The sequence below is a fragment of the Coregonus clupeaformis genome, unplaced genomic scaffold, assembly GCF_020615455.1.
Source record: "Coregonus clupeaformis isolate EN_2021a unplaced genomic scaffold, ASM2061545v1 scaf0312, whole genome shotgun sequence".
In the NCBI taxonomy this organism is placed as follows: domain Eukaryota; kingdom Metazoa; phylum Chordata; class Actinopteri; order Salmoniformes; family Salmonidae; genus Coregonus; species Coregonus clupeaformis.
In genome coordinates, this window is record NW_025533767.1 from 324512 (window position 1) to 446485 (window position 121974).

General features: G+C 43.7%; 3 protein-coding genes across 3 annotated transcripts; all 3 read left to right on the plus strand.

The window, feature by feature from the left end:
- The first annotated feature begins 31272 nt into the window (after nucleotides 1-31272).
- Nucleotides 31273-47993, plus strand: LOC121562215 (C-type lectin domain family 4 member M-like). The gene is made up of 6 exons (XM_041874551.2): nucleotides 31273-31565; nucleotides 42871-42972; nucleotides 43350-43907; nucleotides 44020-44162; nucleotides 44415-44518; nucleotides 47258-47993. The coding sequence occupies exons 1-6, from the start codon at nucleotides 31463-31465 to the stop codon at nucleotides 47415-47417; spliced, it is 1170 nt and encodes a 389-aa protein (XP_041730485.2). The 5' UTR covers nucleotides 31273-31462; the 3' UTR covers nucleotides 47418-47993.
- Nucleotides 47994-60720: 12727 nt separating this feature from the next.
- Nucleotides 60721-69118, plus strand: LOC123484429 (putative leucine-rich repeat-containing protein DDB_G0290503). The gene is made up of 4 exons (XM_045214784.1): nucleotides 60721-61141; nucleotides 61431-61549; nucleotides 61903-62577; nucleotides 68960-69118. Exons 1-4 carry the CDS (start codon nucleotides 60790-60792, stop codon nucleotides 69116-69118), a joined length of 1305 nt encoding a protein of 434 aa, XP_045070719.1. The 5' UTR covers nucleotides 60721-60789.
- A 15955-nt stretch (nucleotides 69119-85073) lies between these two features.
- Nucleotides 85074-98981, plus strand: LOC123484427 (CD209 antigen-like protein A). The gene is made up of 6 exons (XM_045214781.1): nucleotides 85074-85318; nucleotides 94993-95094; nucleotides 95463-95642; nucleotides 95755-95894; nucleotides 96030-96130; nucleotides 98452-98981. The coding sequence occupies exons 1-6, from the start codon at nucleotides 85216-85218 to the stop codon at nucleotides 98609-98611; spliced, it is 786 nt and encodes a 261-aa protein (XP_045070716.1). The 5' UTR covers nucleotides 85074-85215; the 3' UTR covers nucleotides 98612-98981.
- Nucleotides 98982-121974: the final 22993 nt, after the last annotated feature.

The following is a 121974-nucleotide window of genomic DNA, read 5'->3' on the forward strand; positions in this document are numbered from 1 at the left end:
TTCAACCTGAGACTCATTGGCCTTGGCTCATTTTCTGTGAAGAACATGTAAAATAACACATTTTCATTGAGTGCACACTGTGAACCCCCTACACATTTATATTACATATGTGGTGTTTTGGTCCGCTGGACCCGAGGGTAATAAAAGTGTGTAAAAGTGTGCGGCAGGTAGCTTAGTGGGTAAGAGCGTTGTGCCAGTAACCGAAAGGTCGCTGGTTCTAATCCCCGAGCCGACTAGGTGAAAAATCTGTCGATGTGCACTTAAGCAAGGCACTTTACCCTAATTGCTCCTGTAAGTTGCTCTGGATAAGAGCGTCTGCTAAATGACTAAAATCTAAATGTGTGTGTGTAGGTGAAAAGAAGCAAAAATGTTTGCTCTGTGCCTTCACTCTGTCTTCCTCTTTCCTGAGCCTGCTGTTTCAACATAGCACCAATAACTTTTCTTGCACTCTTTACCCTTTGTAGTGTGTGAAACTACACAATATCTTGCGGGAAGCTGCACAATGTTATTACAATACAATATGTCGATACATTGTAAAAAAGTATGTATTTTCCCTCACTCTACCCCAGTCAGGTGCAATTGGGGGAGGGACACAACAAATAAAAAGCTTTGCATGTGTGGATCCTTACCAATATCAATCAGTATGGCAAAAATAATCTCTGCACAGAGGGCCTTTGAAATAATTTACTGTTGATGAACAGTTTATGCCATTTAGGGGCCGCTGCCCCTTCAGGCAGTACATTCCGTCTAAACCCGCAAAATATGGAATCAAGATCTGGGTTGCCTGTGATGCTGCTTCATCATATGCATGGAAATTGCAAGTGTATATGGGGAAGCCAGATGGAGGAGCCCCTGAGAAGAACCAAGGGACGCGGGTTGTCCTGGATGTGACACAGGGACTCCGTGGCCACAACATCACATGTGATAACTTTTTTACTTCTCACAAGCTGTGACAGGAGCTCCTCAAGAGGAAGCTGACGATGGTAGGAACAGTACGGAAAAAACAAGCCAGAGCTCCCACCTCAGCTGTTGAATACACGGAACAGGCCTATCAATTCCTCTAAGTTTGTGTTCATGGCTGACACGTCTCTAGTGTCCTACGTGCCAAAGAAAGGCAAAAATGTGGTACTCATGAGTACGCTGCATAGGGATGGGTGAATCTGTGGCCAGGAACATCAAAAACCAGAAATCATAATGGATTACACAATGCCTCTGTGGTATCTGAGGAATTAATGACTTTGCTAATGGTTTCAAATGGTTTTAGAGGATGTTGACTAAGCTTAAAGGGAGCATCTGGGGAGTAGTTCTATAGGGGCACCATAAAGCCGAGGAAGTCTGTTAGGTGGCCTCCTGGCATTGGTCGGTAGGAAAAACCACCCATATTATGTTACATAGGGCATAGGATATAAATACCACAGTTAAGACAAAGGAGGACAGAATAATCATATTTGAGATGGGGTGATTATTCTCCAGATATCGGCAGATATCTGTAAATTGAAGCTGTAACCCTTTGATATAAATAAACCTTTGTAGTCAAAGTACAGCGTCAGCGGATTTCCTTGGTCTCACAGCATAATTAGCAACGTTTTCTCGACACCACACCTCAAAAGGAAGGATGGACAAATTAGACAAGCTGGTGACTGGCTACAGCTACAAAAGAAGAACCCTACGCTGGCCACTTGTGACATTCTTCAACATCTTGGACATCTCGGCATACAACGTATTTGTCATCTGGATGGTAATGAACCCAGATTGGAACAGAGGGAAGCTCCAGAGGAGATGGCTCATTCTGGAGGAGCTGGGCAAGGAATTGGTAAGATCTCAAATCCAGAGGAGGCAACATATCCCAAGGACCCCAGCTTCTGCAGCCATCGTGAGGAGGATTCAGGAAGAGGATGCTGGTGCCCCATCCGCCCGACCCACAGAACCAACAACTCCAATACCGGAAGTAAGTGTGAGTGATGTTGTTGCATGCGTGTGTCTGAATCTCCTACCTTGGCCTGCTGTAACTATATCCAGTACCAGTCAAAAGTTTGGACACACCTACTCATTCAAGTTTTTTTTTTTTTTTACTATTTTGTACATTGTAGAATAATAGTGACGACATCAGAACTATGAAATAACACACATAGAATCATGAAGTAACCAAAAAAGTGTTAAACAATTAGAGATTCTTCAAATAGCCACCCTTTGCCTTGATGACAGCTTTGCACACTCTTGGCATTCTCTCAACCAGCTTCACATTGAATGCTTTCCAACAGTCTTGAGGAGTTCCCACATATGCTGAGCACTTGTTGGCTGCTTTTCCTTCACTCTGCCATGCGACTCATCCCAAACCATCTCAATTGGGTTGATCCCGGGGATTGTGGAAGCCAGGTCATCTGATGCAGCATTCCATCACTCTCCTTCTTGGTAAAATAGCCCTTACACGGCCTGGAGGTGTGTTGGGTCATTGTCCTGTTGAAAAACAAATGATAGTCCCACTAAGCCCAAACCAGATGGGATGGCGTATCGCTGCAGAATGCTGTGGTATCCATGCTGGTTAAGTGTGCCTTGAATTCTAAATAAATCACAGTCCGTGTCACCAGAAAAGCACCCCCACACCATAACACCTCCTCCTCCGTGCTTTACGGTGGGAACTACACATGCGGAGATCATCCGTTCACTCACAAAGACACGGCGGTTTGAACCAAAAATCTCAAATTTGGACTCCAGACCAAAGGACAAATTTCCACCGGTCTAATGTCCATTGCTCGTGTGTCTTGGCCCAAGCAGGTCTCTTCTTCTTATTGGTGTCCTTTAATAGTGGTTTCTTTACAGCAATTCAACCATGAAGGCCTGATTCACACAATACCCTTGAACTCTGTGAAGCATATATTTGGGCTACAATTTCTGAGGCTGGTAACTCTAATGAACTTATCCTCTGCAGCAGAGGTAACTCTGGGTCTTCCATTCCTGTGGCGGTCCTCATGAGAGACAGTTTCATCATAGCTCTTGATGGTTTATGCGACTTCACTTGAAGAAACATTCAAAGTTCTTGAAATTTTCCGTATTGACTGACCTTCATGTCTTAAAGTAAGGATGGTCGTTTATCTTTGCTTATTTGAGCTGTTCTTGCCTTTAATATGGACTTGGTCTTTTACCAAATAGGGCTATCTTCTGTATACCCCCTCTACCTTGTCACAACACAACTGATTGGCTCAAATGCATTAAGAAGGAAAGAAATTCCACAAATTAAACTTTAAGAAGGCACACCTGCTAATTGAAATCAATTCCAAGTTACTACCTCCTGAAACCCCAAGGTAAGAGACTACTGCTCTATAATAACACTGAACACAGTGTAAGGAGTAGGACTGATTCTCTGTGTTGTTCATACTCTAGGTTCTGAGAGAGTGTCCAGTCTAACTCTGTTGTGTCTACTGCAGGTATTGGAGGAGTGGAGGGCCTAATGTTGATGGAGGTCAGAACTGTGTGGTGGTACCTTACTTGTCATCAGGCCAAGGAGAATGGTGGGACTATCGGTGTTCATATCCAGAGTACTGGATCTGTGAAAAAGGCTCTTTGTAGTCACTGCTGTTTATGGAACTCTGAAGACTGATAACATATTTAGGTAGAATGGCACTCTGAACTAGACGTAGGAGAGAAAAGCACACACACACTCACACACACACACACACACACACATACAGAAGCATGCACTCAGAAAGACAGAAAACACAGTACTGTGTTGGAGATATCTGAGGTCATCTATGCTAAGCCCCCCTGAAGAGTATTAACAGTCGACGCCACATGAAAAGCTTGCTGTTTACGCCCTCTACCTTGTCACAACACAACTGATTGGCACAAATGCATTAAGACGGAAAGAAATTCCACAAATTAAACTTTAAGAAGGCACACCTGCTAATTGAAATCAATTCCAGGTTACTACCTCATGAAGCTGGTTGAGAGAATGCCAAGAGGGTGCAAAGCTTTCATCAAGGCAAAGGGTGGCTATTTGAAGATTCTCAAATATAAAATATATTTTGATTTGTTTAAAACTTTTTGGGTTACTACATGATTCCATATGTGTTATTTTATAGTTTTGATGTCTTCACTATTATTCTACAATGTAAAAAAAAAAGTAAAAAGAAAAGAAAAACCCTTGAATGAGTAGGTGTGTCCAAACTTTTTACTGGTAGTGTATGTGAGTGAGTGAGTGAGTGAGTGAGTGAGTGAGTGAGTGAGTGAGTGAGTGAGTGAGTGAGTGAGTGAGTGAGTGAGTGAGTGACTGACTGACTGACGTGACTGAGTGACTGAGTGAGTTGTTAGTAAATTTCCAGAACTAAGTGTTTTCATCATTCTAGATTGCAGCTGGTAGCAACAAGAAGAAGAAGCGCTGCAATGTGTGTGGACCCAAGAATGACAGGAAGACACAGTACACATGCATCAAGTGCAAGAAATACATTTGCAACACACACACAGTAAAAATATGTCCCTCATGTGGGGTGTAAACCGGCCTATATTTCTGTTCAATTGGGCTCATTTATCATTTCTATAAAATACTGTATGTAAAAGTTTTCCTTCCAATGTGTTCAGTTCAAAGCAATTAACATCAATAGTGATGAAAACCTTGTTCCATTTATATTTGTTCAAGATAAACATGATTTATTCCACCCATGTCTTGATTATAATTGATTTTTGTTTACAAAAATCACATTTTATCAAAACAAAAATAATATCGCTTTTGATAAATGTGATCTAGCAGAGGTAAATGGCAAATATTAACCATGTATGATGTCTATACTGCTTGTAATTGATATAAGTCAACATCTAAGTATTAAGTATTTTTACGTAAATTGTTATGGCTGTATTGTTCTAAAATCTGACCTGTGAACATTCTGTGAATAACAAAAACAGTAACACCACACAAGGGTTAAAGAATGATGGAGGCCACTGTGTTCTTGGGGACCTTCAATGCTGCAGAAATGTTTTGGTACCCTTCCCCAGATCTGTGCCTCGACACAATCCTCTCTCTGAGCTCTATGGACAATAATAATAATAATAATAATAATAATAATAATAATAATAATAATAATATATAATAATAATAATAATAATAATAATAATAATTCCTTCGACCTCATGGCTTGGTTTTTGCTCTGACATGCGCTGTCAATTGTGGGACTGTCACGATCGTCTAGAACAGATGAGGACCAAGGCGCAGCGTTGCAGGCAAACATACTCTTTAATTAGAGGCACGATCAAAAAACAACAAACGATACGTGACAGTTCACGGTCTAACAGAAACAGACTAGAAACAAAATCCCACAAACACGAATGAAAAACAGACTGTTTAAATATGGCTCCCAATCATAGAAATAGTACCCATAGAACCAAAACACATTGATATACACACCCTGGCTCAACATAACAGTGTCCCCAGAGCCAGGGCGTGACAGTACCCCCCCCTAAAGGCGCGGACTCCGACCGCGTCAACCAAATACCACAGGGGAGGGACCGGGTGGGCACTCTGCCTAGGCGGCGGATCCGGCTCCGGGCCTGATCCCCGCTCCCTCTCCAACCCCCCAAAGTACCCCTGGTCCGGTCTGGCCCCGCTGGCCGGAGCTGGACTGCACACTGGTGGAGAGGATTGCTCTACCTCCGGCGTGAAGCAGCTGACCCGTGCTGAACCAGGCACCAGTGGAACAGGCACGGGCTGTGCCGGACTGACGACGCACACCACTGGCTTGGTGTGGGGAGCAGGAACGGCCCGAGCCGGGCTGACGAAACGCACCCCTGACTTGGTGCGGGGAGCAGGAACGGGCCGAGCCGGGCTGACGAAGCGCACCACTGACGTGGTGCGGGGAGCAGGAACGGGCTGAGCCGGGCTGACGAAGCGCACCACTGACTTGGTGCGGGGAGCAGGAACGGGCCGAACCGGGCTGACGAAACGCACCACTGACTTGGTGCGGGAAGCAGGAACGGGCCGAGCCGGGCTGACGAAGCGCACCACTGACTTGGTGTGGGGAGCAGGAACAGGCCGGACCGGACTGGCGACGCACACCACTGGCTTGGTGTGGGGAACGGGCACGGGCCGTGCCGGACTGACGACGCACACCACTGGCTTGGTGTGGGGAGCAGGAGTGGGCCAGACCGGGCTGGTGACGCTCACCATAGGCTCGGTGCGGGGAGCAGGAACAGGCCGGACCGGGCTGGCGACGCGCACCACAGGCTCGATGCGAGGAACAGGAACAGGCCGGACCGTACTGGGGACACACATCACTGGCCCTATGCAGGGATCAGGAACGGGCCGGACCGGACTGGTAACACACACCAGTACCTCTCGCCGTGCCTCCACACTTTCCCTCTCCTCTGTGACCAGTGGCCCCCTTAACCTGGCGGCCTCCCTTGCACACCCGCTGGACCGCTCCATCGCGGCCACCTGCTGCCCCGTCGTCCCCGGCGTGAGCCCCCCCCCTAAAAAATGTCTGGGGGTCTCTCCTCCCCGTGGGCCAGGCCTCTATAGTTCTCGCCCAACTCTCGCTCTTCTGCCTCCAACTCCAGCCATTCTGCTCTTCATTAGGCTTGACCCAGTCGAGACTCTTCCTCCACTGTTCCCAAGTCCACCCTCTCTGCTCTTCACTCGGCTTGACCCAGTCGAGGCTGCCACGGAGATCTGCTAGGGATTTCCCTGGCGATGGCTCCTCGACTCGCTGCTTGGTCCAGTTCTGGTGGGATTTTCTGTCACGATCGTCTAGAACAGATGAGGACCAAGGCGCAGCGTTGCAGGCAAACATACTCTTTAATTAGAGGCACGATCAAAAAACAACAAACGATACGTGACAGTTCACGGTCTAACAGAAACAGACTAGAAACAAAATCCCACAAACACGAATGAAAAACAGACTGTTTAAATATGGCTCCCAATCATAGAAATAGTACCCATAGAACCAAAACACATTGATCTACACACCCTGGCTCAACATAACAGTGTCCCCAGAGCCAGGGCGTGACAGGGACCTTATATAGACAGGTGTGTGCCTTTCCAAATCATGTCCAATCAATTGAATTTACCACAGGTGGACTCCAATCAAGTTGTAGAAACATCTCAAGGATTAATAATTGAAACAGGATGCACCTGAGCTCAATTTCGAGTCTCATAGCAAAGGGTCTGAATACTTATGTAAATAAGGTATTTCTGTTTTTTTATTTGTAATAGATGTACAAAAATGTTTGAGAAAAAACTGTTTTCGCTTTATCATTATGGGGTATTGTATGTAGATTAATGAGGAACATTTTTTATTTAATCAATTTTAGAATAAGGCTGTAACGTAACAAAATGCGGTTAAAGGTAAGAGTTCTGAATACTTTCTGAATGCACTGTAATGCATTACTTTTGACCAGGGCCCATAGGACAGATATGCATTTCATTATCACACTATAGTTATGTACTCACAATTCAAGGATCACAATTCAGACTTGTGGGACCAGTATTTTGTCAATATTGTTGACACACACAACAAAGAATGTCAACATCATCCACAGACAATTGAGTAAATACTGCAACTCGTGTAGTAACTACGGTAACTCGTGCTCTTGGCCTTGTGTAAGTCACTGAACACGGTGTACATTGTACACACCACAACCAGGGCTGTGTCCCAAATGGCACCCTATCTTCTTTAAATTGCACTACTTTTGACCAGGGCACATTGGGCTTTGGTAGAAAGTAGTGCACTATGGAAGGAATAGGGTGTCATTTGGGACGCATCGCATGCAGGAACTTCTTATTTTTTTCAGCCTGCTCTAACGATGAGAGAAACCACTTAGAGGCCTGTTACAACACCACAGGACTGGCACAAGACAGAGACCAGCCAGATACCATCCCTAACCTAGATAACGTTAGTAACCTAGCCACATAGCTAACGTTAGCCACAACAAAGTGAAATTCATAAAATATCATATGAAATGGATGATGGATATCCACAAATGAATACATACCATGTGAAATGTAACATATCATACTAAATTGAGGGAGCCAGATTTACGTTTAACATGTTACGTCTGTTCCTGAGTCCAGGGTGGAACTTGAAGTGTGCACTTAGACACTGTGTGCAGTGCACAACAATCATGAATTCACCAATAGTTAAATGACAAAATAAAACAATTATTCAATACAATACACAGGTGTTATATATTTCACATATGAAGTATATTTCTTCAACAGAGCAAAACATTTGTCAGAAAATCTGGAAAACTTGTCCAGAGGGATGGAGGCTGTTGGGATCCAGCTGTTACTTCCTGTCTAATGAGATAAAAACCTAGGAGGAGAGTAGAATGGATTCTCTGAAAAAAGGAGCAGACCTGGTGATCATAAACAGCAAGGAAGAACAGGTGTGAGTGTGAGTGTGTGTGAGAGAGAGAGAGAGAGAGAGAGAGAGCTCAAAGACATTGATCCTGCATTTTTAACAAAAAATATAGATTTAGAGTTAGATAAAGTAGGATTTTTTGGCAGGGACATATACAGGATGCTACCCTCCACAACATAACCTTTATTCCAAACCAAAACTCCAAACCTACAACCTGATTTTGGACGGAATTACCTGGAAAGCTTTCTACTACCAAGGATTACTATTCTCAAACTATACAGCAAATGCTCTGGAAAACAAACAGAAACCTGAAAACAACATCCAACCTGGAACTGAGTGAGTAATGTTTAGTATGAAGCTATTTTTCACTTTCAAAAACCAAGAAGAAAAATTCATTACAATGATATATTTTATATTATAAGGACTGAATTCTAATGCTACCAAGCTTAAGCTTGCTACAAAGAGATACAATTTCAATTAGCACTGACGTGTGAAGTGAGAGGTGTCAAAGCCCTTGAGCCCAACAATGGCAGGAGAGTCGTACAGTCTACCCCCAACTAGAGGCCTTAGAAGAGGCCTTAGAAGCACCCCCCACTGTTCAGAGGTCATTAAAATACAGTACCCTCTGAATGTAAAAAAACGACAAGACACGAAAAGAGTACAAATTGAAACTTCTTTTGGGGAAGCACGAGACACTTTTTTGCTGATTTGTATAAAAATGGGAACATAAGCAACCTTATCTTCCACACAGACCATCCCCTGGCATGGCACAGTGCTATACTAGCACACTACCCCTCTGTTAAGAGGGGGGGGTGTTAGCGACGGGTGGAAACTCAGGATACTGGACAACGAGGACTCTGAGTCGTCTAATATTAATCTCTATAAATCTGGAACCGTTTTGGTTCAAGGCAACACCAAACAGTTCCAGCTGGACTTTCACCTAATCAAAGAAATAGCTCAGCAGGAGAAGCTGTCCCTTGAGAAAGATACCCCTACCCCGAGCGGGTCAGACCAGACCTCTTCATTAAATAACCCCACAGAGCAACCCCAAGCAGAAACTCAACTTCCCAGCACAGAGTACTACTCCCTCATTGAAATGAAGGATAAATTCACCCAGCTGGAGGTAAGGCAGGTGGAGCTGGAACAGCAGGTGAACACACTCCAGTCAGCACAGACCCAGACAACAGTCCAGCACAACAACACCCCCTTAACTAGACCTGGAGAGCTGCAGGTGGAGAGAGACATGTCTGCACTCTGGACTGTGGTGAGACAACATCAACAGGAGAAAGAGCAGGAGCAGGAGAAGAACAGAGCACTAGAGGAGAGGATCAGAGTGCTGGAGGAGAAGGTGAGAACGATGACGGGTGACATTGAACAACCCATTAGAGAACAGCCCACCTCAGATCCTGGCCAAAGTCTCGACACCGCAGCAGAACAGTACACCCTAGACCCTGACCATAGCCTCGACATCACACCCAGACAAACAAATGAAGAACCCCAAGCCCTGGGGACCCCAACCCCTCTGAGCAACCCCCCAGTCAGACACCCTGATAGCCCTCATGACGACCCCCCCACAAGCCACAGATTGTACTCCTTATGGACTCAAACGGGAAATACATACAAGAAAATAAACTTTTTCCAAAACACACAGTGTCTAAACTCTGGTGTCCAAATACCCAGCGCGCCCTAGACCTTCTGTCTAAGGACCGACTAGGATCACCCAGCCACATAATAATACACACAGGCACAAACGACCTGAGAACACAGCAGGAAAGGGTGGCCACATCACTCAAGGGCGTGATAGAAAAAGCTTCTTCTACTTTCCCCAACGCACAAGTGGTTATCTCAACCCTGTTACCACGAAAAGACTTCCACCCTGCTACCATACAGCGGGTAAACGTAAGTATTTCCCGTGACTGTGCATCAAAACCAAATGTCTTCCTGGCCCACCACTCCACCCTGGACGTGAACAGCCTTTACGACCAGGTCCACCTATACAAGGCAGCAGTGCCCACCTTCGCCCGGACCCTAAATGATATTGCCCTCAACCGCAGACCCAACACCTCACACAGGAGCAACAGATCAACAGACACCCCGCCCAGACCAGCGAGACACTCTCCCAGACCTGCGGGACCCCCCCCAGGACCTACACATAGAGGACCCCCGCAGAGAGGACCTACATCCAGACCACAGCACCATCAACCACATCTACACCCCCACCCCAACCAATTAACTCCCCCCAAGTCAACCATGCCCACACCCCATTTAGGCCCCTCAGATCAGACCTATGCCCCTCCTACCCACCCCAAGCCCCCCACTCCCACAAAGAGGGCCTCAACATGAAAGTCACACATACGCCCAGGCCGTGAGCAGGCAAACAGGCCCAACACCCACTCTTACACTAGCCCAAGCCAATGGCATGTACCAGATGCTCAGCAGGCTCTGCTCACAATTACTGGCCTGAGGCCAAACCACACAACCAACAACATTAGACACTTTATGGAACACAAAGCCTTCACTATTTCATCCTGGAATATCCAAGGCCTGAGGTCATCTGCCTTTGGCCTAAAGAGCAGGAATCTGGACTTCACCAAAGAAATCGGAAATACAGACATTGTCATCCTACAAGAAACATGGTATAGAGGAGACGGACCCACTGGTTGCCCTCTAGGTTACAGAGAGCTGGTAGTCCCATCCACCAAACTACCAGGTGTGAAACAGGGGAAGGGACTCAGGGGTATGCTAATTTGGTATAGAGCAGACCTAACTCACTCTATTAAATTAATCAAAACAGGAACATTTTACATTTGGTTAGAAATTCAAAAGGAAATTATCTCAACTGAGAAAAAATGTCCTCCTGTGTGCTACCTATATCCCCCCACTAGAAACCCCATACTTTAATGAAGACAGTTTCTCCATCCTGGAGGGGGAAATCAATAATTTCAGACCCAGGGACATGTACTAGTCTGTGGCGACCTAAATGCCAGAACTGGACAAGAACCTGACACCCTCAGCACACAGGGGGACAAACACCTACCTGGAGGTGACAGCATTCCCTCCCCCATATGCCCCCCTAGGCACAACTACGACAACATAACCAACAAAAATGGGTCATGACTCCTGCAGCTCTGTCGCACACTGGGTATGTACATAGTCAATGGTAGGCTTCGAGGGGACTCCTATGGTAGGTACACCTATAGCTCATCTCTTGGCAGTAGTACTGTAGACTACTTTATCACTGACCTCAACCCAGAGTCTCTCAGAGCGTTCACAGTCAGCCCACTGACACCCCTATCAGACCACAGCAAATCACAGTCTACTTGAACAGAGCAATACTCAATCATGAGGCATCAAAGCCAAAAGAACTGAATAATATTAAGAAATGCTATAGATGGAAGGAAAGTAGTGTTGAAACCTACCAAAAACAATTAGGAAACAACAAATTCAATCCATTCTAGACAACTTCCTGGACAAAACGTTCCACTGTAATAGTGAAGGTGTAAACTTGGCAGTAGAAAACCTAAACAGTATATTTGACCTCTCAGCTTCCCTATCAAATCTAAAAATCTCTAACAGAAAACCAAAGAAAAGTAATAACAGTGATAAATGGTTTGATGAAGAATGCAAAAAACCTAAGAAAGAAATTGAGAAACCTATCCAACCAAAAACATAGAGACCCAGAAAACCTGAGCCTACGCCTTCACTATGGTGAATCACTAAAACAATACAGAAATACACTACGGAAAAAGAAGGAACAGCATGTCAGAAATCAGCTCAATGTAATTGAAGAATCCATAGACTCTAACCACTTCTGGGAAAATTGGAAAACACTAAACAAACAACAACACGAAGAGCTATCTATCCAAAACGGAGATGTATGGGTAAACCACTTCTCCAATCTTTTTGGCCCTATAACAGAGAACAAACAGCAAAAAAATATACATGATCAAATGCAAATCTTAGAATCAACTATTAAAGACTACCAGAACCCACTGGATTCTCCAATTACATTGAATGAACTACAGGATAAAATACAAACCCTCCAACCCAAAAAGTCCTGTGGTGTTGATGGTATCCTCAATGAAATGATAAAATATACAGACCACAAATTTCAATTAGCTATACTTAAACTCTTTAACATCATCCTTAGCTCTGGCATCTTCCCCAACATCTGGAACCAAGGACTGATCACCCCAATCCACAAAAGTGGAGACAAATTTGACCCCAATAACTACCGTGGGATATGCGTCAACAGCAACCTTGGGAAAGTCCTCTGCATTATCATTAACAGCAGACTAGTTCATTTCCTCAGTGAAAACAATGTACTGAGCAAATGTCAAATTGGCTTTTTACCAAATTACCGTACGACAGACCACGTATTCACCCTGCACACCCTAATTGACAAACAAACAAACCAAAACAAAGGCAAAGTCTTCTCATGCTTTGTTGATTTCAAAAGCTTTTGACTCAATTTGGCATGAGGGTCTGCTATACAAATTGATGGAAAGTGGGGTTGGGGGAAAAACATACGACATTATAAAATCCATGTACACAAACAACAAGTGTGCGGTTAAAATTGGCAAAAAACACACACATTTCTTTCCACAGGGCCGTGGGGTGAGACAGGGATGCAGTTTAAGCCCCACCCTCTTCAACATATATATCAACGAATTGGCGAGGGCACTAGAACAGTCTACAGCACCCGGCCTCACCCTACTAGAATCTGAAGTCAAATGTCTTCTGTTTGCTGACGATCTGGTGCTTCTGTCACCAACCAAGGAGGGCCTACAGCAGCACCTAGATCTTCTGCACATATTCTGTCAGACCTGGGCCCTGACAGTAAATCTCAGTAAGACAAAAATAATGGTGTTCCAAAAAGGTCCAGTTGCCAGGACCACAAATACAAATTCCATCTAGACACCGTTGCCCTAGAGCACACAAAAACTATACATACCTCGGCCTAAACATCAGCGCCACAGGTAACTTCCACAAAGCTGTGAACGATCTGAGAGACAAGGCAAGAAGGGCCTTCTATGCCATCAAAAGGAACATAAAATTTGACATACCAATTAGGATCTGGCTAAAAATACTTGAATCAGTTATAGAACCCATTGCCCTTTATGGTTCTGAGGTCTGGGGTCCGCTCACCAACCAAGAATTCACAAAATGGGACAAACACCAAATTGAGACTCTGCATGCAGAATTCTGCAAAAACATCCTCCGTGTACAACGTAAAACACCAAATAATGCATGCAGAGCAGAATTAGGCCAATACCCACTAATTATCAAAATCCAGAAAAGAGCCGTTAAATTCTATAACCACTTAAAAGGAAGCGATTCCCAAACCTTCCATAACAAAGCCATCACCTACAGAGAGATGAACTTGGAGAAGAGTCCCCTAAGTAAGCTTGTCCTGGGGCTCTGTTCACAAACACAAACAGACCCCACACAGCCCCAGGACAACAACAACAACAACACAACTAAACCCAACAAAAAGAGAATTACTTGACACATTGGAAAGAACAAACAAAAAAACAGAGCAAACTAGAATGCTATTTGGCCCTAAACAGAGAGTACACAGTGGCAGAATACTTGACCACTGTGACTGACCCAAACTTAAGAAAAGCTTTGACTATGTACAGACTCAGTGAGCATAGCCTTGCTATTGAGAAAGGCCGCCGTAGGCAGACCTGGCTCTCAAGAGAAGACAGGCTATGTGCACACTGCCCACAAAATGAGGTGGAAACTGAGCTGCACTTCCTAACCTCCTGCCAAATGTATGACCATATTAGAGACACATATTTCCCTCAGATTACAGCGATCCACAAAGAATTCGAAAACAAACCCAATTTTGATAAACTCCCTTATCTACTGGGTGAAAAACCACAGTGTGCCATCACAGCTGCAAGATTTGTGACCTGTTGCCACAAGAAAAGGGCAACCAGTGAAGAACAAACACCATTGTAAATACAACCCATATTTATGTTTATTTATTTTCCCATTTGTACTTTAACTATTTGCACATTGTTACAACACTGTATATATACATAATATGACATTTGAAATGTCTTTATTCTTTTGAAACTTCTGAGTGTAATGTTTACTGTTAATATTTATTGTTTATTTCACTTTTGTTTACTATCTACTTCACTTGCTTTGGCAATGTTAACACACGTTTCCCATGCCAATAAAGCCCTTAAATTGAAATTGAAATTGAGAGAGAGAGAGAGAGAGAGAGAGAGAGAGAGAGAGAGAGAGAGAGAGAGAGAGAGAGAGAGAGAGAGAGAGAGAGAGAGAGAGAGAGAGAGAGACAGAGAGGCAGAGAGAGAGAAAGACAGAGAGACAGAGAGACAGAGAGAGACAGAGAGAGAGACAGAGAGACAGAGAGACAGAGAGAGAGAGAATCCCTTGGTCAGTAATGTATCTTCCAGTATTTAACACATGTAGTCTATTGCAGTTGGCAATATCAGTATCTTTCTCACCAACAGGAGTTTCTCTTTGGCCTCAACAAGAGAGCCTGGATCGGTATGACTGTGGCTGTTACTGAGGGGACCTGGAGATGGGTGGACCGCACACCACTGACCACCCCAAGGTAAGCGACTACTGCTCTAATAACACTGACCACCCCAAGGTAATATACTACTGCTCTGATAACACTGACCACTGTGTAAGGAGAAAGACTGATTCTCTGTGTTGTTCATACTCCTCCTCCCTGAGCCTGCTGTTTCAACATAGCACCAAGAACCTGTCTGTCTCCTTGCCTGTCTGCCTGTCTGCCTGCCTTTCTGCCTGTCTCCCTGCCTGTCTGCCTGTCTCCCTCTTTTCTCGCACTCTTTACCATTTGTAGTGTGTGAAACAACACAATATCTTGCGGGAAGATATTTCCTGCATTACTTTTAACCAGGGCCCATAGGACAGATATGTATTTTATATCACACTGTAGTTCTGATCTCTCAAAGCAAGGATCACAATTCAGACTTGACTTTACATGGCTTGTGGGACCAGTAGTTTGTCAATATTGTTGACACACAAAAAAAAGAAAAAAAAAAGAAAAAAAAGAAAGTCGACATTGTCAACGGAAAATGTAGTAACTACGGTAACTGGTGCCCTTGGCCTTGTGTAAGTCACTGAACATGGTGTACATTGTACACACCACTGCCAGGTCTGTGTCCCAAATGGCACCCTATCCTCTTTAAATTGCACTACTTTTGAACAGGGCACATAGGGCTTTGGTAGAAAGTAGTGCACTATGGAAGGAATAGGGTGTCATTTGGGACGCATCGCATGCAGGAACTTCTTCTTTTTCAGCCCGCTCTAAAGAAGAGAGAAACCAGTTAGAGGCCTGTTACAACACCACTGGACTGGCACAAGACAGAGACCAGCCAGATACCAGTAGTGGTATCACTGACCTGTATACAGAGAGAGACCAGTTGCAGAAGGAGATAGACCAGCGTCGGAAGGACATGAACCAGCTAGAGAGGGGAAAAGGCCAGTTACTGAGGGACAGAGACCAGTCAGAGAAAACAGAAGACAAAAAACAGTTACAGGAGCGTTACAAATAAAGACAGGGACATGTTGAGAGACAGGGTCAGTGTTCTGACCAATGAGAAGGTGGCGCTGGGGAAGTAGCTCTCTGAGCTTGGTAAGTAGTCAAGTCAGTCACTAAGACTAGACGTAACATAGTAAATGTAAATCTGTGACACTCAGATTACTATGATATGTTACGTTTGGTGGTGTTACATAATACAGAAGGTTATTTATGCCAAAAACAAAAGGAGGGAGGATGGGTGGCCGTATGATGCAAATGTCAAGCAACCCAAAGGTTGTGTGTTCGAATCACATCATGGGCAAATTTAGTATTTTATCTTCTTTATTTATTTATTATTAATTTTTTTTGGGGGGGGATGGATCAGCTTAATATTGCAGATAGATTGTATCTTCTATCAATGTAATTGTCTGTATCACTTCCAATCCCCCATGTTTTTGATATATATACTCCCCTTTATTACTTTTCAACCCCGCCATCCTTTCCCTACTTGGAGTAAATTAGTGAACAACAATGCCCAGGCCTCTACTTCCGGTCTATACTTAACTATGTACACCTTATCGACACAGTTAATTTTACAATAATTATATTATATATATATATATATATTTATTTATTTATTTTACTCATGAACTTCTTCTACTCTCAACCTCTCCGATCATTTTCATGATGTCCATCCGGTTTGCTTCTATATGCCATATCTTTCTAACTGTGCTCTTTCCCAAAAGCTCCCAACATACAACCTATATACTTATTATGGACACAGTATGCTTACGTCATTAGCTATCTTTTTTATTATTTGTTGCTATTTGTTATTTGTCCCATCCTTCAACTCTATTCAATACCTCCCATCTATCTCTTAACACCATCCATATAGGATTTCTATTTGCCATATATATTTCAACCGTACTGTGATGTTTTAGAAAAGTTCTGAACCTTTCTATTCTCATCGTTTCTACAGATTGTGAATCACATCATGGGCAACGTTAGTATTTTAACTTCTTAGCAGCTTTCCAAATACTTACTACTTTTTAGCTACTTTGTAACTATATACTTAGCATGTTATCTAACCATTTCCCTAACCTTTTACCCTAACCGTAACCCCAAACCCTAACCTTAATCCCTAACCCCTAGCCTAGATTATGTTAGCAACCTAGCCACCTAGCTAACGTTATCCACAACAAAGTGAAATTCATAACATATCATACGAAATGGATAATGGACATCCACAAATTAATACATACCATGTGGAACGTAACATATCATACTAAATGGAGGGAGCCAGATTTACGTTTAACATGTTAAGTCTGTTCCTGAGTCCAGGGTGGACACTGTGTGCACTTGGACACTGTGTGCAGAGCACATCAATCATGGATTCACCAATAGTTAAATGACAATGTAAAAAAATATATTTTGTACAATACACACGTATTACATATTTCACATATTAGGTATATTTCATTAATTGTCGGAAAATCTGGAAAACTTGTCCAGAAGGTTGGAGGCTGTTGGGATGCAATTTGTTACTTCCTGTCTACTGAGATGAAAACCTGGGAGGAGAGTAGACTGGATTGTCTGAAGAGAGGATCAGACTTGGTGATCATAAACAGCAAGGAGGAACAGGTGTGAGTGTGAGTGAGTGAGTGAATGTGTGAGAGAGTGAGTGAGTGAGTGAGTGAGTGAGTGAGTGAGTGAGTGAGTGAGTGAGTGAGTGAGTGAGTGAGTGAGTGAGTGAGTGAGTGAGTGAGTGAGTGAGTGAGTGAGTGAGTGAGTGAGTGAGTGAGAATCAAACATCCCTTGGTCAGTAATGTATCTTCCAGTATTTAACTTATGTAGCCTATTGCAGTTGACAATATCAGTATCTTTCTCACCAACAGGAGTTGACCTCAATAAGAGAGCCTGGATTGGTCTGACTGACTCTGTTACAGAGGGGACCTGGAAAAGGGTGGACGGAACACCACTGACCACCCCAAGGTAAGAGATTACTGCTCTAATAACACTGACCACCCCAAGGTAAGAGACTACTGCTCTATAATGACACTGACCACCCCAAGGTAAGAGACTACTGCTCTATAATAACACTGACCACCCCAAGGTAAGAGACTACTGCTCTATAATAACACTGACCACCCCAAGGTAAGAGACTACTGCTCTAATAACACTGACCACCCCAAGGTAAGAGACTACTGCTCTATAATAACACTGAACATCCCAAGGTAAGAGACTACTGCTCTATAATAACACTGACCACCCCAAGGTAAGAGACTACTGCTCTAATAACACTGACCACCCCAAGGTAAGAGACTACTGCTCTATAATAACACTGACCACCACAAGGTAAGAGACTACTGCTCTATAATAACACTGACCACCCCAAGGTAAGAGACTACTGCTCTATAATAACACTGAACATCCCAAGGTAAGAGACTACTGCTCTATAATAACACTGACCACCCCAAGGTAAGAGACTACTGCTCTATAATAACACTGACCACCACAAGGTAAGAGACTACTGCTCTATAATAACACTGACCACCCCAAGGTAAGAGACTACTGCTCTATAATAACACTGACCACCCCAAGGTAAGAGACTGCTGCTCTATAATAACACTGACCAACCCAAGGTAAGAGACTACTGCTCTATAATAACACTGCCCACCCCAAGGTAAGAGACTACTGCTCTATAATAACACTGACCACCCCAAGGTAAGAGACTACTGCTCTAATAACACTGACCACCCCAAGGTAAGAGACTACTGCTCTATAATAACACTGACCACCCCAAGGTAAGAGACTACTGCTCTATAATAACACTGACCACCCCAAGGTAAGAGACTACTGCTCTAATAACACTGACCACCCCAAGGTAAGAGACTACTGCTCTATAATAACACTGACCACCCCAAGGTAAGAGACTACTGCTCTATAATAACACTGACCACCCCAAGGTAAGAGACTACTGCTCTATAATAACACTGAACATCCCAAGGTAAGAGACTACTGCTCTATAATAACACTGACCACCCCAAGGTAAGAGACTACTGCTCTAATAACACTGACCACCCCAAGGTAAGAGACTACTGCTCTATAATAACACTGAACATCCCAAGGTAAGAGACTACTGCTCTATAATAACACTGACCACCCCAAGGTAAGAGACTACTGCTCTAATAACACTGACCACCCCAAGGTAAGAGAATACTGCTCTAATAACACTGACCACCACAAGGTAAGAGACTACTGCTCTATAATAACACTGACCACCACAAGGTAAGAGACTACTGCTCTATAATAACACTGACCACCCCAAGGTAAGAGACTACTGCTCTATAATAACACTGACCACCCCAAGGTAAGAGACTGCTGCTCTATAATAACACTGACCAACCCAAGGTAAGAGACTACTGCTCTAATAACACTGACCACCCCAAGGTAAGAGACTACTGCTCTATAATAACACTGACCACCCCAAGGTAAGAGACTACTGCTCTAATAACACTGACCACCCCAAGGTAAGAGACTACTGCTCTATAATAACACTGACCACCCCAAGGTAAGAGACTACTGCTCTATAATAACACTGACCACCCCAAGGTAAGAGACTACTGCTCTAATAACACTAACCACCCCAAGGTAAGAGATTACTGCTCTATAATAACACTGACCACCCCAAGGTAAGAGATTACTGCTCTATAATAACACTGACCACCCCAAGGTAAGAGACTACTGCTCTAATAACACTGACCACCCCAAGGTAAGAGATTACTGCTATAATAACACTGACCACCCCAAGGTAAGAGACTACTGCTCTATAAAAACACTGACCACCCCAAGGTAAGAGACTACTGCTCTAATAACACTGACCACCCCAAGATAAGAGACTACTGCTCTATAATAACACTGAACATCCCAAGGTAAGAGACTACTGCTCTATAATAACACTGACCACCCCAAGGTAAGAGACTACTGCTCTAATAACACTGACCACCCCAAGGTAAGAGACTACTGCTCTATAATGACACTGACCACCCCAAGGTAAGAGACTACTGCTCTATAATAACACTGACCACCCCAAGGTAAGAGATTACTGCTCTATAATAACACTGACCACCCCAAGGTAAGAGACTACTGCTCTAATAACACTGACCACCCCAAGGTAAGAGATTACTGCTCTAATAATACTGACCACCCCAAGGTAAGAGACTACTGCTCTATAATAACACTGACCACCCCAAGGTAAGAGACTACTGCTCTATAATAACACTGACCACCCCAAGGTAAGAGACTACTGCTCTAATAACACTGACCACCCCAAGGTAAGAGACTACTGCTCTATAATAACACTGAACATCCCAAGGTAAGAGACTACTGCTCTATAATAACACTGACCACCCCAAGGTAAGAGACTACTGCTCTAATAACACTGACCACCCCAAGGTAAGAGACTACTGCTCTATAATAACACTGACCACCACAAGGTAAGAGACTACTGCTCTATAATAACACTGACCACCCCAAGGTAAGAGACTACTGCTCTATAATAACACTGACCACCCCAAGGTAAGAGACTGCTGCTCTATAATAACACTGACCAACCCAAGGTAAGAGACTACTGCTCTATAATAACACTAACCACCCCAAGGTAAGAGATTACTGCTCTATAATAACACTGACCACCCCAAGGTAAGAGATTACTGCTCTATAATAACACTGACCACCCCAAGGTAATAGACTACTGCTCTAATAACACTGACCACCCCAAGGTAAGAGATTACTGCTCTAATAACACTGACCACCCCAAGGTAAGAGACTACTGCTCTATAATAACACTGACCACCCCAAGGTAAGAGACTACTGCTCTATAATAACACTGACCACCCCAAGGTAAGAGACTACTGCTCTAATAACACTGACCACCCCAAGGTAAGAGACTACTGCTCTATAATAACACTGAACATCCCAAGGTAAGAGACTACTGCTCTATAATAACACTGACCACCCCAAGGTAAGAGACTACTGCTCTAATAACACTGACCACCCCAAGGTAAGAGACTACTGCTCTATAATAACACTGAACATCCCAAGGTAAGAGACTACTGCTCTATAATAACACTGACCACCCCAAGGTAAGAGACTACTGCTCTAATAACACTGACCACCCCAAGGTAAGAGACTACTGCTCTAATAACACTGACCACCCCAAGGTAAGAGACTACTGCTCTATAATAACACTGACCACCACAAGGTAAGAGACTACTGCTCTATAATAACACTGACCACCCCAAGGTAAGAGACTACTGCTCTATAATAACACTGACCACCCCAAGGTAAGACACTGCTGCTCTATAATAACACTGACCAACCCAAGGTAAGAGACTACTGCTCTAATAACACTGACCACCCCAAGGTAAGAGACTACTGCTCTATAATAACACTGACCACCCCAAGGTAAGAGACTACTGCTCTAATAACACTGACCACCCCAAGGTAAGAGACTACTGCTCTATAATAACACTGACCACCCCAATGTAAGAGACTACTGCTCTATAATAACACTGACCACCCCAAGGTAAGAGACTACTGCTCTAATAACACTAACCACCCCAAGGTAAGAGATTACTGCTCTATAATAACACTGACCACCCCAAGGTAAGAGATTACTGCTCTATAATAACACTGACCACCCCAAGGTAAGAGACTACTGCTCTAATAACACTGACCACCCCAAGGTAAGAGATTACTGCTATAATAACACTGACCACCCCAAGGTAAGAGACTACTGCTCTATAAAAACACTGACCACCCCAAGGTAAGAGACTACTGCTCTAATAACACTGACCACCCCAAGATAAGAGACTACTGCTCTATAATAACACTGAACATCCCAAGGTAAGAGACTACTGCTCTATAATAACACTGACCACCCCAAGGTAAGAGACTACTGCTCTAATAACACTGACCACCCCAAGGTAAGAGACTACTGCTCTTTAATGACACTGACCACCCCAAGGTAAGAGACTACTGCTCTATAATAACACTGACCACCCCAAGGTAAGAGATTACTGCTCTATAATAACACTGACCACCCCAAGGTAAGAGACTACTGCTCTAATAACACTGACCACCCCAAGGTAAGAGATTACTGCTCTATAATAACACTGACCAACCCAAGGTAAGAGACTACTGCTCTAATAACACTGACCACCCCAAGGTAAGAGACTACTGCTCTATAATAACACTGACCACCCCAAGGTAAGAGACTACTGCTCTAATAACACTGACCACCCCAAGGTAAGAGACTACTGCTCTATAATAACACTGACCACCCCAAGGTAAGAGACTACTGCTCTATAATAACACTGACCACCCCAAGGTAAGAGACTACTGCTCTAATAACACTAACCAGCCCAAGGTAAGAGATTACTGCTCTATAATAACACTGACCACCCCAAGGTAAAAGATAACTGCTCTATAATAACACTGACCACCCCAAGGTAAGAGACTACTGCTCTAATAACACTGACCACCCCAAGGTAAGAGACTACTGCTCTATAATAACACTGAACATCCCAAGGTAAGAGACTACTGCTCTATAATAACACTGACCACCCCAAGGTAAGAGACTACTGCTCTAATAACACTGACCACCCCAAGGTAAGAGACTACTGCTCTAATAACACTGACCACCCCAAGGTAAGAGACTACTGCTCTATAATAACACTGACCACCACAAGGTAAGAGACTACTGCTCTATAATAACACTGACCACCCCAAGGTAAGAGACTACTGCTCTATAATAACACTGACCACCCCAAGGTAAGACACTGCTGCTCTATAATAACACTGACCAACCCAAGGTAAGAGACTACTGCTCTAATAACACTGACCACCCCAAGGTAAGAGACTACTGCTCTATAATAACACTGACCACCCCAAGGTAAGAGACTACAGCTCTAATAACACTGACCACCCCAAGGTAAGAGACTACTGCTCTATAATAACACTGACCACCCCAAGGTAAGAGACTACTGCTCTATAATAACACTGACCACCCCAAGGTAAGAGACTACTGCTCTAATAACACTAACCACCCCAAGGTAAGAGATTACTGCTCTATAATAACACTGACCACCCCAAGGTAAGAGATTACTGCTCTATAATAACACTGACCACCCCAAGGTAAGAGACTACTGCTCTAATAACACTGACCACCCCAAGGTAAGAGATTACTGCTATAATAACACTGACCACCCCAAGGTAAGAGACTACTGCTCTATAAAAACACTGACCACCCCAAGGTAAGAGACTACTGCTCTAATAACACTGACCACCCCAAGATAAGAGACTACTGCTCTATAATAACACTGAACATCCCAAGGTAAGAGACTACTGCTCTATAATAACACTGACCACCCCAAGGTAAGAGACTACTGCTCTAATAACACTGACCACCCCAAGGTAAGAGACTACTGCTCTTTAATGACACTGACCACCCCAAGGTAAGAGACTACTGCTCTATAATAACACTGACCACCCCAAGGTAAGAGATTACTGCTCTATAATAACACTGACCACCCCAAGGTAAGAGACTACTGCTCTAATAACACTGACCACCCCAAGGTAAGAGATTACTGCTCTATAATAACACTGACCAACCCAAGGTAAGAGACTACTGCTCTAATAACACTGACCACCCCAAGGTAAGAGACTACTGCTCTATAATAACACTGACCACCCCAAGGTAAGAGACTACTGCTCTAATAACACTGACCACCCCAAGGTAAGAGACTACTGCTCTATAATAACACTGACCACCCCAAGGTAAGAGACTACTGCTCTATAATAACACTGACCACCCCAAGGTAAGAGACTACTGCTCTAATAACACTAACCACCCCAAGGTAAGAGATTACTGCTCTATAATAACACTGACCACCCCAAGGTAAGAGATTACTGCTCTATAATAACACTGACCACCCCAAGGTAAGAGACTACTGCTCTAATAACACTGACCACCCCAAGGTAAGAGATTACTGCTATAATAACACTGACCACCCCAAGGTAAGAGACTACTGCTCTATAAAAACACTGACCACCCCAAGGTAAGAGACTACTGCTCTAATAACACTGACCACCCCAAGATAAGAGACTACTGCTCTATAATAACACTGAACATCCCAAGGTAAGAGACTACTGCTCTATAATAACACTGACCACCCCAAGGTAAGAGACTACTGCTCTAATAACACTGACCACCCCAAGGTAAGAGACTACTGCTCTATAATGACACTGACCACCCCAAGGTAAGAGATTACTGCTCTATAATAACACTGACCACCCCAAGGTAAGAGACTACTGCTCTAATAACACTGACCACCCCAAGGTAAGAGATTACTGCTCTAATAACACTGACCACCCCAAGGTAAGAGACTACTGCTCTATAATAACACTGACCACCCCAAGGTAAGAGACTACTGCTCTATAATAACAATGACCACCCCAATGTAAGAGACTACTGCTCTAATAACACTGACATCCCCAAGGTAAGAGATTACTGCTCTAATAACACTGACCACCCCAAGGAAAGAGACTACTGCTCTATAATAACACTGACCACCCCAAGGTAAGAGATTACTGCTCTATAATAACACTGACCACCCCAAGGTAAGAGACTACTGCTCTAATAACACTGACCACCCCAAGGTAAGAGACTACTGCTCTAATAACACTGACCACCCCAAGGTAAGAGACTACTGCTCTAATAACACTGACATCCCCAATGTAAGAGATTACTGCTCTAATAACACTGACCACCCCAAGGAAAGAGACTACTGCTCTATAATAACACTGAACATCCCAAGGTAAGAGACTACTGCTCTATAATAACACTGACCACCCCAAAGTAAGAGACTACTGCTCTAATAACACTGACCACCCCAAGGTAAGAGACTACTGCTCTATAATAACACTGACCACCCCAAGGTAAGAGACTGCTGCTCTATAATAACACTGACCAACCCAAGGTAAGAGACTACTGCTCTAATAACACTGACCACCCCAAGGTAAGAGACTACTGCTCTATAATAACACTGACCACCCCAAGGTAAGAGACTACTGCTCTAATAACACTAACCACCCCAAGGTAAGAGATTACTGCTCTATAATAACACTGACCACCCCAAGGTAAGAGATTACTGCTCTATAATAACACTGACCACCCCAAGGTAAGAGACTACTGCTCTAATAACACTGACCACCCCAAGGTAAGAGATTACTGCTCTAATAACACTGACCACCTCAAGGTAAGAGACTACTGCTCTATAATAACACTGACCACCCCAAGGTAAGAGACTACTGCTCTATAATAACACTGACCACCCCAAGGTAAGAGACTACTGCTCTAATAACACTGACCACCCCAAGGTAAGAGACTACTGCTCTATAATAACACTGAACATCCCAAGGTAAGAGACTACTGCTCTATAATAACACTGACCACCCCAAGGTAAGAGACTACTGCTCTAATAACACTGACCACCCCAAGGTAAGAGACTACTGCTCTATAATGACACTGACCACCCCAAGGTAAGAGACTACTGCTCTAATAACACTGACCACCCCAAGGTAAGAGACTACTGCTCTAATAACACTGACCACCCCAAGGTAAGAGACTACTGCTCTATAATGACACTGACCACCCCAAGGTAAGAGATTACTGCTCTATAATAACACTGACCACCCCAAGGTAAGAGACTACTGCTCTAATAACACTGACCACCCCAAGGTAAGAGATTACTGCTCTAATAACACTGACCACCCCAAGGTAAGAGACTACTGCTCTAATAACACTGACCACCCCAAGGTAAGAGACTACTGCTCTATAATAACACTGACCACCCCAAGGTAAGAGACTACTGCTCTATAATAACACTGACCACCCCAAGGTAAGAGACTACTGCTCTAATAACACTAACCACCCCAAGGTAAGAGATTACTGCTCTATAATAACACTGACCACCCCAAGGTAAGAGACTACTGCTCTAATAACACTGACCACCCCAAGGTAAGAGATTACTGCTATAATAACACTGACCACCCCAAGGTAAGAGACTACTGCTCTATAAAAACACTGACCACCCCAAGGTAAGAGACTACTGCTCTAATAACACTGACCACCCCAAGATAAGAGACTACTGCTCTATAATAACACTGAACATCCCAAGGTAAGAGACTACTGCTCTATAATAACACTGACCACCCCAAGGTAAGAGACTACTGCTCTAATAACACTGACCACCCCAAGGTAAGAGACTACTGCTCTTTAATGACACTGACCACCCCAAGGTAAGAGACTACTGCTCTATAATAACACTGACCACCCCAAGGTAAGAGATTACTGCTCTATAATAACACTGACCACCCCAAGGTAAGAGACTACTGCTCTAATAACACTGACCACCCCAAGGTAAGAGATTACTGCTCTATAATAACACTGACCAACCCAAGGTAAGAGACTACTGCTCTAATAACACTGACCACCCCAAGGTAAGAGACTACTGCTCTATAATAACACTGACCACCCCAAGGTAAGAGACTACTGCTCTAATAACACTGACCACCCCAAGGTAAGAGACTACTGCTCTATAATAACACTGACCACCCCAAGGTAAGAGACTACTGCTCTATAATAACACTGACCACCCCAAGGTAAGAGACTACTGCTCTAATAACACTAACCAGCCCAAGGTAAGAGATTACTGCTCTATAATAACACTGACCACCCCAAGGTAAAAGATAACTGCTCTATAATAACACTGACCACCCCAAGGTAAGAGACTACTGCTCTAATAACACTGACCACCCCAAGGTAAGAGACTACTGCTCTATAATAACACTGACCACCCCAAGGTAAGAGACTACAGCTCTAATAACACTGACCACCCCAAGGTAAGAGACTACTGCTCTATAATAACACTGACCACCCCAAGGTAAGAGACTACTGCTCTATAATAACACTGACCACCCCAAGGTAAGAGACTACTGCTCAAATAACACTAACCACCCCAAGGTAAGAGATTACTGCTCTATAATAACACTGACCACCCCAAGGTAAGAGATTACTGCTCTATAATAACACTGACCACCCCAAGGTAAGAGACTACTGCTCTAATAACACTGACCACCCCAAGGTAAGAGATTACTGCTATAATAACACTGACCACCCCAAGGTAAGAGACTACTGCTCTATAAAAACACTGACCACCCCAAGGTAAGAGACTACTGCTCTAATAACACTGACCACCCCAAGATAAGAGACTACTGCTCTATAATAACACTGAACATCCCAAGGTAAGAGACTACTGCTCTATAATAACACTGACCACCCCAAGGTAAGAGACTACTGCTCTAATAACACTGACCACCCCAAGGTAAGAGACTACTGCTCTTTAATGACACTGACCACCCCAAGGTAAGAGACTACTGCTCTATAATAACACTGACCACCCCAAGGTAAGAGATTACTGCTCTATAATAACACTGACCACCCCAATGTAAGAGACTACTGCTCTATAATAACACTGACCACCCCAAGGTAAGAGATTACTGCTCTATAATAACACTGACCAACCCAAGGTAAGAGACTACTGCTCTAATAACACTGACCACCCCAAGGTAAGAGACTACTGCTCTATAATAACACTGACCACCCCAAGGTAAGAGACTACTGCTCTAATAACACTGACCACCCCAAGGTAAGAGACTACTGCTCTATAATAACACTGACCACCCCAAGGTAAGAGACTACTGCTCTATAATAACACTGACCACCCCAAGGTAAGAGACTACTGCTCTAATAACACTAACCACCCCAAGGTAAGAGATTACTGCTCTATAATAACACTGACCACCCCAAGGTAAGAGATTACTGCTCTATAATAACACTGACCACCCCAAGGTAAGAGACTACTGCTCTAATAACACTGACCACCCCAAGGTAAGAGATTACTGCTATAATAACACTGACCACCCCAAGGTAAGAGACTACTGCTCTATAAAAACACTGACCACCCCAAGGTAAGAGACTACTGCTCTAATAACACTGACCACCCCAAGATAAGAGACTACTGCTCTATAATAACACTGAACATCCCAAGGTAAGAGACTACTGCTCTATAATAACACTGACCACCCCAAGGTAAGAGACTACTGCTCTAATAACACTGACCACCCCAAGGTAAGAGACTACTGCTCTATAATGACACTGACCACCCCAAGGTAAGAGATTACTGCTCTATAATAACACTGACCACCCCAAGGTAAGAGACTACTGCTCTAATAACACTGACCACCCCAAGGTAAGAGATTACTGCTCTAATAATACTGACCACCCCAAAGTAAGAGACTACTGCTCTATAATAACACTGACCACCCCAAGGTAAGAGACTACTGCTCTATAATAACAATGACCACCCCAATGTAAGAGACTACTGCTCTAATAACACTGACATCCCCAAGGTAAGAGATTACTGCTCTAATAACACTGACCACCCCAAGGAAAGAGACTACTGCTCTATAATAACACTGACCACCCCAAGGTAAGAGATTACTGCTCTATAATAACACTGACCACCCCAAGGTAAGAGACTACTGCTCTAATAACACTGACCACCCCAAGGTAAGAGACTACTGCTCTAATAACACTGACCACCCCAAGGTAAGAGACTACTGCTCTAATAACACTGACATCCCCAATGTAAGAGATTACTGCTCTAATAACACTGACCACCCCAAGGAAAGAGACTACTGCTCTATAATAACACTGAACATCCCAAGGTAAGAGACTACTGCTCTATAATAACACTGACCACCCCAAAGTAAGAGACTACTGCTCTAATAACACTGACCACCCCAAGGTAAGAGACTACTGCTCTATAATAACACTGACCACCCCAAGGTAAGAGACTGCTGCTCTATAATAACACTGACCAACCCAAGGTAAGAGACTACTGCTCTAATAACACTGACCACCCCAAGGTAAGAGACTACTGCTCTATAATAACATTGACCACCCCAAGGTAAGAGACTACTGCTCTAATAACACTAACCACCCCAAGGTAAGAGATTACTGCTCTATAATAACACTGACCACCCCAAGGTAAGAGATTACTGCTCTATAATAACACTGACCACCCCAAGGTAAGATACTACTGCTCTAATAACACTGACCACCCCAAGGTAAGAGATTACTGCTCTAATAACACTGACCACCTCAAGGTAAGAGACTACTGCTCTATAATAACACTGACCACCCCAAGGTAAGAGACTACTGCTCTATAATAACACTGACCACCCCAAGGTAAGAGACTACTGCTCTATAATAACACTGACCACCCCAAGGTAAGAGACTACTGCTCTATAATAACACTGAACACCCCAAGGTAAGAGACTACTGCTCTATAATAACACTGACCACCCCAAGGTAAGAGACTACTGCTCTAATAACACTGACCACCCCAAGGTAAGAGACTACTGCTCTATAATGACACTGACCACCCCAAGGTAAGAGACTACTGCTCTAATAACACTGACCACCCCAAGGTAAGAGACTACTGCTCTATAATAACACTGAACACCCCAAGGTAAGAGACTACTGCTCTATAATAACACTGACCACCCCAAGGTAAGAGACTACTGCTCTAATAACACTGACCACCCCAAGGTAAGAGACTACTGCTCTATAATAACAATGACATCCCCAAGGTAAGAGATTACTGCTCTAATAACACTGACCACCCCAAGGAAAGAGACTACTGCTCTATAATAACACTGACCACCCCAAGGTAAGAGATTACTGCTCTATAATAACACTGACCACCCCAAGGTAAGAGACTACTGCTCTAATAACACTGACCACCCCAAGGTAAGAGACTACTGCTCTAATAACACTGACCACCCCAAGGTAAGAGACTACTGCTCTATAATAACACTGACCACCCCAAGGTAAGAGACTACTGCTCTATAATAACACTGACCACCCCAAGGTAAGAGACTACTGCTCTAATAACACTGACCACCCCAAGGTAAGAGATTACTGCTCTAATAACACTGACCACCCCAAGGAAAGAGACTACTCCTCTATAATAACACTGACCACCCCAAGGTAAGAGACTACTGCTCTATAATAACACTGACCACCTCAAGGTAAGAGACTACTGCTCTAATAACACTGACCACCCCAAGGTAAGAGACTACTGCTCTATAATAACACTGACCACCCCAAGGTAAGAGACTACGGCTCTATAATAACACTGACCACAGTGTAAGGAGTAGGACTGATTCTCTGTGTTGTTCATTCTCTAGGTTCTGAGAGAGAGGCAAGTCTAACTCTGTTGTTTCTACTGCAGGTATTGGAGGAGTGGAGAGTCTAATGGTGGTGGAGTGGAGAACTGTGTGGTGGTACCTTACAGTTCATCAGGCCAAGGAGAATGGTGGGACTATGGGTGATCCATTCCAGAGTACTCGATCTGTGAAAAAGGCTCTTTGTAGTCACTGCTGTTTAAGGAACTCTGAAGACTGATTATATATTTTGGTAGAATGGCACTCTGAACTAGACGTAGGAGAGAAAGGCTGACACACACACACACACACACACACACGGAAGCATGCACTCACGCATGCACGCACACAAAACTAAGTAGGTATATATCACTCAATAGCTGTTGTCAATGTTAAGATGTACAGTTCATTATGTAACATTGCATGTAGGCTCTACAAAAATCTCTCTCTCTACCTCACTCTCTCCCTCTACCTCTTTTAATTAGCAACATGTCATGTGATTTGCCATGTGGGTTTCTGATAAGTTTATTCATTATTTTCATAAATCACTTTTATAACAAGAAAAACAAAAGCACAGATTAATAAATAAAGGAACAATGTCCTCTGAGGTCTGCCAGCTTCCTGATTGAATGTGATTGGATCTTTAAAAAAAAGTGTGACCTGCAGTTGGACACAAGCAGAGGGCAGAACAGAACTTAGAGGACACACACTGTTCGCAGGCAGACCCGCACGCACCCACCAACGCACGCACGTCTGTGAAGTTCCCCTTTAAAACCTCTGATAATGGTGCAATCAGATTTCTTAAACACACTTCTGAATATTTCCTCACACTGATGTCACACACAGACAGCATAGATGGAAAGAAAGGACCCTATTTGGACATCGATGGCCAGTCACGGAGTGCAAGACTTAACGTGACTTCTTTATGAACAATGACACAAACAGGCCTTGCGAAATATTACATCCTGCTTGAAAGTGATTGGATACTTAAAACATTCTATCAACTGCAGTGCACCACAGACAGACATCAGAGAGGAACCAATAGAGACGCATATCCGAGCAGCTACTCAACTACTGGTCATTGAAGTTAGAATCATTCAGTAGATATTACCATTGCGAGTCAGTTAGAAAGGTAATCATAAGTAAGTTAACACTATAAGAGGTCAGACAGACTGAATTAGTTGATTAATTGATTGATTGGGGTAATCATTGATATTCGGTACAGTTAGTTAAGATGGCCAGCTACATCAACAAACAGGTGATTGAATTAAACAAAGTTACTGAAGAAAACCGGAACAGAGCAACAAGGAGCGTGAAGACTGACACCCATCTCTCAGGTACAAAGAATGATCTCTATCTTTCTCTCTCACACACGTGGATGCAGGCAGTTATGAACGCACTAACGGAACGCACGCACACACACACACACACACACACACACACAATAATACCACATAATAGAAAAACACTTGTACATTTTTTTTGGTTCTGTCTTCTGTTTGGTTCAGTTGTTACAGAGCGTGGGGTTCAGAACCTGCTGGAGTCACGTACACTAAAATGTATCAATTCAAAGTATTTTTTTACTACACTTATTGAAACTATTTAAAGGCGATCAATTGAAAATAACCTTTTTAACAACAACACAGGGGACACCCCGCCACTGTTTGGTAAACAGCTGAAGGACAGGGCTGGAAAAATTTAACCACTCTCAAATTCATAGAGAGAGATATGTATGCAAGGACTGACCATCCACGAGATCAAAACGATAGTTTTAACCATCTGAGGCTATATGGTGTTTGTTTACAATTTCATCGTGAAACAAGCGTATATTTTGTGTCGTGATGGGGTTAGACTGTCACGCCCTGACTCAGGGGACGCTTAAATGTTGAGTCAGGGTGTGTATATTCTTTGTTGTGCGTTTTCTATGTTTGTATTCTAGTATGTGTAGTTCTATGTTGGCCGGTGTGGTTCCCAATCAGAGGCAGCTGTCGCTCGTTGTCTCTGATTGGGGATCATACTTAGGCAGCCTATTGGCACTAGTGGGTTGTGGGATCTTGTTCCGGTTAAGGTTAGTTGTGTATTCTACCTTAGGACTTCACGTTTCGTTTCATTTAATGTTTTGTCGTTGTGTTTATTAAGTTAAATAAACATGTACGTATATCACGCTGCGCCTTGGTCTGACCCGTCATTAAACGAACGTGACAGAAGATCCCACCAAACGAGGACCAAGCAGCGTGCCCAGGCGGAGAGAGTAGCCATGTCACAGGTGGGCAATTTGTGGTCATGGGAAGAGATATTTGCGGGGAGAGGACCATGGGCTAAGGTAAATGCCCAGGCAGGAAAGGAGCAGTCCGCTCCACCGGTGCCTGATCCAGTGCCGGTCAGCTGTTCCACTCCGGAGCCAGAGCAGTCCGCTCCACCGGGGTTTAGTCCAGCTCCGGTCAGCGGCTCCACTCCGGAGCCAGAGCAGTCCGCTCCACCGGTGCCCAGTCCAGCTCCGGTCAGCGGCTCCAGTCCAGACCATGACGTCAGCCCCTCTCCAGGTTCGGGGTCTCCCACACCAGGGTTTAGACAGGGCCTGGCGTATCATGGGAGGAAGGAGAGGGGAAGCAGCGCGCCGAGGTCCAGACCAGACCAGGGGCGCAACAAGGAGGCGGAGAGTGAGAGGTCGTCACGCCCCGAGCCAGATCCGCCTCCTAGGCGGAATGCCCACCCGGCCCCTACCCTGTTATGTTTATGTTGTGCGGTCGGAGTCCGCACCTTTGGGGGGGTAGTGTCACGCCCTGACTCAGGGGACGCTTAAATATTGAGTCAGGGTGTGTATATTCTTTGTTGTGCGTTTTCAATGTTTGTATTCTAGTATGTGTAGTTCTGTGTTGGCTGGTGTGGTTCCCAATCAGAGGCAGCTGTCGCTCGTTGTCTCTGATTGGGGTCCATACTTAGGCAGCCTATTGGCACTAGTGGGTTGTGGGATCTTGTTCCGGTTAAGGTTAGTTGTGTATTCTACCTTAGGACTTCACGTTTCATTTATTGTTTTGTCGTTGTGTTTATTAAGTTAAATAAACATGTACGTATATCACGCTGCGCCTTGGTCTGACCCGTCATTAAACGAACGTGACATAGACGGTTAAACTAAGCTCATGAGGCATTTACAGTATAAGTTACATTCTTCAAGAATCAATGGGGAAATATTGTTCATTTTAAAGCATTTTTTTATATATATAAAAATCACAGATTGCACATTTAAATCATGCTACAGTGAGGGAAAAAAGTATTTGATCCCCTGCTGATTTTGTACGTTTGCCCACTGACAAAGAAATTATCAGTCTATAATTTTAATGGTAGGTTTATTTGAACAGTGAGAGACAGAATAGCAACAAAAAAATCCATAAAAACGCATGTAAAAAATGTTATAAATTGATTTGCATTTTAATGAGGGAAATAAGTATTTGACCCCCTCTCAATCAGAAAGATTTCTGGCTCCCAGGTGTCTTTTATACAGGTAACGAGCTGAGATTAGGAGCACACTCTTAAAGGGAGTGCTTCTAATCTCAGTTTGTTACCTGTATAAAAGACACCTGTCCGCAGAAGCAATCAATCAGATTCCAAACTCTCCACCATGGCCAAGACCAAAGAGCTCTCCAAGGATGTCAGGGACAAGATTGTAGACCTACACAAGGCTGGAATGGGCTACAAGACCATCGCCAAGCAGCTTGGTGAGAAGGTGACAACAGTTGGTGCGATTATTCGCAAATGGAAGAAACAAAATAACTGTCAATCTCCCTCGGCCTGGGGCTCCATGCAAGATCTCACCTCGTGGAGAACGGTGAGGAATCAGCCCAGAACTACACGGGAGGATCTTGTCAATGATCTCAAGGCAGCTGGGACCATAGTCACCAAGAAAACAATTGGTAACACACTACGCCGTGAAGGACTGAAATCCTGCAGCGCCCGCAAGGTCCCCCTGCTCAAGAAAGCACATATCCAGGGCCGTCTCAAGTTTGCCAATGAACAACTGAATGATTCAGAGGAGAACTGGGTGAAAGTGTTGTGGTCAGATGAGACCAAAACCGAGCTCTTTGGCATTTACTCAACTCGCTGTGTTTGGAGGAGGAGGAATGCTGCCTATGACCCCAACAACACCATCCCCACCGTCAAACATGGAGGTGGAAACATTATGTTTTGGGGGTGTTTTTCTGCTAAGGGGACAGGACAACTTCACTGCATCAAAGGGATGATGGACGGGGCCATGTACCGTAAAATCTTGGGTGAGAACCTCCATCCCTCGGCCAGGGCATTGAAAATGGGTCGTAGATGGGTATTCCAGCATGACAATGACCCAAAACACACAGCCAAGGCAACAAAGGAGTGGCTCAAGAAGAAGCACATTAAGGTCCTGGAGGGGCCTAGCCAGTCTCCAGACCTTAATCCCATAGAAAACCTGTGGAGGGAGCTGAAGGTTCGAGTTGCCAAACATCATCCTCGAAACCTTAATGACTTGGAGAAGATCTGCAAAGAGGAGTGGAACAAAATCCCTCCTGAGATGTGTGCAAACATGGTGGCCAACTACAAGAAACGTCTGACCTCTGTGATTGCCAACAAGGGTTTTGCCACCAAGTATTAAATCATGTTTTGCAGAGGGGTCAAATACTTATTTCCCTCATTAAAATGCTATTCAATTTATAACATTTTTGACATGTGTTTTTATGGATTTTTTTGTTGTTATTCTGTCTCTCACTGTTCAAATAAACCTACCATTAAAATCATAGACTGATGATGTCTTTGTCAGTGGGCAAACGTACAAAATCAGCAGGGGATCAAATACTTTTTTCCCTCACTGTATATTGTGTAATTTTTGGTAATGTATTCCAGTACCTTCCTGTTTATCATATTTGAGATGACTGCAAGCTTGAGCAAACTGTTGCTGCCAACCCTCAATCTCAATATAGTCCCAAATGCTTCCCTATTAGCACAGTTGCTTTGACCAGGGCCCATAGGGCTCTGTTCAAACGTAGTGCACCATATATGTAATAGGGTGCCATTTGGGACTTCTACTTTTCTAATGCACAATTTTTTACCAGGGCTCATGGAGCAGATATACTCTACATATTGTATTATCACAATGTAGTTAAGTAATGACAAAGCAAGTATCACAATTCCAGAAATGTTTCAATATTTTTGACACACAAAAACACACCCGTTGTAATGATGTAGTACAAAGAAATGTGCACCCTGTTCACAACGGTCTATTATTTTGTGGCGCGTGAGTTTCAAGTTTGGGGAAGTTTACCCTAGCATTTCTACTGATCTGCGAGCCAGTTATGATTTTCATGTTTATTTTCGTTGAAGAGTTTAATTTCAATAACGTTTTGGTTTCTCAAAATCAACCAGCCTCTGCCATATGGACACATTGATACACCTTGATCCATTGGGGCTTAATAAATTAGCGCATGGAACTAAGCAACATAGCCTATAGGCCAATGTAGCAGTAGTATAACTTACATTGTCAACTAAGTAAAAATAAACCCCACAAATAAAAACAGAAAATATCCTGATGAAAATTCAGGTTCTTTCAATCTCATTCTCCTCTTTACTCTACCTGTCTGCCTCCCTTTCGGTCTTGACTTGCGCTATCACTAGTGAAGTGCAACATTGTATCAAATCAATCAGCTATTGAAGGGCAACATTGTATCAAATCAATCAACTGGGTCCGGCCCAATGACTGTATATATAAAGGTCAGACCGGAAGCTGACGATAGCGAACTTGCAACTTTTAATTAACTAGCCTATTCCGGGCCCTCAGAAGTTTTTTGTGCCAGTGAGCTCGGGACAGACACAGCTGTTTTCACGCAAACGTAGATGTGTTCAGGTATTTTATATGCTATCTTCAGAACATGACATTTTGCTGTTTCACACCGTGGACTGGTGTTTATCGAAAGGGAGAGTGTTGGAAAGATTTTAAAAATACTTTGAGGAACTAACATTCACAATTGAAATTCAAAAATACTGACTTCGTTGACTTACTGTTTGTGGTGAAAAAAATTATACTGAGAAACTCAGCTTATTAGTGATGGTGAGTTAAGGCAATCAGAAATCAGACATCCCCAAATGCCACTTACCTACACTTGCACGCAACAGGAGTGTTAGCCTACTTTTATGCGTGCTCTGGCTCACACGCTCCGTCAACGTTAAGAAGACAGAGAAACCAGAAACATGCTCATTGCTCACAAATGGCGCGCTCTAAACAAAACACAATGAAAATATTTACAAAACTCGTAACTGATCGTATGAAATAAAACAAAACTCATCTTGGCACCACACTGCCAGGTCTCTGAGCTCCTCGCTGTAGGTCGTCTCATCATCGTCGGTGATCAGGCCTACCACCGTCGTGTCGTCGGCAAACTTAATGATGGTGTTGGAGTTGTTCGCGGCCACGCAGTCATGGGTGAAAAAGGGGTACAGGAAGGGACTAAGCATGCACCCCTGAGGGAACCCATGTTGAGGGTCAGTGTGGCGGATATATTATTGCCTACCCTCACCACCTGGGGGCGGCCCGTCGGGAAGTTGTTTAATCCCAGGGTCCTTCGTTTAGTGATGAGCTTGGAGGGCATTATGGTGTTGAACACTGAGCTGTAGTCAATGAACAGTATAGAAATTGCATCATCTGTGAATCTGTGGGGAGGTATGCGAATTGGAGTGGGTCCAGGGTGTTTGGGATGATGGTGTTGATATGAGCCATGACCAGCCTTTCAGAGCATTTCATGGCTACAGGTGTGAGTGCTACGGGGCGATAGTCATTTAGACAGGTTAACTTGGCATTATTGGGCGCAGGGACTATGGTGGTCTGCTTGAAACATGTAGGTATTACAGACTGGGTCAGGGAGAGGTTGAAAATGTCGTTGAAGACACTTGCCAGTACGCGTCCTGGTTATTTGTCTGTGAATGCTAACCTGTTTAAAGGTCTTAGTCATGGAGAGCGTGATCACACAGTCATCCGCAAAAGCTGGTGCTCTCCTGCATGGTTTAGTGTTGCTAGCCTCAAAGCAAGCATAGAAGGTACACAACATGACCAAAAGTATGTGGACACCTGCTCGTCGAACATCCCATTCCAAAAACATGGGCATTAATATGGAGTTTGTCCCAACTTTGCTGCAATAACAGCCTCCACTCTTCTGGGAAGACTTTCCACTAGATTTTGGAACATTGCTGCGGGGACTTGCTTCCATTCAGTCACAAGAGCATTAGTGAGGTTAGGCACTGATGTTAGGCGATTAGGCCTGGCTCGCAGTCAGCATTCCAATTCATCCCAAAGGTGTTAATTTGGGTTGAGGTCAGGGCTCTGTGCAGGCCAGTCAAGTTCTTCCACACCTATCTCGACAAACCATTTCTGTATGGACCTCGCTTTCTGCCCAGGGGCATTGTCATGCTAAAACAGCAAATAGTGCCCCAAACTTTTGCCACAAAGTTGGAAGCACAGAACCGTCTAGAATGTCATAGTATACTGTAGCGTTAAGATTTGCCTTCACTGGAACTAAGGGGCCTAGCCCGAACCATAAAAAAACCATCCCAGACCATTATTCCTCCTCCACCCAACTTTACAGTTGGCACTATGTATTCGGGCAGTTAGCGTTCTCCTGTTATCCGCCAAACCCAGATTTGTCCGTCGGACTGCTAGATGGTGAAGCGTGATTCATCACTCCAGAGAACACGTTTCCACTGCTCCAGAGTCCAATGACGGCGAGCTTTACACCACTCTAGCCGACGCTTGGCATTGTGCATGGTGATGGCTTCTGTGCGGCTGCTCGGCCATGGAAACTCATTTCATGAAGATCCCAACTAACAGTTATTGTACTGATGTTGCTTCCAGAGGCAGTTGGAACTCGGCAGTGAGTGTTACAACCGAGGATAGATTATTTTTACACGCTTCAGAACTCTGCGGTCCCGTTCTGTGAGCTTGTGTGGCCTACCACTTCACAGCTGAGCTGTTGTTGCTCCTATACATTTCACTTCACAATAACAGCACTCACAGTTGACCGGGGCAGCTCTAACAGGGCAGAAATTTGACTGACTTGTTGGAAAGGTGGCATCCCATGATGGTGCCACATTGAAAGTCACTGAGCTCTTAAGTAAGGCCATTCGACTGCCAATGTTTTCTATGGAGATTGCATGGCTGTGTGCTCGATTTTATACACCTGTCAGCAACGGGTTTGGCTGAAAAAGCAGAATCCACTCATTTGAAGGGGTATCCACATACTTTTATATATATAGTGTAACTAGCGCGTCTGGTAGGCTCGCATCCCTGGACAGATCGCTGCTAGTTTTCCCTTTGTAATAGTTTGCAAGCCCTGCCACATCCAACGAGAGTCAGAACCTTTGTAGTAGGATTCGATTTTGGTCCTGTATTGAATCTTTGCCTGTTTGATGGTTCAGTGGAAGGGGTAGCGGGATTTCTTATAAGGGTCTGGATTAGTGTCCCACTCCTTGAAAGTGGCAGCTCTAACCTTTAGCTCACTGCCGATATTGCCTGTAATCCATGGCTTCTGGTTGGGATATGTACGTCTGGTCACTGTGGGGAAGATGTCGTCGATGCACTTATTAATGATGCCGGTTACGGATGTGGTAAATTCTTCAATGCCATAGGATGAATCCCAGAACATATTCCAGTCTGTCGTAGAGAAACAGTCCTGTAGCTTAACATTCACTTCATTGCACCACTTCTGTACTGAGCGCGTCATTGGTACTTCCTGTTTTAGGTTTTGCTTGTAGGCAAGAATCAGGAGGATAGAGTTATGGTCAGATTTGCCAAATGGAGGGCAAGGGAGAGCTTTGCATGTGTCTCTGTGTGTGGAGTGAAGGTGATTTAGAGTTTTTTCACTTCCAGTTGCACAGGTGACGTGCTGATAGAAATAAGGTAAAACAGATTTCAGTTTTCCTGCATTAAAGTCAACGGCCACTAGGACTGCCGCCTCTAGGTGAGCATTTTCTAGTTTGCTTATGACCATGTACAGCTCCTTGAGTGAGGTCTTAGTGCCAGCATCGGTTTGTGGTGGTGAATACACAGCTACGAAAAATATAGATGAAAACTCTCTTGGTAAATATTATGGTCTACAGCTTATCATGAAGTATTCTAACTCAGGCGAGCAGAACCTCGAGACTTCCTTGATAACACCAGATGTTGTTAACAAAGAGACACACACCCCCTCCCCTGAACTTCCCCACCACCACCGTTCTGTCCTGCCGGTGTACAGAAAAAACAGCTAGATTCATATTTACCATGTCCTTGTTCAGCCACGACTCTGGGCATACTTCTATTTCACTGTACAGCCTTACCTATGGATTGTGGATCAATGAAAGGGGGTGTCAGTCTACTCAGTTACACACACAGAACACAACTGTGAAGAGTTTACACAAATATTAGGATTGTGGGTTAGTTACATCACAAACATGTCTAAACTACAGTTGTTGAGTGAAAACAGAAAGAAGACAAAGAGATGTATCAGAAGATGGGAACAACAAGCAGGATCATGTGGAAATCACTGTTACGAAATCAAAGCATCTCTGAATCATCCATGCTTTGGGTTTCAGATAAATAGAAGCATGATTTTTTTTTTTTATATGTTCAGTGTAGGAGGAAATTGAATTGTGGAAGAGCCACAACTAATGTTTCCTCATAGTGACGCAAGAAAACATACCGATTTCCTCTCCTCACCAAGTTAAAGTGTGCAGAGGGGGTCTTCATAAGGTGATGCTGTAAATGTTGTGATGTTGCAGTTTCTGTGTATGTGTGTATAACTTTATTTCCACCTGAGAGCAAGATGCCCCATGAAACTGATCCTAGCTAGAAAATTACAAAGGTTATGACAACAATAATGCAGGGTTCCTAAACCCAGAAGCACAACATCGCAAGACTTCCTGGAACACTTGCGAAACAGACCAAACAGACCAGGCCGGCGTTTGGGGAAGTCAATGACAGATGTGAAAAATTCTTCCTTAGTTGTTCATTTTCTCAAAATCTAAAGGCACAACCTAGATTCAAGCCAATGTCTTAATTAGTTCTACATGTTATTACTCCAACCTCATGAATGTGACAAAAGCAACTTGATATGTTCTGTACTTGGGCACGTCGGCGCAAGATGACTATTAGACCCAATGACGTGTTTCTGCGCATGAGCTTCTCTAGCCAACGTCGCCATGACATCGCCTACAAATGTGATCAGGGATTTCTATTGGAGTCGCAGTTTTAGCATATCTTCATACTGCACTGTCTTAGCTACCGCTCTGAATCAACCATGGGACCAGCTCAAGCATTGTAGCAATGCTGCCTAGGCAGAAGGCAAGCACTCCGAGCAATTTTGACAAAAACAATGGATATTTACATCATTTAGCAGACGCTCTTATCCAGAGCGACTTACAGTTAGTGAATACATATATATATATTTTTTATACTGGCCCCCCGTGGGAATCAAACCCACAACCCTGACGTTGCAAACCTATCAATGAGCTACATCCTGGGATTCCCTCCCTACTGGACACCTGGGCCAATGTGCGCCCGTTCGGGCCGGCTGCAGTGATTAACAGATCTCTAGTGGCACAGTTAGCACTGCGATGCAGTGCCTTAGACCACTGCGCCACTCAGGAGTACATGGATATATATTTTTGTTATGCAAAAATGGTAGAATCTTAATTCAAATGATTCCAAGCTGTAATTGCAGCAAAAGCTGCTTCCACCAAGTGTTAAATCAGGGGGGAGGAGACTTATCCAATTATGATATTTCAGTGTTCTTTGTTCTATAACTTTCTTTCACTTTGAAAATGTGGAGTAGGTTGTGTAGATCTGTAGAAAAGAATTCGAATTAAACCCTTTTAAGATGTCATTTTAAGGCAGCAAAATGTGAAAAAAATATCAAGGGGGTGTAGACCTTCTATAAGCACTGTCCTGTAGCAAAGTAGGTCTATAATATGTTACAACAGAAACACCTCCTCAGTCATTTCTTATCTGAAGAACTCAACAGCACTGTAGGCAGGATATATGCTTTGATTGAAATAAAATAGGCCTACAAGAAAGGCTAATAGTTATGTTAACACCATCTGGGTTGATTACCTCACAAAACAGTAATTCAAGAAGATCTAAATGCATATTCCCATGAAAATGATTGTGAAGATTGGAATGCAGTTTGGACATTTCACCAGTAAAATGTGAATAATAATCATTCCAGATTGACAGTGATGTTTGCCTGTTTTGAAATTAGGTATGCCTAACTTGGTGTTTTGAGGTTATTAAAACATTATAACTTTTTATTGAGACAGTATGTGTGTGTGTAGGTAGACGTTTCAATTGGAGGATGCATTTTATGTATATTCTATAAAGATATTCAAAGACGACATCAGTTGGTACAAATTATGAGAAATTATGACATCATTCTTTTTTTCAATGCTCTTAAATAATAACTTCATAATATAGCCTAATGTCAACAAACTTCTATCTCAGGATATATGGCTGGCTTGTGGCTTGTGTGGATATTTTAGTGGGCTGTATGGTGGTTAGCTAGTCTAGACTACCTGTGTTCTTTGTTTGTAAAATCAGGATGTGCCGCAACAAAAAGTGATCATGAGAGGGGGGTGACCTGGGAGAGAGGGGAGCTCCCCCCTCCTGGTCAATACCTTTTAGTTTTAAAGTTAATTTCCTGAAATTGTACACATTTTGCCATAAGGAGTAGAGAAAATGTTGCCATTTTAAAGCAAACTTTCTGCTATTCTAATCATTTTGCCATGGACTGGAGAGACATTTTTGCATTTTTAAAGCACATTTCCTGCAATTCTACACATTTTGTCAAGACTTATGACATGTTAATGATACATGAGTGAGAGTGACAAAATAAGTAAATGGGGACCCTCTGGATGCCAGGGCCCCTGGGAACATATCCTATGTGCCCGGTCGGTATTCGGCCATGATTGCAAAGAGTTTAGATAGCTGGCTAGTCTAACTGACAATCTAAAAATTGTTAGCTTACAAGGCTAGTAGAGTGACTGACGTAACAAGAGAAAAACTGCTGATGCACAACCTAATTTCCAAATTGCATATTGTGTATTCACATTGTGTATTCTACTAAGTTGAAAGCCCGACTGAGTGGATGCTTTCTCAGATCTGTATTCAAACAGTTTTAAAGAGTTGTCATTTTTTGGGATCTGTATTCAAAAAGTTATAGTGACCTCAAAATAAACGATTTCTTCCCCCGGAAAAATTGTTCCTTCCACAAAGTATAATTACAACTATAGATATCTCAGGTCTGACACATACACACACACACACACACACACACACAAAGACTTACACATGACACAAAAACACTGAAAAATGCTAATTGATAGCAAGTCCCAGTGGAAGTTTTTTATAATGATTTTACCTTGAATGTAAATATGCAAATAGCTGTATGTTTTCAGTGTCTTTTAATGTAATTATGTGCTTCTAACATGTCATACTGATATGGTAACCTCCTCTAAAACAACATTGAGAAACAGTCCTCTTGTAGCTGGTCATGTACAAACCCCACCCTCTTCAAAATGTGTTTGTGTGTGTGTGTGGGTATGTGTGAATGGGTACGTTGTGTATGTGTGTTCTCACATCAGTGTGTATCTCCTCAGGACCTGAGGATTCAGGGAGAAGACTCTACAGGATGGTTGCTGTGAGCTTTGGGATGCTGTGTGTTCTACAAGTCACGCTCAACATCTCTCTGAGACTAGTCTGTGAGTGTATTGTTATCTAATCATTACACTATATCAGTTTTTCACAAGGTCCCAAATTCAGATGAATGTTGTTATCTGCATGGCGCTTGCAACACCAGGGTTATGGGATCGATTCCCACGGAGGGCCAGAGGGGCCAGTATGAAAATGTATACACTCACTAACGGTAAGTCGCTCTGGATAAGAGTGTCTGCTAAATGACTCAAATGTCAATGTAAATCTGTGTAAGAACATTTTTAAGGAACTAGCAAACCTAATCCAAGATATTCTGTCCACTTTTAAAAGACTGTGTAGACTGTCAATTTTTAATGCCTGTCACGTACAGTAGCAGTATGAAATTGCGTTTTCCCCAGTAGCTATATGTTTCAATCCTTTCTAGATAACAGAGGCATGGGAGATAAAACCAATGTGACTGCAGAGAAAGACCAGCTACAGACCAGTTGTAATACCCTGGCTAAAGAGAAAGGCCAGCTACAGACCAGTTACAACACCCTGGCTAAAGAGAAAGGCCAGCTACAGACCAGTTACAACACCCTGGTTGAAGAGAAAATCCAGCTACAGACCAGTTACAACACCCTGGCTAAAGAGAAAGGCCAGCTACAGACCAGTTACAACACCCTGGTTGAAGAGAAAATCCAGCTACAGACCAGTTACAACACCCTGGTTGAAGAGAAAATCCAGCTACAGACCAGTTACAACACCCTGGCTAAAGAGAAAGGCCAGCTACAGACCAGTTACAACACCCTGGTTGAAGAGAAAATCCAGCTACAGACCAGTTACAACACCCTGGCTAAAGAGAAAGGCCAGCTACAGACCAGTTACAACACCCTGGTTAAAGAGAAAGACCAGCTACAGACCAGTTACAACACCCTGACTGAAGAGAGAGACCAACAAAAGAGGGAGAACAATGATCTCATGGCAAAGTTCTCTAATCTGAGTGAGATCACCTAATCAATTATCATAACATCACATTCCTAAAATGCAGTCAACTTGTATTTGTATTGTTCAATAATAGGTGCAGAATAATAATTCATGTTTTTGTCTTGTAGAACAAACCTGTCCTAAAGGCTGGCAGAAGTTTGGATCCAGTTGGTACTTCATCTCTACTGAGACTAAAACCTGGAGGGAGAGTAGCCAGGACTGTCTGGAGAGAGGAGCAGGCCTGGTCATCATAAACAGTGATAAGGAACAGGTGAGAGAGAGAGAGAGAGAGAGAGAGAGAGAGAGAGAGAGAGAGAGAGAGAGAGAGAGAGAGAGAGAGAGAGAGAGAGAGAGAGAGAGAGAGAGAGAGAGAGAGAGAGAGAGAGAGAGAGAGAGAGAGAGAGAGAGAGAGAGAGAGAGAGAGAGAGAGACATCAAACATCCTTGGTCAGTAATGTATCTTCCAGTATTTAACGCATTTAGCCTATTGCAGTTGACAATATCAGTATCTTTATCAACAACAGGAGTTTCTCTTTGGCCTCAATAAGAGAGCCTGGATTGGTCTGACTGACTCTGTTACTGAGGGGACCTGGAAATGGGTGGACGGCACACCACTGACCACCCCAAGGTAAGAGATTACTGTTCTATAATAACACTGACCACAGTGTAAGGAGTATGCAAATTACATATTGCTTCAAATCATGTTCATAAAAAATATTGTTTCCAGTCATAGTTGTCATTCCATGACCACTAACAATATATCATAGTAACCAAGTAATATTTGCATGTGAAAATATCATTAAAAAAATACAAATAAAGGTTTGGTTGTTGGTCCACGCTTGATAAGGCTATGCTCATTTTAAAGCTGAAAAAACATGTCTATAATTTAGAATTATGTTTTCGACCACAGTGTCTGACTATTTACTTTGACCCTTTTTTTAATTCAAATTTATTATTTGAACTGCCTCTCTTGTACTGCCTCTCTTGCACTGGCTCTCTGCACCCTCACTAGTCTCTACCCACATACTAACCATACTACACATACACACACACACAATGCACATGCATATTGACGCCACACACACACACACACACACACACACACACACACACACACACACACACACAAACACGCACTGCTGCTACTCTGTTTATTTTCTATCCTGATTGCCTAGTCACTTTTACCCATACCTATATGTACAAAAAGTGCCTTCAGAAAGTATTCACACCCCTTGACTTTTTCCACATTTTGTTGTGTTACAGCCTGAATTGAAAATTGATTAAATGTAGATGTTTTTTCTCTCTGGCCTACACACAATACCCCATAATGTCAAAGTGGAATTATGTGTTTCAAAATTTGCAGGGATACATTTAAAATGAAAAGCTGAAATGTCTTGAGTCAATAAGTTTCAACCCCTTTGTTATGGCAAGCCTAAATAAGTTCAGGAGTAAAAATGTGCTTTAAAAGTGACATAATAAGTTGCATGGACTCACTGTGTGCAATAATAGTCTTTAACATGATTTTGAATGACTACATCATCTCAGTACCCCACACATACAATTATCTGTAAGGTCCCTCATTCGAGCAGTGAATTTCCAACACAGATTCAACCACAAATACCAGGGAAGTTTTCCAATGCCTCGCAAAGAAGGACTCCTATTGGTAGATGGGTAAAAACAAAAAAAGCAGACATTGAATATCCCTTTGAGCATGGTGAAGTTATTAATTACACTTTGGATGGAGTACCAATTCACCCAGTCACTACAAAGATACAGGCGTCCTTCCTAACTCAGTTGCCGGAGAGGAAGAAAACCATGAGGCCAATGGTGACATTGAAACAGTTACAGAGTTGAATGGCTGTGATAGGAGAAAACGGAGGAATCCTGTTTGCAACAAGGCACTAAAGTAACACTGCGAAAAATGCTAAAACGGTTCGGACGCTACAGACAGAAGTTGGCACATCAGTGTTACCGACTTCAGACGAGTCCCGTGACACTTGTGAGGGTTGTAGAGCAAAACGGAGAACACCATCATGTTCGTGAGAGTCTCCACTTTCTATAGAGGGGTTTGCACAGACATTCTCATGGTCTGATAAACACCGCTGTAGCTTGGCCACCTTCCCATGCAAAAAAAACAGATATCTTTAGCTTAAATTGACGGATTGTGATGGAGATTTTGTACCCCAGTATCTCTATTTGCACATCATCTCTTGCACATCTATCATTCCAGTGTTAATACTAATTGTAATTATTTTGCACTATAGCCTATTTATTGCCTTACCTCCATAACTTTCTACATTTGCACACACTGTATATATATATGTATTTCTGTTGTATTTTTGACTTTGTTTTGTTTTACCCCATATGTAACTCTGTGTTGTTGTTTTTATCGCACTGCTTTGCTTTATCTTGGCCAGGTCGCAGTTGTAAATGAGAACTTGTTCTCAACTGGTTAAATAAAGGTGAAATAAATAAATAAATAAAATATTGTTTTATTACGTTACTTAGATTGAAGCACAGGTAAAATCTCGTAAAGATTTAAAGGACAGAATGGAGCTGAGCACAGGCAAAATCCTAGAGGAAAACCTGCTTTCCACCAGACATTGGGAGATGAATTCACCTTTCAGCAAGACAATAACCTAAAACACAAGGCCAAATCTACACTGGAGTTGCTTACAAAGAAGACAGTGGGTGTTCCTGAGTGGCCGAGTTATAGTTTTGACTTAAATCTGCTTGAAAATGTATGGCAAGACCTGAAAATGGTTGTCTAGCAATGATCAACAATGAATTTGACAGAGCTTGAAGAATTTTTCAAAGAATAATAGGCAAATATTCCACAATCCAGGTGTGGAAAGCTCTTAATAAATGTACCCCAAAAGACCAAAGGTGATTCTAACATTTATTGACTCAGGGGGTTGAATAATTATCTAATCAAGATATATTAGTGTTTTTTTTTAATGTTAGAATACATTTTAGTATTTTGTGTAGATTGTTGTCAAAAAAATTACAATTAAATCAATCTTAATCCCACTTTGTAAAACAACAACATTTTTAAAAAGTCAAGCGGTGTGAATATTTTCTGAAGGCACTGTATTACCTCAATTACCTCAACTACATACCTCGTACCCCTGCACATTGACTCGGTACTGGTAGTCCTACATAGACTATTTTTATTTTGTTGTGTTACTATTTTCCTTTTTTTATTTAGCAAATTTTTTTTTTATTTTGTATTACTTTTTAACTCTGCATTGTTGGAAAAGCACTCGTAAGTAAGCATTTCATGGTAAGGTCTACACCTGTTTTATTTGGCACATGTGACAAATACAATGTTTATTATTTAATTTTCTCTGTCTTGTTTACCCTGTAGTTACTGGTACCCACAGCAGCCTGATAATGGTGGTGACAACCCAGCAAATGGGGAGGAGGACTGTGTTGAGCTGAACACAGAAACAAGGCTTCCTGTAAAGGCATGGAATGACCAATCATGTTTAGACAATCGTCACTGGATTTGTGAGAAAGTGGTTTAACAAAACCATGACAACAGAGGAGGCTGGTGGTGGGAGGACAGCCACACATAAAGCACCCTACAGTGCATCTATCTCTCTCTCTCTCTCTCTCTCTCTCTCGCTCTCTCATAGCATTGCTAATGCATGTAGGCTGAACATCTCTCTGTAATCTGTAAAATAATTGTTTTAAGTAGAAACATGTTATGTGATTTGCCAAAGCTTGTGCTTTTTTCATGATAAATTATTAGCATAAATCTCTCTAATAAGAAGATGATCTAAGGCTCAGATTAAGTAAGAAAGGAACAATGTCCTAGCAGGTTTACCAGCTTCCTGATTTAATGTGATTGGATCGTTAAAACAATGAGACTTGCAGTTGGACACAGACGGACGGCAAAACAGTACTGAGAGGATACAAGCTGGACGCAGGCAGACACACACACAGGCAGACGTGGGAAGTCCCCCTTTTCTGATTAAGATGCAGACGTAGATTTCCCACACACACCTCTGAATAACTCTTCACACTGATGTCACACACAGACAGCATAGATTAAAGAAAAGGCCCATATATAATAATATGCCATTTAGCAGACGCTTTTATCCAAAGTCACTTACAGTCATGCGTGCATACATTTTTGTGTACGGGTGGTCCCAGGGATCGAACCCACTACCCTGGTGTTACAAGCGCCGTGCTCTACCAGCTGAGCTACAGAGGACCACATATATGGCCCTACATCGGTGGCTGGCATAGAGAGAGTAAGAGCCATAATGTGAACTCCATTTGAAGGCTGGGGATGCCACAAACAGGCCTTATGAAGTGATAGGATGAAAGGCTGCACTCATCACTACTTGTTGTCATGCAGCTATCATGTTATATCACTGTGTTTAGAATATCCTGTCATGTTTAACTTCCTGATTGAAGGTGATTGGATACTTACAACATTATATCAACTGTAGTGGACCACAAACAGAGATCAGAGGTACCAGGTAGAGACCAACTACATCAGATCTACTACTTGTCAGTGAAGTTACAATCATACAGTAGATATTACAATTAGGAGTCAGTTAGAAAGGTAATCATACAGTAGATATTACCATTATGAGTCAGTTAGAAAGGTAATCATAAAGTTAGTTAAGATGGATGACTGAGTCAACAAGCAGGTTATTGCATTAAACGAGATTGTTGAAGAAAACAAGGTTTTTGAAGAAAATCAGAACACAGCAATGAGTAGAGTGAAGACTGAGACCCATCGCTCACGTAAGAACTAAGAAAACTATCACACACTTACAAAGACTTACACAAATACATGACACAAAAACACTGCAAAAAAAACGATAAGAAGTCTCAGGTTTTTTTTATGGATTTTACCTTTAAAAGGACAATCAGCAGTTGAAACTAAAAGAAAGGGACTCTCCACACCTGTTTTGTTAAAAAGCTGAGGGATGGGGCTGAAGAAATGTAACCACTCTCATAAACAGTGCTATGGATGCAAGGAATGACCATCCCTTTTATCAAAATGATAGCTGTAACCGTCTTTTGAGGCTATATAGTGTTTGTTTACATTTACTTTGTTTACAAACATTGTCAAATGTATATTTTGGGTTCTAATGGGTTACAACAGTTAAAGAAGCTCATGAGGCATTTATAGATTATTTTGTTCAAGAATCAAATCGGTACATATCATAAATGTATAAGTCAAAAAAATGTATGTAGCAACTGCAGATTCCACTTTAAATATGCAAATTGATGTATGTTTTGTATTTGTATTTATTAGGATCGCCATTAGTTCCTGCCAAGGCAGCAGCTACTCTTCCTGGGCTCCAAAAAGGATAAAAAACAATTACATCACAACAAAATGTAACAACAATCTACATCATAAATAAAACAATACATCATATAATACATTATTACATAATTACTCTAATACTACAAATGTACAATAGAAAATGTACAATACTACAATACTACAATGTGTGTATGTGTGTAGAGTGCCTGTGTTACAGTGTGTGAGTGTCTCTTCACAGTCTGCGTTGTGCCGTGAGGTGTTGTTTTAAAATCTGATTTTACTGCTCGCTTGAGTTACTTGATGTGGAAGAGAGTTCCATGTCGCCATGGCTCTATGTAGTACTGTGCGTTTCGCAGAGTAAGTTCTGGACTTGGGGACTGTGAAGAGACCCCTGGTGCCAGGTCTTGTGGGGTATGTATGGGTGTCTGAGCTGTGTGTTAGCTGTTTGAACAGACAGTTTGGTGCTTTCAGCACGTCAATACCTCTCACAACAACAGGTAGTAGTGATAAAGTCAATCTCTCCTCTACTTTGAACCAGGAGAGATCAACATGCATGTTATTGATGTTAGCCTTGCTGCTCTGTTGTGGGCCAACTGTAATTTGCCCATGTCCTTCTTTGCAGCACTTGACCATTTAACTGGGCAGTAGTGCAGTTGTCATAAAACTAGGGCTTGTATGATTTGTTTGGTTGATTGTGAAGTCAAGAAAACAGAACAGCGCTTTATCACAGACAGACCTCTCTCCATCTTAGCTACCATTGCATCAATATGTTTTGACCATGTCAGTTTACAATTTAGGGTTACACCAAGCAGTTTAGTCTCCTTAACTTGCTCAATTTCCACATTATTCATTAAAATATTTAGTTGAGGTTTAGGGTTTAGCGAATGATTGGTCCCAAATATAATGCCTTTTGTTTTTTGATATATTTAGGATTAGCTACATGCCAGCCATTCTTAAACAGGTTGCAGCTCTTTGTTAAGTGTTGCAGTGATTTCCCTTGCTGTGGTAGCTGCCTTGTATAATGTTCAGTCATCAGCATACATAGACACACAGGCTTTACTCAGTGCTAGTGGTAGGTCATTAGTAAAAAATAAATGTTTTAAGTAAGGGGCCTAGACAGCTGCTCTGGGGTATGCCAGACTCTACCTGGTTTACGGTAGAGATAAACAGAAGGTAAATTAAGTCCCATCCAATACAGAAAAACATTAAGATAAACAGAAGGAAAAAAAAGTCCCATTAATACGTCCAATATGTTAATCAGTGATATAGAGCAGTAAGAGACCATATAAGAGGGTGTTTGTACCTGGTGTATGTGGGTGGAACTTCCCCCAGTAGACCAGGAAGTTACTCAGGAATCAGATAAAAAGGTGATAGAAGAAGAAAGGTAAATTAAGTCAGGGTCGTCGTCGTCGGGTGAGGTTTTGTCTCTCTCTGGCGGGAGGTAAGCTTGGCTTATATGGCTTACATGGTGTAGAGTAAAGCTTAAACTATGTATTTAGATTGTAGTTAGGTATTGTAGGTAGTTATCGTGGGTTATTGTATGTAATTATTGTAGGTAAGTATTGTATTCGGCTGAGCCCGGTGAAGCACGAGGCTAGCTAACCCACTACCTGGACTAGCTAGCGGGTAGCTACTGGTAACTATTAGCAACTGTGGATGTTTAAAAAAATATGCCATTTAGCAGACGCTTTTATCCAAAGCGACTTACAGTCATGCGTGCATACATTTTTGTGTATGGGTGGTCCCGGGGATCGAACCCGCTACCTTGGCGTTACAAGCGCCGTGCTCTACCAGTTGAGCTACAGAGGACCAGTTGTTTCACGCTTGAGAGTACCTGTAATTACGCCAGCTAGCTGCCTACAAAAATTACATACAATAATGCCTACCATTCAGCTGTTTTTCTAACCTCATTGTCTGAAGCGTTAACATTAGGTAGTAAGTAGCTACTGTGCTCGAAATGTAGCTAGCTTGTTGCTACCTGGATAGCTAACTAAACATTAGCTAGAACGACCTAGCGAACAGACGCGAACTGGCTGAGTCAATTCAGTGGCTAGCTTTGCACTTGGCTAGCTAACAGTAGCTGCTAGGGGTAAGTTATAACCTACATTTGTGTTTTGTTTTTACATACTGGTAGCCAGAGTCGTTCAAGGGAATTCGGGACATGGGTGACTAGTTAACGTTAGCTTGGCTCTCTCTGTGTGTTCGTGCCGTGGGAGGAGGGGTTGGTTCGTTGACAGAGAGCAATGGCTAGCTAGTATGCTAACTATTCTAGCTAACTAACTGGCTGAATAAGTTGACGACGGACTCGCTCAAGCTGTCGGGACTAACCCACAACGTTAGACACGGACACGTATGATCTGCTTGGCGTGTTGACACACTGGTGGTTTGTTGTGGCCGAGCATTGGTGCTAAACCGTGTTGTTGGAGGCTGGCATGCTAGTTGGCTGTGGCGTCATAGGACTAGGTGCCCTGGACGGTTTTCACAGAAGAATACTGTACCAAGTTAGCTAGCTGAATAAACTAAGTTAGTCTATTTCTAGAAAACATTGAACCGCTGTAGTTTATAACCATTATAGTTTCTGAGGTGGAAGTTGGGAGAGTTATATTTGGGTGTTTCAGTGAAACGTAAGTGAGGGAGGCCCCGCTCTCTCGCTTTCCCAGATGTTTAGTTCATTTCATTCCGATCTCCTTTGCATTATTGTAGCCATTTTCTGTAGCCTGTCAACTATGCCTCTGTCTATCCCTGTTCTCTCCTCTCCGCACAGGCTATACAAACGCCTCACACCGCGTGGCTGCTGCCTCTCTAACCTGGTGGTCCCTGCACGCACGACTCACGTGGAGTTCCAGGTCTCCGGCAGCCTCTGGAACTACCGTTCTGCAGCCAACAAGGCAGAGTATATCTCAGCCTATGCTACCCTCCAGTCCCTCGACTTCTTGGCGCTGACGGAAACATGGATTACCACTGAAAACACTGCTACTCCTACTGCTCTCTCCTCGTCTGACCATGTGTTCTCGCATACCCCGAGAGCATCTGGTTAGCGGGGTGGTGGCACAGGAATCCTCATCTCTCCCAAGTGGACATTCTCTCTTTTTCCCCTGACCCATCTGTCTATCTCCTCATTTGAATTCCATGCTGTCACAGTCACTAGCCCATTCAAGCTTAACATCCTTGTCATTTATCGCCCTCCAGGTTCCCTTGGAGAGTTCATCAATGAGCTTGACGCCTTGATACGTTTCTTTCCTGAGGATGGCTCACCCCTCACAGTTCTGGGTGACTTTAACCACCCTACGTCTACCTTTGACTCATTTCTCTCTGCCTCCTTCTTTCCACTCCTCTCCTCTTTTGACCTCACCCTCTCACTGTCCCCCCCTACTCACAAGGCAGGCAATACGCTTGACCTCATCTTTACTAGATGCTGTTATTCTACTAATCTCACTGCAACTCCCTTCCATGTCTCCGACCACTACTTCGTATCCTTTTCTCTCTCGCTCTCCTCCAACACTACTCACTCTGCCCCTACTCAGATGGTAATGCGCCGTCGCAACCTTCGCTCTCTCTCTCCCGCTACTCTCTCCTCTTCCATCCTATCATCTCTTCCCTCTGCTCAATCCTTCTCCCTCCAATCTCCTGATTCTGCCTCCTCAAACCTCCTCTCCTCCCTTTCTGCATCCTTTGACTCTCTATGTCCCCTATCCTCCCGGCCGGCTTTCTCCTCCCCTCCTGCTCCGTGGCTTGACGACTCATTGCGAGCTCACAGCCGAGCGGAAATGGAGGAAAACTAGACTCCCTGCGGACCTGGCATCTTTTCACTCCCTCCTCTCTACATTTTCTTCCTCTGTTTCTGCTGTTAAAGCCACTTTCTACCACTCTAAATTCCAAGCATCTGCCTCTAAACCTAGGAAGCTCTTTGCCACCTTCTCCTCCCTGCTGAATCCTCCTCCCCCTCCCCCCTCCTCCCTCTCTGTGGATGACTTTGTCAACCATTTTGAAAATAAGGTTGACGACATCCGATCCTCGTTTGTTAAGTCAAATGACACTGCTGGTCCTGCTCACACTGCCTTACCCTATGCTTTGACTTCTTTCTCCCCTCTCTCTCCAGATGAAATCTTGTGACTTGTGATAGCCGGCCGCCCAACAACCTGCCCGCTTGACCCTATACCCTCCTCTCTTCTCCAAACCATCTCCGGTGACCTTCTCCCTTACCTCACCTCGCTCATCAACTCATCCTTGACCGCTGGCTATGTCCCTTCTGTCTTCAAGAGAGCGAGAGTTGCACCCCTTCTCAAAAAACCAACACTCAATCCCTCCGATGTCAACAACTACAGACCAGTATCCCTTCTTTATTTTCTCTCCAAAACTCTTGAGCGTGCCGTCTTTAGTCAACTCCCTTGCTATCTCTCTCAGAATGACCTTCTTGATCCAAACCAGTCAGGTTTCAAGACTGGTCATTCAACTGAGACTGCTCTTCTCTGTGTCACGGAGGCTCTCCGCACTGCTAAAGCTAACTCTCTCTCCTCTGCTCTTGTCCTTCTAGACCTGTCTGCTGCCTTTGATACTGTGAACCATCAGATCCCACTCTCCACCCTCTCCGAGTTGGGCATCTCCGGCGCGGCTCACTCTTGGATTGCGTCCTACCTGACCGGTCGCTCCTACCAAGTGGCGTGGCGAGAATCTGTCTCCGCACCACATGCTCTCACCATTGGTGTTCCCCAGGGCTCAGTTCTAGGCCCTCTCCTATTCTCGCTATACACCAAGTCACTTGGCTCTGTCATATCCTCACATGGCCTCTCCTATCATTGCTACGCAGACGACACACAACTAATCTTCTACTTTCCCCCTTCTGATAACCAGGTGGCGAATTGCATCTCTGCATGTCTGGCAGACATATCAGTGTGGATGACGGATCACCACCTCAAGCTGAACCTCGGCAAGACGGAGCTGCTCTTCCTCCCGTGGAAGGACTGCCCGTTCCATGATCTCGCCATCATGGTTGACAACTCCGTTGTGTCCTCCTCCCAGAGTGAAAAGAGCCTTGGCGTGACCCTGGACAACACCCTGTCGTTCTCCGCTAACATCAAGGCGGTGACACGATCTTGTAGGTTCATGCTCTACAACATTCGGAGAGTACGACCCTGCCTTACACAGGAAGCGGCACAGGTCCTAATCCAGGCACTTCATCTCCCGTCTGGATTACTGCAACTCGCTGTTGGCTGGGCTCCCTGCCTGTGCCATTAAACCCCTACAACTCATCCAGAATGCTGCAGCCCGTCTGGTGTTCAACCTTCCCAAGTTCTCTCACGTCACCCCGCTCCTCTGCACACTCCACTGGCTTCCAGTTGAAGCTCACATCTGCTACAAGACCATGGTGCTTGCCTACGGAGCTGTGAGGGGAACGGCACCTCCGTACCTTCAGGCTCTGATCAGTCCCTACACCCAAACGAGGGCATTGCGTTCATCCACCTCTGGCCTGCTGGCCCCCCTACCTCTGCGGAAGCACAGTTCCGGCTCAGCCCAGTCAAAACTGTTCGCTGCTCTGGCACCCCAATGGTGGAACAAGCTCCCTCACGACGCCAGGACAGCGGAGTCACTCACCACATTCCGGAGACACTTGAAACCCCACCTCTTTAAGGAATACCTGGGATAGGATAAAGTAATCCTTCTACCCCCCCTTACCCCACCCCAAAGAAAAAAAAGAAAAGAAAAAAGTGGTTATCCCACTGGCTATAAGGTGAATGCACCAATTTGTAAGTCGCTCTGGATAAGAGCGTCTGCTAAATGATGTAAATGTAAATGTAGAGAAGAAAGTGTCCCAACTATAACCAGCCAGGACATGTTTCTGTTCCACAAATCCATGTAAATGTTGTTGCCATCTTCCTCTTTTGATATTTTATACTTCCTGTGTGCTGGGGATAACCCCCACCTACAACAGGGTCAAAATCAGTTCGTTTCAGACACTGACACAGGGCAGAGATACCCTCTTGAACCAGTGAAATTGTCTTGCGTACTTTAACATGCTGACTACACCGGGCACGCGTGTGTCCGCGTGCGCCATCGCACGCATGTTGATTTTGTCCATCCACACCAAACGCGATCAGGACACACAGGTTGAAATATCAAAATGAACTCTGAACCAATTATATTAATTTGGGAACAGGTCACTAACACATGAAATATTAATGGACATTAAGCTAGCTAGCTTGCTGTTGCTAGCTAATTTGTCCTTGGATATAAACATTGGGTTGTTATTTTACCTGAAATGCAGAAGGTCCTTTTTTTCCTGGATCTTGGTAGAATTTTGACTCACACAAAATTGTGTGTTCTCTACTCCAACAATTAATCCACTGATAAAAAGGGGAAATGTAGTTAGTTTCTAGTGATCTCTCCTCCTTCAGTCTTTTTCTTCTTCTTCTTCTTCTGTGGACTTTATATGGCGATTGGCAACCAACTTTAAAGGTGCATAACCACCACCAACTGGACTGGAGTGTGGACCTCAGTTCATCTTTCAATCACCCACATGGGTATATGCTCCTAAAAACCAATGAGGAGATGGGAGAGGCGGGACTTGCACCAAGTCAAGAGTCAAAAATAGAACCAAGCCTGGCTACACAGACTCTCATCGACAGGCTCAAGCAGTTTGGATGAAATTATTGAATAACATGTACTTGTAAATGTATTTTGCAACGCTCACACACATAATGCAAGCGGTTTGGTCAGCATGTAAGGCACTGTAGCTATAGTCAGAAAACATTGTTGAGGCTGTCTATACCAAGCCAGATATTACCAAGAAGGTCAAGTTTAACAGAGATGAGATGGAGGAGAGGATTGTGGATATCTACGTCAGTGCAGACACCCTGAGAGACGGTGAGACCAGCACCAAGAGAGAAGAGGCAGCAGACTCCGTTACCACGCTTTAAATAAAATAAGCAAAGACCCAATTATGCAATGGTCAGCCTTTACTCATTGAGAGCGCTCTGAAAATCATACAATGCACAATGTTTTTATACCTTTACAACGCCCCTAAATGGGCCAATGAAAAAGCTCGTAGCCCATATTTAGGCAACTATCACATTTCTCTATAAGCTTGAAGAAGCACAATTCTTTTTTTAAGACCCAAATAGTCTGTTGCTGAGCAAACATGCATCCTACACAGACACCTAAGATGGGGACATGTTCTCCAGTGTCTAGTTTCACATCCTGTTTCATGCTAGCATAGATATGAAAATAAGCCAAAGCCCTCGTTTTTCTTCTAACTAAACTTATTGTAGTTTTATGATTCTATCACATTCCTATAATTTTCAGGGTGTAATACTTTTAGTCACATTAACAAATTCCTCTATCAGTAATCAAGGTGACAGACGGTGACACTTTTACCGCCTTGCACACTCTTGCCTGTATCTAGCTGGTCTAGGGTGTAATCGTTAGTCCAACAGTTGCAAACAAGAGTTTCTATTAGACACAATCAGGTATGTTTATCCCCGTTTCGTTCCGTTTTCTTCCATTTATGAAACGTTTTTCAACAGAATCGGCAGAATGAATACACCCCTGATCACACGCAAACACTGTTCACTTTCATAGCAGCCACATACAAACAGCATGATGTATGATACCTTCTCGCATCATCTTCACGCGCCCTCCTACTCTTACTTTCACTTGTGGACTTCAGTGCAACAACACATCAGCTGTCTGTGACCAGACGAAAAAACCTTTCCAAGTAAATCAAATCAAATTGTATTGGTCACATACACATATATAGCAGATGTTATTGTGGGTGTAGCGAAATGCTTGTGTGCCTAGCTCCAACAGTGCAGTATTATCTAACAATTCACAACAATACACACAAATCTAAAAGTAAAATAATGGAATTAAGAAATATATAAATATTAGGACATGCAAAGCAGTGGCTTTGACTAAAATACAGTAGAATAGAATACAGTATATACATATGAAATGAGTAAAGCAGTATTAAATATTATTAAAGTGACTAGTGTTCCATTATTAAAGTGACCAGTTATTCCATGTCTATGTGTATAAGGCAGCAGCCTCGAAGGGGCAGGGTTGAGTAACCGGGTTGTAGCCGCCTAGTGATGGCTATTTAACAGTCTGATGTGGAGGTGGTGTTTCCTACCTTCACCCTCTGGGGGCGGCCCGTCAGGAAGTCCAGGACCAAGTTGCACAGTGCAGGGTTCAGACTCAGGGCCCAGAGCTTGATGATGAGCTTGGAGGGTAGAAGCTGTTTTTCAGTCTCCCGGTCGCAGCTTTGATGCACCTGTACTGACCTCGCCTTCTGGATGATAGCGGGGTGAACAGGCAGTTGCTCGGGTGGTTGATGTCCTTGGTGATATTTTTGACCTTCCTGTGACATCGGGTGCTGTATGTGTACTGGAGGGCAGGCAGTGTTCCCCCGGTGATGCGTTGGGCAGACCACACCAAGTTTGTGAGGGTCTTAGGGGCCAAGCCAATTTATTCAGCCTCCTGGGGTTGAAGAGGTACTGTTGCGCCTTCTTCACTACATTGTCTGTGTGGGTGGACCATTTCAGATTATCAGTGAAACTTGAAGCTATCCATCTTCTCCACTGTGATCTCGTCGATGTGGATAGGGGGGTGCTCCCTCTGCTGATTCCTGAAGTCCACGATCAGCTCCTTCGATTTGTTGACGTTGAGGGAGAGGTTATTTCCTGGCATCACTCCGCCAGAGCCCTCACTTCCTCCCTGTAGGCTGTTTCGTCATTGTTGGTAAACATGCCTATAACTGTTGTGTCGTCTGCAAACTTGGTGATTGAGTTGGAGGCATGTGTGGCCACGCAGTCATGGGTGAACAGGAAGTACAGGAGGGGGCTGAGCACGCACCCTTGTGTGGCCCCTGTGTTGAGGATCAGTGAAGTGGAGGTGGTGTTTCCTACCTTCACCATCTGGGGGCGGCCCGTCAGGAAGTCCAGGACAAAGTTGCACAGGGCAGGGTTCAGACCCAGGCCCCCAAGCTTGATGATGAGCTTGGAGGGTACGATGGTGTTGAAGGCTGAGCTATAGTCAATGAACAGCATTCTTACATAGGTATTCCTCTTGTCCAGATGGGATAGGGCAGTGTGCAGTGCAATGGCGATTGCATTGTCTGTGGATCTATTGGGGTGGTAAGCAAATTGAAGTGGGTCAAGGGTGTCAGTTAAGGTAGAGGTGATATGATCCTTAACTAGCCTCTCAAAGCACTTCATGAGGACAGAAGTGCTACGGGGCGATAGTCATTTAGTTCAGTTACCTTTGCTTTCTTGGGTACAGGAACAATGGGGGCCATCTTGAAACAAGTGTGGATAGCAGACTGGGATAGTGAGAGATTGAATATGTCCGTAAACACTCCAGCAAGCTGGTCAGCGCATGCTCTGAGGAAGCGGCTAGGGATGCCGTCTGGGCCGGCAGCCTTGCGAGTGTTAACATGCTTAAATGTCTTACTCACGTCGGCCGCGGAGAACGAGAGCCCACAGTCCTTGGGAGCGGGCCGCGTCGATGGGACTGTGTTATCCTCAAAGCGGGTGAAGAAAGTGTTTAGCTTGTAAGGGAGCAAGACGTTGGTGTCCGCGACGTGGCTGGTTTTCCCTTTGTAATCCGTGATTGTCTGTAGACCCTGCTACATACGTCTTGTGTCTGAGCCGTTTAATTGCAACTCCACTTTGTCTCTGTACTGACGTTTTGCCTGTTTGATTGCCTTACGGAGAGAATAACTACACTGTTTGGGTTAGACCATATTCCCAGTCACCTTGCAATGGTTAAATGCTGTGGTTCGCGCTTTCAGTTTAACGCGAATGCTGCCATCTATCCATGGTTTCTGGTTTGGGTAGGTTTTAATAGTCACAATGGGAACAACATCCCCTATACACTTCCTGATGAACTCAGTCACTGTGTCCATGTATACATCAACATTATTCTCCAAGGCTACCCAGAACATATCCCAGCCCGCATGATCAAAACAATCTTGAAGCATGGATTCTGATTGGTCAGACCAGCGTTGAATAAACCTTTGCACGGGTACTTCCTGTTTTAGTTTCTGCCTATAGGAAGGGAGGAGCAAAATGGAGTCGTGATCTGACTTGCCGAAGGGAGGACGGGGGATGGCATCCCGGAAGAGAGAATAGCAGTGGTCCAGTGTTTTCCCAGCTGGAGAACTACAGTTAGTGTGTAGTACACAAACAATATCATAACCGCTAAGCGCTACACATTCCTACATCGTTGTCACCATTTTAGCTAATGTCATAGCTAGTCAACATAGCTACTAGAACTAACGCGTTATTAAACCCACCACAATCATGCAGTACAGTGTACAGTCAAGTCAGCAAGCAGTTTAGCAGTTACACCAGAGGGCCCCGGTGACAATACATTTATAAACCTTACCTTGACTTGTAAGATTTCCAGTGTTGGATAGCCATAGTCAGCTAGCTAACATGTCATCCCTCTCTATTTGAATCTGGTGTTTGAGTAGGCTAAACTAGAAGGCTGCATTCGCTAGCTAAGTGAAAGTGGAAAAAAAATTGAACAAAATATTGCTAGCTCTCTCTCTCTCACTTCTCCTTCCTTTTAAAATAAATGAATTTGTTCAAAACTGTTCAACTATTGTCTTTCTCTCTCTTTAAGTCAACTACTCACCACATTTTATGCAATGCAGTGCTAGCCAGCTGTAGCTTATGCTTTAAGTACTAGATTCATTCTCTGATACTTTGATTGGGTGGACAAAATGTCACTTCATGCTGCAAGAGCTCTGATAGGATGGAGGACGTCCTCCGGAATTTGTCATAATTACTGTGTAAGTCTATGGAAGGGGGTGAGAACCATGTGTCCTAGATTTTGTATTGAAGCCAATATATGATTATATTTAGTATAGTTTTATCTAAAGAGGATAACCTCCCCTTCCTCCTCTGAGGAGCCTCCACTGCTGGGATCATAGCCCTGTCTGTCCACTGTAAGTTTAATGTTTGTGCCATGTGTTCATTGCTTATCCCCTAGATGTAATAGATGGTTACTACTTACCTGATGTTTTAGCTAGTAACTATGTATTTATACTTTGCAGATAAGAGAGCCATCAACGATTGAGGATAAAAGTTACAACTTGTCAAGAAGGAGAGAGAGACCAGCTACACCAACCTGACTGAAGAGAGAGACCAGCTACAGACCAGCTACACCAGCCTGACTGAAGAGAGAGACAAGATACAGACCAGCTACACCAGCCTGACTAAAGAGAGCGACCAGCTACAGACCAGCTACACCAGCCTGACTAAAGAGAGAGACCAGCTACAGACAAGTTACAGAAACCTTACTGAAGAGAGACACCCGTATGCACACACACACACTACTCAGGAATCAGATAGAAATATAAAAAGGAGAAGATGCCGCAGCCACAACTACCCATGCAATTTCTTGGTCAGCTTTCTTCTTTTGAAACTTCCCTATGGGTAACACCTACAGCAGTAAGTCACTCAGACAGAGACACACAGATGACATAGAGAGAGACGAAGGGAGACATAGAGACAGACAGACACAGAGCGATAGAGGCAGTGATATCACTAGAACCTAGAATTAACATATAGGAGACCTACATAGAAAGAAAGTGTCAAACATTGTTGAAGATGTCTGAGGCCATCTATGCTGAGCCAGATAGGACCAAGAAGAAAACAGTGTTGGAGATGTCTGATGCCATCTATGCTGAGCCAGATATGACCGAGAAGAGAAAATTGTTAACGATGTCTGAGGACATCTACGCTGAGCCAGATATGACCAAGAAGAAAACATTGTTAACGATGTCTGAGGACATCTATGCTGAGCCAGATAAGACCAAGAGGTTTGACAGAGATGAGATGGAGGAGAGGATTGTTGATATCTACGTCAGTGCAAACACCCTGAGAGAAGGTGAGACCAGCACCAAGAGAGAAGAGACAGCAGACACTGCTCCTAATAATGGACCAGGAGACCAGCACTCAGGTAACACACACACACACACAAACATGAATGTGTAAAGGACGTCACGCTGCATGCTTAGCGAGTGCCACTTACTCCCTGGCGTGAACTCAGGACCTCTGCCTTGCTAGCACACGTGACTGCCCTCCTGAAGCGTCTTACCAGTCGGCGCCATGCGAAAAGCTAGCTATTGGCTGGTGCAAGTGGGGACACTTCAGGCTGAGGAGTACGTTTCACACATCTCCATCTGCCTGAAATGCACGCACACACACACACGTACCCTCACATAAAATATAATGTTATGTGTCCACAGAGCCTGATAGCTCAGGGAAGAGACCCTTCCTAGTTGCTGCAGTCTGTCTGGGGCTGATATGTGTTCTCCTACTGGCTGGGATCATAGGCCTGTCTGTCTACTGTGAGTTTGTTTCATATGTTCATTGATTATCACATAGTTGTAAGAAGTGCTGGTTACTAGGCCTGTTTACCTGGTGTTTTACTTAGTAACTATGTGTTTATACTTTGTAGATGACAGAGCCATCAAAGATTCTGAAGATAAAAGGAGCAACTTGTCAAATAGTTTTTCTGTTTATAAGACCAACACAACTGCAGAGCGAGACCAGCTACAGACCAGCTATAACAACCTGACTAAATAGAGAGACCAGTTACAGACCAGTTACAACAACCTGACTAAAGAGAGAGACCAGTTACAGACCAGCTACAACAACCTGACTAAAGAGAGAGACCAGTTACAGACCAGTTACAACAACCTGACTAAAGAGAGAGACCAGCTACAGACCAGTTACAACAACCTGACTAAAGAGAGAGACCAGTTACAGACCAGCTACAACAACCTGACTAAAGAGAGAGACCAGTTACAGACCAGCTACAACAACCTGACTGCAGAGAGAGACCAGTTACAGACCAGTTACAACAACCTGACTGAAGAGATAGACCAGTTACAGACCAGTTACAACAACCTGACTGCAGAGAGAGACCAGTTACAGACCAGTTACAACAACCTGACTAAAGAGAGAGACCAGCTACAGACCAGTTACAACAACCTGACTAAAGAGAGAGACCAGTTACAGACCAGTTACAACAACCTGACTAAAGAGAGAGACCAGCTACAGACTAGTTACAACAACCGGACTAAAGAGAGAGACCAGTTACAGACCAGTTACAACAACCTGACTAAAGAGAGAGACCAGTTACAGACCAGCTACAAGAACCTGACTGCAGAGAGAGACCAATTACAGACCAGTAACAACAATCAGACTAAAGAGAGAGACCAGTTACAGACCAGTTACAACAACCTGACTAAAGAGAGAGACCAGTTACAGACCAGCTACAAGAACCTGACTGCAGAGAGAGACCAATTACAGACCAGTAACAACAATCAGACTAAAGAGAGAGACCACTTACAGACCAATTACAACAACCTGACTAAAGAACGAGACCAGGTACAGACCAGTTATAACAACCTGACTAAAGAACGAGACCAGTTACAGACCAGTTACAACAACCTGACTAAAGAGAGAGAGCAGTTACAGACCAGTTACAACAACCTGACTGAGGAGAGAGACCAGCTACAGACCAGTTACAACAACCTGACTAAAGAGAGACCAGCTAAAGATCAGTTGCAACAACCTGACTATTGAGAGAGACCAGCTAAAGATCAGTTACACCAACCTGAGTAAAGAGAGGAGATAGGAGGAGAGGAGATGGCAGAGGAGATAAGATGAGAGGAGATAGGAGTTGAAGAGATAAGAGATGAGGAGATAGGAGGAGAGGAATCTAGGAAAGACTAATTGAGATAGAGCCTTAGTGTCAGAGAGACATAGAGGAGGAATAAGAACATTAAGAGAATGAGGAAGAGAGAAAAAACAAGACAAATAATAGTTGTGTTTAGATTTAGAGGATAGGATGTAGACATACTGTACTCTGGAAAATGATTTTATTAATTATGTTTATTAGCAACATTGCCATGGGCTTATGCTTGCTTTAAATATTTTCTTTCTTTTTTTCATAAAACAGTGTGACCTGCAGTTGGACACACACAGAAGGCAGAACAGTACTGAGAGCACACACAAACACACTTCCCTTTTTAAACTTCTGAGAAAGATCCAGACATAGATTTCCCACCCACACTTCTGCATAATTCTTCACACTGATGTCACACACAGACAGCATAGATAGATAAAAGGCCCATATATGGCATAAGGCCATTGGTGGTGTATGTGATGAAATCGGTGGCTGGCCACAGAGAACAAGCCATAACGTGACCTCCGTTTGAAGGCTGGCGTGTCAAAGCCTCAGTAGTACGATATGATCTATATGTGAATTCAGAGGGTATCACTTCAATTATAACTTGAATCATATGTTTAAAACATGTGCATGGTGCGAAACAAAAAAGTGTCTGTTAGAAACTAAAGTGGGGTCAGCCTCCCGAGTGGCTCAGCGGTCTAAAGCACCGCAGTGCAAGCTGAGTTACTACAGATCCTGGTTCGATTGCGGGCTGTGTCGCAGCCGGCCGCGACCGGGAGACCCATGAGACGATGCACAATTGGCCCAGCGTCGTCCGGGTTAGGGGAGGGTTTGGCCGGGTGGGATGTCCTTGTCCCATTGCGCTGTAGCAACTCCTGTGGCGGGCCGGGCGCATGCACGCTGACACGGTCGCCAAGTGTACTGTGTTTCCTCTGACACATTTGTGCGGCTGGCTTCCAGGTTAAGCATGCATAGTGTCAAGAAGCAGTGTGTCTTGGCGGGGTTAGGGTTTCGGAGGACGCACCGCTCTCGACCTTCGCCTCTCCAGAGTCCGTACAGGAGTTGCAGCGACTGTAACTACCAAATGGATATGACGAAATTGAGGAGTAAAGGGGATTAAAAAATATATATATAATAATAATTATAAAGTGGGGGAAGTCATGTGGTGGCCAGTGACATGTTGATTTGACAGTTTCTCATAAGTTAAAACAGTGTGGCGGTAGGCGGAGGAACAGACACAGGGCAGATGTAAAAATATCTAAAGAACCTGGGTAGACTTAACATAGACCTGTTAGACAGAAAACACAGTACATTTTTGGAGATGATGTTTGAGGCCATCTAAGCTGAGCCCTCCCTAACAGTCTTAACAGTTGACGCCACGTGAAAAGCAAGCTATTCACTGGCACAAGTGAAGACACTTCAGGCTGAGGAGTAAGTTTCACACATCCCCATGTGTTTCACATAAGCACACACACCCACCCACCCACCCACACCAGTTACTGGCCAGTTACAACAACCTGACTGAGGAGAGAGACCAGCTACAGACCAGTTACTCTAATACAGTATGTTGTAATTTAACATTCATACAGAGTTCACATTCATACATTACAATATATTATAGCTTAATTAGTCTGAAAATACAAAAATAAGTGAGAAGTAAGGTCATATAGTTGATAAAGGACTAATGGAATCACTATGGTATGGAGTGACATCTAGTTGTTAAGGACTAATGGCATCACTATTACATTTACATTTACATTTTAGTCATTTAGCAGACGCTCTTATCCAGAGCGACTTACAGGAGCAATTAGGGTCAAGTGCCTTGCTCAAGGGCACATTTACGTCATTTAGCAGACGCTCTTATCCAGAGCGACTCACAAATTGGTGCATTCACCCTATAGCCAGTGGGATAACCACTTTACAACTTTTTTTTGGGGGGGGGTAGAAGGATTACTTTATCCTATCCCAGGTATTCCTTAAAGAGGTGGGGTTTCAAATGTCTCCGGAAGGTGGTGAGTGACTCCGCTGTCCTGGCGTCGTGAGGGAGCTTGTTCCACCATTGGGGTGCCAGAGCAGCGAACAGTTTTGACTGGGCTGAGCGGGAACTATGCTTCCGCAGAGGAAGGGGAGCCAGCAGGTCAGAGGTGGATGAACGCAATGCCCTCGTTTGGGTGTAGGGACTGATCAGAGCCCGAAGGTACAGAGGTGCCGTTCCCCTCTCTGCTCCATAGGCAAGCACCATGGTCTTGTAACGGATGCGAGCTTCAACTGGAAGCCAGAGGAGTGTGCGGAGGAGTGGGGTGACGTGAGAGAACTTGGGAAGGTTGAACACCAGACGGGCTGCGGCGTTCTGGATGAGTTGTAGGGGTTTAATGGCACAGGCAGGGAGGCCAGCCAACAGCGAGTTGCAGTAATCCAGACGGGAGATGACAAGTGCCTGGATTAGGACCTGTGCCGCTTCCTGTGTAAGGCAGGGTCGTACTCTCCGAATGTTGTAGAGCATGAACCTGCAGGAGCGGGTCACCGCCTTGATGTTAGCGGAGAACGACAGGGTGTTGTCCAGGGTCACGCCAAGGCTCTTCGTACTCTGGGAGGAGGACACAACGGAGTTGTCAACCGTGATGGCGAGATCATGGAACGGGCAGTCCTTCCCCGGGAGGAAGAGCAGCTCCGTCTTGCCAGGGTTCAGCTTGAGGTGGTGATCCGTCATCCATACTGATATGTCTGCCAGACATGCAGAGATGCGATTCGCCACCTGGTTATCAGAAGGGGGAAAGGAGAAGATTAGTTGTGTATCGTCAGCGTAGCAATGATAGGAGAGGCCATGTGAGGATATGACAGAGCCAAGTGACTTGGTGTATAGGGAGAAAAGGAGAGGGCCTAGAACTGAGCCCTGGGGGACACCAGTGGTGAGAGCACGTGGTGCGGAGACAGCTTCTCGCCACGCCACTTGGTAGGAGCGACCGGTCAGGTAGGACGCAATCCAGGAGTGAGCCGCGCCGGAGATGCCCAGCTCGGAGAGGGTGGAGAGGAGGATCTGATGGTTCACAGTATCAAAGGCAGCAGACAGGTCTAGAAGGACAAGAGCAGAGGAGAGAGAGTTAGCTTTAGCAGTGCGGAGAGCCTCCGTGACACAGAGAAGAGCAGTCTCAGTTGAATGACCAGTCCTGAAACCTGACTGGTTTGGATCAAGAAGGTCATTCTGAGAGAGATAGCAAGAGAGTTGGCTAAAGACGGCACGCTCAAAAGTTTTGGAAAGAAAAGAAAGAAGGGATACTGGTCTGTAGTTGTTGACATCAGTGGGATCGAGTGTTGGTTTTTTGAGAAGGGGAGCAACTCTCGCTCTCTTGAAGACGGAAGGGACATGGCCAGCGGTCAAGGATGAGTTGATCAGCGAGGTGAGGTAGGGGAGAAGGTCACCGGAGATGGTCTGGAGAAGAGAGGAGGGGATGGGGTCAAGCGGGCAGGTTGTTGGGCGGCCTGCAGTCACAAGTCGCAGGATTTTATCTGGAGAGAGAGGGGAGAAAGAAGTCAAAGCATAGGGTAGGGCAGTGTGAGTAGGACCAGCAGTGTCATTAGACTTAACAAACGAGGATCGGATGTCGTCAACCTTCTTTTCAAAGTGGTTGACGAAGTCATCCACAGAGAGAGAGGAGGGGGGAGGATTCAGGAGGGAGGAAAATGTGGCAAAGAGCTTCCTAGGGTTAGAGGCAGATGCTTGGAATTTAGAGTGGTAGAAAGTGGCCTTAGCAGCAGAAACAGATGAAGAAAATGTAGAGAGGAGGGAGGAAAAGATGCCAGGTCGGCAGGGGAGTTTAGTTTTCTTCCATTTCCGCTCCGCTGCCCGGAGCTCTGTTCTGTGAGCTCGCAATGAGTCATCAAGCCACGGAGCTGGAGGGGAGGACCGAGCCGGCCGGGAGGATAGGGGACACAGAGAGTCAAAGGATGCAGAAAGGGAGGAGAGGAGGGTTGAGGAGGCAGAATCAGGAGATTGGAGGGAGAAGGATTGAGCAGAGGGAAGAGATGATAGGATGGAAGAGGAGAGAGTAGTGGGAGAGAGAGAGCGAAGGTTGCGGCGGCGCATTACCATCTGTGTAGGGGCAGAGTGAGTAGTGTTGGAGGAGAGCGAGAGAGAAAAGGAAACAAAGTAGTGGTCGGAGACATGGAGGGAGTTGCAGTGAGATTAGTAGAAGAGCAGCATCTAGTAAAGATAAGGTCAAGCGTATTGCCTGCCTTGTGAGTAGGGGGGGACGGTGAGAGGGTGAGGTCAAAATAGGAGAGGAGTGGAAAGAAGGAGGCAGAGAGAAATGAGTCAAATGTGGACATAGGGAGGTTGAAATCCCCCAAAACTGTGAGGGGTGAGCCATCCTCAGGAAAGGAACTTATCAAGGCGTCAAGCTCATTGATGAACTCTCCAAGGGAACCTGGAGGGCGATAGATGACAAGGATATTAAGCTTAAATGGGCTAGTGACTGTGACTATGGTATGGAGTGACATCTAGTTGTTAAAGGACAAATGGAATCACTATGGTATGGAGTGACATCTAGTTGTTAAAGGACTAATGGAATCACTATGGTATGGAGTGACATCTAGTTGTTAAGGACTAATGGCATCACTATGGTATGGAGTGACATCTAGTTGTTAAGGACTAATGGAATCACTATGGTATGGAGTGACATCTAGTTGTTAAGGACTAATGGAATCACTATGGTATGGAGTGACATCTAATTGTTAAGGACTAATGGCATCACTATGGTATGGAGTGACATCTAGTTGTTAAGGACTAATGGAATCACTATGGTATGGAGTGACATCTAATTGTTAAGGACTAATGGCATCACTATGGTATGGAGTGACATCTAGTTGTTAAGGACTAATGGAATCACTATGGTATGGAGTGACATCTAATTGTTAAGGACTAATGGCATCACTATGGTATGGAGTGACATCTAGTTGTTAAGGACTAATGGAATCACTATGGTATGGAGTGATCTAGTTGTTGTGTGGTGTTCGGGTCTGTGGGACCCATTTTCAATGTTTACTAAAATAAAAATGATATAATGTTTTCAAGAACATGTAAAATAACACATTTTCATTGAGTGCACACAGTACACCCCCCTACACATTTATATTACATATGTGGTGTTTTGGTCCACTGGACCCGAGGGTAATAAAAGTGTGGAAAAGTGTGTGTGTAGGTGAAAACAAGCAAAAATGAAAGAAAAAGGTTTGCTGTGTGCCTTCACTCTGTCTTCCTCCTCCCTGAGCCTGCTGTTTCAACATAGCACCAAGAACCTGTCTGTCTCCCTGTCTGCCTGCCTGTCTGCCTGTCTCCCTGCCTGTCTCCCTGCCTGTCTGCCTGTCTCCCTGCCTGTCTCCCTGCCTGTCTGCCTGTCTCCCACTTTTCTCGCACTCTTTACCCTTTGTAGTGTGTGAAACTACACAATAACTTGCGGGAAGCTGCACAATGTTATTACAATACAATATTTCGATACATTGTAACAAATTCTGTATTTTCCCTCACTCTACCCCAGTCAGGTGCAAATTGGGGGAGGGACACAACAAATAAATAGCTTTGCATGTGTGGCTCCTTACCAATATCAATCACTATGGCAAAAATAATCTCTGCACAGAGGGCCTTTGAAATAATTTACTGTTGATGAGCAGCTTATGCCATTTAGGGGCCGCTGCCCCTTCAGGCAGTACATTCCGTCTAAACCCGCAAAAATATGGAATCAAGATCTGGGTTGCCTGTGATGCTGCTTTATCATATGCGGGGAAATTGCAAGTGTATACGGGGAAGCCAGATGGAGGAGCCCCTGAGAAGAACCAAGGGATGCGGGTTGTCCTGGACGTGACACAGGGACTCCGTGGCCACAACATCACATGTGATAACTTTTTTACTTCTCACAAGCTGTGACAGGAGCTCCTCAAGAGGAAGCTGACGATGGTAGGAACAGTACGGAAAAAAACAAGCCAGAGCTCCCACCTCAGCTGTTGAATACACGGAACAGGCCTATCAATTCCTCTAAGTTTGTGTTCATGGCTGACACGTCTCTAGTGTCCTGTGTGCCAAAGAAAGGCAACAATGTGGTACTCATGTGTACGCTGCATAGGGATGGGAGAATCTGTGGCCAGGAACATCAAAAACCAGAAATCATAATGGATTACAATGCCTCAAAAGGAGGGGTGGACAATTTAGACAAGCTGGTGACTGGCTACAGCTGCAAAAGATGAACCCTACGCTGGTCACTTGTGACATTCTTCAACATCTTGGACATCTCGGCATACAACACATTTGTCATCTGGATGGTAATGAACCCAGATTGGAACAGAGGGAAGCTCCAGAGGAGACGGCTCATTCTGGAGGAGCTGGGCAAGGCATTGGTAAGATCTCAAATCCAGAGGAGGCAACATATCCCAAGGACCCCAGCTTCTGCAGCCATCGTGAGGAGGATTCAGGAAGAGGATGCTGGTGCCCCATCCGCCTGACCCACAGAACCAACAACTCCAATACCGGAAGTAAGTCTGAGTGATGTTGTTGCATGTGTGTGTGTCTGAATCTCCTACCTTGGCCTGCTGTAACTATATACAGTACCAGTCAAAAGTTTGGACACACCTAATCATTCCAGGGTTTTTCTTCATTTGTACTATTTTGTACATTGTAGAATAATAGTGAAGACATCAAAACTATGAAATAACACACATGGAATCATGTAGTAAACAAAAAAGTGTTAAACAATTTGAGATTCTTCAAATAGCCACCCTTTGCCTTGATGACAGCTTTGCACACTCTTGGCATTCTCTCAACCAGCTTCACCTGGAATGCTTTTCCAACAGTCTTGAAGGAGTTCCCACATATGCTGAGCACTTCTTGGCTGCTTTTCCTTCACTCTGCCGTGCGACTCATCCCAAACCATCTCAATTAGTTTGATCCCGGGGGATTGTGGAAGCCAAGTCATCTGATGCAGCACTCCATCACTATCTTCTCTTGGTAAAATAGCCCTTACACAGCCTGGAGGTGTGTTGGGTCATTGTCCTGTTGAAAAACAAATGATAGTCCCACTAAGCCCAAACCAGATGGGATGGCGTATTGCTGCAGAATGCTGTGGTAGCCATGCTGGTTAAGTGTGCCTGGCATTTTAAGTAAATCACAGTCCGTGTCACCAGAAAAGCACCCCCACACCATAACACGTCCTCCTCCATGCTTTACGGTGGGAACTAGACATGCGGAGATCATCCGTTCACCCACACCACGTCACACAAAGACATGGTAGTTTGAACCAAAAATCTCCAATTTGGACTCCAGACCAAAGGACAAATTTCCACCGGTCTAATGTCCATTGCTCGTGTTTCTTGGTCCAAGCAGGTTTTTTCTTCTTATTGGTGTCCTTTAGTAGTGGTTTCTTTGCAGCAATTCGACCATGAAGGCCTGATTCACACAATACCCTCTTAACAGTTGATGTTGAGATGTGTCTGTTACTTGAACTCTGTGAAGCATATATTTGGGCTGCAATTTCTGAGGCTGGTAACTCTAATGAACTTATCCTCTGCAGCAGAGGTAACTCTGGGTCTTCCATTCCTGTGGCGGTCCTCATGAGAGCCAGTTTCATCATAGCTCTTGATGGTTTATGCGACTTCACTTGAAGAAACATTCAAAGTTCTTGAAATTATCCATATTGACTGACCTTCATGTCTTAAAGTAATGATGGTTGTTTATCTGTCACGAGAATTTATATCTCTAATTAATCAAACTTAATGCTCTGAATAATTCCCAGAGGGTGTAAATTCTCTGGTTTAATCATGAATTAAACAAAGGTCCGCAACCAGCAAGAATAATCTGTATTTTTAATCATGGAGAGCTCTGGCGCCAAAAAACATACATACAGCTTTTATATCCCTTGACAAACAAAGGCACTTTGCTCCGCCCACCTATAAACCGTTTCTTAGTCCCCTTCACCCTGGAATGCTTTCAACAGTTTCTAACTCCCCCCCTCTGTTAGTGGGTTCACACGACATTATAACTCTAACACCTCACACATTTATACTGTATTTGGGGTGAAATACTTTAGTCATTATTCTTAAAATACAAATCAATCTATCAATCCACCCCTTTGACTAAATGTTTTCACATTCAGGATAAATGTATTTACAAGCATGATTAATCTCAGAGATTACGTCAGAACTAAACATTTCATCCAATGGCGGTCTTTCAGGGTCAAAATCCTCGTCATCCACCAAGTCTGGAGGATCGCTTTTTTCATTCCCCTGGTCAGAGTCCGGAGTCGGTCCATCTCTCATCATTGTTGAGATACTGCATTTCACCAACGCCTTACTCACCAATCCTCAGACACAGGGAACAAGACAACAACCACATAATACAAGAATACCCATACAAACACTGACCGCCCCTAAGATGGTGGCTGCTATGGTTTTCCATTTACCAAACATTTCATCAAACCACCCTATCCACGATGTACTAACTTCTGATTTCTCAGTTCATTCTTCACTTAGTGCAGTTAATTCTGCAAGAGCTCTGGTGACTGTCCCATCCAGTGTGGTGTTGCTAGGGATAAATGTGCAACAATGGCTTATCATTCTATAGACATTGGCCCTTTCTGCCTGATCTAGAGCCAACCTCTTTTACTAAGTCATGAGTGGGATGGCGGATAATTTCAGAAATCCCTTTTACTGCATCCCTAGTCCCGCCAATAAATCGTTGTTGGTCGTAATAGATATAATTAATCCACTTCACAATTTTGTTTATTGTCACCCACCAAAAGAACGTGGTAGTAAACCCTTCACCTAATTCTTTCATAGCTTATTATCCATCCGATACCCCCCTTGGTATCCCAATCGCATCCATCTAAATAGGGCTATTCTCCTTCTTGTTAAAACTCCTCCTACGTCTGTTTAACCCTTTCCTTGGTTCCTGGTGACTAGTTCAAACTAGCTGAATCAGTAGAACCAGGGCGCACGTATCCAGCCACCCTTTTGGTATTCTCTGCCTTATACTGCCTTTACTGGCACACGCCCACCACACATCGGTTACAGGGGCTGTAAGGTTCAAAATTCTCTCCTGTGCTTCCGAACTTAAGTCTGTCACATTACTACTATCTCCAATTGATAATTGGTGATGTCTTTGTTTCTCTTTACCCCCCATCTGGATGTTCAGTCCCGTCCGGTGTCATATTCCTTTAGTCATTATTCTTAGAATACAAATTAATCTATCATTATCTTTGCTTATTTGAGCTGTTCTTGCCTTTAATATGGACTTGGTCTTTTACCAAATAGGGCTATCTTCTGTATACCCCCTCTACCTTCTCACAACACAATTGATTGGCTCAAATGCATTAAGAAGGAAAGAAATTCCACAAATTAAACTTTAAGAAGGCACACCTGATAATTGAAATGAATTCCAGGTTACTACCTCATGAAACTGGTTGAGAGAATGCCAAGAGTGTGCAAAGCTGTCATCAAGGCAAAGGGTGGCTATTTGAAGAATCTCAAATATAAAATATATTTTGATTTCTTTAACACTTTTTGGGTTACTACATGATTCCATATGTGTTATTTCATAGTTTTGATGTCTTCACTATTATTCTACAATGTAAAAAAAAAAAAAAAAAAAGAAAAGAAAAAAAACCTTGAATGAGTAGGTGTGTCCAAACTTTTCACTGGTAGTGTATGTGAGTGAGTGAGTAAGTGAGTGAGTGAGTGAGTGAATGAGTGAGTGAGTGAGTGAGTGAGTGACTGAGTGAGTTAGTAAATTTCCAGAACTAAGTGTTTTCATCATTCTAGATTGCAGCTGGTAGCAACAAGAAGAAGAAGCGCTGCAATGTGTGTGGACACAAGAATGACAGGAAGACACAGTACACATGCATCAAGTGCAAGAAATACATTTGCGACACACACACAGTAAAAATGTGTCCCTCATGTGGGGTGTAAACCGGCCTAAATTTATGTTCAATTGGGCTCATTTATCATTTCTATAAAATACTGTATGTAAAATGTGTCCTTCCAATATGTTCAATTCAAAGCAATTAACATCAAATAGTGATGAAAATCTTGATTCATTTATATTTGTTTAAGATAAACAAGATTTATTCAACTCATGTCTTGATTATAATTGATTTTTGTTTACAAAAATCACATTTTATCAAAACAAAAATAATATCGCTTTTGATAAATCTGATCTAGCAGAGGTAAATGGCAAATATTAACCATGTATGATGTCTATACTGCTTGTAATTGATATAAGTCAACATCTAAGTATTAAGTATATTTACGTAAATTGTTATGGCCTTTATTGTTCTAAAATCACAATAATGCTGTGGGTCCATCAGACCTGTGAACATTGTGTGAATAACAAAAACATTAACACCACACAAGGGTTAAGAATGATGGAGGCCACTGTGTTCTTGGGGACCTTCAATGCTGCAGAAATGTTTTGGTACCCTTCCCCAGATCTGTGCCTCGACACAATCCTCTCTCTGAGCTCTATGGACAATAATAATAATAATAATAATAATAATAATAATAATTATAATTATAATTCCTTCGACCTCATGGCTTGGTTTTTGCTCTGACATGCACTGTCAACTGTGGGACCTTATATAGACAGGTGTGTGCCTTTCCAAATCATGTCCAATCACTTGAATTTACCACAGGTGGACTCCAATCAAGTTGTAGAAACATCTCAAGGATTAACAATTGAAACAGGATGCACCTGAGCTCAATTTCGAGTCTCATAGCAAAGGGTCTGAATACTTATGTAAATAAGGTATTTCTGTTTTTTTATTTGTAATAAATGTACAAAAATGTTTGAGAAAAAACTGTTTTCGCTTTATCATTATTGTCACGATCGTCTGAGGAACCGGACCAATACGCAGCGCGTGGAGTGAACATGATGACTTTATTTTATAAAGCAACCACGAAAAACAACAAATGACGATAGTGAAGTCCTCTGTAACACTGACAGAAACATGGAACAAAAACCCACAACCCCAAGGTGAAAACACACAGTATAAATATGGCTCCCAATCAGAGATAACGAGCCGACAGCTGACACTCGTTACCTCCGATTGGGAGTCATTGACCAAACATAGAAAACAACAACCTAGACACCCAACATAGAACATAAACACATAGACTGCACACACCCTGGCTCAACAATAATGAGTCCCAGAACCAGGGTGTGACAGTACCCCCCCCTAAAGGCGCGGACTGCGACCGCGCCTCAAAACCCCCAAACAGGGGAGGGTTGGGCGGGCATACCTCCTCGGTGGCGGTTCTGGCTCCGGCCTAGACCACCACCCCACCATAGTCACTACCCGCTTACGTAGCCTCCTCCAAATGACCACCCTCCACCTTAACCCCACTAGATTAAGGGCCAGCACCGGACTAAGGGGCAGCACCAGGCTAAGGGGCAGCACCGGACTAAGGGACAGCACCGGACTAAGGGACAGCACCGGACTAAGGGGCAGCACCGGACTAAGGGGCAGCACCGGACTGAATGGCAAATCCTGGCTGGCTGAAGGCTCTGGCTGATCCTGTCTGGCGGAAGGCTCTGGCTGATCCTGTCTGGCGGAAGGCTCTAGCGGCTCCTGTCTGGCGGAAGGCTTTAGCGGCTCCGGTCTGGCGGACGGCTCTGAAGGCTCATGGCCGACGGGCGGCTTATGCAGCGCTTGGCAGACGGACAGTTCAGACGGCGTTGGGCAGACAGGCAGTTCAGGCCCCGTTGGGCAGACGGCAGACTCTGGCCGTCTGAGGCGCACTATAGGCCTGGTGCGTGGTGCCGGAACTGGTGGTCCCGTGCTGAGGACACGCATCTCAGGGCTAGTGCGGGGAGAAGGAACAGGCCGGACCGGGCTGGCGACGCGCACCGTCAGTTTGGTGCGAGTGGCAGGAACAGGCCGGGTCGGGCTGGCGACGCCGCACCGTAGACTTGGTGCGGGTGGCAGGAACAGGCCGGACCGGGCTGGCGACGCGCACCGTCAGTTTGGTGCGAGTGGCAGGAACAGGCCGGGTCGGGCTGGCGACGCCGCACCGTAGACTTGGTGCGGGTGGCAGGAACAGGCCGGGTCGGGCTGGCGACGCGCACCGTAGACTTGGTGCGGGTGGCAGGAACAGGCCGGGTCGGGCTGGCGACGCGCACCGTAGACTTGGTGCGGGTGGCAGGAACAGGCCGGACCGGGCTGGCGACGTCCACCGTAGGCTTAGTACGTGGAGCAGGAACTGGCCGGGCTGGGCTGGCGACGCACACCGTAGGTTCTGTGCGTGGAGCAGGAACAGGCCGGGCTGGGCTGGCAACGCACACCGTAGGCCTTGTGCGAGAGGCAGGAACAGGTCGGACCGGGCTGGAGACGCGCACCGTCCCTTTGGTGCGAGGGGCCGTACCAGGCCGGACCGTACTGGGGACACACACCACTGGCTCTACCCCGGGAACTGGAACGGGCCGGACCGGACTGGATACACACCTCAGTCTCTCACGCCGTGCCTCTACATCTCCTTTCCCTCCTTTAACCAGTAGCCCCCGTAACCTGGTGGCCTCTTGAATTCGCCCCTTCTCTGCCTCCGTTAGCCCCGTCGTCCAAGCCATGTGCCCCCCCCCAAAAACTTTTTGGGGTTGCCTCTCGTCCTTCCAACGATGATGGCCCTGCTGACGCCGTTGCTCCTCTCTCGCCAGGGCCTTGATCTTCCCCCAAGGTCCCTTGCCCCCGAGCATGTCCTCCCAGGACCACGATTTGCCCACCTGGGCCATCGCCAGCCTCTCGATCTCCTTACCAGGCGCTTCCTCCCATGTCCAGCTGTCTTGCTCCTGGACACGCTGCTTGGTCCTTCTATGGTGGGTTTTTCTGTCACGATCGTCTGAGGAACCGGACCAATACGCAGCGCGTGGAGTGAACATGATGACTTTATTTTATAAAGCAACCACGAAAAACAACAAATGACGATAGTGAAGTCCTCTGTAACACTGACAGAAACATGGAACAAAAACCCACAACCCCAAGGTGAAAACACACAGTATAAATATGGCTCCCAATCAGAGATAACGAGCCGACAGCTGACACTCGTTACCTCCGATTGGGAGTCATTGACCAAACATAGAAAACAACAACCTAGACACCCAACATAGAACATAAACACATAGACTGCACACACCCTGGCTCAACAATAATGAGTCCCAGAACCAGGGTGTGACAATTATGGGGTATTGTGTGTAGATTAACGAGGAACATTTTTTATTTAATCAATTTTAGAATAAGCCTGTAACGTAACACAATGTGGAAAAAGGAAAGGGGTCTGAATACTTTCTGAATGCACTGTAATGCTTTACTTTTGACCAGGGCCCATTGGACAGATATGCATTTCATTATAACACTATAGTTATGTACTCACACTTCAAGGATCACAATTCAGACTTGTGGGACCATTAGTTTGTCAATATTGTTGACACACACAACAAAGAATGTCAACATCATCCACAAAAAATTGAGTAAATACTGCAACTCATGTAGTAACTACGGTAACTGGTGCTCTTGGCCTTGTGTAAGTCACTGAACATGGTGTACATTGTACACACCACAACCAGGGCTGTGTCCCAAATGGAACCCTATCTTCTTTAAAGTGCACTACTCTTGACAAGGGTACTGCACTATAGAAGGAATGGGGTGTCATTTGGGCCACATCGCATGCAGGAACTTCTTTTTTTTTCAGCCTGCTCTAACGATGAGAGAAACCACTTAGAGGCCTGTTACAACACCACAGGACTGGCACAAGACAGAGACCAGCCAGATACCATCCCTAACCTAGATAACGTTAGTAACCTAGCCATATAGCTAACGTTAGCCACAACAAAGTGAAATTCATAAAATATCATATGAAATGGATGATGGATATCCACAAATGAATACATACCATGTGAAATGTAACATATCATACTAAATGGAGGGAGTCAGATTTACTTTAACATTTTACGTCTGTTCCTGAGTCCAGGGTGGAACTTGAAGTGTGCACTTGGACACTGTGTGCAGTGCACAACAATCATGAATTCACCAATAGTTAAATGACAACATAAAACAATTATTCAATACAATACACGTGTTATATATTTCACATATGAAGTATATTTCTTCAACAGAGCAAAACGTTTGTCAGAAAATCTGGAAAACTTGTCCAGAGGGTTAGGAGGAGAGTAGAATGGATTCTCTAAAGAAAGGAGCAGACCTGGTGATCATAAACAGCAAGGAGGAACAGGTGTGAGTGTGAGTGTGTGAGAGAGAGAGAGAGAGAGAGAGAGAGAGAGAGAGAGAGAGAGAGAGAGAGAGAGAGAGAGAGAGAGAGAGAGAGAGAGAGAGAGAGAGAGAGAGAGAGAGAGAGAGAGACAGAGAGAGAGACAGAGAGAGAGACAGAGAGAGACAGAGAGAGAGAGAATCCCTTGGTCAGAAATGTATCTTCCAGTATTTAACACATGTAGTCTATTGCAGTTGGCAATATCAGTATCTTTCTCACCAACAGGAGTTTCTCTTTGGCCTCAACAAGAGAGCCTGGATTGGTATGACTGACCCTGTTACTGAGGGGACCTGGAAATGGTGGACGGCACACCACTGACCACCCCAAGGTAAGCGACTACTGCTCTAATAACACTGACCACCCCAAGGTAATATACTACTGCTCTAATAACGCTGACCACAGTGTAAGGAGTAGGACTGACTCTCTGTGTTGTTCATACTCTAGGTTCTGAGAGAGAGGCCAGTCTAACTCTGTTGTTTCTACTGCAGCTATTGGAGGAGTGGAGAGCCTAATGGTGGTGGAGTGGAGAACTGTTTAGTGCCACATTACTGGTTATCAGGCCAAGGAGAATGGTGGGACTATCGGTGTTCATATCCAGAGTACTGGATCTGTGAAAAAGGCTCTTTGTAGTCACTGCTGTTTAAGGAACTCTGAAGACTGATGATATATTTTGGTAGAATGGCACTCTGAACTAGACGTAGGAGAGAAAGGCTCACACACACACACACACACACACACACACACACACACACACACACACACACACACACACACACACACACACACGGAAGCATGCACTCAGAAAGACAGAAAACACAGTACTGTGTTGGAGATCTCTGAGGTCATCTATGCTAAGCCCCCCTGAAGAGTCTTAACAGTCGACGATATGAAAATGAAAAGCTAGCTATTCGCTGGCACAAGTGAAGACACTTCAGGCTGAGGAGTAAGTTTCACACATCCCGTGTGCTTCACATAAGCACACACACCCACCCACCCACACCAGTTACAACAACCTGACTGAGGAGAGAGACCAGCTACAGACCAGTTACTGGCCAGTTACAACAACCTGACTGAGGAGAGAGACCAGCTACAGACCAGTTACTGGCCAGTTACAACAACCTGACTGAGGAGAGAGACCAGCTACAGACCAGTTACTGGCCAGTTACAACAACCTGACTGAGGAGAGAGACCAGCTACAGACCAGTTACTGGCCAGTTACAACAACCTGACTGAGGAGAGAGACCAGCTACAGACCAGCTACTCTAATACAGTATGTTGTAATTTAACATTCATACAGAGTTCACATTCATACATTACAATATATTATAGCTTAATTAGTCTGAAAATACAAAAAGAAGTGAGAAGTAAGGTCATCTAGTTGTTATGGACTAATGGAATCACTATGGTATGGAGTGACATCTAGTTGTTAAGGACTAATGGAATCACTATGGTATGGAGTGACATCTAGTTGTTAAGGACTAATGGAATCACTATGGTATGGACTGACATCTAGTTGTTAAGGACTAATGGAATCACTAAGGTATGGAGTGACATCTAGTTGTTAAGGACTAATGGAATCACTATGGTATGGACTGACATCTAGTTGTTGTGTGGTGTTCGGGTCTTTGGGACCCATTTTCAATGTTTTCTGAAATAAAAATGATACAATGAATAATTTTTTCAACCTGCGACTCATTGGCTTTTGCTCATTTTCTGTGAAGAACATGTTAAAGAACACATTTTCCCCTGAAGAGTCTTAACAGTCGACGATATGAAAATGAAAAGCTAGCTATTCGCTGGCACAAGTGAAGACACTTCAGGCTGAGGAGTAAGTTTCACACATCCCCATGTGTTTCACATAAGCACACACACCCACCCACCCACACCAGTTACTGGCCAGTTACAACAACCTGACTGAGAGAGACCAGCTACAGACCAGCTACTGGCCAGTTACAACAACCTGACTGAGGAGAGAGACCAGCTACAGACCAGCTACTGGCCAGTTACAACAACCTGACTGAGGAGAGAGACCAGCTACAGACCAGCTACTGGCCAGTTACAACAACCTGACTGAGGAGAGAGACCAGCTACAGACCAGCTACTGTAATACAGTATGTTGTAATTTAACATTCATACAGAGTTCACATTCATACATTACAATATATTATAGCTTAATTAGTCTGAAAATACAAAAAAAAGTGAGAAGTAAGGTCATATAGTTGTTAAGGACTAATGGAATCACTATGGTATGGAGTGACATCTAGTTGTTAAGGACTAATGGAATCACTATGGTATGGACTGACATCTAGTTGTTAAGGACTAATGGAATCACTATGGTATGGACTGACATCTAGTTGTTAAGGACTAATGGAATCACTATGGTATGGAGTGACATCTAGTTGTTAAGGACTAATGGAATCACTATGGTATGGACTGACATCTAGTTGTTAAGGACTAATGGAATCACTATGGTATGGACTGACATCTAGTTGTTAAGGACTAATGGAATCACTATGGTATGGAGTGACATCTAGTTGTTAAGGACTAATGGAATCACTATGGTATGGACTGACATCTAGTTGTTAAGGACTAATGGAATCACTATGGTATGGAGTGACATCTAGTTGTTAAGGACTAATGGAATCACTATGGTATGGAGTGACATCTAGTTGTTGTGTGGTGTTCGGGTCTGTGGGACCCATTTTCAATGTTTACTAAAATAAAAATGATACAATTAATTATTTTTTTCAACCTGAGACTCATTGGCTTTGGCTCATTTTCTGTGAAGAACATGTTAAAGAACACATTTTCATTGAGTGCACACTGTGCACCCCCCTACACATTTATATTACATATGTGGTGTTTTGGTCCACTGGACCCGACGGTAATAAAAGTGTGGAAATGTGTGTGTGTGTGTAGGTGAAAACAAGCAAAAATGAAAGAAAAAGGTTTGCTGTGTGCCTTCACTCTGTCTTCCTCCTCCCTGAGCCTGCTGTTTCAACATAGCACCAAGAACCTGCCTTTCTCCCTGCCTGTCTCCCTGTCTGCCTGCCTGTCTCCCTGCCTGTCTGCCTGTCTCCCTGCCTGTCAGCCTGTCTCCCACTTTTCTCGCACTCTTTACCCATTGTAGTGTGTGAAACTACACAATATCTTGCGGGAAGATATTTCCTGCATTACTTTTGACCAGGGCCCAAAGGACAGATACGTATTTTATATCACACTGTAGTTCTGATCTCTCAAAGCAAGGATCACAATTCAGACTTGACTTTACATGGCTTGTGGGACCAGTAGTTTGTCAATATTGTTGACACACAAAAAAAAGAATGTCGACATCGTCAACGGAAAATGTAGTAACTACGGTAACTGGTGCCCTTGGCCTTGTGTAAGTCACTGAACACGGTGTACAATGTATACATCACAACCAGTCTGTGTCCCAAATGGCACCCTATCCTCTTTAAAGTGCACTACTTTTGAACAGGGCACATAGGGCTTTGGTAGAAAGTACTGCACTATGGAAGGAATAGGGTGTCATTTGGGATGCATCGCATTCAGGAACTTCTTTTATTTTCAGCCCGCTCTAAAGAAGAGAGAAACCAGTTAGAGGCCTGTTACAACACCACTGGACTGGCACAAGACAGAGACCAGCCAGATACCAGTAGTGGTATCACTGACCTTTATACAGAGAGAGACCAGTTGCAGAAGGAGATAGACCAGCGTCGGAAGCACATGAACCAGCTAGAGAGGGGAAAAGGCCAGTTACTGAGGGACAGAGACCAGTCAGAGAAAACAGAAGACAAAAACCAGTTAAATGAGTGTTACAATGCCCCAAATAAAGACAGGGACATGTTGAGAGACAGGGTCAGTGTTCTGACCAATGAGAAGGTGGCGCTGGGGAAGTGGCTCTCTGAGCTTGGTAAGTAGTCAAGTCAGTCACTAAGACTAGACGTAACATAGTAAATGTAAATCTGTGACATTCAGATTACTATGATATGTTACGTTTGGTGTTGTTACATAATACAGAAGGTTATTTAAGACAAAAATAAAAGGAGGGAGGATGGGTGGCCGTATGATGCAAATGTCTAGCAACCCAAAGGTTGTGTGTTCGAATCACATCATGGGCAAATTTAGTATTTTATCTTCTTTATTTATTTATTTTATTTTTTTTTTTTTTGGGGGGGGGGGATGGATCAGCTTAATATTGCAGATAGATTGTATCTTCTATCAATGTAATTGTCTGCATCACTTCCAATCCCCCATGTTTTTGATATATATACTCCCCTTTATTACTTTTCAACCCGGCCATCCTTTCCCTACTTGGAGTAAATTAGTGAACAACAATGCCCAGGCCTCTACTTCCGGTCTATACTTAACTATCTACACCTTATCGACACAGTTAATTTTACAATAATTATATAATATATATATATATATATATATATATATATATATATATATATATATATATATATATATATTTATTTATTTATTTTACTCATGAACTTCTTCTACTCTCAACCTCTCCGATCATTTTCATGATGTCCATCCGGTTTGCTTCTATATGCCATATCTTTCTAACTGTGCGCTTTCCCAAAAGCTCCCAACATACAACCTATATACTTATTATGGACACAGTATGCTTACATTATTAGCTATCTTTGTTATTATTTGTTGTTATTTGTTATTTGTCCCATCCTTCAACTCCATTCAATACCTCCCATCTATCTCTTAACACCATCCATATAGGATTTCTATTTGCCATATATATTTCAACCGTACTGTGATGTTTTACAAAAGTTCTGAATCTTTCTATTCTCATTGTTTCTACAGATTGTGAATCACATCATGGGCAACGTTAGTATTTTAACTTCTTAGCAACTTTCCAAATACTTACTACTTTTTAGCTACTTTGTAACTATATAATTAGCATGTTATCTAACTATTTCCCTAACCTTAACCCTAACCGTAACCCCAAACCCTAACCTTAATCCCTAACCCCTAGCCTAGATTATCTTAGCAACCTAGCCACCTAGCTAACGTTATCCACAACAAAGTGAAATTCATAACATATCATACGAAATGGATAATGGACATCCACAAATTAATACATACCATGTGGAACGTAACATATCATACTAAATGGAGGGAGCCAGATTTACGTTTAACATGTTAAGTCTGTTCCTGAGTCCAGGGTGGACACTGTGTGCACTTGGACACTGTGTGCAGAGCACATCAATCATGGATTCACCAATAGTTAAATGACAATGTAAAAAAATATCTTTTGTACAATACACACCTTTTACATATTTCACATATTAGGTATATTTCTTCAATTGTCGGAAAATCTGGAAAACTTGTCCAGAAGGTTGGAGGCTGTTGGGATGCAGTTGTTACTTCCTGTCTACTGAGATGAAAACCTGGGAGGAGAGCAGACTGGATTGTCTGAAGAGAGGAGCAGACCTGGTGATCATAAACAGCAAGGAGGAACAGGTGTGAGTGTGAGTGAGTGAGTGAATGTGTGAGTGAGTGAGTGAGTGAGTGAGTGAGTGAGTGAGTGAGTGAGTGAGTGAGTGAGTGAGTGAGTGAGTGAGTGAGTGAGTGAGTGAGTGAGTGAGTGAGTGAGTGAGTGAGTGAGTGAGTGAGTGAGTGAGTGAGTGAGTATCAAACATCCCTTGGTCAGTAATGTATCTTCCAGTATGTAACTTATGTAGCCTATTGCAGTTGACAATATGAGTATCTTTCTCACCAACAGGAGTTGACCTCGATAAGAGAGCCTGGATTGGTCTGACTGACTCTGTTACTGAGGGGACCTGGAAAAGGGTGGACGGAACACCACTGACCACCCCAAGGTAAGCGATTACTGCTCTAATAACACTGACCACCCCAAGGTAAGAGACTACTGCTCTATAATAACACTGACCACCCCAAGGTAAGAGACTACTGCTCTAATAACACTGACCACCCCAAGGTAAGAGACTACTGCTCTAATAACACTGACCACCCCAAGGTAAGAGACTACTGCTCTATAATAACACTGACCACCCCAAGGTAAGAGACTACTGCTCTATAATAACACTGACCACCCCAAGGTAAGAGATTATTGCTCTAATAACACTGACCACCCCAAGGAAAGAGACTACTGCTCTATAATAACACTGACCACCCCAAGGAAAGAGTCTACTGCTCTATAATAACACTGACCACCCCAAGGTAAGAGACTACTGCTCTAATAACACTGACCACCCCAAGGTAAGAGACTACTGCTCTAATAACACTGAACAACCCAAGGTAAGAGACTACTGCTCTATAATAACATTGACCACCCCAAGGTAAGAGAATACTGCTCTATAATAACACTGACCACCCCAAGGTAAGAGACTACTGCTCTAATAACACTGACCACCACAAGGTAAGAGATTACTGCTCTAATAACACTGACCACCCCAAGGAAAGAGACTACTGCTCTATAATAACACTGACCACCCCAAGGTAAGAGACTACTGCTCTAATAACATTGACCACCCCTAGCTAAGAGACTACTGCTCTATAATAACACTGACCACCCCAAGGTAAGAGACTACTGCTCTAATAACACTGACCACCCCAAGGTAAGAGACTACTGCTCTATAATAACACTGACCACCCCAAGGTAAGAGACTACTGCTCTAATAACACTGACCACCCCAAGGTAAGAGACTACTGCTCTAATAACACTGACCACCCCAAGGTAAGAGACTACTGCTCTATAATAACACTGACCACCCCAAGGTAAGAGACTACTGCTCTAAAATAACACTGACCACCCCAAGGTAAGAGACTACTGCTCTATAATAACACTGACCACCCCAAGGTAAGAGACTACTGCTCTATAATAACACTGACCACCCCAAGGTAAGAGACTACTGCTCTATAATAACACTGACCACCCCAAGGTAAGAGATTACTGCTCTAATAACACTGACCACCCCAAGGTAAGAGACTACTGCTCTATAATAACACTGACCACCCCAAGGTAAGAGACTACTGCTCTATAATAACACTGACCACAGTGTAAGGAGTAGGACTGATTCTCTGTGTTGTTCATACTCTAGGTTCTGAGAGAGAGGCAAGTCTAACTCTGTTGTTTCTACTGCAGGTATTGGAGGAGTGGAGAGTATAATGGTGGTGGAGTGGAGAACTGTTTGGTGGTACCTTACAGTTCATCAGGCCAAGGAGAATGGTGGGACTATGGGTGATCCATTCCAGAATACTCAATCTGTGAAAAAGGCTCTTTGTAGTCACTGCTGTTTAATGAACTCTGAAGACTGATTATATATTTTGGTAGAATGGCACTCTGAACTAGACGTAGGAGAGAAAGGCTGACACACACACACACACACACACGGAAGCATGCACTCACGCATGCACGCACACAAAACTAAGTAGGTATATATCACTCAATAGCTGTTGTCAATGTTAAGATGTACAGTTCATTATGTAACATTGCATGTAGGCTCTACAAAAATATCTCTCTCTACCTCACTCTCTCCCTCTGCCTCTTTTAATTAGCAACATGTCATGTGATTTGCCATGTGGGTTTCTGATAAGTTTATTCATTATTTTCATAAATCACTTTTATAACAAGAAAAACAAAAGCACAGATTAATAAATAAAGGAACAATGTCCTCTGAGGTCTGCCAGCTTCCTGATTGAATGTGATTGGATCTTTAAAAAAAAGTGTGACCTGCAGTTGGACACAAGCAGAGGGCAGAACAGAACTTAGAGGACACACACTGTTCGCAGGCAGACCCGCACGCACCCACCAACGCATGCACGTCTGTGAAGTTCCCCTTTAAAACCTCTGATAATGGTGCAAATGCATATCAGAGCAGCTACTCAACTACTTGTCATTGAAGTTAGAATCATTCAGTAGATATTACCATTGCGAGTCAGTTAGAAAGGTAATCATAAGTAAGTTAACACTATAAGAGGTCAGACAGACTGAATTAGTTGATTAATTGATTGATTGGGGTAATCATTGATATTCGGTACAGTTAGTTAAGATGGCCAGCTACATCAACAAACAGGTGATTGAATTAAACAAAGTTACTGAAGAAAACCGGAACAGAGCAACAAGGAGCGTGAAGACTGACACCCATCTCTCAGGTACAAAGAATGATCTCTATCTTTCTCTCTCTCACACGTGGATGCAGGCAGTTATGAACGCACTAACGGAACGCACGCACGCACACACACACACACACACACACACACACACACACACACACACACACACACACACACACTAATACCACATAATAGAAAAACACTTGTACATATTTTTTGGTTCTGTCTTCTGTTTGGTTCAGTTGGTACAGAGCGTGTGGTTCAAAACATGCTGGGTCACGTACACTAAAATGTATCAATTCAAAGTATTTTTTTACTACACTTATTGAAACTATTTAAAGGCGATCAATTGAAAATAACCTTTTTAACAACAACACAGGGGACACCCCGCCACTGTTTGGTAAACAGCTGAAGGACAGGGCTGGAAAAATTGTACCACTCTCAAATTCATAGAGAGAGATATGTATGCAAGGACTGACCATCCACGAGATCAAAACGATAGTTTTAACCATCTGAGGCTATATGGTGTTTGTTTACAATTTCATCGTGAAACAAGCGTATATTTTGTGTCGTGATGGGGTTAGACTGTCACGCCCTGACTCAGGGGATGCTTAAATGTTGAGTCAGGGTGTGTACATTCTTTGTTGTGCGTTTTCTATGTTTGTATTCTAGTATGTGTAGTTCTATGTTGGCCGGTGTGGTTCCCAATCAGAGGCAGCTGTTACTCGTTGTCTCTGATTGGGGACCATACTTAGGCAGCCTATTGGCACTAGTGGGTTGTGGGATCTTGTTCCGGTTAAGGTTAGTTGTGTATTCTACCTTAGGACTTCACGTTTCGTTTCATTTATTGTTTTGTCGTTGTGTTTATTAAGTTAAATAAACATGTACGTATATCACGCTGCGCCTTGGTCTGACCTGTCATTAAACGAACGTGACATAGACGGTTAAACTAAGCTCATGAGGCATTTACAGTATAAGTTACATTCTTCAAGAATCAATGGGGAAATATTGTTCATTTTAAAGCATTTTTTTAAATATATATAAAAATCACAGATTGCACATTTAAATCATGCTACAGTGAGGGAAAAAAGTATTTGATCCCCTGCTGATTTTGTACGTTTGCCCACTGACAAAGAAATTATCAGTCTATAATTGTAATGGTAGGTTCATTTGAACAGTGAGAGACAGAATAGCAACAAAAAAATCCATAAAAACGCATGTCAAAAATGTTATAAATTGATTTGCATTTTAATGAGGGAAATAAGTATTTGACCCCCTCTCAATCATAAAAGATTTCTGGCTCCCAGGTGTCTTTTATACAGGTAACAAGCTGAGATTAGGAGCACACTCTTAAAAGGAGTGCTCCTAATCTCAGTTTGTTACCTGTATAAAAGACACCTGTCCACAGAAGCAATCAATCAATCAGATTCCAAACTCTCCACCATGGCCAAGACCAAAGAGCTCTCCAAGGATGTCAGGGACAAGATTGTAGACCTACACAAGGCTGGAATGGGCTACAAGACCATCGCCAAGCAGCTTGGTGAGAAGGTGACAACAGTTGGTGCGATTATTCGCAAATGGAAGAAACAAAATAACAGTCAAACTCCCTCGGCCTGGGGCACCATGCAAGATCTCACCTCGAGTTGCAATGATCATGAGAACGGTGAGGAATCAGCCCAGAACTACACGGGAGGATCTTGTCAATGATCTCAAGGCAGCTGGGACCATAGTCACCAAGAAAACAATTGGTAACACACTACGCCGTGAAGGACTGAAATCCTGCAGCGCCCGCAAGGTCGCCCTGCTCAAGAAAGCACATATACAGGGCCGTCTCAAGTTTGCCAATGGACATCTGAATGATTCAGAGGAGAACTGGGTGAAAGTGTTGTGGTCAGATGAGACCAAAACCGAGCTCTTTGGCATTTACTCAACTCGCTGTGTTTGGAGGAGGAGGAATGCTGCCTATGACCCCAACAACACCATCCCCACCGTCAAACATGGAGGTGGAAATATTATGTTTTGTGGGTGTTTTTCTGCTAAGGGGACAGGACAACTTCACTGCATCAAAGGGACGATGGACGGGGCCATGTACCGTCAAATCTTGGGTGAGAACCTCCATCCCTCGGCCAGGGCATAGATGGGTATTCCAGCATGACAATGACCCAAAACACACGGCCAAGGCAACAAAGGAGTGGCTCAAGAAGAAGCACATTAAGGTCCTGGAGGGGCCTAGCCAGTCTCCAGACCTTAATCCCATAGAAAACCTGTGGAGGGAGCTGAAAGTTCGAGTTGCCAAACGTCATCCTCGAAACCTTAATGACTTGGAGAAGATCTGCAAAGAGGAGTGGAACAAAATCCCTCCTGAAATGTGTGCAAACCTGGTGGCCAACTACAAGAAACGTCTGACCTCTGTGATTGCCAACAAGGATTTTGCCACCAAGTACTATGTCATGTTTTGCAGAGGGGTCAAATACTTATTTCCCTCATTAAAATGCAAATCAATTTATAACATTTTTGACATGTGTTTTTATGGATTTTTTTGTTGTTATTCTGTCTCTCACTGTTCAAATAAACCTACCATTAAAATCATAGACTGATGATGTCTTTGTCAGTGGGCAAACGTACAAAATCAGCAGGGAATCAAATACTTTTTTCCCTCACTGTATATTGTGTAATTTTTGGTAATGTATTCCAGTACCTTCCTGTTTATCATATTTGAGATGACTGCAAGCTTGAGCAAACTGTTGCTGCCAACCCTCAATCTCAATATAGTCCCAAATGCTTCCCTATTAGCACAGTTGCTTTGACCAGGGCCCATAGGGCTCTGTTCAAACGTAGTGCACCATATATGGAATAGGGGGCCATTTGGGACTTCCCCTTTTCTAATGCACTATTTTTTACCAAGGCTCATGGAGCAGATATACTGTATATATTGTATTATCACATTGTAGTTAAGTAATGACAAAGCAAGTATCACAATTCCAGAAATGTTTCAATATTCTTGACACACAAAAACACACCCGTTGTAATGATGTAGTACAAAGAAATGTGCACCCTGTTCACAACGGTCTATTATTTTGTGGCGCGTGAGTTTCAAGTTTGGGGAAGTTTACCCTAGCATTTCTACTGATCTGCGAGCCAGTTATGATTTTCATGTTTATTTTCGTGGAAGAGTTTAATTTCAATAACGTTTTGGTTTCTCAAAATCAACCAGCCTCTGCCATATGGACACATTGATACACCTTGATCCATTGGGGCTTAATAAATTAGCGCATGGAACTAAGCAACATAGCCTATAGGCCAATGTAGCAGTAGGCCTATAACTTCCATTGTCAACTAAGTAAAAATGCATAAACCCCACAAATAAAAACAGAAAATATCCTGATGAAAATGCAGGTTCTTTCAATCTCATTCTCCTCTTTACTCTACCTGTCTGCCTCCCTTTCGGTCTTGACTTGCGCTGTCACTAGTGAAGTGCAACGTTGTATCAAATCAATCAGCTATTGAAGGGCAACATTGTATCAAATCAATCAACTGGGTCCGGCCCAATGACTGTATATATAAAGGTCAGGCCGGAAGCTGACGATAGCAAACTTGCAACATTTAATTAACTAGCCTATTCCGGGCCCTCAGAGTTTTTTGTGCCAGTGAGCTCGGGACAGACACAGCTGTTTTCACGCAAACGTAGATGTGTTCAGGTATTTTATATGCTATCTTCAGAACATTTTGCTGTTTCACACCGTGGACTGGTGTTTATCAAAAGGGACAGTGTTGGAAAGATTTTTCAAATACTTTGAGGAACTAACATTCACAATTGAAATAAAAAAATACTGACTTCGTTGACTTACTGTGTGTGGTGAAAACAATTATACTGAGAAACTCAGCTTATTAGTGATGGTGAGTTAAGGCAATCAGAAATCAGACATCCCCAAATGGCACTTACCTACACTTGCACGCAGCAGGACAGTTAGCCTACTTCTATGCTTCCATTCAGTCACAAGATCATTAGTGAGGTTAGGCACTGATGTTAGGCGATTAGGCCTGGCTCGCAGTCAGCATTCCAATTCATCCCAAAGGTGTTAATTTGGGTTGAGGTCAGGGCTCTGTGCAGGCTAGTCAAGTTCTTCCACACCTGTCTCGACAAACCATTTCTGTATGGACCTCGCTTTCTGCCCAGGGGCATTGTCATGCTAAAACAGCAAATAGTGCCCCAAACTTTTGCCACAAAGTTGGAAGCACAGAACCGTCTAGAATGTCATAGTATGCTGTAGCGTTAAGATTTGCCTTCACTGGAACTAAGGGGCCTAGCCCGAACCATAAAAAAAACATCCCAGACCATTATTCCTCCTCCACCCAACTTTACAGTTGGCACTATGTATTCGGGCAGTTAGCGTTCTCCTGTTATCCGCCAAACCCAGATTTGTCCGCCGGACTGCTAGATGGTGAAGCGTGATTCATCACTCCAGAGAACACGTTTCCACTGCTCCAGAGTCCAATGACGGCGAGCTTTACACCACTCTAGCCGACGCTTGGCATTGTGCATGGTGATGGCTTCTGTGCGGCTGCTCGGCCATGGAAACTCATTTCATGAAGATCCCAACTAACAGTTATTGTACTGATGTTGCTTCCAGAGGCAGTTGGAACTCGGCAGTGAGTGTTACAACCGAGGATAGATTATTTTTACACGCTTCAGAACTCTGCGGTCCCGTTCTGTGAGCTTGTGTGGCCTACCACTTCACAGCTGAGCTGTTGTTGCTCCTATACATTTCACTTCACAATAACAGCACTCACAGTTGACCGGGGCAGCTCTAACAGGGCAGAAATTTGACTGACTTGTTGGAAAGGTGGCATCTTATGACGGTGCCACATTGAAAGTCACTGAGCTCTTAAGTAAGGCCATTCGACTGCCAATGTTTTCTATGGAGATTGCATGGCTGTGTGCTGTTTGGAGATTTATCGCAGTGTCCCCCTGTCTATGAGGTGGTAGCCGTGTTGCCCTCGTTTTGCTAAACACAAGTGCTAAGTCCTCATACTCAGGGGGAATGCGCATTGCGGGCACTTGGTTCGGACTCTCTCTCCTCCTCTCTCTAGCGCCAGCACCCCCGAGCTCCATGGGAATCGGCTCGGAGGTGCTGGAGGGTGGAATGGACGACCCCCACTCGGGACGTCCGCGGGTAGCCAGCAGGGTGTCGAGACGGATGGAGATGTCCACCAACTGGTCGAAGGATAGGTTGGTGTCCCTGCAGGCCAGCTCACGACGAACGTCCTCTCGTAGGCTACACCGGTAATGGTCGATGAGGGACCTCTCATTCCACCCCGCATCCGCCGCTAGAGTCCGGAACTCCAGGGCGAACTCCTGTGCGCTCCTCTTCCCCTGTCGGAGGAGGAACAGACGCTCCCCCGCCGCCTTTCCCTCAGGTGGGTGATCGAAGACAGCCCTGAAGCGGCGGGAGAACTCCGCGTAGGTGATGGTAGCGGCGTCTATTCCCCTCCATTCGGCGTTGGCCCACTCCAACGCCTTGCCGGATAGACAGGAGATGAGGGCAGAGACGCTCTCGTATCCCGAGGGCGCTGGGTGTAGGGTAGCCAGGTAAAGTTCCACCTGCAGGAGGAACCCCTGACACCCGGCTGCAGAACCGTCATATGCCCTCGGGAGCGAGAGCCGAATGCCCCTGGGTTCCGGTGCTGAGAGAGGAGGACTGGCCGTTGGTGATGGGATGGTGTAAGAAGACGTGGGCACCTCCCCAGTAACCAACCGGCGCAGAGTGTTGGACACCTCGTCCATGGCGGACCCAAGTTGCCGGATCATGGTGTCCTGATAGCTGATCCGTTCCTCCAGCGACTTGGGTGTCGCAGCTGCTCCTGCTGACTCCATAGTTGGTGTGTTGTTCTGTCAGATGAACCGATGTGGATGTGGTGGAGGAGTCAGGCGCAGGACACAGAGGCTTCGTCCAACAGACTTTACTAGTCAAAAGTGCAAAAATACAATAAACGGCCTCGAAAACAAACAGAGGCGAGTGAATACGTAAACCATGCGTAAACACTAAACAAACAAACAGAGCGTCAACACGCAGCTCCGAAATACAGGCAGACAACAACACACAATCTAACCAATACAAAACAGGGAACTTATAGGACACGTAATCAGAACACAAACAGACACAGGTGTACAAGACAGACCAAAGCAATCACACCACGAAACATTCAACGGTGGCAGCTAGTACTCCGGGGACGGCGAACGCCGAAGCCTGCCCGAACCAGGAGGAGGAGCAGTCTCGGCCGAAACCGTGACACTGCCGCCTCTAGGTGAGCATTTTCTAGTTTGCTTATGACCATGTACAGCTCCTTGAGTGAGGTCTTAGTGCCAGCATCGGTTTGTGGTGGTGAATACACAGCTACGAAAAATCTAGATGAAAACTCTCTTGGTAAATATTATGGTCTACAGCTTATCATGAAGTATTCTAACTCAGGCGAGCAGAACCTCGAGACTTCCTTGATAACACCAGATGTTGTTAACAAAGTGACACACACCCCCTCCCCTGAACTTCCCCACCACCACCGTTCTGTCCTGCCGGTGTACAGAAAAAACAGCTAGATTCATATTTACCATGTCCTTGTTCAGCCACGACTCTGGGCATACTTCTATTTCACTGTACAGCCTTACCTATGGATTGTGGATCAATGAAAGGGGGTGTCAGTCTACTCAGTTACACACACAGAACAAAACTGTGAAGAGTTTACACAAATATTAGGATTGTGGGTTAGTTAGATCACAAACATGTCTAAACTACAGTTGTTGAGTGAAAACAGAAAGAAGACAAAGAGTGTGTCAGAAGATGGGAACAACAAGCAGGATCATGTGGAAATCACTGTTACGAAATCAAAGCATCTCTGAATCATCCATGCTTTGGGTTTCAGATAAATAGAAGCATGATTTACTTTTTTTATATGTTCAGTGTAGGAGGAAATTGAATTGTGGAAGAGCCACAACTAATGTTTCCTCATAGTGACGCAAGAAAACATACCGATTTCCTCTCCTCACCAAGTTAAAGTGTGCAGAGGGGGTCTTCATAAGGTGATGCTGTAAAGGTTGTGATGTTGCAGTTTCTGTGTATGTGTGTATAACTTTATTTCCACCTGAGAGCAAGATGCCCCATGAAACTGATCCTAGCTTGAAAATTACAACGGTTAAGACAACAGCGTCACAATAATGCAGGGTTGCTAAACCCAGAAGCACAACATCGCAAGACTTCCTGGAACACTTGCGTAACAGACCAAACAGACCAGGCCGGCGTTTGGGGAAATCAATGAGAGATGTGAAAAATTCTTCCTTAGTTGTTAATTTTCTCAAAATCTAAAGGCACAACCTAGATTCAAGCCAATGTCTTAATTAGTTCTACATGTTATTACTCCAACCTCATGAATGTGACAAAAGCAACTTTATATGTTCTGTACATGGGCACGTCGGCGCAAGATGACCATTAGACCCAATGACGTGTTTCTGCGCATGAGCTTCTCTAGCCAACGTCGCCATGACATCGCCTACAAATGTGATCAGGGATTTCTATTGGAGTCGCAATTTTAGCATATCTTCATACTGCACTGTCTTAGCTACCGCTCTGAATCAACCATGGGACCAGCTCAAGCATTGTAGCAATGCTGCCTAGGCAGAAGGCAAGCAATCCGAGCAATTTTGACAAAAACAATGGATATATATTTTTGTTGTGCAAAATTGGTAGAATCTTAATTCAAATGATTCACAGCTGTAATTGCAGCAAAAGCTGCTTCCACCAAGTATTAAATCAGGGGGGTGTGGAGACTTATCCAATTATGATATTTCAGTGTTCTTTGTTCTATAACTTTCTTTCACTTTGAAAATGTGGAGTAGGTTGTGTAGATCTGTAGAAAATAATTAGAATTAAACCCTTTTAAGATGTCATTTTAAGGCTCAAAATGTGAGAAAAAAAATCAAGGGGGTGTAGACCTTCTATAAGAACTGTCCTGTAGCATAGTAGGTCTATAATATGTTACACCAGAAACACCTCCTCAGTCATTTATTATCTGAAGAACTCAACAGCACTGTAGGCAGGATATATGCTTTGATTGAAATAAAATAGGCCTACAAGAAAGGCTAATAGTTATGTTAACACCATCTGGGTTGATTACCTCACAAAACAGTAATTCAAGAAGATCTAAATGCATATTCCCATGAAAATGATTGTGAAGATTGGAATGCAGTTTGGACATTTCACCAGTAAAATGTGAATAATTATCATTCCAGATTGACAGTGATGTTTGCCTGTTTTGAAATTAGGTATGCCTAACTTGGTGTTTTGAGGTTATTAAAACATTATAACTTTTTATTGAGACAGTATGTGTGTGTGTAGGTAGACGTTTCAATTGGAGGATGCATTTTATGTATATTCTATAAAGATATTCAAAGACGACATCAGTTGGTACAAATTATGAGAAATTATGACATCATTATTTTTTTCAATGCTCTTAAATGATAACTTCATAATATAGCCTAATGTCAACAAACTTCTATCTCATGAGATATGGCTGGCTTGTGGCTTGTGTGGATATTTTAGTGGGCTGTATGGTGGTTAGCTAGTCTAGACTACCTGTGTTCTTTGTTTGTAAAATCAGGATGTGCCGCAACAAAAAGTGAGCATGAGAGGGGGGTGACCTGGGAGAGAGGGGAGCTCCCCCCTCCTGGTCAATACCTTTTAGTTTTAAAGTTAATTTCCTGAAATTGTACACATTTTGCCATAAGGAGTAGAGAAAATGTTGCCGTTTTAAAGCAAGCTTTCTGCTATTCTAATCATTTTGCCATGGACTGGAGAGACATTTTTGCATTTTTAAAGCACATTTCCTGCAATTCTACACATTTTGTCAAGACTTATGACATGTTAATGATACATGAGTGAGAGTGACAAAATAAGTAAATGGGGACCCTCTGGAGGCCAGGGCCCCTGGGAACATATCCTATGTGCCCGGTCGGTATTCGGCCATGATTGCAAAGAGTTTAGAAAGCTGGCTAGACTAACTGACAATCTAAAAATTGTTAGCTGACAAGGCTAGTAGAGTGACTGACATAACAAGAGAAAAACTGCTGATGCACAACCTAATTTCCAAATTGCATATTGTGTATTCACATTGTGTATTCTACTAAGTTGAAAGCCTGACTGAGTGGATGCTTTCTCAGATCTGTATTCAAACAGTTTTAATGAGTTGTCATTTTTTGGGATCTGTATTCAAAAAGTTGTAGTGACCTCTAAATAAACGATTTCTTCCCCCGGAAAAATTGTTCCTTCCACAAAGTATAATTACAACTATAGATATCTCAGGTCTGACACATACACACACACACACACACACACACACACACACAAAGACTTACACATGACACAAAAACACTGAAAAATGCTAATTGATAGCAAGTCCCAGTGGAAGTTTTTTATAATGATTTTACCTTGAATGTAAATATGCAAATAGCTGTATGTTTTCAGTGTCTTTTAATGTAATTATGTGGTTCTAACATGTCATACTGATATGGTAACCTCCTCTAAAACAACATTGAGAAACAGTCCTCTTGTAGCTGGTCATGTACAAACCCCACCCTCTTCAACATGTGTTTGTGTGTGTGTGTGGGTATGTGTGAATGGGTACGTTGTGTATGTGTGTTCTCACATCAGTGTGTATCTCCTCAGGACCTGAGGATTCAGGGAGAAGACTCTACAGGATGGTTGCTGTGAGCTTTGGGATGCTGTGTGTTCTACAAGTCACGCTCAACATCTCTCTGAGACTAGTCTGTGAGTGTATTGTTATCTAATCATTACACTATATCAGTTTTTCACAAGGTCCCAAATTCAGATGAATGTTGTTATCTGCATGGCGCTTGCAACACCAGGGTTATGGGTTTGATTCCCACGGAGGGCCAGAGGGGCCAGTATGAAAATGTATACACTCACTAACTGTAAGTCGCTCTGGATAAGAGTGTCTGCTAAATGACTCAAATGTCAATGTAAATCTGTGTAAGAACATTTTTAAGGAACTAGCAAACCTAATCCAAGATATTCTGTCCACTTTTAAAAGACTGTGTAGACCGTCAGTTTTTAATGTACAGTAGCAGTATGAAATTGCGTTTTCCCCAGTAGCTATATGTTTCAATCCTTTCTAGATAACAGAGGCATGGGAGATAAAACCAATGTGACTGCAGAGAAAGACCAGCTACAGACCAGTTTTAATACCCTGGCTAAAGAGAAAGACCAGCTACAGACCAGTTACAACACCCTGACTGAAGAGAGAGACCAACAAAAGAGGGAGAACAATGATCTCATGGCAAAGTTCTCTAATCTGAGTGAGATCACCTAATCAATTATCATAACATCACATTCCTAAAATGCAGTCAACTTGTATTTGTATTGTTCAATAATAGGTGCAGAATAATAATTCATGTTTTTGTCTTGTAGAACAAACTGCTGAAGGTTGGCAGAAGTTTGAATCCAGTTGGTACTTCATCTCTACTGAGACTAAAACCTGGAGGGAGAGTAGCCGGGACTGTCAGGAGAGAGGAGCAGACCTGGTCATCATAAACAGTGATAAGGAACAGGTGAGAGAGCAAGAGAGAGAGAGAGAGATATGGGGGTGTTATGATCAAACATCCCTTGGTCAGTAATGTATCTTCCAGTATTTAACGCATTTATCCTATTGCAGTTGACAATATCAGTATCTTTATCAACAACAGGAGTTTCTCTTTGGCCTCAATAAGAGAGCCTGGATTGGTCTGACTGACTCTGTTACTGAGGGGACCTGGAAATGGGTGGACGGAACACCACTGACCATAAGGTGAGATTTGTCCATCCAGGTGTGATAGAGACTTTTTAGCAAATTACATATTGCTTCAAATCATGTTCATAAAAAATATTGTTTCCAGTCATAGTTGTCATTCCATGAGCACTAACAATATATCATAGTAACCAAGTAATATTTGCATGTGAAAATATCATTAAAAAAAATACAAATAAAGGTTTGGTTGTTGGTCCACGCTTGATAAGGGTATGCTCATTTTAAAGCTGAAAAAACATGTCTATAATTTAGAATTATGTTTTCGACCACAGTGTCTGACTATTTACTTTGACTCCTTTTTTAATTCAAATGTATTATTTGAACTGCCTCCCTTGTACTGCCTCTCTTGCACTGGCTATATGCACCCTCACTAGTCTCTACCCACATACTAACCATACTACACATACACACACACACAATGCACATGCATATTGACGCCACACACACACACACACACACACACACACACACACACACACACACACACACACACACACACACACACACACACACACACACACACACACACACACACACACACACACACAAACACGCACTGCTGCTACTCTGTTTATTTTCTCTCTTGATTGCCTAGTCACTTTTACCCTTACCTATAGGTACAAACAGTGCCTTCAGAAAGTAATGAAAAGCTGAAATGTCTTGAGTCAATAAGTTTCAACCCCTTTGTTATGGCAAGCCTAAATAAGTTCAGGAGTAAAAATGTGCTTTAAAAGTGACATAATAAGTGCATGGACTCACTGTGTGCAATAATAGTCTTTAACATGATTTTGAATGACTACATCATCTCAGTACCCCACACATACAATTATCTGTAAGGTCCCTCATTCGAGCAGTGAATTTCCAACACAGATTCAACCACAAATACCAGGGAAGTTTTCCAATGCCTAGCAAAGAAGGACTCCTATTGGTAGATGGGTAAAAACAAAAAAAGCAGACATTGAATATCCCTTTGAGCATGGTGAAGTTATTAATTACACTTTGGATGGAGTACCAATTCACCCAGTCACTACAAAGATACAGGCGTCCTTCCTAACTCAGTTGCCGGAGAGGAAGAAAACCATGAGGCCAATGGTGACATTAAAACAGTTACAGAGTTGAATGGCTGTGATAGGAGAAAACGGAGGAATCCTGTTTGCAATAAGGCACTAAAGTAACACTGCAAAAAATGCTAAAACGGTTCGGACGCTACAGACAGAAGTTGGCACATCAGTGTTACCGACTTCAGACGTGTCCCGTGACACTTGTGAGGGTTGTAGAGCAAAACGGAGAACACCATCATGTTCGTGAGAGTCTCCCCTTTCTATAGAGGGGTTTGCACAGACATTCTCATGGTCTGATAAACACCGCTGTAGCTTGGCCACCTTCCCATGCAAAAAAAAACAGATATCTTTAGCTGAAATTGACGGATTGTGATGGAGATTGTTTTATTACGTTACTTAGATTGAAGCACAGGTAAAATCTCGTAAAGATTTAAAAGGACAGAATGGAGCTGAGCACAGGCAAAATCCTAGAGGAAAATCTGCTTTCCACCAGACATTGGGAGATGAATTCACCTTTCAGCAAGACAATAACCTAAAACACAAGGCCAAATCTACACTGGAGTTGCTTACAAAGAAGACAGTGGATGTTCCTGAGTGGCCGAGTTATAGTTTTGACTTAAATCTGCTTGAAAATGTATGGCAAGACCTGAAAATGGTTGTCTAGCAATGATCAACAATGAAGTTGACAGAGCTTGAAGAATTTTTCAAAGAATAATAGGCAAATATTCCACAATCGAGGTGTGGAAAGCTCTTAATAAATGTACCCCAAAAGACCAAAGGTGATTCTAACATTTATTGACTCAGGGGGTTGAATAATTATCTAATCAAGATATATTAGTGTTTTTTTTAAATGTTAGAATACATTTTAGTATTTTGTGTAGATTGTTGTCAAAAAAATTACAATTAAATCAATCTTAATCCCACTTTGTAAAACAACAACATTTTTAAAAAGTCAAGCGGTGTGAATATTTTCTGAAGGCACTGTATTACCTCAATTACCTCAACTACATACCTCGTACCCCTGCACATTGACTCGGCACTGGTAGTCCTACATAGACTATTTTTATTTTGTTGTGTTACTATTTTCCTTTTTTTATTTAGCAAATTTTTTATTCATTTTTTATTACTTTTTAACTCTGCATTGTTGGAAAAGCACTAGTAAGTAAGCATTTCATGGTAAGGTCTACACCTGTTTTATTTGGCACATGTGACAAATACAATGTTTATTATTTAATTTTCTCTGTCTTGTTTACCCTGTAGTCACTGGTACCCACAGCAGCCTGATAATGGTGGTGACAACCCAGCAAATGGGGAGGAGGACTGTGTTGAGCTGAACACAGAAACATGGCTTCCTGTAAAGGCATGGAATGACCAATCATGTTTAGACAATCGTCACTGGATTTGTGAGAAAGTGGTTTAACAACACCATGACAACAGAGGAGGCTGGTGGTGGGAGGACAGCCACACATAAAGCACCCTACAGTGCATCTATCTCTCTCTCTATCTCTCTCTCTCTCCCACTCTCTCTCTCATAGCATTGCTAATGCATGTAGGCTGAACATCTCTCTGTAATCTGTAAAATAATTGTTTTAAGTAGAAACATGTTATGTGATTTGCCAAAGCTTGTGCTTTTTTCATGATCAATTATTAGCATAAATCTCTCTAATAAGAAGATGATCTAAGGCTCAGATTAAGTAAGAAAGGAACAATGTCCTAGCAGGGTTACCAGCTTCCTGATTTAATGTGATTGGATCGTTAAAACAATGAGACTTGCAGTTGGACACAGACGGACGGCAAAACAGTACTGAGAGGATACACGCAGGACGCAGGCAGACACACACAGGCAGACGTGGGAAGTCCCCCTTTTCTGATTAAGATGCAGACGTAGATTTCCCACACACACCTCTGAATAACTCTTCACACTGATGTCACACACATACAGCATAGATTAAAGAAAAGGCCCATATATAATAATATGCCATTTAGCAGACGCTTTTATCCAAAGCGACTTACAGTCATGCGTGCATACATTTTTGTGTACGGGTGGTCCCAGGGATCGAACCCACTACCCTGGCGTTACAAGCGCCGTGCTCTACCAGCTGAGCTACAGAGGACCACATATATGGCCCTACATCGGTGGCTGGCATAGAGAGATTAAGAGCCATAATGTGAACTACATTTGAAGGCTGGGGATGCCACAAACAGGCCTGGCAAAGTGATAGGATGAAAGGCTGCACTCATCACTACTTGTTGTCATGCAGCTATCATGTTATATCACTGTGTTTAGAATATCCTGTCATGTTTAACTTCCTGATTGAAGGTGATTGGATACTTACAACATTATATCAACTGTAGTGGACCACAAACAGAGACCAGAGGTACCAGGTAGAGACCAACTACATCAGATCTACTACTTGTCAGTGAAGTTACAATCATACAGTAGATATTACAATTAGAAGTTAGATAGAAAGGTAATCATACAGTAGATATTACCATTATGAGTCAGTTAGAAAGGTAATCATAAAGTTAGTTAAGATGGATGACTGAGTCAACAAGCAGGTTATTGCATTAAACGAGATTGTTGAAGAAAACAAGGTTATTGAAAAAAATCAGAACACAGCAATGAGTAGAGTGAAGACTGAGACCCATCGCTCACGTAAGAACTAAGAAAACTATCACACACTGACAAAGACTTACACAAATACATGACACAAAAACACTGCAAAAAAACCGATAAGAAGTCTCAGGTTTTTTGTATTGATTTTACCTTTAAAAGGACAATCAGCAGTTGAAACTAAAAGAAAGGGACTCTCCACACCTGTTTTGGTAAAAAGCTGAGGGATGGGGCTGAAGAAATGTAACCACTCTCATAAACAGTGCTATGGATGCAAGGAATGACCGTCCCTTTTATCAAAATGATAGTTGTAACCGTCTCTTGAGGCTATATGGTGTTTGTTTACATTTACTTTGTTTACAAACATTGTCAAATGTATATTTTGGGTTCTAATGGGTTACAACAGTTAAAGAAGCTCATGAGGCATTTATAGATTATATTGTTCAAGAATCAAATCGGTACATATCATAAATGTATAAGTAAAAAAAATGTATGTAGCAACTGCAGATTCCACTTTAAATATGCAAATTGATGTATGTTTTGTATTTGTATTTATTAGGATCGCCATTAGTTCCTGCCAAGGCAGCAGCTACTCTTCCTGGGCTCCAAAAAGGATCAAAAACAATTACATCACAACAAAATGTAACAACAGTCTACATCATAAATAAAACAATACATCATACAAGACATTATTACATAATTACTCTAATACTACAAATGTACAATAGAAAATGTACAATACTACAATATTACAATGTGTATATGTGTGTAGAGTGCCTGTGTTAGAATGTGTGCGTGTCACTTCACTGTCCGCGTTGTGCCGTGAGGTGTTTTAAAAAAAAAATCTGATATTACTGCTCGCTTGAGTTACTTGATGTGGAAGAGAGTTCCATGTCGCCATGGCTCTATGTAGTACTGTGCGTTTCGCAGAGTAAGTTCTGGACTTGGGGACTGTGAAGAGACCCCTGGTGCCATGTCTTGTGGGGTATGTATGCGTGTCTGAGCTGTGTGTTAGCTGTTTGAACAGACAGTTTGGTGCTTTCAGCACGTCAATACCTCTCACAATAACAGGTAGTAGTGATAAAGTAAATCTCTCCTCTACTTTGAACCAGGAGAGATTAACATGCATGTTATTGATGTTAGCCTTGTTGCTCTGTTCTGGGCCAACTGTAATTTGCCCATGTCCTTCTTTGCAGCACTTGACACTATAACTGGGTAGTAGTGCAGTTGTCATAAAACTAGGGCTTGTATGATTTGTTTGGTTGATTGTGAAGTCAAGAAAACAGAACAGCGCTTTATCACAGACAGACCTCTCTCCATCTTAGCTACCATTGCATCAATATGTTTTGACCATGTCAGTTTACAATTTAGGGTTACACCAAGCAGTTTAGTCTCCTTAACTTGCTCAATTTCCACATTATTCATTAAAATATTTAGTTGAGGTTTAGGGTTTAGCGAATGATTGGTCCCAAATATAATGCCTTTTGTTTTTTGATATATTTAGGATTAGCTACATGCCAGCCATTCTTAAACAGGTTGCAGCTCTTTGTTAAGTGTTGCAGTGATTTCCCTTGCTGTGGTAGCTGCCTTGTATAATGTTCAGTCATCAGCATACATAGACACACAGGCTTTACTCAGTGCTAGTGGTAGGTCATTAGTAAAAAAAAAAAAATGTAAGGGGCCTAGACAGCTGCTCTGGGGTATGTCAGACTCTACCTGATTTACGGTAGAGATAAACAGAAGGTAAATTAAGTCCTATCCAATACAGAAAAACATTAAGATAAACAGAATGAAAAAAAAGTCCCATTAATACATCCAATATGTTAATCAGTGATATAGAGCAGTAAGAGACCATATAAGAGGGTGTTTGTACCTGGTGTATGTGGGTGGAACTTCCCCCATTAGACCAGGAAGTTACTCAGGAATCAGATAAAAAGGTGATAGAAGAAGAAAGGTAAATTAAGTCAGGGTCGTCGTCGTCGGGTGAGGTTGTGTCTCTCTCTGGCGGGAGGTAAACGTGGCTTATATGGCTTATATGGTGTAGAGTAAAGCTTAAACTATGTATTTAGATTGTAGTTAGGTATTGTAGGTAGTTATCGTGGGTTATTGTATGTAATTATTGTAGGTAAGTATTGTATTCGGCTGAGCCCGGTGAAGCACGAGGCTAGCTAACCCACTACCTGGACTAGCTAGCGGGTAGCTACTGGTAACTATTAGCAACTGTGGATAGTTGTTTCACGCTTGAGAGTACCTGTAATTACGCCAGCTAGCTGCCTACAATAATTACATACAATAATGCCTACCATTCAGCTGTTTTTCTAACCTCATTGTCTGAAGCGTTAACATTAGGTAGTAAGTAGCTACTGTGCTCGAAATGTAGCTAGTTTGTTGCTACCTGGATAGCTAACTAAACATTAGCTGGAACGACCTAGCGAACAGACGCGAACTGACTGAGTCAATTCAGTGGCTAGCTTTGCACTTGGCTAGCTAACAGTAGCTGCTAGGGGTAAGTTATAACCTACATTTGTGTTTTGTTTTTACATACTGGTAGCCAGAGTCGTTCAAGGGAATTCGGGACATGGGTGACTAGTTAATGTTAGCTTGGCTCTCTCTGTGTGTTCGTGCCGTGGGAGGAGGGGTTGGTTCGTTGACAGAGAGCAATGGCTAGCTAGTATGCTAACTATTCTAGCTAACTAACTGGCTGAATAAGTTGACGACGGACTCGCTCAAGCTGTCGGGACTAACCCACAACGTTAGACACGGACACGTATGATCTGCTTGGCGTGTTGACACACTGGTGGTTTGTTGTGGCCGAGCATTGGTGCTAAACCGTGTTGTTGGAGGCTGGCATGCTAGTTGGCTGTGGCGTCATAGGACTAGGTGCCCTGGACGGTTTTCACAGAAGAATATTATACCAAGTTCGCTATCTGAATAAACTAAGTTAGTCTATTTCTAGAAAACATTGAACCGCTGTAGTTTACAACAATTATAGTTTCTGAGGTGAAAGTTGGGAGAGTTATATTTGGGTGTTTCAGTGAAACGTAAGTGAGGGAGGCCCCGCTCTCTCGCTTTCCCAGATGTTTAGTTCATTTCATTCCGATCTCCTTTGCATTATTGTAGCCATTTTCTGTAGCCTGTCAACTATGCCTCTGTCTATCTCTGTTCTCTCCTCTCCGCACAGGCTATACAAACGCCTCACACCGCGTGGCTGCTGCCTCTCTAACCTGGTGGTCCCTGCACGCACGACCCACGTGGAGTTCCAGGTCTCCGGCAGCCTCTGGAACTGCCGTTCTGCAGCCAACAAGGCAGAGTTTATCTCAGCCTATGCTACCCTCCAGTCCCTCGACTTCTTGGCGCTGACGGAAACATGGATTACCACTGAAAACACTGCTACTCCTACTGCTCTCTCCTCGTCTGACCATGTGTTCTCGCATACCCCGAGAGCATCTGGTTAGCGGGGTGGTGGCACAGGAATCCTCATCTCTCCCAAGTGGACATTCTCTCTTTTTCCCCTGACCCATCTGTCTATCTCCTCATTTGAATTCCATGCTGTCACAGTCACTAGCCCATTCAAGCTTAACATCCTTGTCATTTATCGCCCTCCAGGTTCCCTTGGAGAGTTCATCAATGAGCTTGACGCCTTGATAAGTTTCTTTCCTGATGATGGCTCACCCCTCACAGTTCTGGGTGACTTTAACTACCCTAGATCTACCTTTGACTCATTTCTCTCTGCCTCCTTCTTTCCACTCCTCTCCTCTTTTGACCTCACCCTCTCACTGTTCCCCCCTACTCACAAGGCAGGCAATACGCTTGACCTCATCTTTACTAGATGCTGTTATTCTACTAATCTCACTGCAACTCCCCTCCATGTCTCCGACCACTACTTTGTATCCTTTTCTCTCTCGCTCTCCTCCAACACTACTCACTCTGGCCATACTCAGATGGTAATGCGCCGTCGCAACCTTCGCTCTCTCTCTCCCGCTACTCTCTCCTCTTCCATCCTATCATCTCTTCCCTCTGCTCAATCCTTCTCCCTCCAATCTCCTGATTCTGCCTCCTCAACCCTCCTCTCCTCCCTTTCTGCATCCTTTGACTCTCTATGTCCCCTATCCTCCCGGCCGGCTCGGTCCTCCCCTCCTGCTCCGTGGCTTGACGACTCATTGCGAGCTCACAGCCGAGCGGAAATGGAGGAAAACTAGACTCCCTGCGGACCTGGCATCTTTTCACTCCCTCCTCTCTACATTTTCTTCCTCTGTTTCTGCTGCTAAAGCCACTTTCTACCACTCTAAATTCCAAGCATCTGCCTCTAAACCTAGGAAGCTCTTTGCCACCTTCTCCTCCCTGCTGAATCCTCCTCCCCTTCCCCCCTCCTCCCTCTCTGTGGATGACTTTGTCAACCATTTTGAAAAGAAGGTTGACAACATCCGATCCTCGTTTGTTAAGTCAAATGACACTGCTGGTCCTGCTCACACTGCCCTACCCTATGCTTTGACTTCTTTCTCCCCTCTTGCGACTTGTGATAGCCGGCCGCCCAACAACCTGCCCGCTTGACCCTATACCCTCCTCTCTTCTCCAAACCATCTCCGGTGACCTTCTCCCTTACCTCACCTCGCTCATCAATTCATCCTTGACCGCTGGCTATGTCCCTTCCGTCTTCAAGAGAGCGAGAGTTGCACCCCTTCTCAAAAAACCTACACTCAATCCCTCCGATGTCAACAACTACAGACCAGTATCCCTTGTTTCTTTTCTCTCCAAAACTCTTGAGCGTGCCGTCTTTAGTCAACTCTCTTGCTATCTCTCAGAATGACCTTCTTGATCCAAACCAGTCAGGTTTCAAGACTGGTCATTCAACTGAGACTGCTCTTCTCTGTGTCACGGAGGCTCTCCGCACTGCTAAAGCTAACTCTCTCTCCTCTGCTCTTGTCCTTCTAGACCTGTCTGCTGCCTTTGATACTGTGAACCATCAGATCCCACTCTCCACCCTCTCCGAGTTGGGCATCTCCGGCGCGGCTCACTCTTGGATTGCGTCCTACCTGACCGGTCGCTCCTACCAAGTGGCGTGGCGAGAATCTGTCTCCGCACCACGTGCTCTCACCATTGGTGTTCCCCAGGGCTCAGTTCTAGGCCCTTTCCTTTTCTCGCTATACACCAAGTCACTTGGCTCTGTCATATCCTCACATGGCCTCTCCTATCATTGCTACGCAGACGACACACAACTAATCTTCTACTTTCCCCCTTCTGATAACTAGGTGGCGAATCACATCTCTGCATGTCTGGCAGACATATCAGTGTGGATGACGGATCACCACCTCAAGCTGAACCTCGGCAAGACGGAGCTGCTCCTCCTCCCGGGGAAGGACTGCCCGTTCCATGATCTCGCCATCACGGTTGACAACTCCGTTGTGTCCTCCTCCCAGAGTGGAAAGAGCCTTGGCGTGACCCTGGACAACACCCTGTCGTTCTCCGCTAACATCAAGGCGGTGACACGATCCTGTAGGTTCATGCTCTACAACATTCGGAGAGTACGACCCTTACACAGGAAGCGGCACAGGTCCTAATCCAGGCACTTCATCTCCCGTCTGGATTACTGCAACTCGCTGTTGGCTGGGCTCCCTGCCTGTGCCATTAAACCCCTACAACTCATCCAGAATGCTGCAGCCCGTCTGGTGTTCAACCTTCCCAAGTTCTCTCACGTCACCCCGCTCCTCTGCACACTCCACTGGCTTCCAGTTGAAGCTCACATCTGCTACAAGACAATGGTGCTTGCCTACGGAGCTGTGAGGGGAACGGCACCTCTGTACCTTCAGGCTCTGATCAGTCCCTACACCCAAACGAGGGCATTGCGTTCATCCACCTCTGGCCTGCTGGCCCCCCTACCTCTGCGGAAGCACAGTTCCGGCTCAGCCCAGTCAAAACTGTTCGCTGCTCTGGCACCCCAATGGTGGAACAAGCTCCCTCACGACGTCAGGACAGCGGAGTCACTCACCACATTCCGGAGACACTTGAAACCCCACCTCTTTAAGGAATACCTGGGATAGGATAAAGTAATTCTTCTACCCCCCCTTACCCCACCCCAAAGAAAAAAATAAAAGAAAAAAACATATTGTAAAGTGGTTATCCCACTGGCTATAAGGTGAATGCACCAATTTGTAAGTCGCTCTGGATAAGAGCGTCTGCTAAATGACGTAAATGTAAATGTAGAGAAGAAAGTGTCCCAACTATAACCAGCCAGGACATGTTTCTGTTCCACAAATCCATGTAAATGTTGTTGCCATCTTCCTCTTTTGATATTTTATACTTCCTGTGTGCTGGGGATAACCCCCACCTACAACAGGGTCAAAAGCAGTTCGTTTCAGACACTGACACAGGGCAGAGATACCCTCTTGAACCAGTGAAATTGTCTTGCGTACTTTAACATGCTGACTACACCAGGCACGCGTGTGTCCGCGTGCGCCATCGCACGCATGTTGATTTTGTCCATCCACACCAAACGCGATCAGGACACACAGGTTGAAATATCAAAATGAACTCTGAACCAATTATATTAATTTGGGGACAGGTCGCTAACACATGAAATATTAATGGACATTAAGCTAGCTAGCTTGCTGTTGCTAGCTAATTTGTCCTTGGATATAAACATTGGGTTGTTATTTTACCTGAAATGCAGAAGGTCCTTTTTTTCCTGGATCTTGGTAGAATTTTGACTCACACAAAATTGTGTGTTCTCTACTCCAACAATTAATCCACTGATAAAAAGGGGAAATGTAGTTAGTTTCTAGTGATCTCTCCTCCTTCAGTCTTTTTCTTCTTCTTCTTCTTCTGTGGACTTTATATGGCGATTGGCAACCAACTTTAAAGGTGCATTACCACCACCAACTGGACTGGAGTGTGGACCTCAGTTCATCTTTCAATCACCCAAATGGGTATATGCTCCTAAAAACCAATGAGGAGATGGGAGAGGCGGGACTTGCACCGCGTCAAGAGTCAAAAATAGAACCAAGCCTGGCTACACAGACTCTCATTGACGTGCTCAAGCAGTTTGGATGAAATTATTGAATAACATGTACTTGTAAATGTATTTTGCAACGCTCACACACGTAATGCAAGCGGTTTGGTCAGCATGTAAGGCACTGTAGCTATAGTCAAAAAAAATTGTTGAGGCTGTCTATACCAAGCCAGATATTACCAAAAGGTCAAATTTGACAGAGATAAGATGGAGGAGAGGATTGTGGATATCTACGTCAGTACAGACACCCTGAGAGACGGTGAGACCAGCACCAAGAGAGAAGAGGCAGCAGACTCCGTTACCACGCCAACGAGCCAACCAGGAAATCAGCCCACAGGTAACACACACAAATACCATTTCTCATTCTCTTTTGTTTTGTTCTCTTTTAATTTTTTTACCAATATATTTTGTCTGTCCACAGAGGCTGATAGCACAGGGAAGAGATCCTCCAGAGTTGCTGCAGTGTTTCTGGGGCTGCTGTGTGTTCATATTCCATTCACCCAGCTCTATGTATCATCGATAGTTTTAGGCTACTACATGATACACACATTTTCCCTATACCTACAGTATCATGAGGTTGCTACAACCTAGCCTATGAATGAAAGTTTACAACGTAGGTGCACACAGGTCAAGAGACAAAATGGAGTAATTAAGGTTATAGACGGTGACACTTTTCCCACCTTGCACACTCTTGACTCTATCTAGCTGGTCTAGGGTGTAATCATTAGTCCAACAGTTTCAAACAAGAGTTTCTATTAGACACAATCAGGTATGTTTATCCCCGTTTCGTTCCAAAAACGTTTTTCAACAGAATGAATACACCCCTGATCACACGGTTTACTTTCATAGCAGCCACATACAAACAGCATGATGTATGATTCCTTCTCGCATCATCTTACGTTTTACATTTTAGTCATTTAGCAGACACTCTTATCCAGAGCGACTTACAGTTAGTGAATACATATTAATTTTTTGATACTGGCCCCCCGTGGGAATCGAACCCACAACCCTGGCGTTGCAAACGCCATGCTCTATCAACTGAGCTACATCCCTGCCGGCCATTCCCTCCCCTACCCTGGACGATGCTGGGCCAATTGTGCGCCGCCCATGAGTCTCCCGGTCGCGGCCGGCGGCGACAGAGCCTGGATTCGAACCAGGATCTCTAGTGGCACAGTTAGCACTGCGATGCAGTGCCTTAGACCACTGCGCCACTCAGGAGTACGATCTTTACGCGCCCTCCTCCTCTTACTTTCACTTGTGGACTTCAGTGCAACAACACATCAGCTGTCTGTGACCAGGCGAAAAAATACCTTTCCCAGTAAATCAAATCAAATTGTATTGGTCACATACACATATTTAGCAGACGTTATTGCGGGTGTAGCCGAAATGCTTGTGTTCCTAGCTCCAACAGTGCAGTAATGTCTAACAATTCACAACAATACACACAAATCTAAAAGTAAAATAATGGAATTAAGAAATATATAAATATTAGGACAAGCAATGTCGGAGTGGCTTTGACTAGAATAGAATACAGTATATACATATGAAATAAGTAAAGCTTGGCCACGCAGTCATGGGTCAACATGGGGGCTGAGCACTCATCCTTGTGTGGCCCCTGTGTTGAGGATCAGTGAAGTGGAGGTGTTGTTTCCTACCTTCACCATCTGGGGGTCGGCCCGTCAGGAAGTTCAAGACCAAGTTGCACAGGGCAGTGTTCAGACCCAGGGCCCCAAGCTTGATGATGAGCTTGGAGGATACTATGGTGTTGAAGGCTGAGCTATAGTCAATGAACAGCATTCTTACGTAGGTATTCCTCTTGTCCAGATGGGATAGGGCAGTGTGCAGTGCAATGGCGATTGCATCATCTGTGGATCTATTGGGGCGGTAAGCAAATTGAAGTGGGTCAAGGGTGTCAGGTAAGGTAAAGGTGATTGATCCTTAACTAGCCTCTCAATGCACGTCATGATGACAGAAGTAAGTGCTACGGGGCGATAGTCATTTAGTTCAGTTACCTTTGCTTTCTTGGATACAGGAACAATGGTGGCCATCTTGAAACAAGTGTGGATAGCAGACTGGGATAGTGAGAGATTGAATATGTCGTAAACACTCCAGCCAGCTGGTCTGCGCATGCTCTGAGGACGCGGCTAGGGATGCTGTCTGGGCCAGCAGCCTTGCAAGGGTTAACATGCTTAAATGTCTTACTCACGTCGGCCGCAGAAAACGAGAGCCCACAGTCCTTGGGAGTGGGCCGCGTCGATGGGACTGTGTTATCCTCAAAGCGGGCGAAGAAAGTGTTTAGCTTGTCCGGGAGCAAGACGTCGGTGTGCGCGACGTGGCTGGTTTTCCCTTTGTAATCCGTGATTGTCTGTAGACCCTGCTACAAACGTCTTGTGTCTGAGCTGTTGAATTGCGACTCCACTTTGTGTCTGTACTGACGTTTTGCCTGTTTGATTGCCTTACGGAGGGAATAACTACACTCTTTGTATTAGACCATATTCCCAGTCACCTTGCCATGGTTAAATCCAGTGGTTCGTGCTTTCATTTTAGCGCGAATGCTGCCATCTATCCACGGTTTCTGGTGTGGGTAGGTTTTAGTAGTCACAATGGGAACAACATCCCCTATACACTTCCTGATGAACTCAGTCACCGCGTCCATGTGTACATCAATGTTATTCTCCAAGGCTACCCAGAACATATTCTGATTGGTCAGACCAGCGTTGAATAGACCTTTGCACGGGTACTTCCTGTTTTAGTTTCTGCCTATAGGAATGGAGGAGCAAAATGAAGTCGTGATCTGACTTGCCGAAGAGAGAATAGCAGTGGTCCAGTGTTTTCCCAGCGGGAGTACTACAGTCAATGTGTGGTACTCAAACCATATCATAACCGCTAACCGCTACACACAGCATACATCATTGTCACCATTTTAGCTAATGTCATAGCTAGTCAACATAGCTACTAGAACTAATGCGTTAGTAAACCCACCACAATCGTGCAGTACAGTGTACAGTCAGCAAGCAGTTTAGCAGTTACACCAGCGGGCCCCGGTGGCAATACATTTATAAACCTTACCTTGACTTGGAAGAGTTCCAGTGTTGGATAGCCATAGCCAGCTAGCTAACATTTCATCCCTCTCTATTTGAGTCAGGTGTTTGAGTAGGCTAAACTAGAAGGCTGCATTCGCTAGCTAAGTGAAAGTGGAAAAAAATACAACAAAATATAGCTAGCTCCTTCTCTCTCTCGCTTCTCCTTCCTTTTAAAAGAAATGAATTTGTTAAAAACTGTTCAAATATTGTCTTTCTCTCTCTTTAAGTCAACTACTCACCATATTTTATTCACTGCAGTGCTAGCCAGCTGTAGCGTATGCTTTAAGTACTAGATTAATTCTCTGATCCTTTGATTGGGTGGACAAAATGATAGGTTGGAGTATGTCCTCCGGAATTTGTCATATTTACTGTGTAAGTCTATGGAAGGGGGTGGGAACCATGAGTGTCCTAGATTTTGTATTGAAGTCAATATATGAATATATTTAGTATAGTTTTATCTAAAGAGGATAACCTCCCCTTCCTCCTCTGAGGAGCCTCCACTGCTGGGATCATAGGCTTGTCTGTCCACTGTAAGTTTAATGTTTGTGCCATATGTTCATTGCTTATCCCCTAGATGTAATAGATGGTTACTATTTACCTGATGTTTTAGCTAGTAACTATGTATTTATACTTTGCAGATAAGAGAGCCATCAACGATTGAGGATAAAAGTTACAACTTGTCAAGAAGGAGACAACCTAGAGAGAGAGACCAGATACAGACCAGATACACCACCCTGACTGAAGAGAGAGACCAGCTACAGACAAGCTACACCAGCCTGACTAAAGAGAGAGACCAGCTACAGACCAGCTACACCACCCTGACTGAAGAGAGAGACCAGCTACAGACAAGTTACAGAAACCTTACTGAAGAGAGACACCCGTATGCACACACACACTACTCAGGAATCAGATAGAATATAAAAAGGAGAAGATGCCGCAGCCACAACTACCCATGACATTTCTTGGTCAGTGTTCTTCTTTTGAAACTTCCCTATGGTTAACACCTACAGCAGTAAGTCACTCAGACAGAGACACACAGATGACACAGAGAGAGACGAAGGGAGACATAGAGACAGACAGACACAGAGAGATAGAGGCAGTGATATCACTAGAACCTAGAATTAACATATAGGAGACCTACATAGAAAGAAAGTGTCAAACATTGTTGAAGATGTCTGAGGCCATCTATGCTGAGCCAGATAGGACCAAGAAGAAAACAGTGTTGGAGATGTCTGATGCCATCTATGCTGAGCCAGATATGACCGAGAAGAGAAAATTGTTAACGATGTCTGAGGACATCTATGCTGAGCCAGATATGACCAAGAAGAAAACATTGTTAACGATGTCTGAGGACATCTATGCTGAGCCAGATAAGACCAAGATGTTTGACAGAGATGAGATGGAGGAGAGGATTATTGATATCTACGTCAGTGCAAACACCCTGAGAGAAGGTGAGACCAGCACCAAGAGAGAAGAGACAGCAGACACTGCTCCTAATAATGGACCAGGAGACCAGCACTCAGGTAACACACACACACACACACACACACAAACATGAAAGTGTAAAGGACATCACGCTGCATGCTTAGTGAGTGCCACTTACTTCCTGGTGTGAACTCAGGACCTCTGCCTTGCTAGCACACGTGACTGCCCTCCTGAAGCGTCTTACCAGTCGGCGCCATGCGAAAAGCTAGCTATTGGCTGGTGCAAGTGGGGACACTTCAGGCTGAGGAGTACGTTTCACACATCTCCATCTGCCTGAAATGCACGCACACACACACACGTACCCTCACATAAAATATAATGTTATGTGTCCACAGAGCCTGATAGCTCAGGGAAGAGACCCTTCCTAGTTGCTGCAGTCTGTCTGGGGCTGATATGTGTTCTCCTACTGGCTGGGATCATAGGCCTGTCTGTCTACTGTGAGTTTGTTTCATATGTTCATTGATTATCACCTAGTTGTAAGAAGTGCTGGTTACTAGGCCTATTTACCTGGTGTTTTAGATAGTAACTATGTGTTTATACTTTGTAGATGACAGAGCCATCAAAGATTCTGAAGATAAAAGGAGCAACTTGTCAAAGAGTTTTTCTGTTTATAAGACCAACACAACTGCAGAGCGAGACCTGCTACAGACCAGCTATAACAACCTGACTAAAGAGAGAGACCAGTTACAGACCAGTTACAACAACCTGACTAAAGAGAGAGACCAGTTACAGACCAGTTACAACAACCTGACTAAAGAGAGAGACCAGTTACAGACCAGTTACAACAACCTGACTAAAGAGAGAGACCAGCTACAGACCAGTTACAACAACCTGACTGCAGAGAGAGACCAGTTACAGACCAGCTACAACAACCTGACTGCAGAGAGAGACCAGTTACAGACCAGTTACAACAACCTGACTGCAGAGCGAGACCAGCTACAGACCAGCTATAACAACCTGACTAAAGAGAGAGACCAGTTACAGACCAGTTACAACAACCTGACTAAAGAGAGAGACCAGTTACAGACCAGTTACAACAACCTGACTAAAGAGAGAGACCAGTTACAGACCAGCTACAACAACCTGACTGCAGAGAGAGACCAGTTACAGACCAGTTACAACAACCTGACTAAAGAGAGAGACCAGTTACAGACCAGTTACAACAACCTGACTGCAGAGAGAGACCAGTTACAGACCAGTTACAACAACCTGACTAAAGAGAGAGACCAGTTACAGACCAGTTACAACAACCTGACTAAAGAGCGAGACCAGCTACAGACCAGTTAAAATTAAAAAAGAAGTACAACAACCTGACTGCAAAGAGAGACCAGTTACAGACCAGTAACAACAATCAGACTAAAGAGAGAGACCACTTATAGACCAGTTACAACAACCTGACTAAAGAACGAGACCAGCTACAGACCAGTTATAACAACCTGACTAAAGAACGAGACCAGCTACAGACCAGTTACAACACCCTGACTAAAGAGAGAAACCAGTTACAGACCAGTTACAACAACCTGACTAAAGAGAGAGACCAGCTAAAGATCAGTTGCAACAACCTGAGTAGAGAGGAGATCGGAGGAGAGGAGATGGCAAAGGAGATAAGATGAGAGGAGATAGGAGGAGAGGAGATAGGAGGAGAGGAATCTAGATAAGACTTATTGAGATAGAGCCTTAGTGTCAGAGAGACATAGAGGAGGAAGAAGAACATTAAGAGAATGAGGAAGAGAGAAAACATAAGACAAATAATAGTTTTGTTTAGATTTAGAGGATAGGATGTAGACATACTGTACTCTGTAAAATGATTCTATTAATTATGTTTATTAGCAACATTGCCATGGGCTTATGCTTAGTTTAATCATTTTCTTGCTTTTTTCATAAAACAGTGTGACCTGCAGTTGGACACACACAGAAGGCAGAACAGTGCTGAGAGCACACACACACACACTTCCCTTTTTAAACTTCTGAGAAAGGTGCAGACATAGATTTCCCACACACACTTCTGCATAATTCTGGTGATGTATGTGATGAAATCGGTGGCTGGCCACAGAGTGCAAGCCATAACGTGACCTCCGTTTGAAGGCTGGCTTGTCAAAGCCTCAGTAGTCCTATATGATCTATATGTGAATTCAGAGGGTATCACTTCAATTATAACTTTAATCATATGTTTAAAACATGTGCATGGTGCGAAACAAAAAAGTTTATGTTAGAAACTAAAGTGGGGTCAGCCTCCCGAGTGGCTCAGCGGTCTAAAGCACTGCATCGCAGTGCAAGCTGAGTTACTACAGATCCTGGTTCGATTCCGGGCTGTGTCACAGCTGGCCGCGACCGGGAGATCCATGCAATTGGCCCAGCGTCGTCCGGGTTAGGGGAGGGTTTGGCCGGGTGGGATGTCCTTGTCCCATTGCGCTGTAGCAACTCCTGTGGCGGGCCGGGCGCATGCACGTTGACACGGTCGCCAGGTGTACTGTGTTTCCTCTGACACATTTGTGCGGCTGGCTTCCGGGTTAAGCGTGCATAGTGTCAAGAAGCAGTGTGTCTTGGCGGGGTTAGGGTTTCGGAGGACGCACCGCTCTCGACCTTCGCCTCTCCAGAGTCCGTACAGGAGTTGCAGCGACTGTAACTACCAATTGGATATGACGAAATTGAGGAGTAAAGGGGATAAATATATTTATATATAATTATATAAAGTGGGGGAAGTCATGTGGTGGCCAGTGACGTGTTGATTTGACAGTTTCTCATAAGTTAAAACAGTGTCACTTACAGTAAGGCGGAGGAACAGACACAGGGCAGAGGTAAAAATATCTAAAGAACCTGGGTAGACTTAACATAGACCTGTTAGACAGAAAACACAGTACATTTTTGGAGATGATGTTTGAGGCCATCTAAGCTGAGCCCTCCCTAACAGTCTTAACAGTTGACGCCACATGAAAAGCTAGCTATTCGCTGGCACAAGTGAAGACACTTCAGGCTGAGGAGTAAGTTTCACACATCCCCATGTGCTTCACATAAGCACACACACCCACCCACCCACACCAGTTACTGGCCAGTTACAACAACCTGACTGAGGAGAGAGACCAGATACAGACCAGTTACTGGCCAGTTACAACAACCTGACTGAGGAGAGAGACCAGCTACAGACCAGTTACTGGCCAGTTACAACAACCTGACTGAGGAGAGAGACCAGCTACAGACCAGTTACTGGCCAGTTACAACAACCTGACTGAGGAGAGAGACCAGCTACAGACCAGTTACTGGCCAGTTACAACAACCTGACTGAGGAGAGAGACCAGCTACAGACCAGTTACTGGCCAGTTACAACAACCTGACTGAGGAGAGAGACCAGCTACAGACCAGTTACTGTAATACAGTATGTTATAATTTAACATTCATACAGTTCACATTCATACATTACAATATATTATAGCTTAATTAGTCTGAAAATACAAAAAGAAGTGAGAAGTAAGGTCATATAGTTGTTAAAGGATAAATGGAATCACTATGGTATGGAGTGACATCTAGTTGTTAAGGACTAATGGAATCACTATGGTATGGACTGACATCTAGTTGTTAAAGGACAAATGGAATCACTATGGTATGGACTGACATCTAGTTGTTAAAGGACTAATGGAATTACTATGGTATGGACTGACATCTAGTTGTTGTGTGGTGTTCGGGTCTGTGGGACCCATTTTCAATGTTTACTAAAAGAAGAATGATACAATGAATAATGTTTTCAAGAACATGTCAAATAACACATTTTCATTGAGTGCACACAGTGCACCCCCTACACATTTATATTACATATGTGGTGTTTTGGTCCACTGGACCCGAGGGTAATAAAAGTGTGGAAAAGTGTGTGTGTAGGTGAAAACAAGCAAAAATTAAAGAAAAAGGTTTGCTGTGTGCCTTCACTCTGTCTTCCTCCTCCCTGAGCCTGCTGTTTCAACATAGCACCAAGACCTGTCTGTCTCCCTGTCTGCCTGCCTGTCTGCCTGCCTGTCTGCCTGTCTCCCTGCCTGTCTCCCTGCCTGTCTGCCTGTCTCCCTGCCTGTCTGCCTGTCTCCCACTTTTCTTGCACTCTTTACCCTTTGTAGTGTGTGAAACTACACAATATCTTGTGGGAAGCTGCACAATGTTATTACAATACAATATTTCGATACATTGCAAAAAATTCTGTATTTTCCCTCACTCTACCCCAGTCAGGTGCAAATTGGGGGAGGGACACAACAAATAAATAGCTTTGCATGTGTGGCTCCTTACCAATATCAATCAGTATGGCAAAAATTATCTCTGCACAGAGGGCCTTGAAATAATTTACTGTTGATGAGCAGCTTATGCCATTTAGGGGCCGCTGCCCCTTCAGGCAGTACATTCCGTCTAAACCCGCAAAATATGGAATCAAGATCTGGGTTGCCTGTGATGCTGCTTCATCATATGCGTGGAAATTGCAAGTGTATACGGGGAAGCCAGATGGAGGAGCCCCTGAGAAGAACCAAGGGATGCGTGTTGTCCTGGACGTGACACAGGGACTCCGTGGCAACAACATCACATGTGATAACTTTTTTACTTCTCACAAGCTGTGACAGGAGCTCCTCAAGAGGAAGCTGGTAGGAATGATGGTAGGAACAGTACGGAAAAACAAGCCAGAGCTCCCACCTCAGCTGTTGAATACACGGAACAGGCCTACCAATTCCTCTAAGTTTGTGTTCATGGCTGACACGTTTCTAGTGTCCTACGTGCCAAAGAAAGGCATAAATGTGGTACTCATGAGTACGCTGCATAGGGATGGGAGAATCTGTGGCCAGGAACATCGAAAACCAGAAATCATAATGGATTACAATGCCTCAAAAGGAGGGATGGACAAATTAGACAAGCTGGTGACTGGCTACAGCTAAAAAAGAAGAACCCTACGCTGGCCACTTGTGAAATTCTTCAACATCTTGGACATCGCGGCATACAACGCATTTGTCATCTGGATGGTAATGAACCCAGATTGGAACAGAGGGAAGCTCCAGAGGAGACGGCTCATTCTGGAGGAGCTGGGCAAGGCATTGGTAAGATCTCAAATACAGAGGCAACATATCCCAAGGACCCCAGCTTCTGCAGCCATCGTGAGGAGGATTCAGGAAGAGGATGCTGGTGCCCCATCCGCCTGACCCACAGAACCAACAACTCCAATACCGGAAGTAAGTCTGAGTGATGTTGTTGCATGTGTGTGTGTCTGAATCTCCTACCTTGGCCTGCTGTAACTATATACAGTACCAGTCAAAAGTTTGGACACACCTAATCATTCCAGGGTTTTTCTTCAATTGTACTATTTTGTACATTGTAGAATAATAGTGAAGACATCAAAACCATAAAATAACACACATGGAATCATGTAGTAACCAAAAAAGTGTTAAACAATTTGAGATTCTTCAAATAGCCACCCTTTGCCTTGATGACAGCTTTGCACACTCTTGGCATTCTCTCAACCAGCTTCACCTGGAATGCTTTTCCAACAGTCTTGAAGGAGTTCCCACATATGCTGAGCACTTCTTGGCTGCTTTTCCTTCACTCTGCCGTGCGACTCATCCCAAACCATCTCAATTAGTTTGATCCCGGGGGATTGTGGAAGCCAAGTCATCTGATGCAGCACTCCATCACTCTCTTCTCTTGGTAAAATAGCCCTTACACAGCCTGGAGGTGTGTTGGGTCATTGTCCTGTTGAAAAACAAATGATAATCCCACTAAGCCCAAACCAGATGGGATGGCGTATTGCTGCAGAATGCTGTGGTAGCCATGCTGGTTAAGTGTGCCTTGAATTTTAAGTAAATCACAGTCCGTGTCACCAGCAAAGCACCCCCACACCATAACACGTCCTCCTCCATGCTTTACGGTGGGAACTACACATGCGGAGATCATCCGTTCACCCACACCACGTCTCACAAAGACATGGTAGTTTGAACCAAAATCTCCAATTTGGACTCCAGACCAAAGGACAAATTTCCACAGGTCTAATGTCCATTGCTCGTGTTTCTTGGTCCAAGCAGGGTTTTTTCTTCTTATTGGTGTCCTTTAGTAGTGGTTTCTTTGCAGCAATTCAACCATGAAGGCCTGATTCACACAGTCCCCTCTGAACAGTTAAAGTTGAGATGTGTCTGTTACTTGAACTCTGTGAAGCATTTATTTGGGCTGCAATTTCTGAGGCTGGTAACTCTAATGAACTTATCCTCTGCAGCAGAGGTAACTCTGGGTCTTCCATTCCTGTGGCGGTCCTCATGAGAGACAGTTTCATCATAGCTCTTGATGGTTTATGCGACTTCACTTGAAGAAACATTCAAAGTTCTTGAAATTATCCATATTGACTGACCTTCATGTCTTAAAGTAATGATGGACTGTTGTTTCTCTTTGCTTATTTGAGCTGTTCTTGCCTTTAATATGGACTTGGTCTTTTACCAAATAGGGCTATGTTCTGTATACCTCCTCTACCTTGTCACAACACAATTGATTGGCTCAAACGCATAAAGAAGGAAAGAAATTCCACAAATTAAACTTTAAGAAGGCACACCTGCTAATTGAAATGAATTCCAGGTTACTACCTCATGAAACTGGTTGAGAGAATGCCAAGAGTGTGAAAAGCTGTCATCAAGGCAATGGGTGGCTATTTGAAGAATCTCAAATATAAAATATATTTTGATTTGTTTAAAACTTTTTGGGTTACTACATGATTCCATATGTGTTATTTCATAGTATTGATGTCTTCACTATTATTCTACAATGTAAAAAAAAAATGTAAAAATAAAATAAAAAAACCCTTGAATGAGTAGGTGTGTCCAAACTTTTCACTGGTAGTGTATGTGAGTGAGTGAGTGAGTGAGTGAGTGAGTGAGTGAGTGAGTGAGTGAGTGAGTGAGTGAGTGAGTGAGTGAGTGAGTGAGTGAGTTGTTTCCAGAACTAAGTGTTTTCATCATTCTAGATTGCAGCTGGTAGCAACAAGAAGAAGAAGCGCTGCAATGTGTGTGGACACAAGAATGACAGGAAGACACAGTACACATGCATCAAGTGCAAGAAATACATTTGCAACACACACACAGTAAAAATGTGTCCCTCATGTGGGGTGTAAACCGGCCTAAATTTCTGTTCAATTGGGCTCATTTATCATTTCCATAAAATACTGTATGTAAAATGTGTCCTTCCAATTTGTTCAGTTCAAAGCAATAAACATCAATAGTGATGAAAACCTTGTTTCATTTATATTTGTTCAAGATAAACAAGATTTATTCAACTCATGTCTTGATTATAATTGATTTTTGTTTACAAAAATCACATTTTATCAAAACAAAAATAATATCGCTTTTGATAAATCTGATCTAGCAGAGGTAAATGGCAAATATTAACCATGTATGATGTCTATACTGCTTGTAATTGATATAAGTCAACATCTAAGTATTAAGTATTTTTACGTAAATTGTTATGGCTGTATTGTTCTAAAATCCCAATAATGTTGTGGGTCCATCAGACCTGTGAACATTCTGTGAATAACAAAAACAGTAACACCACACAAGGGTTAAGAATGATGGAGGCCACTGTGTTTACATTTTAGTCATTTAGCAGACGCTCTTATCCAGAGCGACTTACAGAGCAATTAGGGTTAAGTGCCTTGCTCAAGGGCACATCGACAGATTTTTCACCTAGTCGGCTCGGGGATTAGAACCAGCAACCTTTCGGTTACTGGCACATCAGCTCTTAACCACTAAGCTACCTGCCTTCTTGGGACCCTTCAATACTGCAGAAATGTTTTGGTACCCTTCCCCAGATCTGTGCCTCGACACAATTCTGTCTCTGAGCTCTATGGACAATAATAATAATAATAATAATAATAATAATAATAATAATAATTCCTTCGACCTCATGGCTTGGTTTTTGCTCTGACATGCGCTGTCAACTGTGGGACCTTATATAGACAAGTGTGTGCCTTTCCAAATCATGTCCAATCAATTGAATTTACCACAAGTGGACTCCAATCAAGTTGTAGACACATCTCAAGGATTAACAATGGAAACAGGATGCACCTGAGCTCAATTTCGAGTCTCATAGCAAAGGGTCTGAATACTTATGTAAATAAGATATTTCTGTTTTTTAGTGTAGATTGATGAGGAACATTTTTTATTTAATCAATTTTTGAATTAGACTGTAACGTAACAAAATGTGGGAAAAGGAAAGGGGTCTGAATACTTTCTGAATGCACTGTAATACATTACTTTTGACCAAGGCCCATAGGACAGATATGCATTTCATTATCACACTATAGTTATGTACTCACAATTCAAGGATCACAATTCAGACTTGTGGGACCAGTAGTTTGTCAATATTGTTGACACACACAACAAAGAATGTCGACATCATCCACAGAAAATTGAGTAAATACTGCAACTCGTGTAGTAACTATGGTAACTCGTGCTCTTGGCCTTGTGTAAGTCACTGAACATGGTGTACATTGTACACACCACAACCAGGTCTGTGTCCCAAATGGAACCCTATCTTCTTTGAAGTGCACTACTTTTGACAAGGGTACTGCACTATAGAATGAATGGGGTGTCATTTGGGACGCATCACATGCAGGAACTTCTTTTTTTTTCAGCCCGCTCTAACGATGAGAGAAACCAGTTAGAGGCCTGTTACAACACCAATGGACTGGCACAAGACAGATACCAGCCAGATACATAATATAGAAGGTTATTTAAGCCAAAAACAAAAGGAGGGAGGATAGGTGGCCATATGATGCAAATGTCTAGCAACGCAAAGGTTGTGTGTTCGAATCACATCATGGGCAACTTTAGTATTTATAAATTATTAGCAACTTTCCAACTACTTACTACTTTTTAGCTACTTTGTAACTATATACAGTGAGGAAAAAAAGTATTTAGTCAGCCACCAATTGTGCATGTTCTCCCACTTAAAAAGATGAGAGAGGCCTGTAATTTTCATCATAGGTACACGTCAACTATGACAGACAAAATGAGAAAAAAAATCCAGAAAATCACATTGTAGGATTTTTTATGAATTTATTTGCAAATTATGGTGGAAAATAAGTATTTGGTCAATAACAAAAGTTTCTCAATACTTTGTTATATACCCTTTGTTGGCAATGACACAGGTCAAACATTTTCTGTAAGTCTTCACAAGGTTTTCACACACTGTTGCTGGTATTTTGGCCCATTCCTCCATGCAGATCTCCTCTAGAGCAGTGATGTTTTGGGGCTGTCGCTGGGCAACACGGACTTTCAACTCCCTCCAAAGATTTTCTATGGGGGTTGAGATCTGGAGACTGGCTAGGCCACTCCAGGACCTTGAAATGCTTCTTACGAAGCCACTCCTTCGTTGCCCGGGCGGTGTGTTTGGGATCATTGTCATGCTGAAAGACCCAGCCACGTTTCATCTTCAATGCCCTTGCTGATGGAAGGAGGTTTTCACTCAAAATCTCACGATACATGGCCCCATTCATTCTTTCCTTTACACGGATCAGTCGTCCTGGTCCCTTTGCAGAAAAACAGCCCCAAAGCATGATGTTTCCACCCCCATGCTTCACAGTAGGTATGGTGTTCTTTGGATGCAACTCAGCATTCTTTGTCCTCCAAACACGACAAGTTGAGTTTTTACCAAAAAGTTCTATTTTGGTTTCATCTGACCATATGACATTCTCCCAATCCTCTTCTGGATCATCCAAATGCACTTTAGCACTTCAGACGGGCCTGGACATGTACTGGCTTAAGCAGGGGGACACGTCTGGCACTGCAGGATTTGAGTCCCTGGCGGCGTAGTGTGTTACTGATGGTAGGCTTTGTTACTTTGGTCCCAGTTCTCTGCAGGTCATTCACTAGGTCCCCCCGTGTGGTTCAGGGATTTTTGCTCACCGCTCTTGTGATCATTTTGACCCCACGGGGTGAGATCTTGCGTGGGGCCCCAGATCAAGGGAGATTATCAGTGGTCTTGTATGTCTTCCATTTCCTAATAATTGCTCCCACAGTTGATTTCTTCAAACCAAGCTGCTTACCTATTGCAGATTCAGTCTTCCCAGCCTGGTGCAGGTCTACAATTTGGTTTCTGGTGTCCTTTGACAGCTATTTGGTCTTGGCCACAGTGGAGTTTGGAGTGTGACTGTTTGAGGTTGTGGACAGGTGTCTTTTATACTGATAACAAGTTCAAACAGGTGCCATTAATACAGGTAACGAGTGGAGGACAGAGGAGCCTCTTAAAGAAGAAGTTACAGGTCTGTGAGAGCCAGAAATCTTGCTTGTTTGTAGGTGACCAAATACTTATTTTCCACCATAATTTGCAAATAAATTCATTAAAAATCCTACAATGTGATTTTCTGGAGAAAAAAATCTCAATTTGTCTGTCATAGTTGACGTGTACTTATGATGAAAATTACAGGCCTCTCTCATCTTTTTAAGTGGGAGAACTTGCACAATTGGTGGCTGACTAAATACTTTTTTCCCACTGTACTTAGCATGTTATCTAACCATTTCCTAGACTTAACCCTACCCGTGACCCCAAACCCTAACCTTAAGCCCTAACCCCTAGCCTAAATTATGTTAGTAACCTAG

Coding starts and splice junctions, on each gene's coding strand:
- LOC121562215 (XM_041874551.2), top strand. CDS start 31,463: ATGGCCAGCTACATCAACAAACAGGTGATTGAATTAAACAAAGTTACT. Junction 42,973..43,349: donor CATCTCTCTGAGACTAGTCT/GTGAGTGTATTG, acceptor AATCCTTTCTAG/ATAACAGAGGCATGGGAGAT. Junction 44,163..44,414: donor TAAACAGTGATAAGGAACAG/GTGAGAGAGAGA, acceptor TATCAACAACAG/GAGTTTCTCTTTGGCCTCAA.
- LOC123484429 (XM_045214784.1), top strand. CDS start 60,790: ATGTCTGAGGCCATCTATGCTGAGCCAGATAGGACCAAGAAGAAAACA. Junction 61,142..61,430: donor ACCAGGAGACCAGCACTCAG/GTAACACACACA, acceptor ATGTGTCCACAG/AGCCTGATAGCTCAGGGAAG. Junction 62,578..68,959: donor TGACTAAAGAACGAGACCAG/GTACAGACCAGT, acceptor TGTGTGCCAAAG/AAAGGCAACAATGTGGTACT.
- LOC123484427 (XM_045214781.1), top strand. CDS start 85,216: ATGGCCAGCTACATCAACAAACAGGTGATTGAATTAAACAAAGTTACT. Junction 85,319..94,992: donor GACTGACACCCATCTCTCAG/GTACAAAGAATG, acceptor GTATCTCCTCAG/GACCTGAGGATTCAGGGAGA. Junction 95,095..95,462: donor CATCTCTCTGAGACTAGTCT/GTGAGTGTATTG, acceptor AATCCTTTCTAG/ATAACAGAGGCATGGGAGAT.